General features: G+C 38.0%; 5 protein-coding genes and 1 long non-coding RNA gene across 8 annotated transcripts; 5 read left to right on the top strand and 1 right to left on the bottom strand.

Moving 5' to 3' along the window:
- The first annotated feature begins 5,554 nt into the window (after positions 1–5,554).
- Positions 5,555–35,052, top strand: si:cabz01007807.1. Of its 3 annotated transcripts, XM_048183586.1 has the most exons (38): positions 5,555–5,777; positions 6,788–6,829; positions 7,263–7,307; positions 10,440–10,499; positions 10,593–11,270; positions 11,633–11,701; positions 15,441–15,503; positions 16,401–16,460; positions 16,542–16,577; positions 16,800–16,853; positions 16,944–16,994; positions 21,618–21,683; positions 21,816–21,887; positions 21,970–22,017; positions 23,054–23,101; positions 23,190–23,270; positions 23,353–23,391; positions 23,820–23,879; positions 24,520–24,588; positions 27,497–27,565; positions 27,656–27,721; positions 27,811–27,858; positions 28,843–28,902; positions 28,984–29,043; positions 29,130–29,186; positions 29,267–29,314; positions 29,399–29,494; positions 29,578–29,628; positions 30,767–30,811; positions 30,912–30,965; positions 31,048–31,146; positions 31,226–31,279; positions 31,356–31,430; positions 31,562–31,648; positions 31,750–31,789; positions 31,870–31,924; positions 32,538–32,871; positions 34,332–35,052. In XM_048183586.1, the coding sequence occupies exons 1-38, from the start codon at positions 5,775–5,777 to the stop codon at positions 34,743–34,745; spliced, it is 3,456 nt and encodes a 1,151-aa protein (XP_048039543.1). In that variant the 5' UTR covers positions 5,555–5,774; the 3' UTR covers positions 34,746–35,052. The 3 variants fall into 3 exon arrangements, with proteins under 3 accessions (XP_048039543.1, XP_048039545.1, XP_048039544.1); XM_048183588.1 differs by lacking the exon at positions 29,130–29,186; XM_048183587.1 differs by lacking the exon at positions 27,811–27,858 and having other exon boundaries at positions 5,556–5,777.
- Positions 35,053–51,085: 16,033 nt separating this feature from the next.
- On the top strand, positions 51,086–55,673 carry si:cabz01007802.1 (apolipoprotein L6). Its single transcript, XM_048183170.1, has 6 exons — positions 51,086–51,133; positions 51,328–51,405; positions 51,493–51,532; positions 51,612–51,663; positions 51,925–52,339; positions 53,418–55,673. The coding sequence occupies exons 1-6, from the start codon at positions 51,086–51,088 to the stop codon at positions 53,892–53,894; spliced, it is 1,110 nt and encodes a 369-aa protein (XP_048039127.1). The 3' UTR covers positions 53,895–55,673.
- Positions 55,674–69,916: 14,243 nt separating this feature from the next.
- LOC125264340 (agglutinin-like protein 10) lies at positions 69,917–75,869 on the top strand. The gene is made up of 2 exons (XM_048183585.1): positions 69,917–70,064; positions 74,889–75,869. Exon 2 carries the CDS (start codon positions 74,944–74,946, stop codon positions 75,838–75,840), a length of 897 nt encoding a protein of 298 aa, XP_048039542.1. The 5' UTR covers positions 69,917–70,064; positions 74,889–74,943; the 3' UTR covers positions 75,841–75,869.
- A 1,006-nt stretch (positions 75,870–76,875) lies between these two features.
- Positions 76,876–83,372, top strand: si:cabz01007794.1 (mucin-19). Its single transcript, XM_048183584.1, has 10 exons — positions 76,876–77,487; positions 77,643–77,837; positions 77,967–78,065; positions 78,657–78,798; positions 78,887–80,040; positions 80,313–80,504; positions 80,647–80,745; positions 81,042–81,180; positions 81,268–81,456; positions 82,554–83,372. The coding sequence occupies exons 1-10, from the start codon at positions 76,999–77,001 to the stop codon at positions 82,598–82,600; spliced, it is 2,745 nt and encodes a 914-aa protein (XP_048039541.1). The 5' UTR covers positions 76,876–76,998; the 3' UTR covers positions 82,601–83,372.
- Positions 83,373–85,856: 2,484 nt separating this feature from the next.
- On the top strand, positions 85,857–117,237 carry LOC125263968. The gene is made up of 16 exons (XM_048183169.1): positions 85,857–86,039; positions 86,369–86,407; positions 94,618–94,879; positions 97,688–97,833; positions 98,681–98,960; positions 99,436–99,575; positions 99,939–100,030; positions 101,724–101,820; positions 109,760–109,795; positions 110,073–110,334; positions 110,416–110,561; positions 112,217–112,496; positions 112,604–112,743; positions 114,188–114,279; positions 116,879–116,975; positions 117,074–117,237. The coding sequence occupies exons 1-16, from the start codon at positions 86,003–86,005 to the stop codon at positions 117,091–117,093; spliced, it is 2,166 nt and encodes a 721-aa protein (XP_048039126.1). The 5' UTR covers positions 85,857–86,002; the 3' UTR covers positions 117,094–117,237.
- A 12,758-nt stretch (positions 117,238–129,995) lies between these two features.
- Positions 129,996–130,768, bottom strand: LOC125264337. The gene is made up of 2 exons (XR_007184070.1): positions 130,510–130,768; positions 129,996–130,236 (listed from the first exon to the last, which is right to left on the bottom strand). It is a non-coding gene; the product is annotated as an uncharacterized LOC125264337 (long non-coding RNA).
- Positions 130,769–144,179: the final 13,411 nt, after the last annotated feature.

Genomic DNA, 144,179 nt, shown 5'->3' with positions numbered 1-144,179 from the left:
ATTTGTTTGATCTGTGAGAGGAATCTAAACCTAATATACTCCTTCATCCTGCATCATACATCGCGTCACGGGTTACTCATTTGGTGCAAGTCGACTTGCGCATTCTGCGTACGGTCGTCTGCCGGAAGCTATTTGAATTAATACAGTTTTAAGTAACACCTTTAGATTACAGCCCGGAAAGTACTGTGTAATTACAATAAATTTACAGCATAACTTTTGATAATTATAGCGTACCTATACAGTAACTACATGTAAGTATAGGGGAACAATATGTAAAATCTGGGGAGTAAAGGGGTAACAACCAGGAAAATAACAAATTATTTATACTGTAAATATTATAGAACTAAGGGGTACTTACAATGTTATGATCATCTTTTACCCTCATGCCATCTGAGATGCTTTTACGGCCCGAAAAGTCATATTTACCCTGAAATAAGAAGCACCACTTTAATTAACGGCCCGCAATGTCATACTTGTAACTACATGAAACAAAAGCATATTTCCCCATGTATTAAAAAAGATTGCAATAGTTCTTTCTATTTGCCTTGAAACAGCTTAATCAGTGCACTTTCTCGCTAAATTGCTTCTAAACTTCCGGTGGCGCTGCTCTGCTGGCGACTCGGACGCATGAACACTGGCCAGTTTGTTTGTTGTTTTAATGTTGTTATCTATTTATATATTTACTTTCTTTATAAGTTGTTAATCAAGTTGATCTGAGTTTCACTACAATGAAGATGCTACTGGCATATTTTTTGTTGCTGGTACTTGTTGGAAGGGAGGTGTCCGCTTTGAATCAAGTGACACCTGTACGCACAGTTGGCGTGCTACCGATCTACTATAGCAGAGAGGAGTTGCTTTCGTTAAGGCCTGCAAAGACAACGCTACAAACGGATATACCCGAGGTCGTCAGGAGGCAGCGTGCTTATTTAGTGCGACCTCGTAGAAGAGGAAAGAGAGGAGGTATTCGACTACGTCTTCGGAATCGGGGCAACAAACCACCGCTTCCATCCATGATTCTAAGCAATGTGCGGTCTCTGAGGAATAAGATAGAAGAGCTGCGTACACTTTCAAGGATTTGCTACGAGTATCGTGAATCCTGCTTGATGGCATTTACAGAGACCTGGCTGCACCCTGACGTTCCCAACTCACTCGTTGAACTAGAAGGGTTTTCTCTGGTTCGAGCAGACAGGGATGAAACTTCGGGGAAGACAAGAGGCGGTGGCGTCTGTGTTTACATCAGAGATGAATGGTGCAGCCAATATACGGTGAGGGAGTCATTGTGCAATCCAGACGTGGAATTACTCTGTTTATCATTGAGACCCTTTTATCTTCCGCGAGAATTTGGTAATATAATAATTTGTGCAGCATATGTTCCACCGAGCGGGAATGCTGTTAAAGCTGCTGGCTGTATAACTGATTGTGTTTATAATCAACTAAAGCGTACTCCAGAAGCTCCTATTTTTATACTTGGTGATTTTAATCACTGCGAACTGGGCCGCACACTCCCGGGGTATGATCAATATATTAAATGTGGTACCCGAGGCAATAAGATCTTAGACAAATGCTACGGGAATGTGAAAGATGCATATGTGGCCAAGCCCAAAACCCCTCTGTCGAACTGTGATCACAATGTTATTTATTTGATTCCTATTTATAAAACACTTTTAAAAAGGTCAAAGCCACAGACAAAGACCATATCTGTTTGGTCGGAAGACAGCATTGAAAATTTAAAGGGCTGCTTTGCTTGCACCGACTGGGAACTGTTTCATGCAATGGGCATTGAGGATGCCACAGAGACAATAACAGACTATATTAACTTTTGTGTGGACACAGTTGTTGAAAAGAAAACTATAACTGTATTTCCTAATAACAAAAGTTATATAACAAAGGAAGTTAAGGAGTGCCTAAATAGGAAGAAGTTGGCTTTTAACAATCATGATAAAACTGAATTAAAATTGGCCCAAAAGGAATTAAATTCTCTGTTGAAGGAGGCAAGAAAAAGACACAGAGATATTATAGAACACAGTTTTAACTCAGGGAATTCCAGAAAATTATGGGATGCTATGAAAGTAGTAACCAATATGGAACCCAGCCGGAAAAGGTTAATAACTAGTAACGATCAGCAAAGAGCTAATGAATTGAATGAATTTTTTCTCAGGTTTGAGTCTCCCTTGGAGCAAATGGCTGATGTGGATTCTATTATATGTAATACAGATCAGAGATTAGAGGTACCCCCACATGTAGTTTGTTCGTTATTTAGAGGTATACATACAAAAAAATCTACAGGTCCAGATGGAATTTCTGCCTTCTTGTTAAAGACTTGTGCTTATGAACTTCAGCATTTTATCCTATCTTTCAAAGATCTTTAGATTTGCATAGCATCCCTTCCTTGTGGAAAAAATCTATAATCATGCCAGTTCCCAAGAAAAATGGTCCAGTCGAGAACTGCGATTTTAGACCTGTGGCTCTGACTTCAAACGTTATGAAATGTTTTGAAAAATTTGTAGTAAATGTTTTAAAGTATGAGGTTAAATCAGCCCTTGATCCATTTCAGTTCGCTTATAAGGCCGGACGGGGCACCGAGGATGCCATTAATTGTATCACTCACTTGGTGAGTAGACACTTAGAAGATACTCAAGCATATGCACGTTTACTTTTTATAGATTTTAGTTCTGCATTTAATACACTCCAACCTAACATATTGATTAGGAAGCTGACAGAGTTGAATGTGAACCCCTTTTGTATTAAGTGGTTTTATTCTTTTTTAACAAACCGTACACAACAGGTCAGGATTAACAACTCTTACTCAGAGGTCAAAAACACTAATATAGGGGCCCCGCAGGGTTGTGTTAGTTCACCCATCTTGTTTACGTTATATACTAATGAGTGTGTGTCATGTCAGGATAACAACTTTTTAATTAAATTTTCAGATGACACTGCAATATTGAGTTTACTGTACAGGAACACCACACCTCTGCAGTATTTTGATGAAGTTTTGAGGTTTGTTGGTTGGTGTGACGATAATTTCTTGATTTTAAATGGAAAAAAGACTGTTGAGATGATCTTCGACCCCAGATCTGTGGGGGACCATAGCCCTGTAATAATACATGGAAATATTATTGAACAGGTTTCATCATACAAATATTTGGGTGTTTATATAGACAGTTCTTTATGTTGGTCCTCCCACATTAATAGTCTGTGTTCTAGATTGCAGCAAAGGCTATATTTCTTGCGAAGGTTAAAAATGTTTGGGGTAAATCAGAAGATCTTATTTTTGTTTTATCAGTCTGTTTGTGAAAGTCTGATAAGATATGGAATAACAGCATGGTATGGAAACCTGACTGTCCAAGTAAAATCAAAACTCGTACGTCTTGTCCATATGGCTCAAAAAATTGTCGGGTGTGAGGAGAAACAATCTTTACAAGAGCTGTATGAGATATCTATTTTAAGACAAGCTAAGAAAATTGTTGTTGATGAGACTCACATTTTACATGAGGATTTTAAGATGTTGCCCTCTGGGAGACGATTGAGGATATTGAAGTGCAAATCAAATCGCTACAAAAATTCTTTTGTGCCAACTGCAGTCAAATTATTTAATAGGGAATTGCTTAAATGAAAGAATAGGTAGGGTATTGTTGTTGTTTTATCTGGCTTGTGGGTTTAGCAATTTATTATGTTTGTACTGTTTATGTATGTTAATGTTGTACTGGCTTTGTCATGGCTGTCCAAGATGAATTTCCCAGCAATGGGACAATAAAGTATATTCATTCATTCATTCATAAACTTAAGATTGTTGTCTGTCATAATAGTATAAGTACCTACGGAAGAGGATTAGGGCCAAGCAATAATAAAAAAATAAAACCATCTCGAGATTAAACTTGTTAAATTTCGAGAAAAAATGTTGAAAATAAAGTCATTAAATTACGAGAACAAATTCGTTAAATTACAAGAATAAATTTGTTAATTTAATGACTTTATTTTCAGCATTTTATCTCGACTTTTTTCTCGAAATTTAACAACATTTTTCTCATAATTTAACGAATTTGTTCTTGTAATTTAACGACTTTTTTCTCGTAATTTAATGACTTTATTCTCAACATTTTATCTCGACTTTTTTCTCGAAATTTAACGAGTTTTTTCTCGTAATTTAATGACTTTATTCTCAACATTTTGAAATTTAACAAGTTTTTTTTCTCTTAATTTAACAAGTTTATTCTTAACATTTTATCTCGACTTTTTTCTTGAAATTTAACGAGTTTTTTCTCGAAATATTAACAACTTTAATCTTGAGATGGTTTTATTTTTTTTATTATTGCTTGGCCCTAATCCTCTTCCGTAAGTACCCCTTAGTTCTAAAATACTACAGTATAAATAATTTTATATTTTCCTGGTTGTTACCCCTTTATTCCCCAGACTTTACATATTGTTTCCCTATACTTACATGTACTTACTTTATAGGTACGCTATAAGTTCAAGTTAAGTCGAAAGTTGCGCTGTAAATTCATTCGGGCCTCATTCAGTACCATTATACAGTAAACCTTGAAGGACTAAAGATATTTTTAAATATACGACTGAGTTTATCTGAAAGAAGATTTTTACCTAGGATGGCTTGAGGGTAAATTGTGGGATAATTTTCATTTTGGGGTGAACTATCACTTTAAGAAGTGGGAAGTAGGAAATTCAAGGCCATAGCCTATTTTGCACTTTCTCCTATAGGAGTGCACCGTCTTTATCTAGGCTGAAGTCTTTCCTACAGTACTACTAGAATTTATTATAAATAAGTGATTTTACTGCCCTCTTGTGGTAAGATAGAGTATGTGCTTAAATGGGTTAAAAACTTTCTCCTTGAAATGGGAGAAAGCAAATAATATATCAGGGTTATCTGATACTGGACGCAGTAGTGAAGAATCAAAGACTATGAGTTGGATGCCAATTGAAGGCTCGATCAGATTACATTATGTGTCAGATATGCAGGAAATGCATGTGCATAAGTCAATGTATTTAGGAAACGTTCTGAGTTAAACATTTTTATTCCCAAATTGGGACTGACTAATTGCTGAAATCTCACTTTAACTTAAACTCAGGGTGAGATTATTCGATAACACTTTACAAGGTTCATTAGTTAAACATTATTTAATGTATTATCTAACATGAACTAACCATGAGAAATACATTTGTATTTACTGTATTTACTAATCTTTGTTAACATTAGTTAATGAAAATACAGTTGTTCATTGTTTGTTCATGTTAGTAACTAATGTTAACAAGATTTTAATAATGTAGCCTATTAGTAAACGCTGAAATTAACATAAACAAAGATTTAAAAAAAAAAATGTATAAGTGCAGTTAATTATTAGTTCTACTTAATGTTAAGCAATGAACCTTATTGTAAAGTGTTTCCTATTATTCTTTTATCTTATTTTATGACGGGTAAATATAAGACAGGTTAACTAATGAGGGCATATGCCATATCATTGCATTACGTTTTAAATAAATTGTTGCTTATTGCCTGAATGTATTAATTTATTGCGGTTTGGGTTCACTTCAGTCTCTCTCAGCTGTCATGATTGACTTACGACCTACCCGAGATCATCAACAGGACAGGTATGTCCACATAGTTTCGCCCAGGTGAATGGTTGAAAGAGGCGCGAGCTTCACCTGTTGCGCGACTGAAAACGAGTCGCTCCGTTTATTTTTTTTAACAACTAGTTTGGCGAGTGCTTTAGTTCGTCCACAGGTTTCCTGTAAGCCTCTCTGTACAGTTCACCGGCGACATGGTAAGTTTGTTTTCATTAAATAGCTTTGCGTCAAACTTGAAACGATAAAGAAATGAATTTAGTGAGCTGCACAACGTGAAGCTTCTTCCAAAACAACAACAACAACACTAACACGCGATGCTCTTTATCCCATATAGAAAGTTTCGTTAGCTTTACTTAGATGCTGATGCCGATGCTTGATTTAGCTCATAATATGAATTTTGTTGGTAGGTATTTAGGTAGATTCGGCAATATAAAATAATATATTTTACTTGAATAGGCTACCAGATATTTTAGATATTAGAATTGTACACAATGCTGTAAATGTGGAGTTTGAGGACTGAATCTGAGTGAAATGCGTCTAATTTTTTGAATGTTTTCGAATGTCATTAACTAATTTTCAGGCTTTATTATGGCTTTATTTTGCTATTTGATCTACTGTGACCACATGTAAGTGGTTTGTGTCGTCATCATTGACGTCGCTTATACGCGTCGTCATGCTTACATTGCTATAATGCAACTGCTTTTGCAACTCTTCATGATCAAGTGTAAACAAGATTTTACCAGCTGACAGGGAATGTTCTCTTAAATCATGAACGAACGTTCTTCCAGTGACGCTAATGGAACGTTTGTTCAAAGTTATCTGGTCTTTAAATAATGCTCTCAAAACATTATTTACACATTGTTCATGGAATGTTTTTTTTTTACTCAAACGTTTTGGTTGGACATTTTTAAGTGTTACTATTTGTTTCGGAATGTTCAGAGAATGTTCAAAAGTAACATTTCAATAATGTTTGAAGAATGATTAAATGGAACGTTTCCTTAACGTTCTCACGACCAAGAAAGATTTTGCAAATTGAGAGAACATTTGGAAATGTTCATACATTAGTAAAACAAGTTCTTAGAAGAACATGTTTTTGTTAGCTGGGTTTGTTGTTTTCTTTAATAAACTTATGGAATAAAACCATACAGGTATACAGTGCTCTGGAACTTATTACATCTTTCCACATTCTTTATTGTGTCTGTCACAGGATGCTGATTCACTGTTTGGTCCATCAGGTCTGATTATGGAGGTGAGATTCTGATTAATGTCTTATTCTTATTAAATAATTTAATAAGAATTAACAATAAGAATATATCAGTCCAGACAGTCCATTTTACACACAGTTCAAGGATAGATCTTCTTTTCTGTAGTTGAGGATTATTGATTCAGTCCATAACATTGTGCATGTACAATTAAAATATACACTCTTTCAAAATGGGGTTTATGCAGTGTCAGCGATACCATTGAAGAGCCATTTTGGTTATAAGTACCTTTCAATGAGCAGTTCTTAAAATAACATTTTTTCCCCCCTTTTAATAATCTAAATAACCTTTTGTGGAATGGAAAGATTTCATGGATGTTAAAGGTTCTTCAAAAAGATAAAGAACGTTTATTTCTAAGAGTATGTGAAATGTAAATGTGAGCCAATCTAAACTCTTTAATTTCATTTTTCTCTCCACTAGAATGGGATCAACAGCTCCTGGAATCCTTTCCATTCAAACCTACAGGTATCAGTGGCCATTTCACACTTGCGTTACTGTTCAAAACTTCAGTCTGAAAGATTTTATTAAGAAAGTAATACTTTTATTAAGAAAGGATGCAAAAAAAAAAAAAAAAAAAAAAATCTGTTATGAGATGTCTTTAAGAAACATGAAAGAACACACACACACACACACACAAAAAAACAACAAAAAACAAACAAACAAAAAAAAAAAACTTACTAACTCCAAACATTTTCACCCTGGACCACAAAACTTTGTGCTTTTCTGATGAATTAATAAAAACGGCATCTCTGGACATAAGTCAAAGGTAATTAATTATTATATATATATATATATATATATATATATATATACAGTGCCCTCCACAATTATTGGCACCCTTAGTAATTATGAGCAAAAGCAGCTGTGAAAATAAATCTGCATTGTTTATCCTTTTGATCTTTCATTCAAAAAATTCACAAAATTATAACCTTTCATTTAAGGAAAATGATTGAAAGTGGGGGAAACTTACATTATGAAATAAATGTTTTTCTCCAAAACACGTTGGCCACAATTATTGGCACCCTTTTATTCAAAACTTTTTGCAACCTCCTTTTGCCAAGATTACAGCTCTGAGTCTTCACCTATAATGCCTGATGAGTTTGGAGAACACCTGACAAGAGATCATAGACAATTCCTTCATGCAGAATCTCTCCAGATCCTTCAGATTCCAGCTCCATGTTGGTGCTTCTTCTCTTCAGTTCACTCCACTCATTTTCTTTAGGGTTCAGGTCAGGAACTGCGATGTTCATGGCAGAAGCTTCATTTTGTGCTCAGTGACACATTTTTGTGTTGGTTTTGATGTTTGTTTTGGATCATTGTCCTGATGGAAGATCCAACCACGGCCCATTATTGGATTTCTAGCAGAAGTGGTCAGGTTTTGATTTTTTATCTGTTGGTATTTGACAGAATCCATGATGCCATGTATCTGAACAAGATGTCCAGGACCTCCAGCAGAAAAATAGGCCCACAACATTAAAGATACAGCAGTATATTTAACCGTGGACATGGAGCACTTTTTATCCATGTGTGCACCAAACCCATCTGGTGGGTTTGCTGCCAAGAAGCTCTTTTTGTAGTTTCATCTTACCATAGAAGCTGGTCCCGTTTGAAGTTCCAGTCTTGTCTGACAACTGAACATGCTGGAGGTTGTTTCTGGATGAGAGCAGAGGATTTTTCTTGAAACCCTCCTGGACATCTTGTGGGGATGTCGGTGTTGTTTGATAATTTTTTTTAGGCCTTCTGAGACTCAAGACTCAACTAATGTCTGCAATTCTCCAGCTGTGATCCTTGAAGAGTCTTTGTCCAGTCAAACTCTCCTCCTCACTTCACATTAGGACAATTTAGACACACGTCCTCTTCCAGGCAGATTTGTAACATCTTTAGTTGATTGGAACTTCTTAATTATTGCCCTGATGGTGGAAATGGGGATTTTCAATGCTTTAGCTATTTTCTTACAGCCACTTTCTATTTTGTGAAGCTCAACAATCTTTTGCTGCACATCAGAACTATATTCTTTGGTTTTACTCATTGTGATGAATGATTACGGGAATTTGGCATTTGTGTTTCCTCATGTTTATATTCCTGTGGAACAGGAAGTCATGGCTAGACAATTTCATGCTCCTAGTCACCCTGGTGTGCTAAAAAAAATGTAAATATGAATGGGAATTTACTTCAGAGATGTTTTACTCATAAGAATTTCTAGGGGTGCCAATAATTGTGGCGAACGTGTTTTGGAGAAAAACATTTATTTCATAATGTGAGTTTCCCCCCACTTTCAACTGTTTTCCTTCAATGAAAGGTTAGAATTTTGTGAATTTTTTGAATGAAAGATCAAAAGGATAAACAATGCAGATTTATTTTCACATCCACCTTTGCTCATATTTACTAAGGGTGCCAATAATTGTGGAGGGCACAGTATATATATAATATAAAATTAGATTTATACATCATCCAAAATGAATAAGCTTTCCATTGATGTATGGTTTGTTAGGATAGGACAATATTCGACTGAGATAAAACTATCTGAAAAACTTGAATCTGAGGGTGCAAAAAATAAATAAATAATACATAAAAATATATTGAGAAAAACGCCTTTAAAATTGTCCAAATTAAATCCTTAGCAATGCATATCCACTCAAACATATTTACGTTACGAAATTTACAAAATATCTTAATGGAACATGATCTTTACTTAAAGGATTAGTTCACTTTCAAATGAAAATTAGCCCAAGCTTTACTCACCCGCAAGCCATCCGAGGTGAGCATAATTGAAGAAATATTAATAAATATCTTGACGTATCCAAGCTTTATAATGGTATCTCTATCCACATCCATCCATCACAAACGTACACCACATGACTTCGGGGGTTAATAAAGTCCTTCTGAAATGAAGTGATGTGTTTGTGTAAAAAAAAAAAATCTACATTTAAACAAGTTATGAAGCCAAATATCGAGCTTCTGCCAGACCACCTTCCGTATTCAGCATATGCAGAAAGTGTAAACCTCTTGCAGTTCACAAAGCTTACGCTTCGTCCTACGTCTTCCCTATTCAACTTACAGAAAAAGTGTCATTTACACTTTCTCCGTAACTTGTATAAGGAAGGTGGTCTGGTGGAAGCTCGATATTTACCTAATAACTTGTTCACTTCAGAAGGCCTTTATTAACCCCCCGGAGCTGTGTGGAGTACGTTTATTATGGATGGATGTGGATGGAAGCACTTTCTTCAGCTCATACTCATGAACCCCATTCACTGCCATTATAAAGCGCTGATGCATCAGGATATTTATTAATATTTCTTCAATTATGTTCATCAGAAAGAAAAAAAAAGTCATATACACCTAGGATGGATTGAGGGTGAGTAAAGCTTGGGCTAATTTTCATTTAAAAAGTGAACTAATAATGATTTTTGGCATAAAAGAAAAATCGATAATTTTGACCCTATTGCTACAAATATACCCATGCGACTTATGACTGGTTTTGTGGTCCAGGGTCACATTTAAGTTGCATTTGTTTCCTTGCATATAATAAAATGCATTGTTTTGGTTATGATGTCACACAGTCTTAGTAATTGAGAAAAAAATCATTCTGATTCTCAGAGTCCAGTGAATGGAGATCAAGATGATATTAACTCGATCAGAGAAAACCACACGGCTCAGGTGACCTTGACATAAAATAAGAAGAAAATGTTATATTGTGTTTAAAAGTTCATGGCAGTCCTCATGTTCTTTTGAATGCGCTTGTATTTGCAGGGCTACGATGTGGAAACGGTTGAAGAGGAAAACAGTGTGTTACCTAATGTAACAGGACAAAGCAATGGCATTCATCAGACGCCTCCGTGTTCAGACTTTACTGTGGATCCTTTTCCTCCACCTGATTTTTATAAAGATAACACACCTGATGTGTTTCGAACCACATCAGCATCAGGCATTTGGGGTGAAGAAACAGACATCTTCCAGCCTTTTAAAGAAAAAGTGGACACTGATGTGACGCAAAGCAGTTCAACCAATCAGAACACAGAATCCTCGTCTTCATCCAATCAGAGGGATCCTCTGCTGGATTTCATCCTCTCCAGACGAAGCCTGGACGGAGCCAGACCCTCCTTCACATCACCGTCCGATCCTGGCGATGTTTTCCAAGAAACATCCACTAAAACAGACAGTCTCTTCGAGACACCGTACGTCTCTAACACTGACCCAGTATTTGATGATATTTTCAAGACACCCTCGTCCACGGCAGGAACCTCTGACATCAAAGCATTCGATCCTCTGTTCAACCCTCAGAATGAAGTTCAGTCCGATCGGAATAGCAATTATGATCTGCTGCTCACCGGTCAAGATACAAAGCAGGATGATCATATGTCTCATGTTGGTTTGCAGAATGGAGACGTTCAAGAGATTCTTACCTCAAACACCTCCAATGGAGACCTGGTGAGAATGTCTTTCCACTAAAGACCCCATGATTCAGGTTTTATGGTGTTTAGTTCATATCTCATCTCTATACTGTGATTCTAAAAGTTGACAAATTTAATATACTATGATAGATAGAAAAGTTATACACAGATATAATAAAATACAATCTTTCTCTTCCAAATCAAAATATCGTTGACTCATGACTCACATATATTTCTGTCCAATAAAATGATCTCTAGACGATTATCTCCGACTTCCTGTTTCAGCAGGAAATATGTCAACACAGGATTAAATCAAATCATTTTATGGGGTCTTTAGGGCTTTATTAGACCCATTTATTTCTCACCCGAAACAAATTGTCAATTATTTTGTTTTTGTAGATGTTCAGGAGACGTCCGCCGAAACCTGCTCCTCGCAGTAAAGCCGCTAAGAGCGCCCATCAGACTCAGGTATCCCTCCTTCAGCAGAAACATTTCTCAATATTCCTTCTCATCCCTTTCCTTTTCCTCATATTAGTGTTCTGTGGTAGATGGACCGTAGTGGATGTTCATCTGGATGTGATTTGGTGATAATATTAGTCTGAATACAGATTAACTCTCTCTTCATTACTACAGTAACTCTACATGTAGCGTCCAGTCGAAAGATGTCAGCCAGAACTGATGGTTTAGTGAGTTTTTAATGAGTTTCCTTGCAGGTCATAAACCAACATAAGAGCTGAACACAGAATAAACAAAACAACGTGTCACTCTCACTCAAACATTAGCCATTTTCATTAACATTTTATCAGTATGTACCAAAGCTTAACGAAACAGATCCTCTACACTGTAAGACACAGCATACCTTGTTGCCACTTTCGACTTTCGAGGCTATACTCCTTATCTCTTTAATCTTTGTTGCTGTTTCACCTTCTCTTTATCGCTAGCGATCTTTTCCTTTTCCCTTTTTTTTTTTTGTATTAGATTCCCCCGCGCATACCATTCTTTCAAAATAAAAGCCAGTTTCGGCTAAACAGGAATTGTCAAAATAAAAGCATATAAATGCATGTAATCGTCATAGTTTGAGGTCCTTTACACTACAGGTAAACAACACAATTAAGACAAAAAAAAAAAAAAAAAAAAACCTTTCCACAACTGTAGAATTACAAATATTATACAATTCAATATAATGTCAATTTACATGAAACAAAACTGAAGAGAGGGATCATTTTCTAGTTAGTTTTTATATGTAGTATTTGATTTTTAACATGTTGCTGTGTAGTATTAGTACTATTTATATATTGCTATTAAATTATATATTACTAAATTACTATTGTATTATGTTAAAGTTGACTACATGTCAACTAACCCATTAATGTGCAACTACATATCAACTAACTCTCATTAATCTGACACTAAATGTCAACTAACTCTCATTAATCTGCAACTACATGTCAACTAACTCATTCATTTGCAACTACATGTCAACAAATGCTCATTAATCTGCAACTACGTCAACAAATGCTCATTAATCTGCAACTACATGTCAATTAATTCATTAATTTGCAACTACGTCAACAAATGCTCATTAATGTGCAACTACGTCAACAAATGCTCATTAATCTGCAGCTATATGTCAACTAACTCATTAATTTGCAACTACATGTCAACTAACTCTCATTAATCTGCAACTACATGTCAAGTAATTCATTACTTTGCAACTACATGTCAACTAATTCATTAATTTTCAACTACATGTCAACAAACGCTCATTAATGTGCAACTACATGTCAACTAATTCATTACTTTGCCACTACGTCAACTAACTCATTAATTTACAACTACATGTCAACAAATGCTCATTAATCTGCAACTACGTGTCTACTAATTCATTAATTTGCAACTACATGTCAACAAATGCTCATTAATCTGCAGCTAAATGTCAACTAACTCATTAATTTGCAACTACATGTCAACTCTCAATAATCTGCAACTACATGTCAAGTAATTCATTACTTTGCAACTACATGTCAACAAACGCTCATTAATCTGCAACTACATGTCAACTAATTCATTACTTTACCACTACGTCAACTAACTCATTAATTTGCAACTACATGTCAACAAATGCTCATTAATCTGCAACTACATGTCTACTAATTCATTAATTTGCAACTACATGTCAACAAATGCTTATTAATCTGCAACTACATGTCTACTAATTCATTAATTTGCAACTACATGCCAACAAATGCTCATTAATCTGCAACTACATGTCAACTGATTCATTAATTTGCAACTACATGTCAACAAATGTTCATTAATCTGCAACTACGTCAACTGATTCATTAATTTGCAACTACATGCCAACAAATGCTCATTAATCTGCAACTACATGTCAACTGATTCATTAATTTGCAACTACATGTCAACAAATGTTCATTAATCTGCAACTACATGTCAACTGATTCATTAATTTGCAACTACATGTCAACAAATGTTCATTAATCTGCAACTACATGTCAACTGATTCATTAATTTGCAACTACATGCCAACAAATGCTCATTAATGTGCAACTGCATGTCAACTAATTCATTAATTTGCAACTACATGTCAACAAATGCTCATTAATCTGCAACTGCATGTCAACTAATTCATTAATTTGCAACTACATGTCAACAAATGCTCATTAATCTGCAACTACATGTCAACTGATTCATTAATTTGCAACTACATGTCAACAAATGCTCATTAATCTGCAACTACATGTCTACTAATTCATTAATTTGCAACTATGTCAACAAATGCTCATTAATCTGCAACTACATGTCAACTAATTCATTCATTTGCAACTACATGTCAACTAACTAATTAATTTGCAAACTACATGTCAACAAATGTTCATTAATCTGCAACTACATGTCAACTGATTCATTAATTTGCAACTACATGTCAACAAATGTTCATTAATCTGCAACTACATGTCAACTGATTCATTAATTTGCAACTACATGTCAACAAATGCTCATTAATGTGCAACTGCATGTCAACTAACTCTATAATTTGCAACTACATGTCAACAAATGCTCATTAATCTGCAACTGCATGTCAACTAATTCATTAATTTGCAACTACATGTCAACAAATGCTCATTAATCTGCAACTACATGTCAACTGATTCATTAATTTGCAACTACATGTCAACAAATGCTCATTAATGTGCAACTGCTTGTCAACTAATTCATTAATTTGCAACTACATGTCAACAAATGCTCATTAATCTGCAACTGCATGTCAACTAATTCATTAATTTGCAACTACATGTCAACAAATGCTCATTAATCTGCAACTGCATGTCAACTAATTCATTAATTTGCAACTACATGTCAACAAATGCTCATTAATCTGCAACTGCATGTCAACTAATTCATTAATTTGCAACTACATGTCAACAAATGCTCATTAATCTGCAACTACATGTCAACTGATTCATTAATTTGCAACTACATGTCAACAAATGCTCATTAATGTGCAACTGCTTGTCAACTAATTCATTAATTTGCAACTACATGTCAACAAATGCTCATTAATCTGCAACTGCATGTCAACTAATTCATTAATTTGCAACTACATGTCAACAAATGCTCATTAATCTGCAACTACATGTCAACTAACTCTCATTAATTTGCAACTACATGTCAACAAATGCTCATTAATCTGCCACTGCATCAACTAATTAATTAATTTGCAATTAAATGTCAACTCACTCTCATTAATCTGCAATTACATTTCAACTAAGTCTCATTAAATTGCAACTACATGTCAGCTAACTCATTAAATTGCAACTACATGTCAACTTACTCATTAGATTGTAGTAGACTGTTGGGTCAGGGTTCGGGTTAGTAGAATAAGTTGACGCAGTTGCAAAGTTACTCATACCCCCGGTTTCACAGACAAGGCTTAGAGCTAGTCCTTGACTGAAATGCATGTTTGCGCCGTTCTAACTGAAATAAACTTGTACTGATATATCTTAAAATATGTCAGTGCCATTGTTTTGTCTTAAGATGCACACCAGTAATCCATCAAAATAAAGTGTTACTGTACCTGCATTTTACTTTCATTCTACTATTATTGAGTTTAAATGCAGTCTTCATGTGTTATCTGCTGTCTGTTATCTGTTCGATACTATAATGAAATGTTTTGATCTGGCAGAACACGACGGCTGAGCTCGAGAACGATCTGCCGGTTTATGAGGATGTTCTTCTTATCGGTCAGGTATGTGTGCTGCATTCCTGTCTGCAAACTTTTGTGGGTGATTCACCAACTCTATCTAATTTTACAATAGATTGCAACAGTGCCCGGCACTTTTTCAGTGGCATTGGTTCCGGGAGTATTTTTTTCCATTTGTCTTCGTTAAAGTGTCATAATCCACAAAACAATCTACCTAGCTATGAGGAGGATCAAAATATTACAAACTTTAATTTGAAGCAAAAATAAAAATAAAATTGGACAAAAATACAAAGGTACAAGACTGTGAATGGCTTTAGTGAGGAAAAGAACTACAATCCCATGAAGCATTGCGAACAGCATATTCAAATTAAAAATTTGCACAGAATCATGGGTAATGTAGTCTTCACCAAAAATTCTGCTGTTAAACGATTATTTTAAAACTAAGGATACTATTGATTAACAGTCTCATAGTTCACTGTACGCCTGACTTTACTGGTTTATAAAGAAATGTTAAAAATCAATTTCCCTATGGAGAAAATGAAAGGAGTTTTTACTTTCAGAACCTGACTTTTGAAATCTATAGCTGATGTTTTATAATTGTTCTTCTATTAATATTTATTTATTTATTTAAAATGTAATTTTAAATGTGTGTAATACGGTTGAATTTCATACATTTTGCATAATTTGACAGACTGTAGATAAAAGGTATTTATAAATAAAATGCTGAAGGCCATGGTAAAAAGTCTCCAAGACAGGTTGTAATTTGACCTTGACCATGTTACAACAAGGGAAAAAGTTCATTTTAATAATAATAATAAAAAAAGGTGCCTGTAGTTGCAGAAACACCCTCATATGAATTTCTATCCCTGTTGAGTGACATGCATGATTTGTAAAAAAAATAAATAAAAAAATACACCTACACAACTGAAACATGACTTACAGGAAAGGTGTGTGGAGGATTGGCCCGAACACAGTCCAGAACTCGATCCAGAATGGAAACCGGTAAGTTCTTATAGTGTGAAACAGTACAGCAAACTTGTGCACAAAAATACTAGTGCTTTATCTGCTCTTTCTCTGTTGCAGGCTGGGAAATTCAGGCTTCGGAGAGACTCTATACGGGTGAGTCAGACCTTCAGGTTACTAAAATTGTTAACTGAAACTATTTTCTGTAGTTTTGTTGATATTGTTGGGATGTTGAGGGAGTGGAATGCACTTAAAACCACAGAACTCATTAGCAACCACATAGCAATGCCTTGGAAACCATCCAAATCACATGTGTCATGCTGGAGAGTTTCTCACACTGTAAAAACTGGTTTCATTATATTGTCGACTCGTCATTAGGTTGCAGAAGTGTCTGATGGAGTTGATGGGATTGCGAAGAAGAATGGAAAGCAGGTATGATGCAAATTATTAAACTTAGCATGAGTGTTTTTGCTACTTTTTGTCCTTCTTCACGTGTTCATGTTGTCCTGTTGATCTTTATAGACTCTGGGAAAAAAACTGCGACACTCTCTGCTGATCAGGAGGAGCTCAAAGGTAAATGACTGAAAACTTTTTAAATTGGCCCTATTATGATTTTTCAGATATTCCTGTTTATGTAGTGTGTAATAGAGCTGTTTGTGAATGTAAAAGGTCTGCAAAGTTTCAAAGAATAAAGTGTAGATAAATGGAGTTTTTGTCTCCCAAAAGAAAGAATCGATTCTGAACTGATGAAACAAGTTGTCAGTACTTCCAGTCTCACTTCCTGCTGAATCTAATGCCAGCCCATTGGCTGCTGGCAAAAAACATCTGCTTTGCCCCGCCCTCAAACACTGTAGTTGTATCTGAGACTGGAAGAGTTTGGTTCATGTTGTTCATGTCGAGAAGACGCTGTTCCCTTTCGTGGGAACTATCGACGCTACATCAATGACGTGATGGGAACCCTCTGTATGATTGCGTTGTGAAGCACCTCAGTATCCAACCAATGATGCGACGAGACGTCAGAGGCGGGTGACGTCACGAACCAGGAAACTATAAAGCATACCCAGAACAAAGAACGCTAGCTTCTGATGTCTTCAGCAAGTGCTCTCTGTTATCTTGTATGTCTTATTTGGTGTTGTTTGTCCTGTTATGTATCACACAGTGATCTCTTCGTCTGAGGAAAAGAGTTTCAACGCACAATAAGACTATATATATATATATATATATATATATATATATATATATAAATGGCGGATAAGACCAAGCAGCAGTTCACAAAGTGTGTGCCTCCCTGCACTCAGTTTATCTCGGGTGGGGACACACGCAAGATGTGTGTGATGTGTCTGGGAGTTGAGCATGTACAGGCAGCTCTCGAGGGAGCTGTCTGTGTACACTGTGAGCGGCTCACTCTCAGAGTGCTGAGGTTGCACCACGCTCTCTTCGAGGAGGGCACCGCGCCGAGTGTTCCCCGCGGAGCTGCATTCGTGGGGATCACAAATGGATCTGGTAGAGGGGGTTGAGACGGGCCCTGCCTTATCTCTTCCCTTACCTGCCAGACCCAGTGTCTCTCCTCTGGCGGTGGAAGCACGCGCTGCAGTTTCTTCCCCCCAGAGAGAGACACAGACGCTCAATGTATCTTCCTCTGAGGAGGTTGATGTGGAGAGCGTCGAGGCTGGTGATGAGGAACCGCCACCCTCATCTCCTGCTTATGAGAAGCTGCTGGAGGTAGTGACTAGGGCAGTCAATAAGCTGAAAATAGACTGGCCCGCGGAGAGGAGTGAGATGAAGCCTAAAAGTAAACTCGATGAGGGCTTCCTCCCCGCACGGTCACTACCCCAGCGTCGGGGTCTGCCGTTCTTTCCCGACCTCCACACCAAGGTGTCGAGGTCGTGGAATAGACCAGTTCAGTATCGTGTTTTCAGCCCCCAAACATCAACATACAGCAATATCATGGGGCTGAAACACCACGGCTATAGGGCGATGCCTCAGGTTGAAGAGACGCTTGCGAGCTATCTCTCGCCCGAGTCTGCATCGTCCCTCAAGACCGCGACATTGCCCACTAAGCCTTTAAAAACAACATCGGGCTTGGTGGGCAAGGCTTATTCGGCAGCAGGTCAGGCTGCAGCTTGCCTCCATACTATGTCTATTTTGCAAGCTTACCAGGCTGACCTGCTGGGGGAGATAGATGAAAGCGGGGAAGCGACATTTGAGTCAATACAGGAGCTCAGAAAGGCGACAGATCTAGCTCTCCGGGCCACCAAGGAGACGGCCAAATCAATTGGCCACTCTATGGTGGCCACGGAGAGACACCTGTGGCTCAATTTGTCGGATATGAAAGAGAGAGATAAAAACATCATCATGGATGCGCCGCTGTCTCCTGTGGGCCTATTCGGCGACGCAGTATCATCTGTTGTCGATAGATTCCAGTAGACACGAAAACAATCAGCAGCCTTCCAGCGATTCCTTCCCTGCCGCGTCCATCCCCCCGAGGCAGCCTCGGCCGACAGCCAGCTCCTTGGCGCATAGAGCGCAACAAAAAGCCAGTGTGGCCACCCGTGCTCCCCCGCAGAGAGCTTGGGGACCGGGGCGGTCAGCACAGGCGAAGCCTTCCGGGGGTAAGGCGGATCTGAGGACCATCATTATTTCCCAGAAGGCTTCAAAGAAAAAGTCCTGACGCCAGCCGTCCGGGACTTACGAGGGCTGCCCCCTCTGGAGGGGTTCGGGTATTAAAAAATCTGGTATCCGTTCCCCTTACAGTGTGCATCAGGGCGCAGCGGTCTCCACCGATCCTCCGAGGAGGGTTGGTCATCACTTGATTCGTTTGTCTGCCGGTGCGCTGCATCAGAACAATGAGCCAAGTGCTCAAAAAACACCAGAGACCTGTCTCGAGAGACTGGTTCCCTTAGTAGAATTTATGGAAGAATGGAAACGTCTCCTGAACATTTTTAAATGGGTGCTGCTCATGATAGAACAGGGTTACAGAATACAGTTCGGTTCTCATCCGCCCAGGTTCAACGGGGTCCTTCCCACAGTGGTGACCCCAGAGCAGTCTCTGGTTATGGAACAAGAGGTTATGACGCTTTTGCAAAAAGGAGCTATAGAGAGGGTTTCTCCTCCCAGCAAAATGTCAGGCTTCTACAGCCGCTACTTCATTGTTCTGAAGAAGGATGGAGGGTTGCGTCCGATCATAGATTTACGGGTGCTAAATCAATCTGTACGAAATTTGAAGTTCAAAATGCTTACACTCAAACAGATTATCCCACAAATCAGGCTCGGCTCGCTCGGCTCAGGGTCTATGGGAGGACCATCAGCTCTCCTGGCACATAAATCGGGCCCGAGGCCTGGGGAATGGAAACTTATAAGCTTATTTGGAAAAATTTCGGTCGAGTTTAAGTCGACCTGTTTGCCACAGAAGAGTCAACCCAGTGCCCTCTGTGGTATTCTCTGACGCACACAGCACCTCTAGGGCTGGATGCCATGCTACAGACATGGCCGAGGCTGCGTCTGTGTGCATTTCCCCCGGTCTCACTGCTCCCGGGAGTTCTGGAAAAAGTTCGCCAGGAAGGGGTCAATCTGATACTGGTGGCCACGTACTGGCTGACCAGGATATGGTTTGCGGATCTAATATCCTTACTACACGGCTCTCCCATGGAGCTTCCTCTCAGACAGGATCTCCTGTCGCAAGCGGGCGGCACGATTCTCCATCCCCGCCCAGAACTATGGAGGCTGTGGGCCTTGCCTCTGAGGGGGCAAGGCTCATAGATTCAGGTCTCACAACCGAGGTTGTGGAGACCATCCTTCAATCTAGAGCTCCCTTCACGAGGATGTTGTATATGTACAAATGGAAACTGTTCTCTACATGGTATAGTCAACGTAATATGAACCCTGTCCACTCACCTATCAGCTTTGTGCTTCAGTTCCTTCAAGAAAAATTTTCAGAAGGTTTATCTCCTTCAACATTGAAGGTATATATAGCAGCCATCTCGGCTTATCATGTTCCTGTGGGTGGTTTCTCCGTGGGTTGAGACCCCTAGTCATACGCTTCCTCCGTGGTACACTGAGGCTGAGGCCTGTGGTACGTTCGAGGACTCCAGCATGGGACCTGACTATATAGTGTTGCAAGGGTTAGCTGAGGCTCCCTTTGAACCAATAGAAGAAGTTTCTTAATTTAAAAATGATATTTTTTCTGGCATTATCATCTCTGAAAAGAATAGGAGATCTACAAGCAATATCGCTTGCTCCTTCATGTCTGGAATTTGCACCTGGTATGGTTAAGGCATTCTTGCATACTAGACCTGCCTACGTGCCAAAGGTCCCTACAAATGTCCCGGGTCCTATTGTACTCCAGGCCTTCTGTCCTCCTCCTTTTGAAAATTCGGATCAGGAGAAACGTAATCTTCTTTGCCCAGTTAGGGCTTTGGATGCTTATGTCCACAGAGCTGCCCTGTGGCGAAAAACAGACCAGTTGTTCGTATGTTATGGGTCCCCCAAGAAGGGGGGCCCAGCATCTAAGCAGAGGATGAGCAAGTGGATGGTCGAGGCCATCTCACTTGCCTACGAAGCAGCCAGACAGCCATGTCCTCCAGTTGTCCATGCTCATTCTACAAGGGGTATGGCCGCTTCTAAAGCGTTAATGTCAGGAGAGTCATTAAATGATATATGTGATGCAGCTGGATGGTCATCCCAGCACATGCTCATTAGGTTTTATAACCTAGACATAACTAATACTCCGGGTTCCTCAGTTCTACAAGATAATAGACAGGTACTTGGTGATACGGCGTAGTTGGGATAGCGTTCCCATCATGTCATTGACGTAGCGTCGATAGTTCCCATGAAAGGTACGTTTTCGAAAGGTGCATATTCTGGAATATGCAGGGGGTACGCGTTGCCGTACCCCCTGCATATTCCAGAAGCTAGCGTTCTTTGTTCTGGGTATGCTTTATAGTTTCCTGGTCCGTGACGTCACCGAGCCATCTGACCAATCAGAGCAGAGTAGAACAATCGCAATTGATTTAAAATATATAGGCTATACAGTCCTGACTCAAAATCGCACTGTTAGCTGATCGGAATGAAAGTCTTTCACTGCTAATTTTGGGGAAATCAAGCTCTGATTGTCTCTGATGTTAACCTGGGATATATATTTTAACTTCAAACAACTCAATATTTGTCCGCTGTCATTGACAATATCATTGATTGCAGGATAAAATTGGAGATGAAGTGAAGAGCTCTGAGACTAACTCAAACACGCTGGATCGAGGGTCAAAGGTGAATATCTTCATGTACGATCAACCTCAAATAAAAGAGGAATAAATGTCAGCAGCAGTTATTGTTTTAGTGTTCAGTTCATTTGCAGATCATATTCGTTTTTTCTCTAATGATTTGTGTATTTGTCTTCAGCTCATCGTTGACAGCACGGATGAGTTTTTCGCTCTAGATGAAGAGCAGAATGAAGCCGGCGAGATTAAATCAGTATGAAGCTCTTTATTTCTGAATCATGTTTCAGTCATTTCAGATTCATGTCTTTCATCGCAGATTTTATTGCTCTCAACAGAAGAAATCATCAAAACCCAAGATTATTTCACAGCGCAGAGGATCGAAGGTGAAACATCATGAGTACAGTCATCTGAAGGGCTCAATAACTGTGTTTTATTAGTGATACAAGAATATATATTTACTTGATAAAATTAATAATAAAATAATATATACAAATTAATTTAAATAAATAATTAAAAATACAAATAAAATGTTTATTATTTTAAAATAATATTTTATAAATTATATTATAAAATAAAATTATTTTAATAATATAAATAATAATGAATTTACATTGCAATATTTCCCAACATTATTCTAAACAAATTATAAAATATAATTTGCTTAATAAAAAATGAATGATCTTCATAATCTTTACTTTTTTGATAATAATACAATATTTTATAATATTGTTTAAAACAAAATTATTTATTCTTAATAGAATTTGTTATTAAAATAAAATATTTTTATTATATAATATTTTAGAATTTATAACATAGAAATGTATACATTATAATATAAATAATGTACATTTCTATATATCCCAATATTATTCTAAACAAATTATAAAATAATATAATATTTACTTGATAAAATAATGAATCATCTTCATAAACTTTACTTAATTAAAATTATTTATATATTTTTTTAAATAAAATAATTTTCATTTATATTAATGAATGTATTACTATGTATATATTATATTTATATTAATTATAATACATTGAATTATTATAGCTTACAATTATGCTATAAATAATGCAACATTATTCTAAACTAAAATATCCTGTGCTTTTTTTTAACCATTAGAGGAAAGGCTGCTCATTTCCAATTCCTCACACAATTTTTAAACATTTTTTAATAACAAGCCTGTTTAAATTTTCCGTTAACACTTTCACTGATGTTTCTGGTATTTAAACACACAATGCATTCGTCATGTAATACATATACTGCAAGAAACTTTCATGTTTGTCATGTTTTACGGCATAAACTGTGTAAAATATTGGCAGATGTGATAATTGTCTGTGTGTCTAAAATGTGCCATTATTTTGTCTAGCCAACTTTTAATCTTCAGTGTTTCTGATGTTCTTTTATACCTTTAGGGGAAACACACTGAAGCTTCAGCTAAAGGATTCACTCCAGACTATCAGGTTTAACACTGTACTTCAATAATCAGTTTATTATGTTATTAAAGATGGGTAACATTTGAACTCTGACCACACTGAATTGTCTTATTAGGATGATTTAATGTCCTCATCCAAAACCGCTGATCTCACATCTCTGGGAGAGAAGAAGGATGAAGATATGGACTGCAAACCGGTACAGACACGTTTCTCTTTGCGCTGCGATTTGACCTCAGTGTCCGCTCTTTAACATCTTTATTTTATTATTTGTTTTCCAGAAGAAATTCAAGCCTCCTGTGCCACATCGACCATCAAAGGTATGAGAAATATAACAAAAATGTATGGTTTTAATGCTTGAATGATCATAAAACACATTAATTCCTGCATATTCTCCATTGTTGCATCTCCTCTCTTCCCAGTCTGTCAGTAACGCTCTGTTTAGTTCCTGTCTCCTGTCCCATTACCATAACCTCCAGTTTCAACACACTACTAACTAACTCAACCAGGCCCCGCCCCTTTATTCTGCATATTAATTATTTAAATGAGGAATATTGTGAAGAAAACTCAAGATTACAATAGAGGTGTTTTAGGGAAATCAGAAACACTGACACTGATATAGAGAAGAACTCCCGCTGGAGGGATTTTGGAAACTTTTTTCATGCTCAAACAGCAACATTACACACTAAAGAAAGCAGAATAGGTGCTCTTTAATCTACAAAACTCTCATCTTTGCTCATTTCTGTAGGATGTTTCTGCAGTTGCTCTGAAATCATTGCCTGGTCCTCCTCCATCGATGCAGTCAAAGGTATTTTCATTGGCCTTTTGCAGAGATGAAGACAGATATTCAAATGATGGCAAGAAAAACATACTAGAAAGCTACTAGATTTCTGCTGCTGTGTTTTGAACTGTATCCCCAGATAGCATGCAACAATTGAAGCAACGTCAAATCAATGTTAATGTGTCAATGTTAACTTCATTGATTAAACATCACTTTTGCACCCATAATTAATGTTGAAAAAATGTGGAAATTTCATCCAAAAATCAATAGTAATGGCACTGAATCAATGTTACAATGTGATGTTGGTTCAACATCATTCTCAGAAAATGAAACACAACTACAATTGATGTAAAACCACACAGCCTGAAAACAACCAAAGATAAAAGAAGACAATAAATCTTTCGAGATCACAGCAGAAGTGCTTTTTGAGAATGAACAAAGGTTTAGATATTAATGTTATGAACATGTTCACCATTATGGTGATCAGTGTTTCATTTATTTTGGCAGTTTGACTCTTGGCTTTTTATGTGAGTTGATTCAATGCAGTTAACATTGACATTAACATTGATTTAATGTTGTTTCGATGGCTGGGTCTGGGTCTCAAGCCTATTTGAATTTAAATCTTACAATATCTTATTATTTAAAAATGCATGTGTACTGTTTGCAGTCCTTTTCCAAAGATCCCTTTTTGGAAGGAGACGTGGATCTCGGCTATTCACTCCATGACAGACATCAGGTAAATCCATTTCCCATTTGTAGTTTCTTGTTTAGTTTGTTCGGCAATCTTTAACTTTATACTGACATCAAACGTCAGTCCACTGAACTCATACAACAGAGTGTCTGATAATAATTACTGAGATTGACTAGCATTTATCAGGCTGAAATGAGGGAGAAATCAAAATATTCATTCCAAATGTATCTAAGAAAACACATACACACTGTAAAAAATGAAAAGTTGAGAAAACTTAAAGAGTTTAAGGCAACAAACTTCAGCAGATTTTTGTGTTTTCTCAACTTGTTGTATACAACAAGTTGAGAAAACACAAAAAATTATCAAATAAATGCACAATTTTGCAAAAATTCTGCCTGGTGTATTTAAGGGTATTGCAGATTAACCTTAAATAAAATACATAATTTCCAAAGCAATGCAGTTTGACTTTTATTTATTGTTTTCATTGCACCTCTGTGACCAGCAGATGTCAGTGTTATTATAGTGTCTTTGAAAAAAAAACTATTCGTTTTTTTTTTTTTTTTTTAAATACAAAATTATTATTATTATTTTTTTTTCGGTCTTCATTTTAATTTCAGTTAAAGTTTTAGTAATTTTGTATTTTTGTCATTTTTAATAGTTTTTGTTTCCCAAATATGTTTATATATATATATATATATATATATATATATATATATATATATATATATATATATATATAATTTTATTTTATTTTTTTCCAAAACATTGATATCTTGGCAATACAAATGTTGGTGTGAGAAAGCCTAGCCAGAAAGTTTGAGATAGTTTGAAAAAATAATAATAAAAGTAGTAATAAAAGTAGTTTTAACTTTGAAATAGTTTTAAAAAAAAGCTCAAAGTTTGAAGGTTTTAGGGCCATGCGGTCTCTCAGACAGACTGATAGCAGGGCTCGACAATAAGGACTGCCCGATGGCCCGGGGCCAGTGTGAACGATGCTCGGGACAGTAGGCCTAGACGGAACGGTCACTTGCCCGATCGGGCCAGTGCTGTAGGGTGTGCGATATATATCGTCTATGATATCGTAATTGTTGATTTAACGATCTGATGTTATCGAGCATGTCCCTCACTTTACAAAAACAAACAAAAACACACCCAATGAGTGCACGCATGCTCTACATGATGTTGTCTAGTAGGTTAAACTGTTGCGCGTGCATATTAAAGTGTACGCTTTCACTGCGTGATTTAGTCTATTAAAATGCCTCTAGAATGCCCCAGAATTCAAGATAAGGGGCAATAATGACCCTGTATATATTTCATATTTATATAATTTAACCAATATTACACAAAGAGCGCCGTTTTTGTCCAAATATTAGCATGATTACAAATGTGATATTGATCTTATTCAGCGTACAGTTTAATGAACAAGAACTTAATATCATGTGGCTTAAATTTTAGACACCAAATCATCTGTTTCACTCTATTTCGCCAATGAAAATAGTTCCAAAGTCCACAGAATTGTTTTACGTCTTTGAGCAACACTTCCTGAATGAATCAGCCGTTTGAATGAATCGGTTGAATCTGATTCACTCATTAACAGTGATTCGCTGCCATAGGCGTAATTTTGCGAGTGGGACGGGTGGGACATGTCCCCACCACTTTTTGAATCATCTCGCGGATATCTAATACAAAAGAAACACCTCTAGTTGATTATCAATTTGTGTTAATAATAGGCGATCTGGCGCTGGGATGTGTTGTTTTTGAAATCATGTTGAGTGCTTGTTGTCGCTGTTATCAGAGGCGCAACAGTGTTCTCTTGGCGCTCGTGCACACTGCGCAGTGTTCACACGGACGAGTGCTTCAATCTATCGCTTAACTGTTGCAGAGACTCTCTATTCGTTACGTCGAATCACAAAACAAAATACACAATCACTGACGAACATCTTTGGTTTTAATAAAAAAAAATAAAAAATTAAAAAAAAAATCATACATGGTTGGATTCGAACCCAGAATCTCTTGCATGCTAAACGAAAATATTGCCTCCAGTGCATCAGGACAATCTATTTGGAAAAGCGGATCCACGTATTTATTAACTAATATACATACTCTCGAGACATATTGTATTATAGCAGATGTAAGGAAGAAACTATCATATTAATTTTAATATCATATTATTATTCTTGTAATAATACAATTGCAATACCCCCCCCCCCCCCCCCCCACATACACATTCCTGTCCCACCCACTTTTTAAAACAAAGTTACGCCACTGTTCGCTGCCACCTACTGGTGGGTTTAATTTCACATTTAAATTGTCTTCATTTTTTTTTAAAATAATTTCAAATAACAGTATTTAACGTTTTATATTTTCAACATTAAAAACATTTTTATGCATCTGTTACTGCTCTTGACTGATTAACTTTAGTAAAGTTTAATCTATTCTATAGTTATACATTAGATTAAAATTTCTGTACCTGAAAATCTCCTCTTTAAACCTACATGAAAAACTTGAAAAGCACCATTTATTTCATTCATGTTTGTTGTGTTGTATTTATTTGTGCTATCACTTGTAATTTGATTATTTGTTACTATTTTATTACTTACTGTTTATTTGTCTAATAATATTTAAAATTTAAGAGTTAATCTAGTAGCTTTTGGTGTCATAACCCTATTTACTGAGGTTAAATGTAACAAAGACAAAGAAAACAATAACTATGCTTATTGTATAGGCCCATTTTCTTGTCTTTTTCTTTTGTTAATTTTTTGTTGTGGGGCAAGTAAAAATTTGAACCACTGGCCCGACCGGGACAGTAGAAAAATCCTTAGCGTTGAGCCCTGGATAGTTCACTCTAGTGGTTGCTAGAGTATTCTGGGTGGTTGTTAAGGTGTTGCTAGAGTGCCCAGTCTTGATAGTCCAAAGCGACAGACTTTGAGTAACACATGATTTTCTGTTGTAGAAGACGGCAGAGATCGAGACGCAACCGGTTGAAGACACAGAGGGGATCAGTGGGAATGCTGATGGACAGGTAGAGAGAGCAGATCTGTCATCTTTCTGTCCTGTCTGTTATTTTCTCATTAATGCATTATCTTAATCACTGCTATTCTTTTTTTGTCAGAAACACAAAAAGAAAGTCAAAGTCAAATTTGTTCCTCAAAGAGGGTTTGTGATCGGCTTATCAAAGGTGAGTGTCGATGGGACTGTGTCTGTTTTCACACTTCTGTGAGTGTTTATATCAGATCTGAGATGTTTTGTATTTGTTATCTTGTATAGGTTGACAAGGCAAATAATGAAACAAAGGAAGAAATACCACATTTTAAGGTATTTTCAGAAGAGAATACTGTAGCTTTACTAACTGTATACTGTACAGCATTTAATGCAATTAATACATTCGACAAATGAACATTAGTAACAGTAATACACTTCATTCTTTAAAGCATCTCGTCACTTCAGTGCTTAATTCAGCAGGTGGCATCAGTTTTCATCTTATTTTTAAGCCAATTTAGTGTAAAAATGTATTTTGGCCAGTGCTATTATTTATACTATATTTTAATATTACTATTATATATTATTTTATAATATATAATAGTATATTATATTATATATACTATACTATTATTTTAATATTAATAATTTTTATTTTTATATTAATATTTTGTTTTAATACCTAAGTTTTATTTTAATGTTAATATTTTAATTAGATTTTGTTTTTTCATTTCCCATTTTTATTTTAGTAATTAATTCTGTTGTGTGTTTTTATTTTTATTAGTTTTTTTTTTTTTTTTTTTTAGAAAAATGTAAATATTTTTATCTCAGTTTTAGCTATTTATCTCCCAAGATCTCAGCAGAAGTGCTTTTTGAGAATTAACAGAGATTTAGATGTTGATGTTTATATTGAACATGTTTGATCACCATTATGGGGATCAGTGTTTCATTTAGTTGGCCAGTTTGACTCTTTGGTTTTTATGTGAGTTTGTGGTCTTTGTAACAGTGTTTACCAAAACATAATTTGTTGCAAAGAAAGACGCTAGTATTCTGGGCACGTGATCTAAAGCTCAAATCTTATTGGACGTCCTGTGATGGGGAAAGAAATCAACACACTGGCCAGAAAAAAAAATGTTGCTTTGTCACCGTGATTGTTATCACGTCGTACATTTGCATCGCTTAATCGTGCTCAGTGTGAAAGGCCCTTAAGATATGTATTTGTACAGTATGCGTTCTGTATACTGCAGAAGTGTGGTAGTATGCGGCTCTGTCCGATGAACATTATAACAGTATCTTCAGATCTCTGGATCTGTGTTACAGGAGAATGACGATGCTGAACTGAAGGGAGCTTGTGGTTTCACACCTCATCCAGAACTTAAGGTTTGTTCGACTCGTACGGATGTTTGTGGAAAGCTCAGATATGTATCTGGGATTATTAACACAGATCAGCTGTGGTTTTAGGATCACGACGGGCTGGATGAGCTGAAGGGAATGAGCAGTTACACGCCTCAGGAGCTCAAGGTAGAGAAACCGTCGACATGTCAGTTATTAAGATATTAAGAGAACACATATGTTCTCTTAATATCTTTTAATATATATGTTTCTAGGAAGACATGTTACAGAGAACCGAAGCCGGACGCAGTTATTCACCAAACAATTTCAAGGTTCAAACTAAACCATATTCTGTTTCTGCTCACTTTTTGTTTGATTATTATTGCTTATATGATTTTTTTTTTTTTTCCAGAGTTCATATTCCAATGGGTTTATGGGTCCATCTTCATGGGATTCAAAGGTAGGGCACTTGATAAGAAGTAATACACAAGATCTAATTCAGAAGCCAAAGAGAAGCATCACTGGTTTTGTTTGATATTTTCAGGCAGATGATTGGGAGAAAGACGGCTATAAAGCAGCAGATCTCTTCACATCTTCAGACTTCAGTGAGAAACATCAGGAAATGCAAGACTGTCGACCTGTACGTTCACAAAACGCTCTCACGATCTCTGTGAAGCTTTCAATCGCATTTGAATTTTAAATGGCATTTTTCTGTTTGTACAGAAGAAAGCAGGGAAGTTTAAAGTCCTTCGTTTACACCGCAGACAGTCAAAGGTAAATCATCAAACTCAGAACTCAGGCTTTTATTGCAGTTTTAGTTATTTTAGTCTTTCGAGTTAAACTTTGTTAAACCAAAAATGAGAAATGTTGTATTGGCAAGTAGTTAAATAAAATAAAATATTTTATTTTTATATTTCCCATTTTTATTTTAATTAAAGTTTTTGTAATTTTGTTTTTGTTTTGTTTGTTTTTTGTGAAAATGTATAAGTATTTTTTTTTAATTATTAATATTTAGGTTTTAATTTTAGTTTTAATTTAATATAGTTTTTATTAATATTTTGAATTATTTTTTTATATATACTTTTTATATCTTCCATTTCATTTGAATTTTGTTGTTCTTGTCAATTTTATTATTTCTTTTAAATCTAAACTATTAAATACATATAGTTTTATATCATTTTTAAATACTACAAATATCGAAAGTTTTTTCATAAAATTTTGTTTTGTATGTTTAGTTTTTCAGAAAAAAATTATATATTTAAAAAAAAAAAATCATTCAGTTTTAGTTATTTTAGTACTTTTAGTAAATTAAATATTGCCTTGGCAACAAGCTTAAATAAAATTAGTTTACGTTTTTTAATATTATATATTTATATATTTTATAAGAACATTTTATTTCAGTTAGCATTTATTTTATTTCAAGCATGCATGCAATATAAATAATTTATTAGTATAGTTATTAATATTTTAAATTAGTTTTTAGATTTATATCTTCAATTTTCGTTTTAATTTTGTAATTTTTATTAGATTTTTTAATATAATACATTAAAAAGATATTATATTTTTATAGTATATTTTAAATATAAAGCTCTATAATTTCTTATTTTTATTTCAGTTTTACTTTTTTTACCACTTCAAGTTAAAATCGTGGGAAAAAAAAAAAAAAACATTTTATTTTAGCTATATTTCATGTCAGTTAATGTTTATTTTATTTCAACAAATGTAATGTTTTTTTTATGGTTTTAGTTGATGATAATAACCCTGGCTTCAGTTTGCATAATTATTGGTGTATTTAAAAATCAGTTCTGACCATTTTTTTGAACATTAAATGATCTGCAAAAGCAATAAGTAGTACTTCCTACTGAAGTGGGCAGCTGAATTCGACACACTGTTCACTGTCTGTGTTTTATAGAGCATTGAAGAATCTGAGATCAGGACAACTAAAGATTATGACGAGGTGAAAATTATTTTCTGTTGCAGTCAACAAATGCCACATATGCTGTTGATTAGTTTTGATCGTCGTCCGTTTTATTAAATTTCGCACTTTTTCTTTGCAGATGAAGAAGCCTCCTATTCTTAAAGTGCCGCCGCTGTCCCGCCGAGACTCAAAGGTGCGATTCAGACTTTCTTCTCAACTTATTATTTTAATATTAAAATTGATCTGAAAACATTGTTGACGTCTGAAATCTCCAGAGCGTTGAGGAAGACGAGGTCCCTCAGAAGGGTGCAGATCTGTTCAAGGCCCGAGACGCTGAGCTGGCGGAGGACGTCGGCTGGGAGGAATACACACCGGTATCTATTATCCTTTCACTTTCATGCTTTTCTGTGGTTCACACAAATGAGTTTAGCACTGATGGTCCCTCTCACGCAGGACAATAAACCACAGAAACCTAAAGAAACTGACTCGGATCGCAGAAGGTCAAAGGTAAGTGTGCGTTCATCTCAGTCTACAGTCAACTCATTCACTACCACTTCATCTGGTGTAAATCCTGCTTTTTCAGGATACTTTTCCCGAAGACTTTCTGGACTCTCTGGGTGCCACGTCTGGAGATTATCACCTGTCTGATGCTGCTAAGGTAATGATCAACAATATAGTAGGGACAGTAAAAATGCCTGTGTGATTATAGTCAGAAAAACTGATGAAATTGCTGATTATGGTTTCTGTCACTGGTGTTTTGTCTCATTCTCCATCACGTCTCTCTGTAAGGCTGAGTGGATGTCGGCTCAGATGGACATGAGGCGACTGAGAGATCAAGAGGAAGAGCAGAAGCGTGAGGAAGAGGAGGATGAAGGGGTCAGTAAAGGATAGATTCTGTGTGGCCGTAAAGAAGCCTTTCGCTTTCTCTTGATGTGATTTTGAAGTGTGTTTGTCATAAATGTGTGTTTGATCGGCAGGACACTGACAGTCTGATGGAGTGGTGGAATACAGTCGAGTGTGAGTCGAGATTAATTCACTAATTCACCTGGCGCTCATCCAATCGAACGCATTTCACATTCAATCTCTGTGTTTTTCAGTTTGGGATGAACTTCCTTCCAATGAGACGATCAGCTCTAAAGAGGAAGAGACCATGTAAGATTCACAATGACATTGATAAGTCACGTTTTTTGAGGAATGGCCAAAATGAAGTGTGTTTATGCTTAAAACGAGAACAAATATCTCCCAATCTGGTGCAAAAAAGAAACTAATTCAAAAGAAAAAAAGTAATGATTTCTGTGACTTTATCTGACTTTATTATTTTCTTATAATTTATGCTAAAAAGATGAAGATCTGCACTTCTTGATTTAAAGACAAAAACAAGACAAAAATCTCTTTTTGCAGTGTTCAATCTCAACACTTTCCACCATCCATCCAATTAGTTCGTCATTGATAAAATCATAAAGTCTTTGTTTTGGTCTTAGAGAGTCAGGTTTTGACTTAAGCCGGGCACACATTTAACGGCTAGCTAAAACATTTTAAGACTTTGCGGCGATTGTTTCCTGCGACTGAAGCAGATTTAAATACTTACACATGGAATTTGAACACCGACTGTAATCGCGACTGAGCGCAACTGGCTCCAACTGGACGCGTTTGAGCGCGATCAGTCACAAGTATCAGTTTACATTCATAATCGGCCTTACAATCGTTAAGTGTGTCCTCGGCTTTAAGTATCACACACTAACTGGTCCTCTTTCTCTCCTGTCAGATCGTTTAAAGCAGTCGCTGATAAGGTCCATCGTGGCCTCCGAGTGTACCTGAAGCTCTTCATGGAGCGAGCCGAGCTGCTCTACCAGCACGTGCTGATCTTATACGGCATCGCAGACGACATCAGCAACTTCCACCATCGCACTAAAATCGCCAACATCACGGGCGGCACGACCACAGCCGTCGGCGGAGCCGCGGCCATCGCAGGACTGGCGCTGATTCCTGTTACGTTTGGCGCTTCCATCATCGTCTCGGCCATCGGACTGGGCGTGGCCACGGCGGGCGGCATCACGGCGGCTTCAGCCAGCATTTCAGACAATATCCACAACATGCATGTACGTTCCCCTTCATTATGTTCCCCTTCATTGTTAGGAGGTCAAACACTGGAAGCGCATATGCGCCAGTTATATGATTACAAATTATACATTATGTCAACTCTTTAATAAAATTGGCTTAGCTGGTCTTTATATCAAGCCTTGCAAACATGAACTAGATGACTAAAGTTTGATGACAAACTGTGATGTTGGCTTGACAAAGCCTTGTCTGAAAGTTTGACATAACTTTGAAAAGCTTTGCAGATTTTACTCGAAGACAATAGAATGTTATTAACATGTTCTAGCAAGCTGCTAGCATATTTTAACAGATTGTTAACATGTTTTAACAGGTTGCTAACATGTTTTAGCAGGATTTAGCATGCTGCAGGCATGTTTCTATCAAGAATTAGCACATTGCTAACATGATTTGACATGTTCCTTACGTGATTTAGTACGTACCTAGCATGATTCTAGCATGAGTTAACACATTGCTGACATTAGCACATTTCTGTCATGTTTTAACATGTTGTTAGCATGAATTAACACACAGCTTGCATATTTTACATTTTGCTAGCATGATTTAATGCATTTCTAAAATGTTTGTAACATGAATTGGCATGTTTTAGCATGTTGCTAACATGATTTAGTACAGTGCTAGCGTGATTTTACACTGCTATGTTTTAACATATTGTGTTACCATGATTCATGTTTCTACCATGCCATTTGTTAATGTTACTATCACATTTCTTTTGCATGATTAGCACATTGCTAGCATGTTTTTTCATGATTTAACACATTGCTAGCATGTTTCTAACATGATTTAACAAATTGCTAACATGTATTAGCATGATTTACCGTGTTGATATGTTAATATGTAAGGTTAATGTTGATAGCATGAATTAGCACATAGCTAGTATGTTTTAACATCTTGCAAGCATGATTTAATACATTTACTAAAATGTTTATAACATTAATTAGCATGTTTCAGTAAGGTGTTAGCACGATTTAGCACTGCTTGAATGTTTTAACATGTTGCTAGCATGTTTAGTACATTGCTAGCATGTTTCTAACATGATTTAACATGTTGGTTACAGGATTTACCATGTTAATATTTTAATATGCATGGTTAATATGTTGATAACATGAATTAACACATAGATAACATGTTTTCAACATCTTGTTAGCATAATTTAACACTACTAGCATGTTTCTAGCTTGAATTAGCACATTGCTAACACATTTTTAACCTGATTATGATTTATCACACTGCTAACGTTTTAACACATTGCTAGCATGTTTCTAACATGATTTAGAATGTTGCTAGCATGATTTAACATGTTGTTAGCATGATTCAGCACATTGCTTGAATTAGATTTGTGTGATTTTTTTTAGCAAAGTTTTGACCATGTTGAACATTTAGAGGCCTTAGAAATTCATGTATCAAATTTAATACAATTGAAGTGTTGTTTTTCCTCACGCAGGACCGTAAGAAGATCGAGATAATCATTCAGGACTACGAGGCTCAGCTGGTGGAAATGCAGCGCTGTTTGCGATTCATCATTGAAGGTCTTTGTCGATTGCGCGTTCATCCGCTACTGCGACGCAACAACTACTACACCGGTGACTGGGAAGTGCGACGGGCGCTCCAAACCATCAATCTAGTTACTGACCCGGTCGAGCGAGCTATAGAAATCACTAACAACACTCTGGCCAAGTTAGCCGGTCTGCATACAGGAATAGACAAGTACTTCACTAAAGACATGAAGGAGGTAAAGAAGGGCTGTAAGAAGGAGGTGACGGCGGAGGTGCGAAGCCTGGCCAAACAACTGCACGAAGGTTTAGTGGAGCTCAACTCCATCAGAGAGCAGCTGCTCGATGCCAGCGGAAACATCTGAAGTCAATCTCAGAGTCGCTGTGTGTGATTTTGGTCCCAGCTGTCCGCGCTCCCATTGGCTGATTTGCTTTGCTGCTCATTTGCATAAAAGAAACTCTGCTCAACCTGCTGGAAATCACCAACTCCCACTGAAAATGAATGAAGTGCGGCTGCTTTGTTGCAGCAAATCGCTGTCAGTGTGAATGCGTCTTACAAGGGATTGAAATGAGTTTTTCTCTTGAGAAAGAATGACTTTTGATGAAATAAGAAATCCATTCAGCATGCAAATGATTGCCACACCACACAATAAAAAAAAGTAAAAACGCTAATTGCGACTTTTCTTCTTACACCGTGTCTACACCGGACACGAGCGGCGTGATGCGTCAAAAGATAATAGAATCCATTATAATCAGTGATATTGGGCCCTATTTTAATAATCTAAGCGCACGGCGCAAGTACACTTAGGACAAATCCACTTTTGCTAGTATAACGACGGAAAAAATGGTCAGCCGGTGTATGGTCTAAAAGGGTTGTACCTATTCTCTTAATGAGTAATGGGTGTGTTTTGGGCGTAATGTGCAATAAACCAATCAGAGTCTCATCTCCCATTCCCTTTAAAAGCCAGTTGCACTTGCGCCATGGCGGATTCGCTATTTACATGGCGGAACTATTTACAAGTGGAAAAACATAATGCTTCTGTAGTGAGGAAACGAATCTACTCGTGCATGAGGAGATCATCTACGGGTCAAGCTGGATTCCACTAAAGGTGTGCATAAAAAATCTTTATGCACACAATAATAATCTTTTACATTGTAATCTTTTTATTTTTAATATTTGGCATGTTTGTGTGCTGCTGCAGAGCGTATGCACGACTATAGGCTCAAATTACTAACGCGCTCTTTAAATAACAAAACAAATATTGTGCCGTTGACTTTAGACCAGGTTTCAGTTGGTCAGTGGCGCAGTCGTATTCAGTTGCCTCAAAATAGCAACACGCCAACAATGCACCTGAACACACCTCGTTTTCAGACCAGCACGCCCATGGGCGAACAGATGTGCGCCAGTGCATTTGCAATTTAAACAACATGGCGCAGGACGTGGAAATGATAACTGTGTCGGGCTGAAACTAGCAAAAACACTTGCGTCTCGCCTGGCGCTGCATTGCGCTGGGTGTATGATAGGACCCCTAGTCTACACTGGATACGGCGTGACACAGCAAATTTCCGACAGTAAACAGATTCACCGTTCTATTTCTGACGTAGTCCAGTTTGTCGCGTTCAGTGTAGACAGGTTTTAGCTGTTGCAGCACAATTTTTCTTAGAAATGTAAGTTTATATCTCCCAATTGGAAGTTATAAACACGCAAATTCTGATATTTTTTTCTCACAATTGAAAATTGATATAATCAGAATCATGAGTTTTAAACAAGCAGTTGACTTTTTTCTCTTTTACAATTCAAAGTTTCTATCTCACAATTGCAAGTGGAAATTATAAACTTGTGAGTTTATATCTTGCAGTTCTTGCAGTTTTTTTTTTATTCTGTGGCAGAAATAAGTTTCTATGCATGCATCCTCTGCATAAATATTAAAAGATTAAGAGACATCAAAAGGGGCTTGATATTTTTCCCATTTGAACAACAGTTCCCATCATGCTTTACTGCACTATATGATCTAAAAACAAATGTTTTCTATTTATGTTGTCACAAATCATTTTTCATATTTATCATATATAACATTTTTTTTTTTTTTTTTTTTCTCACAATCATTGTGGTGAGAATGAAGTCCACAGACAAGATGTGTTATTATGTACAGTAATTGAGATTTTATGCTTTGGATACAGTGCGTTTTTGTGTAAATCTGTCATATGCTCTTGTTTTGCACAAATTGTATTATTTCCAACATTAAAGCTGTTACAGAAAAAAAAAAGTTATTTCTTGACATGATTTTGTGCAATACAGCAATGAAGATATGATGTAAATAAAATTCAAATATACTTAGCTGTATTTAATTGTGCATAACAATCAGTTATATGCAACAGTTAGATTCATACATGAAAAGCATACTGCAGAGCTCGAGTTCGAGTGGAAAATCACTATTTTTCTACAAACACGCCCCGTGATCATGTGCTTTTTCGAGGAAGAGTCGGTGGACTTGAAGGGAAAGAGTTGTTGTTTTTTTCTCACCTCATGAATTGAACTCACTGTTTTGGGTTGTTTTGGTTCCTGCTTTTAGTACTTAACGTATTTTGGACCAGTCAGTTTTTTGCGGGCTTTTTTCCCCAACTAAACGTAAATGTTTTAAAACATTGACAACTTTAGCGCTTTGTGTCCGTTTGTTTTTGTTTTCTTTTGGAAGAGGATATAAAGAGAAGACTGTCTACCCGAGCAGTGTTAAGGTAAGAGATTTTGCTTGCGGTTTAGCGTGTTTTGTTGAGTGCGGTCAAGTGTGTGTTGTGTTACTTTAAGGGGAAGTTGAAAGAGGAAAAATATTAATAGCACAACAAGCTGGGGAGCTTTTGTTTTGTTTATGACATGGCCTTTGAACGCAGTGTATCGTCCGAATATTAAAAGAGATTTGCTTTGAAAACACGTGCGCGAGTCCAACAAAACTTTATGAACATTCCATCGCCTGAAGCGAAATTCCTGTGGTTAGTCTGTCAGTCTTATAACCTAATTAATATTCATGAGCCATGCCTTCCCCTTAGGACTTGTCAGCTGATTACGCCCTCGTCGTTCAGCGTTCAACGAATCAAAGGCGTTCACAAGTGTTTTTGCGTTGCGTCTGCGTTTGTAACTTAAAAATAGGATAAATTCCGAATTCAGAGTTTAGTTTTTGTTTGGCCATGTAGTAACTTTACAGCTGTGTTTTGTTTTATTTTGTTTTGTTTGTTTGTTTCTGTAGCAGCTGTATTTGTCTGCTACAATTTCGTTTCTTTTTAATATCTTAAACGAGTGATTTTCAAACTTTCTGATTTCTGGGATTTGGGAATATTAAGGAACCCCATTTCTTTGGAAGCTATCTTAATTGTTACATTTAAAAGTTGAAATTATGACATAAGTCATATTAATAGATTTAAAAAAAATTCGAAATGATAAAAGTTGCAATTAAAAAGTCAGTATTATGACTTGAATGTCATAATTTCTTTTTGTCAAAATTTCAACTTTTTATCTCACAATTATAGGTAACTCACAATTTCTACTTTTTAATGACATAATAATTTTCTATTTAGTGTAATAATTTCAACTGTCATAATTTGGACTTTTCTTAAATTGTAATTGAAATGTAATTAAAGTCATAATTGCAACTTTTTAATTTAAAGGTGCAATGTGTAAATTTTAGGAGGATCTATTGACAGAAATGCAATATAATATACATAACTATCAGTGGTGTATAAAGACCTTACATAATGAACCATTATGTTTTTATTACCTTAGAATGAGCCATTTCTATCTACATAGGCTGAATCCCACACTTCTGCACGTGTCCGCCATCTTTGTGGCCGATATGCGCCCTCGATGTGCACTTCAGCTGAGCCCGCAAGTCTGTGAGCTACGCAGAGGACTTTACCCAAAATGGCATTACATCATGAAAGTGTGGACTCAGAGGAAGACCATGAGGGTTTAGGGTGCCATTTAGGACCGGGCCATACACCACGGGTCCCCTTATGTTAAATTGCCATTTTTCGCTGACGTTTCTAGCCCTAAACAGATAATCTGCTCTACAGAGCGCATTTGCTTGACTGGCTTAGCCTGCCTCTCAATGCACATATTGTCCATCCTAAATAGTATGTGACATTATCAATTTTCAATACTATTTAGGGTGGATAGTATGCCCTAGACGTGCTGATATTCGGTAATACGATTTATCACAATAATGAATATGAAAGATATTGTTATCGTGGGCACTTCAAAATACTAATAATACTAATATTATTAATAATAAATACTAATAATTATTTATTACGAATTATTCAAATTTTTATAAAGCATTTTAAAATTACTTTCCCATCAACCATATAAAAATCACAACACCGCTGTATGCTGCGTCAAAAAGACACGCGCACTCATGTAAACTAGCCCAAAGTGCATGAGAAGCACATGGCAGAACGAGTGATGCGCTGAATGAAAGTGCACGTTCACTCTCTGACAGCAGAGGGAGCTGATGAAACAGCAGAAATGCAGCGGTTACCCCGGAAACCCCGTAAACAAAGCAACTGCGCTAGTGACGTTTTTAAAATGCTTCAAACAGCCATTCATTTTTTTGTAATCTTAATGTTGTTCATCACAGCACCAAATACTTAAGACTTAATAGGCTATTTATTTTCAAAGTTAAACATTTTTATATTTTAATATGGACAACATGCCCTATAATGATTGAAAATGTTCTGATTATGTGTTATTGTTCAGGTACTAAGGCTTCATTAGTTAAAATGTTAATTCATTATTACCAAACTGACAATGACAAATACTTAGCATTTATTAATCTTAGTTAATGTTAATTTCTTAATGTTTAATAACATTACTAAAATCGAAAGAACTAATTCAATCGACCTGAGGTAAAACTAACAATGATCAGTTGTATTTCTTAACTAACATTAACAAAAAATATTACCATATATAAATAGACATTTATTCAGTGTGAGAGGAAAATAGCATGATATTATAAAGACAACATGTTTTTAAAAATAAAATGTGTAACATTTCAGTATCAAATAGATTTTATAACAAATTCACTGTAAATATCGTTCCAGAGAAGTTTTACTGAAACTCATTTATTGATTTTGTTTTTATTTTTATTTTTTCAGTTTAAAACTAGAGCCGTAAACAGAATAAAACAATTAAAAAAAGAAAAAAAAAAGAAAAGATGATTAACTTTTTAATTAATTTTTACACCATTTTTTTTCCTCATTGAAAACCCCAGTCCTACATTATGACCTCAAGTAAATTTACATAATTAATATTCAGGAGCTGCGGCTTGCATATGCGTCAGACAGACCTCTTTGACCAGTGTGTTGTGTCAAGTTAAAAATAGTTTTTAGTGCTGCGTCAGTTGTGAAACATCTGACCAATCAAAGGACGCCCATCTTATTGAGTGTTTACAATAGCAACTGAATGAATGTGTGTCATCAAGGTGTGTTTTAATAAAGCCGTGAAGGGAAGTGAGTTTAAGTATGTCTAGATTCCTTGCATGCCTTGACCTTTAAGTTACATATAGTGTTACGTATCAGTGTTTACTCTCTATTTAAAGGACCTGCGTTTAACTTGAATTCAATAGTCAAAAAACAGCCATAATGAGAGCCACTCAAAGCACGAGTCAACGCCTTCCATTCACCGGCCGTCCAGACAGGTTCAACCAGTGTAACAATGATGTCTTCTTCAATTAAAGCATTGTTGTTGTTGTTGTTTCTGATGAGTGTGTTGTTAAGACTGCAGAAGTGTTTTGTTTCTCAGGAAGGACTGGTGATGCAGAAACTATATCCCTTTAAATCCTCTCCACAGGTAACCGTTCAGAGGGTTGTGGTTAAACACTGGGCTGGAAATATGCATTAAAGCTTCAACTAATGCCAAACTGCAACGCTTTAGATAAAGTGTCCACTAAATAATGGGTTTTCAATTGACATAAATATTTAAAATTTTGAAATTATGATCATAATTATGAGATTAAAAAGTCAAAATTATGACATTACAATCATTAACAACTTAGTATGTCATAATTTCTAATTTTTACTGCCATAAGTCATAATTTTGAGTTGGTGTGTGTTAATTTCTACTTTTTATGTCACTTTTCATAATTCACATGTCATAATTATGACTGAATATGTTATAATTCTGACTTTTATGTCATAATGTTGTTTTTTTTTTTTTTTTTCTTGTGTCTTACACTTTAAAAAATGACAAAAAAAAAAAAAAAAAAAATTACAGAGTAAAATACTGTTTTCCATTGAAACAGTAATATATCATAAAAATGCATATGGTCTCTTAGATTATTTATTATTATTTTTTTTTTAACTTGTATTATGTCTAAAGTATGTTTTCTAAATAGTATAAAAACTCTTAATTTTGATTTATTTATTTTTTTTTCAGAAATGAAGACTGTATCTTATGCCGTTTTGCTTCTCAAGTAAATTTGTATCTGTATTGATGTATAAACAGTAATATACAATAAAAACAATGCATTCTGGGCAATATTTGTTGTTTTAAGAAAAGAGGCTTATAGGATACTTTCTCAAAAACAACAAATAATTTTACCTAGAATGCATTGTAATATTCAGAAGTAATATATCGTAAAAACAATGCATTCTGGGTAATATTTGTTATTTTCAAGAAAATAGCCTATAGGTTAATTTCTCGAAAACAACTAATATTACCCAGAATGCACTGTTTCCACAGTATATTACTGTTTTAATAGAAATCTGTGTAAATTTGTTTCCTTTTTTTAGTTAGAGTGTAATATATAAAGGCAGATTTTTTTCATGTATAAATAGCAAATTTATACAGTGAAAATTAATATTCTAAATATATGTAAAATATATATACTTTAATAATATATATATATATATATATATATATATATATATATATATATACACACACACACGTTTAGTTTTTATTCTTACATTGTTTTTTGCTGCTTGCTATATTATTGTGCTGTACTGTAGATGCATTATTTATTTATATGTATTATTTATGTTTTTATTAATCTATTTATTTTAATTCATGCTTTATTTATTTTATGGAATTTATCAGTTTAGTCTTAATTTTATTTATTTATTTTTTACATTTTTACACTGTCTTGCAGTAAATAACTAATTATCGAACAAAGGCAAAAGGCAAAGTGATTTTTTTTAAAGTTCACATTTCTTCACTGGACATACAGAAAAAATAATTCCTCAAATTTTTAGAAAGCTCTCTGTTTCTTGTTGTTGACATCTCAAATGTAAACCAGATTTAGCAGATTTTTGTGCATTCATTGTAAAGTGACCGAGTAAAAGTGCCTAATAAATAAAACATTATTAATAATAGTAGTGCTGTTCTTCGTCTTGTTGATGATGTTATTTTCTAACCTCAGAGTTCAACGATAACCAAAGCTTCAGTGAAAAATGATGGCAAACAGGTGAGGCTCATTTTTGTCATCATTATATCCACAGAAGGGAGATTTGGAGTGATTTTAGGCTGCACAGAACTGACCTCTCTTTATTCTTTCACTGTAGGACACAGCTGCATGCAGCAGTTCATCCACCTGGACAGAAGAGGCAGCAGAGAGCAGAACTACTGAAGCCAAACAGGTCAGGAGCTGCTATGAGTTATTTTAGTTTTCCTTTTGTGTGTTTTTATAATTTTTATTAGTTTAAAAAAAAAAAAAAAGTTTTATATTTTAAATGTTTATTTATTAGACTTAGTTTTTGTTAGTAATTAACTATAATAACCCTAGTAATGTCGATTGAAATTTTGGATATTCTTTTTTTTTTTATATTCTCAGGATCCTGGAATGATCATGGGAATGATTCAAAAACTAAACCCATTCAGGTTTTACTCACAGGTACACACACTGACACACACACACACTGACACACACTCACACACATACTTGTAAATGTGGTTTACGGACGTAATGGTCTTTATACTGTACAAACTGTACATTCTCTCCCCCTACACTACCTCTACTCCTAAACCTAACCATCACAGAAAACTGTCTGCATTTTTACACTTATAATAAAAAAATGTTTAGTATGTTTTTAAAGCTATTTTAAATATGAGGACTGATAAAACATCCTCATATTTCATGTTTATGTCATAATACCAGTGTTATACCCATGTCATCATACAAATTTGTGTCCTCATAAATCACAAAAACGCTCACACTCTCTCACATTTTAACAATTTATTTAAGTCTACTTAAGAGAAATAATCCAAAGGGACATGCATATTATAGATTATAGTAGAGTTTTATCTAGAGAAAACATTGGTCATTTTCGGGAAAAAAAAAAAAAAAAAAAAAAAAAGTGTATATGCTTTATATAAACAAATGATCGCCTTCCTATGCCCTTCCTTTTTTTTCCGTAAGTTGAATAGGGAAGGCGTAGGACATACAGCGTAAGCTTTTTGAAGAATATCCTCATTGTTATTCAAAAGCTTACAGAATAAGCAAATGGGCCTAAGCTATGCATGTATTTATATTATGAAAAGAAAGTTGAACCAAGACACTTTTCAGTTTTAATCTTGAACAGTTGTCGCGGATCGTGAGTGAACGCGATCATCTCTTCCTCTTTACTACTTTACAGAACGAAATAAACACGAATGAACATCAGAAAATATGTTGCAAGATACAGTAGCTTACTGAAATCTGTATCACGTCCTAATCAGTTCAATCAGTGTTGAAAACAATGTCACGCAACATAGAAAAGCCATTCGTTGACCATAAACTTGATAGTCAGCAGGAAAAATAACAATTCAAACCATTTAAAACAAAACGAACTTAATTATGTCAGTATAAGTATTATAACTTTATTATTATAAAATGGACTTAAAGGGTTAGTTCAGCCAAAAATGAAAATAATGTCATTTATTACTCACCCTCATGTTGTTCCGCACCCGTAAAACCTTCGTTCATCTTTGGAACACACATTAAGATATTTTTGATGAAATCAGATGGCTCCGTGAGGCCTCCATAGGGAGCAATGACATTTCCTCTCTCAAGATCCATTAATGTACTAAAACATATTTAAATCAGTTCATGTGAGTACAGTGGTTCAATATTAATATTATAAAGTGACGAGAATATTTTTGGAGCGCCAAAAAAACAAAATAACGACTTATTTAGTGATGACCGATTTCAAAACACTGCTTCAGGAAGCTTCGGAGCACAAATGAATCAGTGTATCGAATCAGCTGTTCGGAGCGCCAAAGTCACGTGATTTTAGCCGTTGGCAGTTTGACACACGATCCAAATCATGATTCGACACACTGATTCATAACGCTCCGAAGCTTCCTGAAGCAGTGTTTTGAAATCGGCCATCACTATATAAGTCGTTTTTTTTTTTTTTTTTTGGCGCACCAAAAATATTCTCGTGGCTTTATAATATTAATATTGAACCACTGTACTCACATGAACTGATTTAAATATGTTTTTAGTACATTAATGGATCTTGAGAGAGGAAATGTCATTGCTCCCTATGGAGGCCTCACTGAGCCATCGGATTTCATCAAAAATATCTTAATTTGTGTTCTGAAGATGAACGAAGGTCTTACGGGTGTGGAACGGCATGAGGGTGAGTAATAAATGACATTAATATCAGGAGACAATAATATCAGGAGTGCTATGTGTATTCAGTCCAAACCACTTCCGCACCAAGCTCACTGTTTTGTTATTCATTTCGCTCAGCACATTCTGTTGAAAATGAACGTTGGAGAACAGATGTTGTACTTTAGACAGCGCCTCCTGTCTAATAGCCTCTAACTTCACAGTCAGTGGCAGTGGACATTTGTCAATCAAGTCCAACCTGGATGTATACTCTGACAAGATGATGTTTACTTGCTCTTTCCAATATTAATTTTATCTCCAAGTTAAGTGTATGTGTCATGAAGAGAATATACACGTATAGGATTTGTTTGTTTGCATTTTGTTTTATACGTAATATGTTGGTCCGTGTACTTTTGCGTCCATTCGTTTTTCCTTTTTTAAACCAGAAATGAAATATGGAAAATGGGGTTTCTTTGTTTTTTATTTTAACACTTATGAATAGAATTAGCAGATACGAGGTAATTTTCTTTATGCAATATTATTATTTTGTGAAAATAATATAATTGATATACAACTTGTTTTTTAATATGTAAAAATGCTAAATTTAATTTCCAGTGTTTTGCGGCATACACATAAAGCCCCCTCTAGTGGCTTTTCCTCTGGCGTCAATAGATTGACTCGCTTCAAGAGCCTGCCTAAATGACATTGATTAATTTTCATTTGTTAAATTACTATTGTTATTATTTTTACATTTTTATTTTAACCTAAACATTACATTTCTAAACCTTGTAGCCTCTTGTTTAGCGCTCTAACATTATCGAGTTCCCGCTTGTGGTCTCAATGCCCTCATTTTGCTTTTTACTCTGTTTTATATCGGTTTTCTATAACGCTAAACGTTGAAAGCGCGTCGATCACACGAAAATGCGTATCAATAATACGAGTGTGCAATGTCGTGGAATGTTTACGCCAAAATGAGTTTTGGTGTGCATATGGTACGTATTTTTTCACGTGCATATGATAGGCACTTTATGGCGTATTATACGCACGAACCCCCCACCCATCCACCCCCATCCTACCCAAGAGCGTGTCATATACACGCCATAAAGTGCGTATCATAATTTTGGCGTATATATTCTACGAGATTACACACGCGTACTATTGATATTCTCATGTGATAGTGTTGTGCCTTCATATTCGGCCAGGCCTGCTTGTCTGCATATCTTTATTGGTCATTTAATATCAGTGTCTTAATGCATTAAGCGTTTTCTTCATAACTGTGTTTTATTCTCAAGGAAAATGCTTAACGTGTTATTGTGTTCATAGTGGGCAGCTTATAAGGTGTAGTGAATTTGCTCCACCAATATCACCTATATTTAGCCACATTAAGCGCTTATTTTTCATGGTGAGACGCGTTTGCCGCCATATATAGCATCTCTTGTATCGGACCCCTCGTGAGTGAGAATGGGGTGGAAATCAAGTCAAGTATTATCATGTTTCAGAGACATGGCTCTCGAAAGTGTGGGAGAAACAACAATTTTACAAAAGAAAACTTGTAAATTGACATTTATTCGACTTTAATCTGTCCTTTTTTTAATTTTGGTTTATAAAGATGCAAAACGGAATAAACAAATATCTGAAAAGAAGTCAATATTTATTTTGTGCACAAGAAATCTGTGCGTTCGGTTTTAATTTAAATTTTGGTATTCACCATAGCATTTAAAAATACAACAACTGTTCGTTTTTTGTTTTTCTTGACGTGGTTAAAAAACGAAAAAGGAATGGACGCAAAAGTACACGGACCCGTGTTTATTCTTTTAATTCCTTTTCTTGCTTTTATTTCATTTTTAATGCATTTTATATCTTTTATGTATCATCTTTTTATTTCTGAGTTTTAATGCATTTTAAATCTTGCTGTCTGGTTGAAAGAGCTGGGAGAATTAGGAAGAAAGCATTTGTGATTAGGTTAAAATTTGGTAAATTTGGACAAACCATGGGGAAATTTGAGCTGTGGTGCATGGTTAAGATATCTCTGGATTACAGTCAGGACACTTTCCAAAGGGGGAAATTTGAACTGCGTTGCATAGATAAGATATCTCCGGAAGGGGGATTAGGGCTGTGTGGTCCGTTTAGATCCGTTTAGATCTGCTCTGACGGACAACAAAAAACTCCCTGAAACTTCCTAACTCTTCCATCCAGATGTTATTCCTATTTCTTATGCGTTCCATTTTTATTATTATGTATTTGGTTCTTCTTTATGTTTATGTTACCATTGTGTATGAAATGTGCTATACAAATAAAATTGCCTTGCCTTACTGTAAACACAGGACATTTATCAGTTTTTGAACAGTACCACCTATTCCCTCCACTCCTCCTCTCATACAGAACAGCACATTTTGTGTCTTTTAATGTGTGTGTGTGTGTGTGTGGGGGGGGGGGGGGGGGGTACACACACACACACACACACACACACACCCCACAGCTCCTTAAGGTCTCAGCACAATCCAATCTTTACGCCACTCAGCAGTAAATGTTTGTCTGTTTCAGCATCTCTCTCATTTCTTTCTGTAGAATAAGACCAATGAGGCTCACAGCGTCTCAGCAGCAGAGGAGAAAACACAGGTGAACTGCGTCATGAAGCAGATACTCATTCTTTCAGAGAACAGCATCAGTGTTTTCTGACTTCTGTGAGTTTGTTTGTGTTTCAGGCTGGGATGCGCGACCATCTGAAATCCACCGCTCAGGTACGAGAGTCTGTGGTCTTGATTCATGTGACGGTGGGATATACTAGCTTTATTTCCGGAGAACCCGTCGGACAGCCTGTGCTTGTGATATTTGATCCGTCAGACACTGGTTGTTTATATTGAATGTTGTAAGCGGTTTGAGTCTTTTATTCTCACCGCTGATGACGACACTGCGCAGGACGAGCTTTTCAGGAACACAGCTTTTTAGGACACTGTGTGTGTGTTTGTTTGATTATAATTAAAGGAGTGTTGCAGGTTAAATATGCGGTATTTGCTGTCAGAGGCACGAGTCTGAACTGTCTGACGAACAACATCTGTTATTTACAATGGCTTTAAGTACAAAAAATGCGTCACTGTCGGCACATAACAGTCTACGCATTCCTTTCTCTTTTGTTTGTTTGTGCTTAAGCTAAAACTAAAATAAAAATTAATAAAAGTTACAGTATATAGACATTTAAAAAACTAATAAAACAATAACACAACTAAATTTGTAAAAATAAAATGAAAACAACATAATAAACTAATAATATGATAATAAAATAATGACCTAAAATAACATTGATTTAAACATATTTTAATTATACTTTATCATGAATGGTGATTTCTTTTGAGTTTCTGTGGCTTTTTATTTATTTGAGATTATTTTACATATATATATATATATATATATATATATATATATATATATATATATATATATATATGATTATGTAAAATAATTTTTCAATGAAAACAAGTCTTAACCCTATAAAGCCTAATGTATTATATGTATTACAAGAATTCATCTAAATGATCAACATGATCAAATCTTTGCTGTCACACACAGTTCATCTGTCATCTGATTGATAGTTTAGACTATAAAAGTCTTTTAGTATAATTATACAAACATTCAGCTTGTGCTTCACGTCTTTCTGCTGTGAAATCTGCACTGATTTTTATCAAATAAGCTTAAGAATAACTTTGATATTGTTATTAATATTTCAACTGGACTGAAGCAACTGAGGTTTACTTGATTAAATCATGAGTATCAAATAAGATCATCAGGCTTTTGAGGAAGGTTTATTTGTTCATCTCTCAATCATCATTGCATTGCATTAAACTACAGAGCTTTGATCATAAACTAAGCATTTAAATATCATCTTACTAAGACATTATTGGTGAATATTAGTATTTGCATTTTATGTAAGTATCTGCTATATTGTTATAATGATCTCATTGATTTACATGGTATTATTGTACAGTCCTGTTCCCCATGTACATACTATGTGCTTAAAGGTGCTCTAAGCGATCCTGGGTGGAGTAACTTCCTGTTGACGTTCGAAGTGTTGTCAAACAAAACAGAGGCTAGCTAGACCCTCCCTCCTCCTCCTCCTCCCCTCCCCTCCATACTTTCTGAAACAGTCATGAACGCGCATTTAAAATCATTCTTGTCAGTTATTGGCTGGAGCATGTTTATTGTTTCGTGGTCCAGGCTGCACCAGTTTGGTTTTGTTGCCGTTTTCGGAGCTTGTGGCAACTATAGAGACCGTGTTTTTTTTACAGTGTGTTCAGGGGACAGGCAGCTAGCGGATAGTGAGGAGATGTTTGCTGTATGTGACAAAAAAATGTTTTGGCCTAAAAACGCTTGACATCACTTAGAGCACCTTTAATATAGTAATTGCAATAACTAAATACTAACCCTGAACTCAACCTTAACCCATGTAGTTACCTTAAGTACACTGTAAGTACACATAAGTGCACATACTGTAAAATAGTGCAAAATTTACAAGCATTATAAATTACACAGAACATGTTTACTCATTTTGAGCCTTTGAATAAAATTGAGCCGGTTTTCCTCCATATTTGTACTATATGAGCCATATACTATATAGACATTTTTGCAGATTTATTAAAAAAGAAAAACTGAAATATCACATGGTCCTAAGTATTCAGACCCTTTGCTCAGTATTTAGTAGAAGCACCCTTTTGATCTAATACAGCCATGAGTCTTTTTGGGAAAGATGCAGCAAGTTTTTCACACCTGGATTTGGGGATCCTCTGCCATTCCTCCTTGCAGATCCTCTCCAGTTCTGTCAGGTTGGATGGTAAATGTTGGTGGACAGCCATTTTTAGGTCTCTCCAGAGATGCTCAATTGGGTTTAAGTCAGGGCTCTGGCTGGGCCATTCAAGAACAGTCACAGAGTTGTTGTGAAGCCACTCCTTCTTATTTTAGCTGTGTGCTTAGGGTCATTGTCTTGTTGGAAGGTAAACCTTCGGCCCAGTCTGAGGTCCTAAGCACTCTGGAGAAGGTTTTCGTCCAGGATATCCCTGTACTTGGCCGCATTCATCTTTCCCTCGATTGCAACTAGTCGTCCTGTGCCTGCAGCTGAAAAACACCCCCACAGCATGATGCTGCCACCACCATGCTTCACTGTTGGGACTGTATTGGACAGGTGATGAGCAGTGCCTGGTTTTATCCACACATACCGCTTAGAATTAAGGCCAAAAAGTTCTATCTTGGTCTCATCAGACCAGAGAATCTTATTTCTCACCATGTTTCTTTCATGTGTCTTGCACTGAGGAGAGGCTTCCGTCGGGCCACTCTGCCATAAAGCCCCGACTGGTGGAGGGCTGCAGTGATGGTTGACTTTCTACAACTTTCTCCCATCTCCCGACTGCATCTCTGGAGCTCAGCCACAGTGATCTTTGGGTTCTTCTTTACCTCTCTCACCAAGGCTCTTCTCCCCTGATAGCTCAGTTTGGCCGGACGGACAGCTCTAGGAAGGGTTCTGGTCGTCCCAAACATCTTCCATTTAAGGATTATGGAGGCCACTGTGCTCTTAGGAACCTTAAGTGCAGCAGAATTTTTTTTGTAACCTTGGCCAGATCTGTGCCTTGCCACAATTCTGTCTCTGAGCTCTTCAGGCAGTTCCTTTGACCTCATGATTCTCATTTGCTCTGACATGCACTGTGAGCTGTAAGGTCTTATATAGACAGGTGTGTGGCTTTCCTAATCAAGTCCAATCAGTATAATCAAACACAGCTGGACTCAAATGAAGGTGTAGAACCATCTCAAGTAGGGATGTCCAGATCCGATCACGTGGTTTCAGACTCGATCGGAATTGGACGTTACCTCCCGATCAGGACTCGGATATATATGTATTAGGGGTGCAACGGTTCTCAGTAAAAAATCGAACCCTACGGTTCTCCACTTACGGTTAGGTACGCACTTGCACCGCGGTCCATCTCGAATGACGACGCATCTATTGGTTAATATGGTTTGTTTAAAATAGCAACATGGAAAACAGACAGACAGAGTTCAAATAATGTATGTTTCAGTCGATGGATGCGCAAAACGTTACAACAACGATAATCAGAAAGCGTGGACAAAACAGAGTGCCGTATGCTCTAATGTCCAGTCATTTACGCCGTCATCACCCGGGTGTTGATACAGGTGAGACCTGAACAGCACACGTTGCTGTCTGTGTTTAAACTAACTCATTTAAGCCTTGCTGATTTAAACCTTCAAGAACAAGACGCGAAAGAGAACTCGCACGCGCTGTGAGAAGATTTGTGTGCACTCATCCGAAGCGCGCACACGCTTATTTCAGTCAGCGAGCAAATACTGAGTTCTCTTTCAAGTCTTGCGCTTCAGCGGACAAATTCTTACAAAAATTATGTCAACATGCCCGTCTTAGCGAGTATCCTAGCAAACATAGTCGGTTATGTCTTAAGTGAACGTATATTAGTCGAGAAAGACAGTGCATGTGTAACAGTGTACTGGATCGTGCATGTCTTATAGGGAAAAAAAAACTATTCCTGCTGCCTGTTTTAATGTTAAATCAAACAACAAATAACAAAGAAATCACTCACTGCTCTTGACTGAATAGTTTTTGTAACTTCAATAATGATTAATCTTTATTTATTTTATACAGTAAAGATAATATGCAGTGATATTTTATATTTGATTACTTTATCCATTTTCTGTACGTGAAAACGATTGTTAGATTCCTGAAAAACCTGAAAAGCACTGTTCCTGGATCCTGGATCTGTTTTTTTTTTCGCTCTTCTTTATTCTTTTTCATGTATTATAGAAGTATCGGATCGGGACTCGGTATCGGTAGATACTCAAAATCAAATGACTCGGACTCGAGGGCAAAAAAACGTGATCGGGACATCCCTAATCTCAAGGATGATCAGAAGAAATGGACAGCACCTGAGTTAAATATATGAGTGTCACAGCAAAGGGTCTGAATACTTAGGACCATGTGATATTTCAGTTTTTCTTTTTTAATAAATCTGCAAAAATGTCAACAATTCTGTGTTTTTCTGTCAATATGGGCTGCTGTGTGTACATTAATGAGGAAAAAAATTAACTTAAATGATTTTAGCAAATGGCTGCAAATGGCTGTGAATTCATTTTTGACAGATGGAGAATGTTCGGCCACACAGGTGTGTGTTCATCTGTTCATGTTCACCTATATGTCATTTTATCATATGGTGTACATGAATACTCTACTTTTTCTCCCACTTCCATGTTTTACTGTGAAAGGTTTGCAGCCTGGCGTTGATGTTGAAAACTTGATGCATCGATGAGAATTGTTTTTCAGGGATCATCACTATATCGCTCACTGTTTCATTTCCAGAGCAGCTCTGCTGAAGTTCTCACAGCAGAAACAGATGTCGTCCGCTCCAGTGACGGGAATCCTCTGGACAATGAAGATGTATGTGAAAACTCAAGTTTAGTCTTTGATTGCTAGTTTTATCAAGCATGTTTGGTGGCAGAGAACTGAGTTTCGTCTCATTGACAGGATGAAGATGGTCTGCTGGATTGGTGGAGAACAGTGGAAGGTATTTTCTGTAAAGTTCAGTCGTGTTTTAAAGGCTTGTGTTTGATCTCGCAGAGACGGGTTTATGTTTTATTCGTCAGGTTGGGGCGAATGGAACGAGTCAAAACAGTTTAATGAGGAAGATGGGGAACGGTGAGAAAGATTTATATTACATTTTCCAAGAAAAATATGTATGTTATATATTTAACATCTTGCTATAAATGGCTTAAACATATAGTATTATTAATGATACTAAACAAACACTGATTTTAACATAGTATAAGTATACTAGTTTGTAGATATTTTTGGTGGTGGCTGTGAAATTTATGAGAAACTGTAATTGGCTTGACCAAACTTAGTTTGTATGGCAGCATATCTGTGAGTTATTGAGTAAGATATCTCTCTGTCTTCCAGAGCGATCGAAGCAGCTGCTAACCGGGTGTTCATGGCTGCCAAGTTATTCGTCCACCTGCTGAACCAGCGGGAGGCGTCGCTGCAGCAGCGGATCCATGAGCTCCTGGCTTTAGCGGACGCAGCGGACAGTTTCCACAAGAAGACGGTGACCGCTAGCGTTGGCGGAGGCGTGGCCAGTGTAGCCGGCAGCATCACCACCATCACCGGCCTGGTTATGGCACCCTTCACCTTTGGGACGTCCCTCATCGTGACAGCGGTGGGCATCGGTGTGGCGACCGCCGGCGGCGTGACGTCAGCGTCGGCCAACATCACAGACACGGTTCACTCCAACACGGACCGGAAGAAGGTGGAGAAGATGATCCAAGATTATCAGCACGAAATTCAAGATATTAAAGAATGCCTGGACTTTCTGCAGGTCAGACGCGTTTATTTTATACAAACCTTTGTTATTTTAGTATAAATGATATACTATTAAAGCATTTAAGAGTTAGTTGTGATATTTTCTGCTTTCATCTTAATTTTAGTCATTTTGTTGCATCTTTTTGTCATTTTTATTATTTTTATTTAAAAATGTAATTTTAGTTATTTTGGTACTTTAAGCTAAACTGAACAAAAATGAGAAATATTTTCTTGGCAACTAAACAAAATAAGTTTAAAATAAACATTAACTGAGAAAAAAAATATTTAAAAAGCATTTTTTTTTTTTTTTCCAAGTAACTTTTTTTGTGGTTTTAGTTTATGATAATAACTCTGATCCTATACTGTTTTGCTTTTGTATTAATGTTTTACTATACTATATATATTTATAAGTTATTTTAGTACTTGTTTTTGTCATTTTGTCACTTTTTAAAAAAATAAAAAAATATGCACATTATTTATGTTTTGTTTTAGTTATTTCAGAACTTCAAGTTCAAATAAATAAAAATCACAAATGTTTTCTTGGCAACATAAAACTCTCTAAAAATAGCTTACCTACCCATACAAACAAAATACTAAAGTGACTAATGCATATGGGATGGTCACTTAGATTATCATTTTATTTTTTACTTATATTATTTCTAAAAGTATGTTTTCTAAATAGTATAAAAACTCTCTTAATTTTTATTTATTTATTTATTTATTTTTCAGAAATCAAGACTATATCTTATGCCATTTTGCTTCTCAAGTAAATGTATCTTGGTTTAAAAATGTTTAGATTTTTGCATTTTGCACTTTCATTATGAAAAGCATCTCTGTATTTGATCCACTAGTGTTTATGTGAGCCTTACTGCATTGCTGTATGATATCTCAAAGTAAAGCATAATGTAGTTTGACAGAATTTAATCGGGCCTGTTCTTCTGCTGTTTTTAAACAATCGGCTGGATAATTTTTGAACGCAATGGCCAATCAGAGGCGTTTAGGATTAGATAAATCTGCTGATTTTTATCACTATTCATCCTTTTAACAAACATCTCGTCATTGTTTCTCTCTTCTTCCGGTTTCTGTCTCTCCAGGCCGGGATGGCGACTCTGGAGGAGTGGAACTTCGAGCAGTACGTGGACAGCATCTCCAGAAAGGCTCTTAACCAGAACGTCAAGCACGTGTTGAAGGAGGGCGGCCGGGCTGGGAAAGCGCTGCTTGTCAACACGGAGAACCTCATCAACACCGTGCAGGTGCTCAGCGTGGCAGGAGGAGCGGCCAAAGCCGCACAGGTCATCAGCGTCACCTCTGGCGTCATGTCGGGCCTCTTCCTCGCTCTCGACGTCTTCTTCCTGGCCAAGGGATCGCTGGAGCTGCGTAAGGGCGCCAAGACAGAGTTCGCAGCCAAGATCAGAGAGGTTTGCAAGGAGCTCCAGGATGGACTGCAGGAGCTGAAGAGAATCCAACAGCAGCTGCAGAAAACCCTGGATGGGGTTGAGTTGGAGGAGGAGGAGGAGGAGGAGGAGGAGGATGAAGATGATGTAGAGGAAGAGGTAGAAAGTGAGAACTGACAAAAGAGTCCACCTAGAGGAATAAGCATAGATGATTATCTTGAGCAATAATAAGTACAAATAAAAAAATATATTAATAATAATTTAATTAATAATTTCTATTACATTAGATTGTAAGTTTCTTTGGATAAGTTAAGTGCTAAATGCATAAATGTAAATAAATATGAAATAATAAATATAAAATAAAAATAAATATCTATTTATGATACACTAGCGGTCAAACGTTTGGAATAATTCGGATTTTTTCATTTGATAATCATAATAATTATAATAATTGATAAAGATTGAGCAGCATACCAAATATTTCCCTTTTTTACTGTATTTTTGACCAAATAAATGCAGACTTGGTGAGCAGAAGAGAAAATCTTAATTATTCCAAACTTTTGAGCTGTAGTGTAAATATTTCCGCTGTTTGCCAAAGGTCAAAGGTCAGTAGATTACTTACTAAGTGAACTGGTTATTCAGTCTTGTGGCTACAAATAAGGACTGTTCAAATAATGACAAGAGATGATGAGTAACTCTTTTATATCTATGCAATGAAACACAGTGCCATGTTATATACTGTGACATATTGATATTGTTATGTTCACTCTCTTATTTATTGTTCTCTATTATTTCTCAATTGAAATCTCTAACTGCTCAGGTATGATGGGTCTGTTCGTCTGTTTATCTTACATTTCAGCTCTTTACTGTATATATGTTCAGTTCAGTGGATGTTAAAATAGTGCGCTAACAGCAGAGTCACCTGATACCAGTTCCTTTTCTCAGCACTGGTGTGGATGGACCAATCAGTCGTTTGTGATTACATGATTAATTCATTTCCCACTCATTATGTTCTTTCTGTCACCACTAGAGGGCGGATGCACCAAATGTGTGACTCAAATACCTTTTTTTTTTTTTTTTTTGTAATTAAATTAATTCATGATATTGCATATATTTACAGTTCATCACATATATTTGCTGAGAAAGTCCTCCAAATGAATCTTTGTACCAGATGAATAAGTCATTGACTGGACTAAACGAGCCTTTAGAAGTCAAGTCAAATAGTTTCAAAGCAGCTTTCACTGTAATAAACAGGAAAATAACAGTGTTAATGTTGCAAAATTTTAGTTATGAAACTAATTTGGTTGTAAAGCAGCTCTAAAATGACAATAGTGTCATCATTGAGCTCAATTTAGTTCAAGTTTTGCAGTCAATAATATAATATTACTCAAACCTTTTAAAACTTTTGTTTTAAAACTTGTTTTCTTTTAAACCTATTTCCTGTTTATCATCAGTCTATCACTAACCTACAGGTTGATCTATCTGTTTTGTGTTTTCCATCTGTGTTATATTGCTATTGTTGGTTAATGTACACATTTAGACTGACATTTCTGGCATTTGTCTTGCTGTTGTTCCACATTTTTAAGGCATTGTGTCAAGTTAAAATAGTCAGTCTTGGGAAAAACATTTGGTTGTGTTCAGTACAGCTGTCCTTAAATATACATCTGAATTACTTTAAAGATTAAAATGAAGATTAAATGTCACTATTTTATTTAAACTATTTGAAATTAAGGTGTTAAATGTCCTAGAGATAACATGTTGCTCATGTCAGTCTTGAAACGGGTGGGGTAATAATAATGTTGTTTAACCAACTATACCAGTATATCCAGCAGTTAAAAAGACACTTATGTGAAGTCATGAAGTTACTGTGCCATGAATTTGTAAACAGTAGAAGCTTACGCAGACACCTCACTATGACTATATTACCCTATATTAAATTTTATTTATTATAAACAATCCTTTATTTGTTCATCATGGTGATCCAACCAACAACAACAAAACAACCATCCAACCATGTGAACAACCATTCAACCTGTTACGAACCTCCCAGTTTGTCTAGGGGTAGGAGAAAGTAACAATTATTGTTAATATAATAATAATAATAATAATAATAATAATAAATAAAACTAAAATGACTGATGGTCACTTAAATCCCTTGATCCAGAAAAGCCACAAACACCAAATTAAGCAAAAAATAACTATTTAATAACAATTAAAAATAAAAAAAAAATAGCCTCAGCAAAAAGAAAGAAAGAAATAAAGGAAGCAAATCTTCAGGAGAGGGCCAGACCAACACAACAAAACTTTCTAACTGACAAGGGTAGCATTAACTAACCTAGACAAAAGAAAACAAATAAATAAAGTCTTAAGCAAAATTCAAGTTTAAAGAAAATGGCACCCTCTCCCTACAGCTTACAAATTGAAAATAAATTATTTACACCAATTAAGAGTGATAATAAAATATTGATAACATAAACACACACACACAACAACAACAAAAAACAGCGTTCACACACTCTCTCACAGCAAGTGGTTATGCAACTCATCCAAAAAGTTGAGAGCAGAGCAAGACTGCATTTAATTCAACACCTGAATTCATGCAAGAGAAAATACACAATAACAGTCCTAGATCAGGGAAAATAAGTGCATTCCGCCAGCACCCCAGGATTGTTTCTTCACTCTGTTATAACGTTTGGAATCTAAAACATGCACTCAGTTGATGAGCATCAGGTGGAACTCAATCAGCAATCTGCAAAGGAGACAGACAGGAGAGAGAGAAGAGCACGCACACAGCACATGACATGCTTAACAAATACTAAAAACTCTCCCCAGAATCACACATATTACAAATATGTCCACTGGTAACAAACCGAACAACTATCCAAACAACCAAATGAACAAACAACCATCCAACCAAACAAACAACTATCCAACTAACTGAACACCCATTCAACTGAACAACCAACCATCTAACCAAACATCCATCCAACCAACCAACCGACCAAACAAACAATCAACCATCTAACCAAACATCCATCCAACCAACCAAACGAACAAACAACCATCTAACCAAACATCCATCCAACCAACCAACCAACCAACCAACCAAACAACCAACCAACCAAACGAACAACTATCCAACTAACTGAACACCCATTCAACTGAACAACCAACCATCTAACCAAACATCCATCCAACCAACCAACCAACCAAACGAACAACCAACCAACCAACCAACCAAACGAACAACCAACCAACCATCTAATCAACCAACCAACCAACCAAACAACCAACCAAACAAACAAACAAACAACTATCCAACTAACTGAACACCCATTCAACTGAACAACCAACCATCTAACCAAACATCCATCCATCCATCCAACCAACCAACCAAACGAACAACCAACCAACCAACCAACCAAACTGTAGGGCACCGCTCGACAGAACTTACAAATGGCTTCATCAGCCAGAGGCATGATTGAACAAAGCTTCATTTGGTCCAAAAGATCCATTTCCTGAAGTGATGACGTGACTTCTTTTAACAAAGGACTCTGTCTAAAGGACTTATTAGCTCATCAGCAATAAACTAATCAGAACCCATCACGTGGATCTGATCACATTAAATCTATTGATTCTCTCACAAAACCCTCTTGTATTAGCGGACGGAACAGGAAAACACCCATCAACGGATTTGAAGACGAATCTGTCCTATCAATACCTCCCTTGTATTGAGCAATCCATCCTGACCCGGTCACTCGTGACTCCGGTCAAAGTTTAAACTATGCTCGAAAACTGTGCAATGAACTTCGAATGGACCATCATTAAGAAATCATTTAAAACTATATACAGAATAATACATGCCATGATGTAATTACTAACATGTCTATTCAATGTATTCAATATATGGGTTTTCTTCAAATGCATTATTGTAATCATTGTTTTAATTAGGTCAGTCTCGTAATATGTGTGTGTAAGAAGTGTGCCATGTTTGAGCTCTAAATACAGAGTTTATAATTCTCTGTAATTCTGTGTGAATGAAACATTGAAATTCAGTATCAGGAAAATATTAAGAAACTTTATAAAGTTGTTAATCAAACAGGAGAATGTTCTGCAGATATCACGCGGTGTGATCAATGGACAATAGACGAGGCGTGTCTAATCTCCGTAGCAACGTCTCATTGGAGGATCGCATCTGAAGGATGGACCCAAATTGCTCCTTTAAAACTATGCTTTCCCAATAGCCAGTTGTCAAAAGATATGTAAAAGATACGTCAAAGAATCGATACGCTGAAGAAGGGTTGAAGAACCCATCTAACTGCCGTGGCTGATTTCCATCTGACAGTCGCTGACTATCTTCATCCACGAGCCGCAACAGCCGTCACATCCCGAACCCTGAAACACTCCGTTAAACCTTTTGACCAAAGTCTCCAAAGAAGAGAGCCGCTCCAGCCAGACTCTCAGAACAGCGCGTTTCACCAGCCAATAACCTTCTTCAAAGCTTCCGCGCAGCCCAACGAAGGGCTTTCCCGAGAAGACGTCACCTGAAAGACAGCCAATCCAGAACGGGATTCCGCTGTACACGAGTCACGGAACAACCCGATTACCTCAGCTGTCACAGCAAACGCAGGTACAAGCAAACTTCTCTCTCTCTTGCTGGGAACTGGTGAAACTCCTTTAAACCTAAAGAATCAAGCCAAAGCTCTGCTTTTGTGATTTTCCTCAGGTTATGAGTTAAGTTAGCACTGAACTTGGGACTTTTCATNAACCAAACGAACAACCAACCAACCAACCAACCAAACGATCAACCAACCAACCATCTAACCAAACATCCATCCATCCAACCAACCAACCAAACGAACAACCAACCAACCAACCAACCAAACGATCAACCAACCAACCATCTAACCAAATATCCATCCAACCAACCAACCAAACAACCAACCAACCAACCAAACGAACAACTATCCAACTAACTGAACACCCATTCAACTGAACAACCAACCATCTAACCAAACATCCATCCAACCAACCAACCATCTAATCAACCAACCAACCAACCAACCAACCAAACAACCAACCAAACAAACAAACAACTATCCAACTAACTGAACACCCATTCAACTGAACAACCAACCATCTAACCAAACATCCATCCATCCAACCAACCAACCAAACGAACAACCAACCAACCAACCAACCAAACGATCAACCAACCAACCATCTAACCAAACATCCATCCATCCAACCAACCAACCAAACGAACAACCAACCAACCAACCAACCAAACGATCAACCAACCAACCATCTAACCAAATATCCATCCAACCAACCAACCAAACAACCAACCAACCAACCAAACGAACAACTATCCAACTAACTGAACACCCATTCAACTGAACAACCAACCATCTAACCAAACATCCATCCAACCAACCAACCAAACAACCAACCAACCAAACAAACAATCAACCATCTAACCAAACAAACAACCAACCAACCAAACGAACAATCAACCATCTAACCAAGCAAACAACCAACCAAACAAATGGACAACCGAACCAACCATCCATCCAACCAACCAACCAAACAAACAATCAACCATCTAATCAAACAAACAACCAACCAACCAAATGGACAACCGAACCAACCATCCAACCAACCAACCAACCAATTGGACAACCAACAAACAGAACTACCATCCATCCATCCAACCAACAAACCAAACAAACAATCAACCATCTAACCAAACAAACAACCAACCAAACGAACAATCAACCATCTAACCAAGCAAACAACCAACCAAACAAATGGACAACCGAACCAACCATCCATCCAACCAACCAACCAAACAAACAAACAATCAACCATCTAATCAAACAAACAACCAACCAACCAAATGGACAACCGAACCAACCATCCAACCAACCAACCAACCAATTGGACAACCAACAAACAGAACTACCATCCATCCATCCAACCAACAAACCAAACAAACAATCAACCATCTAACCAAACAAAGAACCAACCAAACAAACAAACAACTATCCAACTAACTGAACACCCATTCAACTGAACAACCAACCATCTAACCAAACATCCATCCAACCAACCAACCAACCAAACGAACAACCAACCAACCAAACGATCAACCAACCAACCATCTAACCAAACATCCATCCAACCAACCAACCAAACAAACAACTATCCAACTAACTGAACACCCATTCAACTGAACAACCAACCATCTAACCAAACATCCATCCAACCAACCAACCAAACAACCAACCAACCAAACAAACAATCAACCATCTAACCAAACAACCAACCAACCAAACGAACAATCAACCATCTAACCAAGCAAACAACCAACCAAACAAATGGACAACCGAACCAACCATCCATCCAACCAACCAACCAAACAAACAATCAACCATCTAATCAAACAAACAACCAACCAACCAAATGGACAACCGAACCAACCATCCAACCAACCAACCAACCAAATGGACAACCAACAAACAGAACTACCATCCATCCATCCAACCAACAAACCAAACAAACAATCAACCATCTAACCAAACAAAGAACCAACCAAATGGACAACCAAACCAACCATCCAACCAACCAACCAACCAAACAAACAAACAACCATCCAACTAACTGAACAACCATCCAACCAAATGGACAACCAACCAACAGAACTACCAACCATCCATCCAACCAACCAACCAACCAAACGAACAATCAGCCATCTAACCAAACAAACAACCAAACAACCAAATGGACAACCGAACCAACCATCCATCCAACCAACCAACCAAATGGACAACCAACCAACAGAACTACCAACCATCCATCCAACCAACCAACCAACCAGCCAACCAACCAAACGAACAATCAACCATCTAACCAAACAAACAACCAACCAAATGGACAACCGAACCAACCAACCATCCAACCAACCATCCAACCAACCAACCAACCAACCAAATGAACAATCAATCATCTAACCAAACAAACAACCAACCAAATGGACAACCGAACCAACCATCCAACCAACCAACCAAATGAACAACCAACTGTATATCCAATCAAACCAACCAAACAAACAACCATCCAACTAACTGAACAACCAACCAACTGAACAACCATCCAACTGAACAACCAACCAACCAAATGGAAAACCAACCAACCAACCAAACAGCCAACTAAACGAACAATCAATGAACCAAACAAACAACCATCCAGCCAACCGAATGAAGAACCGCCCAACAAACTATCCATCCAACTGAACCATCCAACCAAACAACCAACCAACCAAATGGACAACCAACTGATCAACCAACCATCCAACCAACCAACCAACCAACCAAACAATTAACCAACCAACCAAGTGAACAGCAAAACAAACGAATAATCAACCATCCAACAACCCAACCCACTGTGGTCAGATTCAGGTTTCTGCTTGGCTACAATAGGCTACTAATAATACATTAATAAGGGCTGTTTTCTTGCACAAAATTAAATATTTTAAGTTGACACGAATACTGTTCCAGGAACACCAAATATGTTGATTATATTTATGCTCAACACATTGTGTTTCACAGTAAAAACAAATCAGACTCCAGATTCAGACGAATTAGAAAAGGAAAAACAAAATGTTCTTCTTAATGGTTTTTCCAAGAAGAAGGCTTTTGGCTGTTCACCATTTTTTTTGACTGATATTTCAGGAAACAAGCACATATGCATGGTTTTGTTTTCTTTTATTTGTTCTTCGTCAGGGTGCAGCTTTAATGGTTAGTGGAAGACTATTATGCAGTGACCTGGTAAAGATGTAACCGACTCATGCAAATATATTTTTTCCGCATTCCAGCAAAGAGTACTTTTATGAAAACATGAATGTCTCACGCACAAATGGCCCTGAACAATTAACATAAGCATGTGAACATTTTAAAATTGGGAGTTTGATTTATTAGAAACCTAATGGTAACCAAACTGCCTGAGTGTGGATTTCAAATACAGAAAAATCCATTTAATCACTTTTGGCAGGCATGTTCTGGAACTTTTCTGACCCATGTTTGTAGAAGACTGGATTAGATTAACTGGAAGCAGTTCTAGTTTCATGCAATTGACCGGTTGTGTCACATTTTTAAAAAAAAGATTCTGTAAGTGTGAGGTTGACAGGATAAGACATTTCAGGCGGGAAATTGTAGCTTCAGACATTTCTTTCCTCATACTTAAGTTCTTAAAATCACATGATCTGTACAAAGACGGTGAATGTTTATTTCCTGAAGTTTTTATTGACATTAAAGAGATAATTTAAGATTTTATTATTATTGACATTATAGAGATTTTTTTTTTTTGTTTCCAAATGTTTATTTCTTTATTTTGTTTACTTAATGAAAGTGTATACTAGATAACCGTTCTTGACCCTACAATAAAATCTACTGTACACTGCAAAATTGTTTTTCGTATCTAGTATTTTTGTTTGATACAATATCTAATCATTCTTAAATTTAGAAACATTTACTTGAGAAGAAAATTACTTGATATACTGTGGAATTGTTCTCTGAAAAAAATATCAAAATTAAGTGAGTTTGTGCTTACAAAAATCTGCTAATAGGGCCAGAAAAATAAACTTGACAAGAAAACAAGACTTAATATATCAAGTCATTTTCCTTATCAGGTAAATGTATCTTAATTTAAGAATGATTAGATTTTTATTGGAAACCAAGATGAAAATACTGAGTTGTTTTTTTTGCATTGCTACTGAATGTATATATTTATTTACAGTGCAGCTTAAAGAATTGGCAGCATATAAAAGTGAAACTAACTATTTATATTATTAAATGTTAAAGTAATGGTATTTTGATGAGTGCTCAAAATAATATCTGAGTCACGACCAGGGAAGACGTCTGCGCCACAGGTGTGAAGAGACTGCAATATTGTTTTAAGTGCTTCTGGTGAATGAGGAGGTGAGAAGTAGGGGAATCTCACAGAGGTGTGTCAGGTTTCGATGTGACTGGATAATCTTGAGCTTTACAATCACTATTTAAAGAATATGTCCCTCAAATAACACGTCATGTGAATCATGCATGAAGTGAATGGAGCCTGAGGAAGAGCTGAAGCCAGAAACATCTGTCGTTTCAAAAATGTCATGTGAATTAAAACTGAGAGAAATATTTGGTGACCGACTGGAGCGACTGGAAATCAGTTGAGTTTCAGGGGAAACATTAATAAGCAAAACCTAAAGCTTTTTGACTTTCTCAGTTTGTGTAAATGTACTTAGGGTTCAGAGAATTTATTTTGTTCCACATTCATTTCACACATGTCTGGTACAAATATGTGGCTTTGTTTCATTAATACAGTGTATACTTTTTTCTTTATTTACCCCGAAAGAAGGGAAGTGAAATGTGACAACATGCCCCATAGGTGGGGCACATTGTAACATGACCATTTGACAGCTAAAAATGTTATGTGATTGAATTAAAAAAATATACATGACAAACTAAAACATTTGGTCAATAAAAGACCATTTTTTTCATATAAAATAATAGCATTTTTTTTAAAATTCAAATTTAAAAAAAAATTGTAGTTTGACAATGAACACTCTGTAAAACACATCTATACAGCGCTTGTCAAAACAATGCAGACAAACAGATGAAGAAACATATACAGACATTCAGAAAAACACAGCTGAGCAAAAATACTCCTCTCCCTCCACTCACAGCTCTCACAGAACACCAGACAAATAGACGAGCCAGTACAAATGCTGAACATTTCTTGAAATATTTTCTGGATAATAATAATAATAATAATAATAATAATAATATTAATAAGTTGAATTTATATAGTGCTTTTCCAGAGCTCAAAGCCTTTTTTTCTATAGTTTATCAACAGAAATTCATAAAAGTTGATTATGCCAGTTGTATCGTAATAGAATAGTATATTGTAACGCAGTGTTACAACGAACCCTCTCTGCGCAACTGGAATTTAAACCTGGTTAGTGTCTTCTGATAGCTAGTGAAGCATTAAAGAACTACCCAAACTGATAAACAACAGATTGGAGATTAAAATAATATCAGATTTGTCTAATTTTAAATAAACACAAAAATATAGATGAAAAATTAGCTTAAGTAATACATTTACTTTTGCTATTGTTAAATAAATGTTCAGCGATATCTCCCAAAGATTTCTGAATTTTGGCGCAATTTTTTCTCTATATATCGTCGATATGGCAACTAGTAAATACTCTAAGTTTCTTCATGCTAGCGTGTGTGGAAGTATTTAAACCACGTGTGTTACAACTAACCCTGCGTTAGTTTGTGCCCCACACTCCCCTATATATTATATATTAAAATACACACAATGTTTTTCCAACATTGTCCATTTTTGGTGAGCCGGTGTGAACTGTAGTCTCAGCTGACAGGAGTGGCACCGGAGTGTGTAGCTCATCTGCTTCAAAGTTTGATGTGTTGTGCATTCAGAGATGCTCTTCTGCAGACCTCAGTTGTAACAAGTTCTCTATAAACCCTTGAGATGACTGTGCATAAAAAACCCAAAAGATCAGCAGTTTCTGAAAAACTCAGACCAGCCCATCTGGCACCAACAAGACAGCAACATTAAAAGTCACTTAAATCAGTTTTCTTCCCAATTCTGATGCTCATGGTTCAGCAGATCATCTTGGCGATGTCAACATGCCTAAATGCATTGAGTTGCTGCCTTGTGATTGGCTGATTAGATATTTGCATTAACCAGCAGTTGAACAAGTGTTCAGTGGCTGTGTATGTATGTATACAGTGGGTACGGAAAGTATTCAGACCCCCTTAAATTTTTCACTCTTTGTTATATTGCAGCCATTTGCTAAAATCATTTAAGTTCATTTTTTTCCTCATTAATGTACACACAGCACCCCATATTGACAGAAAAACACAGAATTGTTGACATTTTTGCAGATTTATTAAAAAAGAAAAACTGAAACATCACATGGTCCTAAGTATTCAGACCCTTTGCTCAGTATTTAGTAGAAGCACCCTTTTGATCTAATACAGCCATGAGTCTTTTTGGGAAAGATGCAACAAGTTTTTTACACCTGGATTCGGGGATCCTCTGCCATTCCTGCTTGCAGATCCTCTCCAGTTCTGTCAGGTTGGATAGTAAACGTTGGTGGACAGCCATTTTTAGGTCTCTCCAGAGATGCTCAATTGAGTTTAAGTCAGGGCTCGGGCTGGGCCATTCAAGAACAGTCACGGAGTTGTTGTGAAGCCACTCCTTCGTTATTTTAGCTGTGTGCTTAGGGTCATTGTCTTGTTGGAAGGTAAACCTTCGGCCCAGTCTGAGGTCCTGAGCACTCTGGAGAAGGTTTTCGTCCAGGATATCCCTGTACTTGGCTGCATTCATCTTTCCCTCGATTGCAACCAGTTGTCCTGTCCCTGCAGCTGAAAAACACCCCCACAGCATGATGCTGCCACCACCATGCTTCACTGTTGGGACTGTATTGGACAGGTGATGAGCAGTGCCTGGTTTTATCCACACATACCGCTTAGAATTAAGGCCAAAAAGTTCTATCTTGGTCTCATCAGACCAGAGAATCTTATTTCTCACCATCTTGGAGTCCTTCAGGTGTTTTTTAGCAAACTGATCTATTCCAGGATTTCATCCACAAGGTGCTCCGGGAGTTTCTCCACAAGTTCGTGTTGGTGTATATTGACGACATCCTCATCTACTCCCGGAGCTTGGCCGAACATCGCCACCACGTTGCGGAGGTCCTCCAACGCTTACGGCAATTCCATCTGTTCCTCAAAGCAGAGAAGTGCTCATTCCACCAGCCCTCTGTCCACTTCCTGGGTTACCTAATTGATCACAGTGGCATCCGGATGGACGAGGGGAAGGTCTCTGCAATCCAGACCTGGCCAACTCCAACCATCATAAAAGAACTCCAATGCTTCCTCGGATTCTCCAATTTCTATCGCCGTTTCATCAAGAACTACAGTACCATAGTCAGCCCACTCACCAACCTGTTACGTAAGCAGCCCAAGTCTCTGTCCTGGTCCCAGCCTGCCACCAACGCATTTGAGACCCTCAAGAAAGCCTTCACCACCGCTCCCCTCCTCGTCCACCCTAACCCGGACTTGCCTTTCGTCGTGGAGGTGGACGCCTCCACCACCGGAGTGGGAGCGGTCCTGTCGCAGCAGCAGGGGACACCAAGTAGACTCCATCCATGTGCCTTCTTCTCCCGCAAGCTCAACCCGGCGGAGGTCAACTATGACATCGGTGACCATGAGCTCCTGGCAGTCAAGCTTGCCCTGGAAGAATGGAGGCATTGGTTGGAGGGGGCTAACCATCCCTTCCAAGTTCTCACTGATCATAAAAACCTTGAGTATCTGAAGGCTGCTAAAAGACTCAACCCTCGCCAAGCTCGTTGGGCCATGTTCTTTTCACGGTTCAATTTCTCCATATCCTATCGTCCAGGTTCCAAGAATATAAAAGCTGTTGCTCTGTCTCGTCTCCATGCTCCAGAGGAGAGGAATGAATCTCCTGAACCTATCCTGCCTGAATCTATCTTCGTGAGCCCTATCCAGTGGTCGGAAGAGACCTTACCCTCCTCCAATGCCTCCTCACGCACTCCGCCGGGTTGCCCCCAAGGCTTGCAGTACATCACACGGGCACGACGCACTCCACTCCTGCACACCGTTCACTCTTCACTTGGCACTGGCCACCCGGGGGTCAATGAGACCCTCTCGCTGCTCAAACAACGCTTCTGGTGGCCCAACATGGCCAACGACGTCAGGAGGTACGTGCAGGGCTGCAGGGAGTGTGCCATCTCCAAGAGCCCACGCCATCTTCCCACCGGCAAGCTCAATCCTCTGCCCGTTCCTGAGAGACCCTGGTCACACCTGGGAGTGGACTTCGTCACCGATCTCCCCGAGTCTGATGGTCACACGTGCATCCTGGTAGTGGTAGACCGCTTCTCCAAAGCCTGCCGTTTGATTCCCCTGGGAGGTCTACCTACCGCCATGACTACTGCAGAACTAATGTTCAACCATGTCTTTCGTCATTATGGAATCCCTGAAGACATAGTCTCTGACAGAGGGCCCCAATTTATCTCCCGTGTCTGGAAGGCGTTCTTCTCCCTCCTGGGTCTGTCGTCCGGATACCATCCTCAGTCGAACGGGCAGACGGAACGGAAGATCCAGGAGATAGGCCGCTTCCTGCGTACCTTCTGTCACGGCCACCAGGACTCCTGGAACCAGTACCTGGGTTGGGCCGAGTACGCACAGAACTCCCTCCGCCAAGCCACAACTGGACTAACACCCTTCCAGTGCGTACTCGGCTACCAACCCCCACTGTTCCCCTGGGATGGGGAACCCTCCAACGTTCCGGCAGTCGACTACTGGTTCCGGGAGAGCGAGAGGGTTTGGGACTCAGCACACCACCAACTGCAGAGAGCCCTGCGCAGACGCAAGATGGCAGCCGACCTTCAGCGCTCCGACGCCCCTACCTACCAACCGGGGCAGAAGGTCTGGCTGTCCACCAGAGACATAAGGATGCGTCTGCCCTGCAAGAAGCTGAGTCCCTGCTTCATTGGCCCGTTCACCATCCTTCGACAGATCAACCCCGTCACTTATCGCCTTCAACTCCCTGCACAATACAAGAGAATTCATCCCACCTTTCATGTCTCACTATTAAAGCCTCACCACCCTTCTGTTCTTCCCTCCACAGAACCTGACGTGGCAGCCGTCGAGCCCCCCCTTCCACTCATCCTGGACGATGGCACTGCCTACGTGGTTCGTGAAATTCTGGATTCCCGGCGCCGTGGTGGTCTACTGGAATATCTGGTAGACTGGGAAGGTTATGGCCCCGAGGAACATATATTCAATATATATATTCAAGGTTTTTGAAGGCAATACAGTTATAGATGGATGGATGGAGAATTGTTTGGTAACACTTTACAATTAGGTTTCATTAGATATCAACATTAGTTAAAATTAACAAAGAATGAAAAATACAATAATAAAATCTCAACATTTAATATTACATTTATAACATTAAAATTGTATCTGTTAACATTAGTTAATGCACTGTAATGAACAGTTTTATCAACTAACAATAGTTAAAGAAATGCTGTATAAATATATTGCGCATTGTTATATGGGTCTACTGTATGCTCATTGCATTGCATTGCGTTCGTGAACTTTTGTATGGATTTTGTTTTTCATACAGTGAAGATTATTTTCTAAAACAACTATGCATGATATTGTTAATATCTTACGCAGTGGCTTGTCAAGTCAAATATCTTATGGTCGGGCGAGAAGGTACTTTAGAGACTAAAGACGTAAATTGAAGATGACTGATTCGTCATCCCGAAAGTTCAGTTCAACCCGGAAGATATGAAAAGTATTTCTTGCAACTTATCATAATGTTTGTGCTATTGTACTGACAGTTCCCGAACACGTTCACAGACTCCAGAACATGCGACTATGAAATGCTGCTCAATGGCTCTTTTCTTTTCTGCGATGAGCCCTCCTTTTGTCTCTCAGGGCAGAAAAGAACTTGTTGGACCAGACCAAGAGATAAGATTTGTTTTGTGCATGAAGGTGTGTTCATATACATCTGTATTTTTAAAATCAGTACAGAAAATTCCTAACAGTTAGTCTCCTGATATCCAACTACAAACACAGTCTGAAATAGACAGGGAAAAAAAAAAAAAATCAGAGAAACAACTTTTACACTGCAAAAAATTATTTTCTCAAATAGTATTTTTGTCTTGTTTTCAAGTACAAGTATTGAAAGATTCTTAAATTAAGATACATTTACTTGAAAAGCAAAATTACATATAGTCTTGTTTTCTGAAAAATGTATCAAAATGAAGTGAGTTTGTTTAAAACATGAACACAATATCTGCCAATAGGGCTGGAAAAATCAACTTCATTCAAAGAGAAAAGATTTTTTTTTCTTAGTCCACTAGCAGATTTTTTGTTATTTTGACACTGCTAGTTCTTGTTTTAAGCAAAATCACAGTTAATTTCAAGTTTTTTTTTCAGAATACAATACTTGAAATCTTAAGTCATTGTGCTTTTCAAGTAAATATATCCTAAGAATCTTAAAATTTAATCAGATTGGCTGCACAAATAATTTCAAATTAAATTATATTAAACTGACTTTAAAAAATGAGTTGAATTTCATATAACTTGTATAAAAAAAAAAAAAAACTGCTAAAATTATTTCGATGACTTAATGTAAAAATATAAGTTGCTCTGACTTACTGATCATATAATTTTTTAATGTCAAGCTATTTAAAAATGGTTTGCACTTTTGTCTGTTCCCAGACTGAAGAATGAAGTCAAAAAGTGGCACAAATTCTTCAGATGGCACATGTGCAAGTGGTGATGTTCATGCATTTGTCCTTTGGCAGGGTGTGAAACGTCACTCAGCACAGTCCATTCATTCCATCGCTATCTATACGCACCAGAGAAACTGGAAAGGCAGCTCAACTATAATTTAATGATCTATATCAGCAATACTGTAGATTAGATCGAATATAAAATAACTAACACACCAGACAAGGTGGAGTAGAGTGACTTAAAGTAATTATTCCACAGGTATTTATCAGAACAAATCAAAAGTTTAGTAAGCATTAGAATCTTACAAATGCCAAGTTAGATGGTGAAATTCTTTCATTCTCACTCCTTTTTTCAGGCCAGTAGAACAGAATGCTCATTTTATGAATGTTTTTTATAAATTCGGTTTTGTCTTACAATAAGAAGACTCAAGGTTATTCTTGATGGATTGAATGTTGCTTTGTTGTTTCCAGTTGTGGGAAATTTAATGTCAAAGTGAATGCCTAAACCTCACCCTGAGTAAATATTTTGTAGAACAAAAGCTGAAGAGGCAGTGATTCGACGTAAGCACTAAATCAACTCTGACATACGTTTCTGCCAAAATACCAGTTACTACAATGAAAAATCTGGTATAGAAACAGCTTTACACCCAAAAGCTTTTCACTTTTACAGTGTATAGTGGGACATTCTGTGGGGAAAAACACAGAAGACTCTTTTTCTGATGTAGAAAACTGCAGTCAATCAAGTTGTTTGATCTTCTGTATTTGAGCTGAAGCTGCAGTGGGAACGTATGAATTCAGGAGTGCTACGCCTCCCTATGCCAGACATCATAATGTGTGTTGGCTTTGCTTTTACGCTTGAATGTTTAAATGACGCAGTCTGAAGTAAGTTAAAAGCATTGTTTCCAGCTCTTCAGGTCCCACCCTGCATGAAAGTTACTAAAGTGAGAAAAGCTTGACACCTCCATTATTGGTCTTAAACTCACAGAACTTCTCACACACTGGTAAGAAACACTTTAAGCTTCTTTTTAACACGGCTGTTAACATATTGAGTGAATCATAACTGCAGAGACAGATGCATTTAATGAGATTACATTATACAAAGATGAGGTATATTTAAAAATGTTGAAACATGATACTTTAATATTTATTTAAAATACACTCAAAAAAGGTTCTATATAGAACTCCAGGGCTAAATTCTAAAGAACCTTTATGCCAAGAAGCTTTTATGTCTAATGTTTCAAATGATTGAATCATATTTAACGGGTTATTTAATTTTGGTTACATTTTAGTTTGAGGAACACACATTCACTATTAACTACGACTTTTGCCTCAATAAACTCTTAATTTACTGCTTATTAATAGTTAGTAAAGTAAGTAAGTTGTTAAGTTTAGGGATTGGGTAGGATTAAGAATGTAGAATATGGTCATGCATTAATACTGTATAAGCTTTATAAGTACTAATAAACAGCCAATATGCAAGCTAATAAGCAACTTGTTAAAAAAGAATAAAAACAAAATTAGACTAAATTCATAATGATCCCATGAGGGAAGTTTTTCTTCTAAGATGTCTGAATGTCAGTGCATTAGATAACAACATATCAGATGAATCTCAGAACTAACGCACAATTCTGCGCCTTTTTTAAATGTACTTTTAATCTTCCAGTTGTTTTCTTGAAATGTGTTTGTGCTATGATTCTTTAAAACAAATTACCATTTGCTTTGATATTTAGCTTTATAATGGAATTACATTCATACTTTTTTCGTGTGTGTGTGTGTAACTAATATGTCAGGATATTTCTAGGAACCACAATTTCATCATTAGTGTTCATTTGATAATATACAAAATGATTACTTTTTATTATTTACCTTGTACTTTATGTTTTATATTTCTTATAATAGACACATTTTATTGATTGAATATTAGATATTTTTTGAAGATAAATTGGTTGGAATACAATGATTGATCATTTGAAGGATTTTTTTTTTTTTTTTTTTTTGGTCTTTGTCTACTCTGAAATATATGTGTTGATGTTTTATCGGATGCTGCTATCCTTCAGAATTACCCAACTTTTTCAGAGCCCCAGACTAGGGAATGACTATGGAGTCACTGGCTTCTACAATTAACTTTTTTTTTTTTTTTTTTTTTTTTTTTTTAATTTGTTGTTGTTTCCAAATTTACATTCAGGTTATGGGATGAATTCCAAGGATCCATCAATTTCTGTAATTTTGCACTTTACCATAGTTAGAAAGTCAAGAATGGTTGCAGAAGTCAATGTGATATATATATATATATATATATATATATATATATATATATATATATATATATATATATATATATATATATATATATTGTAGTGTAACACTGGTGTGCACGTAGAATTGAATGTGCACTTCAATTAAGAAAAGCTTCTTAGATTGCATAATATAGCTAAGATAGCATCTTAGTTACATTAAACAAACAACCACTGCTGAGATAGATCGCTGAGAACAGTCCATATGTCGCTATCTATACGCACCAGAGAAACTGGAAAGGCAACTCAACAACAATTATAATGATCTTTATCAGCATTCAGAAATGCTTTAGATCTAATATAAAATAACTAACACACCAGACAAGGTGGAGTAGAGTAACAGAACAAAACAAAAGTTTGGTGAGCATTAGAATCTTACAAATGCCAAGTTAGTGAAATTCTTTCATTCTCAGGCCAGTAGAACAGAATGCTCATTTTATGAATGTTTTTTATAATTTCTGTTTTGTCTTACAATAAGAAGACTCAAGGTTATTCTTGATGGATTGAATGTTGCTTTGTTGTTTCTAGTTGTTGGAAATTTAATGTCAAAGTGAATGCCTAAACCTCACCCTGAGTAAATATTTTGTAGAACAAAAGCTGAAGAGGCAGCGATTCGACGTAAGTGTAACGGAGGCCAGCTAGTAGTTGCTGTGCGAGTAAACGTCACTCCTCTGATCTCAAGAGATGCTCTAGCGACTGACGCTAGAGGTTGCAGCCTTTAGCCTCCTTGTTAGAGCGTCCGACTCCCACGCCGGAGACCCAGGTTCGAGACCCGCGCGGAGCGGGGTGAGAAGGACCTGGGTTAGAGGGGTTACATAAGCACTAAATCAACTCTGATGTACATTTCTGCCAAAATACCTGTTACTACAATTAAAGCTTTACACTCAGAAATTGCTAGTAAATTTTACGAAAACTTGCGAAGAAATGGCAAGTTGGTCCGTGTACTTTTGCATCCATTCGTTTTTCCTTTTTTTAAACCAGAAATGAAATATGGAAAATGCTGTTTCTTTATTTTAACACTGATGAATAGAATTAGCAGATACAAGCCAATTTTCTTTATGCAAGATTAATATTTTAACTTATTTAATATGTAAAAATGCTAAATTTAATTTACAGTGTTTTGCGTCATACACACAGACGCTAAAGCGCCCTCTAGTGCTTTTCCTCTGGCGTCAACGACTCGCTTCAAGAGCCTGCCTAAATGACATTGATTAATTGTCATTCGTTAAATTACTATTATTATTACTTGTACATTTATATTTTAACCTAAACATTACATTTCTAAACCTTATAGCCTCTTGTTTAGCGCTCTAACATCATCGAGTTCCCGCTTGTGGTCTCATTTTGCTTTTTTCTCTGTTTTATATGAATAAAGGCCAAAATGACATTTCATTACTGTGACTTTTTCATCTGGCTCTGTTAGGTGTTTTATATTGAGAAATTGTTGATTAGGAGTCACTTTATAGCTATGCTGTGCTGTTATACGATGACAAAATTTTACGCCAATATGTGATTTTTCAAGAAGACAAAATTACCATGCGCTTTGCCTCAGTGGAGGTTTGACATGAAATATTTCTCAATTCTCATTGAAAGCAATGCGTTACAGCCGCATCAATGGACATTAACGCTTTACGTGGATTAATCTTAAAACAACAACCAGGGAGAAACTATTTTCTCACACATCTGCTAAGACAATGGTAAACAAAGTGGAAGGACACTATTTTTATGTTAAGCGTTTATAACGGTTTTCTATAAGTGGAAAACGCTGAACGTTGAAAGCGCGTTGTCTTCATATTCCGCCTGACCTGCTTGTCTGCACATCTTTATTGGTCATTTAATATCAGTGTCTTAATGCATCAAGCGTTTTCTTCATAACTGTGTTTTATTTTCTAGGAAAATGCTTAATGTGTTATTGTGTTCATAGTGGGCAGCTTATAAGGTGTATAGTGAATTTGCTCCTCCAATATCACCTAAGCCACATGGCGCTTATTTTTCATCTTAAGCACTCAGAATGTCTTGCTTCGCTGGGCGCGTTTGCTGCCAGTATGGCATCTCTTGGACATGCAGCAGTATCGGACCCCTCGTGAGTGAGAATGGGGTGGAAATCAAGTCAAGTATTATCATGTTTCAGAGACATGGCTCTCAAAAGTGTGGGAGAAACAACAATTTTACAAAAGAAAACTTGTAAATTGACAAAAAAAAAAAAAAAAAAGCACCTTATTATGACTTATATTTACGTTTTAAAGTCATGCGCCCTCTAGCTGGTGTAAAAATAATGTCATGTTACGTTCCCTGGGATTGAACCCATGATCACATGATTTCATATTGTTATATATTGCAATGCTGTGCTAATTGAGCTACACGAAACCGAAATATGAGGCAGATAAAAGGGAACAATGCATTAAAACGAAAGTGTCCTGTTGTTGATAGGAGCGCTACTTTAGTAAACGCTCCTATGGGTCGTATTTCAGGGAAGTGACAAACAACCTATATGGTCGTATTGGTTGGAGAACATGTTGGTAAAAACACCTGAAACTAAATATTACTCAATAATATTTATGTAAATCAAATTGGCTTCAATGTAACCTCTACATATTTACTTTTACAGTGTATAGTGGGACATTCTGTGGGGAAAAACAGTTTTTGTCAGACTCTTTTTCTGATGAATAATTAATTAAAAGAGATCATAAAACTAATCCATATTGATTTAGCGGTTTAGTCTAAAGACACAATCACTTTATATGTTGAACTGACTGAATTTAGGCTTTTATTCACATATAAACATTCATTAATTCACACATCAGTTATGGTAAAGCGAAAGCATGCTTGCTTGATGTGCAAGAACCAATGAGGACCATTCTGGTGTTACGCATTACGTTTGAGCTTCCACAAGAGGTTTGTTCTCACATGTCAAACAGGTTTGTTTGAGCTTCTCTTTATGTTAGCTGATCCGTGTTTAAATTGAAAAAAAAAAAAAAAAAAAAAAAAAAAGAAGAAGCCTGAATTCAATCTGTGCATTATATAAAGTGATTGCTTCTCTTTAGAAAATTTGGACTAAACTGCTCAATTCATATGGATTCATTTTACAATCTCTTTATGAACTTTTTTAATTATTTGTGGTAGTTGCATGAACTGTCAATGGAGGGATAAAAACCTCTTAGATTTGATTAAAAATAACTTATTTTGTGTTTGGAAGATGAACAAAAGTTTGGAACTTCATGAGGGTGAAAGAATTTTGGATGAACTAACTCTTTAATCAATACTCATATGTAAGTGTTAAGGTTAAATTGTTAATGTTAAAGTGCCATACAGCTTTCAACAACATATTACTAAGTAAATTAAGTTAAACTATGTTGATGAATTCAGAATTATGGCTCACTCTCTTAATGTATTTGCAATCAAAGAAATGTTTAAAAATAAGTCTTTCAGATAATTCATTAATAGCTATTAGATATTTAATTTTCGAAAAATGTTTTATTTTTTGTTGTTGTTGATTATACAAACTGAATTACTTTTCATTTTTAATTACAGGTTACAAAAATCGAGCTGCAAGATTAACAGTCTTATAAGTACATAAAGATCACTGATGGGGAGTAATTGGATCTGTGTGGCTATCCTGGGGATGGCATGCATGATGCTTGGAGTCAATGGAACAGACAGTAGCAACTCCACGACAAGCAACAGCTCAATACCTTCTAACATGAACCTGACGCAAACAAACCCTCCCAACATCACCACTAACCTGACCATGACCCCCCCTCCAAACATAACCACGAACCTGACCCAATCAAGCCCTCTCAACATCACCACTAACTTGACCATGACCCCCCCTCCAAACATAACCATGAACCTGACCGACACAAGCCCTCCCAACATCACCACCAACCTGACCATCACCCAACCTCCAAACATAACCGTGAACCTGACCCAAACAAGCCCTCCCAACATCACCACCAACCTGACCATGACCCCCCCTCCAAACATAACAATGAACCAGACCCAAACAAGCCCACCCAACATCACCACTAACCTGGCCATGACCCCCCCTCCAAACATAACCATGAACCTGACCCAAACAAGCCCTCCCAACATCACCACTAACCTGACCATGACCCCCCCTCCAAACATAACCATGAACCTGACCGACACAAGCCCTCCCAACATCACCACCAACCTGACCATGACCCCCCCTCCAAACATAACCACGAACCTGACCCAAACAAGCCCTCCCAACATCACCACTAACCTGACCATGACCCCTCCTCTAAATATAACCATGAACCTGACCCAAACAAGCCCACCCAACATCACCACTAACTTGACCATGACCCCTCCTCTAAACATAACCATGAACCTGACCCAAACAAGCCCACCCAACATCACCACTAACCTGACCATGACCCCCCCTTCAAACATAACCATGAACCTGACCCAAACAAGCCCACCCAACATCACCACTAACCTGACCATGACCCCCCTCTAAACATGACCATGAACCTGACCCACACAAGCCCACCCAACATCACCACTAACCTGACCATTACCCCCCTCTAAACATGACCATGAACCAGACCCACACAATCCCACCCAACATCACCACTAACCTGACCATGACCCCACCTCCAAACATAACCATGAACCTGACCCACACAAGCCCACCCAACATCACCACTAACCTGACCATGACCCCCCCTCCAAACATAACCATGAACCTGACCCAAACAAGCCCTCCCAACATCACCACTAACTTGACCATGACCCCTCCTCTAAACATAACCATGAACCTGACCCAAACAAGCCCACCAAACATCACCACTAACCTGACCATGACCCCCCCTCCAAACATAACCATGAACCTGACCCAAACAAGCCCTCCCAACATCACCACTAACTTGACCATGACCCCTCCTCTAAACATAACCATGAACCAGACCCAAACAAGCCCACCCAACATCACCACTAACCTGACCATGACCCCCCCTCCAAACATAACCATGAACCTGACCCAAACAAGCCCTCCCAACATCACCACTAATTTGACCATGACCCCCCCTCCAAACATAACCATGAACCTGACCCACACAAGCCCTCCCAACATCACCACTAACTTGACCATGACCCCTCCTCTAAACATAACCATGAACCTGACCCACACAAGCCCACCCAACATCACCACTAACCTGACCATGACCCCCCCTCTAAACATGACCATGAACCTGACCCACACAAGCCCACCCAACATCACCACTAACCTGACCATTACCCCCCCTCTAAACATGACCATGAACCTGACCCACACAAGCCCACCCAACATCACCACTAACCTGACCATGACCCCCCCTCTAAACATGACCATGAACCTGACCCACACAAGCCCACCCAACATCACCACTAACCTGACCATTACCCCCCCTCTAAACATGACCATGAACCAGACCCACACAATCCCACCCAACATCACCACTAACCTGACCATGACCCCACCTCCAAACATAACCATGAACCTGACCCACACAAGCCCACCCAACATCACCACTAACCTGACCATGACCCCTCCTCCAAACATAACAATGAACCAGACCCAAACAAGCCCACCCAACATCACCACTAACCTGACCATGACCCCCCTCCAAACATAACCATGAACCTGACCCACACAATCCCACCCAACATCACCACTAACTTGACCATGACCCCACCTCCAAACATAACAATGAACCAGACCCAAACAAGCCCACCCAACATCACCACTAACCTGACCATGACCCCCCCTCCAAACATAACCATGAACCTGACCCACACAATCCCACCCAACATCACCACTAACTTGACCATGACCCCACCTCCAAACATAACCATGAACCTGACCCACACAAGCGCACCCAACATCACCACTAACCTGACCATGACCCCTCCTCCAAACATAACCATGAACCTGACCCAAACAAGCCCTCCCAACATCACCACCAACCTGACCATCACCCACCCTCCAAACATAACCATGAACCTGACCCAAACACGTCCTCCCAACATCACCACCAACCTAACCCAAACAAGCCCTCCCAACGTGCCAAACAATATAACATTACCAGGCTCCAATATCATAACCAACATCAATAATCAATCACTAGTAAGTCAAATTCCTTTTCTTGTTTAGAAAATTGAAGTAACATTCTTGATTGTTGAAGTGAAAGTTTTTTTAAATTATAAAAAAAGTACTTTTGCAAGTTCTTGTATACCCTGCATTTATGTTTTTGTTTCAATTTGTCTTCTTGTTTATTGCAGGCAATTACTGGCAGGGATAACTGCAGAAGGGATAGGGCTTGTTTCTCCGCTCCACCTACTTGTAATCCAGGTGCACAAGGTTCCTGCTATTTCCTCTCTACTAAAGGAACAACCGAAAATGCAGATAATTTTACCTTTGAGCTCAGTGGCGAGTCAGATGGTTACATTGCAGCTGGACTATCTCGAGACAGCAGTGTAAGAGATCTGGGACTTTTTAGTCATATATTTCTTTTAATGAAACAAACTAATATTGAAGCACTTTAATCTTAAAAGTTGAAGTATCAGAAAATGGTTCTCTGTCTAATTTATTTTTCACATCATTAGGGTCAAGGTGCCATCGTCTATTCTTGTGCCAATATTAATGGTGTACTCAAGTTCATCCGTGCCACACTGAACAATCAAAGACTGACTCAGGATAACACAGTAAGGCACTTTTTTATGGCAATATTAGCAATAGAGATTCTTAACAATAGATAATTTATTAGTATATAAAAACAAGGAAGAGATCAACAAAAAACCTAGTTCTTCTCCTTCACACAGGTCTCAAAATTTTGCCTCTATAAAAATGCAATATGTGCAAAAATGCAATAATTCATAAAATCCAAATAAAATATAATGGCTCTGACTGCTTCATCCTCTAGTCAGTAACTGGTAACACCCAGCAATAACACATTCCCGTAGTTATTTACTGTTGTGGTAGAATTGTGGCTCACTCCTCCTTAAGCTTCAGCTCAGTGAGATTTGTAGGTTTACAAGCATGAACTGTGCATTTAAAGTCCTTCCACAGCATTTCAGTGGTGTTCAAGTATTGCAATGCACTGACCAGCCATTGCAAAATATACATTTTCTTGTTTTTCAGCCATTATGATCTAAGCTTGCTGCTATGTTTCAGATCATTTTTGTGACAGAAATCTCCAAAACTTTTCCACTGCACTGTATATGCTACCTCAGGTATAGCTTCTGTGTCACCTTCACAGTGTAATATTAAGTAACATTATTTCTGGTGTGCTGCAGTTCATCCCTGGAAGCTTCCGTGGCTCGGTGAATGGAAAAACGATTCAATGCATTTTCAATGCTGCAGGTCTTGGCAGCAGCACCGCTCGTGCTGCAACCACAGAAACTTTCGTCTCTGTTTTAACAGGCAGCATCTCAAATGGTGAGTGCAACCCCTTGATCAAGTAAATGACATAAAATTTGTTTTGTAATAAAAGTAAATCATCCTCTTCCCTCTACTCCTTTTCCAGGCTCTCTGGATTCTCCAGTCACTATACTGGCCACAGATAGGTCAGTGGACTTAAGCAACCCTAACAGCACAGATGTTTCGGTCATAACGCCCAGTACAAATGCCACTGCAACTAACGCCACTGCAGCACCAAACACCACTGCAGCACCAAACGCCACTGCAGCACCAAACGCCACTGCATCTAATGCCACTGCAGCACCAAACGCCACTGTATCTACTGTCACTGCAGCACCAAACGCCACTGCATCTAATGCCACTGCAGCACCAAACGCCACTGCATCTAACGCCACTGCAGCACCAAACGCCACTGCATCTAACGCCACTGCAGCACCAAACGCCACTGCATCTAACGCCACTGCAGCACCAAACGCCACTGTATCTAACGCCACTGCAGCACCAAACGCCACTGTATCTAACGCCACTACAGCATCAAACGCCACTACAGCATCAAACGCCACTGCAGCACCAAACGCCACTGTATCTAACGCCACTACAGCATCAAATGCCACTGCAGCATCAAACGCCACTGCATCTAATGCCACTGCAGCACCAAACGCCAATGCATCTACTGTCACTGCAGCACCAAACACCACTGCATCTAATGCCACTGCAGCACCAAATGCCACTGCATCTAACGCCACTGCAGCATCAAACGCCACTGCATCTAACGCCACTGCAGCATCAAACGCAACTGCATCTAGCGCCACTGCAGCATCTGCAGCACCAAACGCCACTGCATCTACTGTCACTGCAGCACCAAACACCACTGCATCTAACGTCACTGCAGCATCAAACGCCACTGCATCTACTGTCACTGCAGCACCAAAGGCCACTGCATCTAACGCCACTGCAGCACCAAACGCCACTGCATCAAAAAATGCCACTGCATCTTACACCACTGCAGCACCAAACGCCACTGCATCTAACGCCACTGCAGCATCAAATGCAACTGCATCTAGCGCCACTGCAGCATCAAATGCCACTGCATCTACTGTCACTGCAGCAAGTAATGCCACTGCATCTAACGCAACTGCAGCATCTAATGCCACTGCAGCATCAAACACCACTGCATCTACTGCCACTGCAGCATCAAACGCAACTGCAACATCAAACACCACTTCATCTAACGTTACAGCAAACACTGGTACTACAGTTGTAAGTGTGAACAGGCTGGAGAGCCAGTTATATTTTTCTTGGTTAAGATGGCCTATGTTGTTTTTTTGAAGTTAAGGTGAAGTGCTAGCAAAGTCAGTGATGTGTTGACTACAGTATAGTGTGATGGTACATTGCTATATTATTTAGTTTTTAAGTTAAACTCTTGAGTTTACTTTAGATTGTATGCATTTTTAAAACATTCTCAACAGATTTTTTTTTTAACTTTAGCACTGCATTTCATGACTTATGTGAACATAACTTTTCATGATAAGGTCACCAGGGGCAGCTGTAAGAAGGACAAGGCATGTTTCTCCACTCCAGCCAGCTGTGATCCATCTACTTCCAATAGCTGCTTTTTTGCCTCCACAAGAGGGGTAAACGGAAGTTCAGAAAATCTCACTTTTGAGCTCAGTGGGGAGTCGAATGGTTACATTGCAGTTGGCCTCTCTCAAGACAACAAGGAGGTCTGTAAAAGATCTAATTTATTTCTCATATGTATCCACATACACTTAAATCTTAAGTTTCCTTTTGTAAAATGTGATTTCAAAGCACCAAGAGATTTGGGTTCTTTACTTTACTTGACTTATTTACCTTTGCTTCTCATAGGGCGATGGTGACACCATCTATTCGTGTGCCAACAACAATGGTGTACCTAAGTTCATCCGTGCCACACTGAACAACAACATTCTGACTCAGGATAACACTGTAAGACTCCCTTTCATAGAGCTTTTTCTCTGAAATGCTCTGCCAAGCTTTGCACAGAAGATTCTTGGCTATAAATGATATGCAAATGAAGAACAACAGGGAAGGCTTAAAAAAAAAAAAAAAAACATTCTGAGACAATTATACAGTAGAACAGAAATGGAGCAAATGTACAGTATGTTAGACAGCAGTAAGTGAAAAAGGAAAAACCAAGAGTGGAACTGAACACCTTGAGGTGGAGGGGGAGCCCACTCATTTTAACCCTTAATTTTTACAAATTTTACTTTTTTCTCTTACAGTTTGGACCTGGATCCTTCCGTGGCTCTGTGAACAACGCAAAGATTCAATGCATTTTCATAGCTGCGGGTCTCAACAGCAGCACCCGTGCGGCAAACACAGGCGCTTATCTCTTCTTCTTCACTGGCAACTTTACCAATGGTGAGAGCGACACAATTATCGAAATACTGAAAGAGATTTCAATTAGTTACAAAAATTAAAACGTTTTCTTTGTTTCCATTTCCTCAGGCAATATGGGGTCTCCAGTCACACGAATGGCAACAAATTCATCAGTTGATCTAACCAACATTAACAGCTCAGATGTTGCAGTAGTAACACCCACTACAGATACAGCATCTAATACAACCACTTCTACAACTACTACAGCAAAACCTACAACAGGAGGGAGCAACACGCTGCAGCATGTGGCTTCTCAGGGTAAGAACTTGATACTGCCACATTAAGGCAATAGAGAGGCTGCTCACTGCAGAGCCAATGGGTGGAGCTTGTCATCCAGGTGGAGCTTAAATGTCCAGCCACACCCTAACCCTAAACATAACTAGATCAAGTTCCACCCATTATGCCCAGAGAGAAGGAGCTGGAAGTCACTGGACATGAGCACCACTTGGGGCAATGGCTAATTGCAATGCCAAGCTGAATCTGCTTTTTATGATTTTAATAGAAAATCTGTACTATGTGTTAAGGCCGGTACACACCAAACCAATGTCAAAGAACTAGTGGCGACGGAAGCCGATGTTGTTGTGTCGGCTGACTTTGGCTGCATCTGGGCAAAAAAGTTGTGCTTGAACACAGCCGACAGCCAACCAGCATGTACGTTCTGCATCTGCAAGATTATAACCTCCACAACAGCAGATGACAGTACTCTGAATTTGTCATTCAAAAAAGGCAACTTGAACTATGAATGTGAATATACAAACTGTGAACAAAGCAGCACTCGCTTACCATTTTATATGAACAATGCTAATCAGTTTGTCTTCACTTACATTAATTAGGCTACGTACAGCCATGTCTTTAAGAAAATATTTGTGTATTGGAATGCTCTGAAAATATGAAGATGTACAGTAGGTATGCCTTCTTTGTGTGCCTACTTGTCTTCGGTGTTTGATTGCTTTGTCACTTTAGTTCTGGTTCGTGTCCTGGTTTACAAAGCTGAACAGCAAATCAGAGTGAGCTCTTTTCCCGACGTTGATTCAACATGCTCAATGACTTACGCAACACACTACTAAACCGACTGCCCGACAGCTCTTTAGTTGCTAAATGCGTGTTATTTGAGATTAATCTGATCTTATTTGAATTTTATTGGCACATAAGCATTTGCACAACAAATAGCATAGCATGTACTGTGCAATCCAGGAGCATTTCTGACATCTAGCCAACAGAAGTCATTTGATAATGTACATTATTCACAGTGACCTCAGGTTGAGTCTCAGATTTTTATTTGTGTTGTGCTTTTCATGGTCAGTTAGCTGAGCCAAGTCCTTTATTAAATAATTTCTTTTTTCTTGTCTTTTCAGCTGCTGTGGTAATTCTCTCAGGGATCCTTGCAGTCCTCCTGTTGTAAGGATGCTGCCTGGACGTGCCTTTTGCTTTCTGAAACTGGTCGATGAGCACTGAAGGCTTGATGAACCCAACACTAAAGTATAAGTTATTCTGCACATTTATAATTGTGTGTGTACTGTGACTCTGGAAACAATGAAGCAATAAGCTGAAAATATGGGGAAGAGGGAACTATATCATTTATTTAATCTGTGTGAGAGAGAAAGATTGTGTGTATGAGTGTGTGTTTTTGTGAGAGTTAGTGTTTGTATTCTGCAAATGTACTGATACTTAAAACTCAGGCTCCTGCACAGAATGTGTATAATCAGTCTGTTAATGTAATGGCGCAAGTCACCAAGTGGCTGAAATGTCTAGAAATAGCTAAGAAAATGATTTTTAAATGTCTTTCATTTATTTTGTAATGAAAGTGCACTGCTGCCTCAAAACATTGAAAAATTAAGTTACTTGTATTTTTTTTGTTTTGTTTTGTTTTTTGAAGAAAAGAATTATGCATAATAAAAATTATTTAAATGTTCAAGTAAACAATGAGTCATTCTTAACCGGTGGGTCAATGAAAGAACAATGCTAAATGCAAACAGTTAGGATCATTGTTTCTACCTTCAATTAATTTGCTAACAGTGATTGTAAAGTATATTATTACACTGTTAGCTAACTGTGTGATTATAAATGTACATTTCTGAAATTACATAATTTGGACAGTCAACTCTGATAACAGATCACTCTAAATTATAATGTTGACATGCATTATAGCATTAAGCTGCTTTGAAACAATATGTATTGTGAAAATTGCTGTACAAATAAATATGATTTGAATAGTAAACTAAATAACAGAAATGGTGAAACGCATCCCATATTGTTGGTAAAGGCTGTGCTTTCAATCAACCCCTACGGTATTTTGCCACTAAGTTTTGACACTTTGTGCAATTGATTAATGATTAATCATTTTAGCACTGTGTTGGGTCACCAAATTGTGCCCTAAAATAAATCTTTTACTTTACAGGAATATTCCAATCACTTTAAAGATTAGATTAACACTATTTCAAAACGTTCCCCATAGGGAAATGATGCTGAAACCACAGTCTGATTTCTTGCCAATCCTTTGTTTTTATAATGAAGGTTTTGTAAACTTTGTAAAAAAAAAAAAAACCTCTAGAGATGTTAGATGAAACACATTGCTACTGATGTCTAATTTGAGTTTGTAATGTAGGTTATTCCTTTAATGTCAACAAACATACGGGGAAAAAAATAGATTTATATATTTGTAAAGTATACTGAAAGCTTTACAAAATTTTAAATTTTGCTTTTGTAAAATATTTTCTGCTTTTTTTCCAGAAAACACTAAAATTATATCAAAAATCATAAATAACTTGAATGTGTTCAGAACAGCATTTATGGTGTGTGGAATATCCAACCTATGTTTAATGTTTTCAATTAATGCTGAGAGGGCACACTAAATATATTAATACTTAAAGACTGTAATAAGGTCATTTTCAGTGTATTGACTTTACATCTCTTTCATAATTGAAGAGTCTTTTGTTGGGAACAAAAAGACTCTTCAATTATGAAAACGCACATGTGAGGAAGAACAACTGAGCTTGATTTTTGGCTCTTAGATCCATCAACATCTCACAACATCTCATTCATCAGCAAAGTAATTTTCTTAGCTTCTTTCCAAGGCAAGATGACACACATTATTTACATATAGGCAAAAGAGTTAGCTATTCAAATGATTCACACAACCAAATCAATGGGGGCAAAAAAAAAAAAAAAAAAAAAAAAAACTATAATCAGACAATATTAGAATAAGAATCATGGCAGGTTAATGTAGATGCATCTAGGATTCAATTAAATTATAAATTTAAACTCATAATGATGACCTAATTGCTGGCGTTGTTACACACCAAACCCCAAGACGCCGACACAGAGAGTAATTCAGGAACATTTACATGTACATTTACATTCATCATTTTCTGAACATGCTTTCTAAGCAAATGACTTCAAGAAAACTCGTCATGGATGTTGTGAAAATTTGCTTCAAATATGCGACCATCCGACAAATTTGTACATGTACGTCTAACCAATTTTAACTTTCAAGCAGAAGCTGTTAAATCTCAAATTTACCAGCTTGAAATTACAAATTTCAAATATGCATGATAAAAGAAGAGCTTGGCAATGGTCAATGTTACACATTAAACACATTAACATGAATCCATAACATGTTCATAAAAAATCACAGGAAATAAGAAAAACAAGTAATGTTTAAAGAGGTGACAAAGAAGCAGATGCACCAAAAGACTGATTTAGTTTAATAAATCAATATATGAACAGCTTCCCCATGCGTTAGAAATGACTTGTCTTGTGATCTTGCGGTGTCTATGAAATGGGAAAGAAAAAACGACACTCAAGATGGAAACAAAATGCAGCATTGATAGATATTGTCTTAGAGAATATGAACTACGTGATGAACAGTTTGACAGCCTCAGTCTTCATTCACTTCAAAAATTCACCCTTGGTGTTTCACTGAAAAGAAAGTCATATAGGTTAAGAATGACATGACTGTGAGTAAATTATGACAGAATTCACGTCAACATGTTCAAAATTGAATACAAAAGCGAATACAAACCTTAATATAGATTAGGAAGACTCCCCATCAGTTTCCTCTCAGGAGATCCAGTTTGGTGAATTTGTAGGTGAGTTTAAGTTACTCTTTTTTTAAATTATTAATTATTTTATTTATTTATTGTTTGCAATTATAAACTTTATATAACTATATAAACTATTTATACCTGGTATTAGAAGGTGTCTCTTATGACATGTCACCTGACATTCATATCTTGACTTGGTTTGGATAAAAGTGTCCACCAAAGAGATTATTGGTACCGCACTGGTATCAACTATTTTGATATCCTTAATCACTAAAGACATTCATCTTATCGCTTGTCCGCTTGTTTCTACATCAGTGGTCTCAAGCTCATCTTCTGGAGGGCCACAGCTCTGCACAGTTTAGCTCCAACCATCTTAAACTCACACCTGCTTGGAAATTTCTAGTAAAGAAAAGAAAAGCTTGATTAACTGGATCAGGTGTGTTTGATTAGGGTTGGAGCTAAACTGTGCAGAGCTGTGGCTCTCCAGGAATTGAGTTTGAGACCACTGGTCTACATGGATTTGAAAGATGAATTATTTTAAAAAACAATGCCCTGTTTTTATGTGAAAAATGTTCCCGCGCCAGTCAGCGAGAAAGAGAGAGAAATATGGGAATGGAGGAGGAGAAATATGATCATGTGACACGACTGACAGAAGTCACACTGGCATGTAAAGCTGAACTAGTGTGTCATTCTCTCGTCTCTCTCTCCCAGGAGCAGCGTTCATTCAAACAAATAAGAGCAGAAAGAATCAAGAAGTGAACATGAGGGTTTTCTTCAGGAGTCTAGCGCTTTTACTGGGTAGGTAAAATGTAGAAACATCTTAAGTTTTTCTAACATCTCGGTTGTTTCTGGAAGACTCAAAGACAATCAAACGTTTTAGTTGTTGTGAGAACCACAAAAAAATCTATTTCTTTATCAGTATTGTTGTCTTGCGTTCTTTCTAACATGTCAACTTTACAGCATAATTTGAGTTTGTCTCATATTTGATGATGTTTGCTTAATTGATTGTTATTTTCCTGTTTATTACTGTGAAGTTGCTTTGATACAATCAGTATTGTATGTAAAGTGTTATATTTTACTTAAATTTAACCCTCTACTGACCATCACTCTGTGTTTCTCATTTCAAGGGTTTTTCTCAGTTCAAATGAAGGCAGATGAAAAAGAAGGTGAGATTTAATTAATTAAACACCAACTTTTGTTTGTGCTTAAACATTTTTAGGGCTCTACAATTTCAGACACATAATGAAAACTCATGATCTTAAACAGCCCATGCAAAAGAAATTGAGCATTCGATTGAAACTGTCTGCTTTTTGATTCCTTTTATTCAAGTCAACAGAGAAATCACAAGAAGGTGTGCAACTGGGCATCATGATGTGAAATTAAGGCATATTGTGTAAAAAGAGATTGTGATTTAACCCTACAGATGTTGCTTTTTAATCACACGGGAGATGCATTACATTGAAGATCCACTCACCTACTGTAACAACATCTCAATGACTCACTATCATCGGCTGTGAACATATTTCAAGCTTTAAACCTGTTTCCGACGAGTGAATCTGTTTCCGACGAGTGAAAGAACAGCAATAAGCAACAGTCAATAAACCTGAAAATGAGAAAAAGAGCACAAGAGGAGAGTAAAACATTAAAAATGTCTAGAGTAATGTTCCAAATCTCTTTAAGCACATCAGAAATACAGTAAAAACAGTAATATTGTGAAATATTATTACAATTTAAAATAACTGTTTTCTATGTGAATATATAGTAAAGTGTAATTTATTCCTGTGATCAAAGCTGAATTTTCAGCATCATTACTCCAGTCTTCAGTGTCACATGATCCTTCAGAAATCATTCTAATATGATGATTTGATGCTCAAGAAACATTTATGATTATTATCAGTGTTGAAAACAACTGTGCTACTTCATATTTATGTGGAAACGGTGATGCATTTTTAAAAATCCAATTAGGAAGTTCCAGAGAACCAGTTCCATGTTAGAACCGGTTCCAAATTTCCAAGATTCGATAAGAAACATGCATTTTGATTCCGCTTACCATTACTGTGTCTGCATTTTAATGTGATTTAGACCATTCAAGCGCAAAAGACTTGTGCGCTGTTTTCTGTGCTGCACACGTATTCAAAGCTTGCTCACAGAAAAAGTGATCTTAATGTGATTTTAAACCTATACTGTAACATATGCGTGCAGCACAGAAAACGTCTCAGTTACGTATGTAACCCTCGTTCCCTGAAGGAGGGAACGGAGACGTACGTCAGTAGTGACCGACGAATTGGGATATCGCTAGAGAGCCCTATCAGCTTCGAGTGAACTAAAACAAGCCAATGGAATTGGCGTGCGATATTTGCATAATGCGCACCGCCTCCGACAGGTGTATATAAATAGGAAGCAGATGCAGTCGCACTCTGTTTTTCGCTGAGGAGACAACTGGTGTCCGCACAACAGCGAGGGTACAGAAACTGTGGCGACGGGACGTACGTCTCCGTTCCCTCCTTCAGGGAACGAGGGTTACATACGTAACCGAGACATTCCCTTTCAGTCGGTCACGTTCGACGTACGTCAGTAGTGACCGACGAATTGAGATCCCAAATAAAGCGCCACAGTTACGAAACCCCTTCCAGTGCCCAGTGCAAGCTCTAGCCACCCGTCGCACCAATTGGACGGTGAAGGGGGCGAGCTTACGCCGAGAGAGTCTACTGCTGTTCCGACATACCCACTAAGTAAACTAGACTACACTGGGGAAGCGAACCCGTAGGGGACGCTGCGGAGGCCACTACCTACCCAATGGGGGAGGAGTTTACGTGGAGAATACACATATGGACTGGCCCGGGGGGCAGTACGCATATGGAGTCCCTGGGATGGCTCCACCTGGGTAGGGGGAGACTCATCTGACAGGTGACAGCAGAGCTGGCTCTGCTAAGGGAAAGACACGGACTCGCCCGTAGGGAGTTTTAAACCGTGGATGATACACATATGGGACCGCTCACGTAGAGGAGTCACGACATATGGGCCCCAGCCAACAGACAGCGTCAGCGACGGATGTAGGCCTGGCATCAGACACTCCGCAATGTCCGAGCCGAAGGGGGAGGGGGAGGAACTCGACAGGGTTCGCCAAGTGGGGAACATGACTGGAGTCAAAATATGCACGCATCCGGCCCAGGGGGCAGGAATGGCATTGCAAGCCGACACTTAGAGTGGGTACAACGCGTCTACCGGCTAGTGAAAGCGAGTACACGGGAAGATACCGGCTCTACACGTAGGCTATAGAATCTAGCGAACGTGTTAGGTGTCGCCCAGCCCGCAGCTCTACAGATATCTGTCAGCGAGGCGCCATGAGCCAGCGCCCAGGAAGAGGCCACCCCTCTGGTGGAGTGGGCTCTCAACCCGAGCGGGCAAGGCACGCCCTGGGATTCGTACGCCAAGGCGATGGCATCCACTATCCAGTGGGCCATCCTCTGCTTGGAGACAGCCTTTCCCTTCTGCTGGCCTCCGTAACAGACAAAGAGCTGGTCTGAGGTCCTGAAGCTTCACGTTCTGTCTACGTACACACGCAGAGCGCGGACGGGACAGAGCAAAGCTAGGGCTGGGTCTGCCTCCTCCGAAGGCAGCGCTTGCAGGTTCACTACCTGATCTCTGAAGGGAGTGGTAGGAACCTTGGGCACATATCCGGGCCGGGGTCTCAGGATGACGTGAGAGTCGCCGGGCCCGAACTCTAGGCACGATTCGTCGACCGAAAATGCGTGCAGATCCCCTACCCTCTTCAGAGAAGCCAATGCAACCAGGAGGACGGTCTTGAGAGACAGTGCTTTTAACTCGACTGATTGCAAGGTTCGAGGGGCTGACCCCAGAGAGATGTAAGAACCAGGGTCAGATCCCAAGAGGGTATGGAGGAAGGGCGAGAAGGATTCAGTCTCCTCGCCCCCCTCAGGTACCTGACGATCAGATCGTGTTTCCCCAGGGATTTACCCTCAACTGCGTGGTGATGTGCAGCAATAGCGGCAACATACACCTTCAGGGTGGAGGGAGACAGCCTTCGCTCCAACCCTTCTTGCAGGAAGGAAAGCACGGATCTGACCGAGCATAATCGGGGGTCCTCTCGGCAAGAGGCACACCATTCGACGAATAGGTTCCACTTCAGCGCATAGAGGCTCCTCGTGGAAGGAGCTCTAGCGGAAGTGATGGTGTCTACGACCGCTTGCGGGAGATCACTCAGAACCTCCGCATCCCATCCAGGGACCACACGTGGAGGTTCCACAGGTCTGGACGCGGGTGCCATAGGGTGCCCCGTCTCTGAGTCAGGAGGTCCTTCCTCAGAGGAATCGACCAGGGAGGGGCTGTCGCGAGGAGCATGAGGTCCGAGAACCAGGTCCGAGTGGGCCAGTACGGCGCCACTAACAAGACCTGTTCCCCGTCCTCCCTGACCTTGCACAGGAGCTGTGCGAGAAGGCTCACTGGGGGAAACGCATATTTGGGCAGACCCGGGGGCCAGCTGTGTGCCAGGGCATCCGTGCCGAGCATGCCGCCGGTCAGGGAATAGAACCACTGGCAGTGGGCAGTTTCTGGGGAGGCAAACAGGTCTACCTGGGCCTCGCCGAAATGCTGCCAAATCAGCTGGACCGCCTGGGGGTGGAGCCGCCACTCGCCCGCAAGTGGAGGCTGCCGTGAGAGCCCGTCAGCTGCACGGTTGAGCACACCTGGGACATGAGTGGCCTGAAGGGACCTCAGATGCTTCTGACTCCACAGCAAGAGATGGCGGGCGAGTTGCGACATGTGACGGGAGCGTAGACCACCTTGATGGTTGATGTACGCAACGGCCGCAGTGCTGTCCGAGCGGACCAGTACGTGCTTGTCTGACAGCAGCTCCTTGAAGCGGCCCAGTGCAAGACGTACTGCTAGCAACTCCAGGCAATTGATATGCCAATGCAGTTGAGGCCCCGTCCATAGACCCGATACTGCATGCCCGTTGTACGTGGCCCCCCATCTGGTGGCAGAGGCGTCTGTGGAGACCACAGCGTGCCTGGACACCTGTTCCAGGGGCACTCCAGCCCGCAGGAACGAGGGGTCTGACCACCGGGTGAGGGTGCGTCAGCAGCTCGGTGTCACGGGAACACGGAGCGTACCGCGCTGCCACGCCCATCTCAGGACCCGGCCGCGAAGCCAGTGTTGAAGCGGCCTCATATGGAGCAATCCGAGCGGCGTTACCGCGGCTGCAGATGCCATATGCCCCAGGAGCCTCTGAAATACTTTCAGTGGGGCCGCTGTCCTGCGCTTGAGCGTGCTCAGGCAGGTCAACACCGACTGGACGCGTTCCTCGGTGAGGCACGCAGTCCGGGCGACCGAGTCTAGCTCGAGACCGAGACAAGAGATCCTCTGCCCGGGGGAGAGTTGCTCTTGTCCCAGTTGACCCGAAGCCCCAACCGGCTGAGGTGAGCTAAAACCATATCCCTGTGTTCGCACAACTGCGCTCGCGAGCTGGCCAGGATCAACCAGTCGTCAAGGTAGTTGAGAATACGAACGCCTTGTTCCTTGAGGGAACAATGGCCGCCTCCGCAACCTTCGTGAAGACGCGGGGCGACAGGGCCACCCGAAGGGTAGGACTTTGTACTGATATGCTCGACCCTCGAACGCAAACCGTAGGAAGGGTCTGTGGCGAGGCAGAATCGAGACATGAAAGTACGCGTCCTTCAGGTCGATCGCTGCAAACCAATCCCGGGGACGGACGCATTCGAAAACGCGCTTCTGCGCATCTTGAACGGCAACTTGTGAAGGTACCGGTTCAAGACGCACAGATCCAGGATTGGCCATAGCCCACCGCCCTTTTTAGTACAATGAAGTAGGGGGCTGTAAAACCCCGACTTCATCTCAGCTGGAGGGACCGGCTCGATTGCATCCTTCGCCAGGAGGACAGCAATCTCCGCCCGGAGAACAGGTGCGTTGTCCAGAGACACCTGAGTGTAGTGGACACCCCTGAAAACCGGGGGACGCCGGGCGAACTGAATCGCATAGCCGAGTCTGATGGTACGAATGAGCCAGCTGGACAGGCTGGGGAGCGCTATCCACGCTTCCAGACACTGAGCCAGCGGGACCAAAGGCACCACAGACGCACCGGGGGTGGGGCAGCGAGGCAGAGTACGGGGACCCGACTCGGATGGCATGGGAGCGGCCCGGAGTGTGGTCAGACTCTGCGAGGCAGCAGTGCGTATGGGAGACGGCGCACGGGGCGCGGCCTGCACCATCACACTGCCACCTGCTGGCGATGTGAGGGGGGGCTGCGCGTGACAAGGCAGGGCCTCGCACGCTGACAGCCGCAAGCAGAGTACAGGGACCCGACTCGGACGGCATGGGAGCGGCCCGGAGTGTGGTCAGACTCTGCGAGGTAGCAGTGTGAATGGGAGACGGCACATGGGGTGGGGCCTGAACCACCACACTGGAACCTGCTGGTAAAGTGAGAGAGGGCTGAGAGTGGCAAGGCGGGGCCTTGCACACTACCAGCCACACCCTCTTGGGACCTGGAGGATCAGATAACAGTTCTATTCGTGGGTACCACTGGACTCCGGAGAGCCAGCGGCAGAACAGACCAGAATTCTCCACCCGGTCCTCCTCCGGGGAAAGAACTGTTTCCTTCAGCTGCAGGTCACCATATCCCCAGGACCGCCTCCTGCTAACCAACTGGGTTGGCTGCGGGGAGAGCGGGCTGGGTTTTAGGCCAGCTTGTGAGATGAGCACATCGAGAAAGTGTACTTGACGATGACACACCCCAGCAAGACTAGCCAGGGGTGTTTCCAGACCACCATGGTGGACATTGTCTGCCGGGGGCCAAGACCCATGCAGGGCAGAGGTGGTGTGCCCGTAGCACTGCGACCCCACCCTAAAGGGTAGTGAGAGAGAAAAAACTTGTAATGCAGATTATGGCCCCCTTGGCGTTCCATATTTAACACCAAAGAGGCTACAAAACTGCCAAGTTTTTCCATGCACGTCCGGGCACAGGGGGCGGGGCAAGGCGAGTGCGCGTCACACAACGCCCCCAGGGGCCCGGGAAAGCATGGTTGTCAAGTCTGAATCTGATTCAGCATGAGCACATCACGACTGTGGGACGCTCAGCATCATCTTCATTTTCAGAGCCCAACAATACTCTCTCCAATGTAGCAGTCGACATCTGATCCTCTGCTGGAGCTCCGACTAAGACGCTAGGTCCCTCATGAGAAGGACCAGCAATCCAAGCAGAAGCTACCAGCCATGTTGGACAGTGAACGTGGCCGTCCAACTGGACGACACACGGCGCACTGGGCGCCGACGTGGCCATGTTTTATTAAACATGAACCACCCACGGACATAGTCACAACATGTTTGCGATGCACTAGAGGAGTGGGGGGCCCACGGAGAATGGCTCGGCGGGTATAGCCCCACTGTGATCCTCTGGTCACCCAGGCTTATTAACCAAAGTAGTATTTTTCTTATTCAGAAAAATAAACTAGATTGGGGAATAAGTGAGGGGACTCCACCTCATTAAAGGCGCTCGAGTCTCGACCGTGCATCTAGAGCGCCAGACGACGTGCAGGGTTGCCATGGCAACGCGCTCTGTCAGCCAGCAGCTCGACGGCACACGGCGCGCTGAACGCTCAAGCCCTTACGAGAAAGGTGAGACAAACAACGCGCCGACGTGGGCATATTCTCATAAGAGAATATGAACCACCCACAAACACAGTCTCAGCACGCTAAGCAGACATGAGAGAAAGTGATTGTGGCCGTCAGTGAGGATAGGAAACGACCGCCTCCAGAAACGCACAGACAGAATGACGTCTTGAAAAAGACGCAGTGTCTGTCTGTGAAGCTCTTTTAGAAGGGGAAGAGTCAGCTCTCTCGTGCTGAAGCACACAGGGAGTGACGCGATGTGTTCAGGTACACCACTCCCCGAACACACCGGGAGGAACCAGCCCAAATCGCAACAGACAACTGTGTTTTATATGGGAATTCAGTTGCTGTTAAAACAGCAGTTGAGAGCTTAAGCTCAGGCTCCCCGGGAAGCTCGCGACCTCGCTGTTGTGCCTTAACGCCAACACAAACAGACGCTGAATCTCCAAGGCTGTTTAGTTTCACTCTTGTGAAGTCTGAAGCTGGACACCAACTGTTGGCTCCGAAGCGAAAGACAGAGTGCGACTGCATCTGCTTCCTATTTATATACACCTGTCGGAGGCGGTGCGCATTATGCAAATATCGCACGCCAATTCCATTGGTTTGTTTTAGTTCACTCGAAGCTGATAGGGCTCTCTAGCGATATCCCAATTCGTCGGTCACTACTGACGTACGTCGAACGTGACCGACTGAAAGGGAACAGCGAGCGAGCTTTTTAGCGTTTGAATGGATCAATGCAGCTCTTAAAGTGACAGCAGCCTAACATTCCTGCTGCCATCTCTATAATAACACTAATTAAACAACAAATGACAAAGAAAATTCACTCATTCTTGACTGAATAGCTTTTGTAACTATATTTGTAATGAACATTTTATTAATAAAGTGCAGTGTTATTTTACACAGAGATGATAACGATATAATTTTTTTATTAAATTTAAAAAAAAAGTTTGTTTTCAGGCCCCAAAATGCAATTTTCATATAAATGAACAGCCAAAATGCATTAAAAAATCTTCCATTTTTAGTTAAAAGCAGTGCCATGTAAACGGCCCCTAAAACACAAACAAATAGACCATAACCCTGACATTGCTGTTTAAAAGTTACTGTTTTTGTTTGTTTTGTGTTTTTGTTTTAATGAACTGCTGCTAAATCCATTTTTAAATGTCCATGCTTCTGTCACATTGGGTTGATGCAGAAAATGTAAAAACAGGATTTAATTGTGTGATTTTCCTTGCTAGTTGTCATAGTTACTTATTTGAGCTACACACCTGTTTGCAATTGAGCTGCTCGTTTCATTTCTTTGTTCTCCAGTGTATTTATAGGCCTCTGTTCGTATGATTGGTTGTATGTTCTCATATAATGTGAGGTTCTGTTCTCATTTTTCAAGATTGCTGAAATAGCTTGAGTGTTATTTTGTCATTTAAACACCTTACTGCTGCAATTAAAAAACCCTGCTTTTTAATTTCTTGCATCAACTCAGTGTGACAGGTAATGTATAGTTGTGGTCTACTTTTCCCGTTTGATGGCATCTTGTCAAAACAGTGCTTGCTAAATGATTACATGTAAATGTTAAACCCTCTAAACCTGTAAGTCATGTCAGGTGATTTTGTATAGCACTTCTCACAATATGAATTGATTTAATGCAGCTTTACAGAAATTCATAACATTGTTTTTAACATATAAATCCAGTTAACATATAAACATGAATGAGGTTTTTCCCTTGAACATATTCCAGTGAACGCAGCAGGATGGGGCTCAGCCATCCAGTCGACGACTCACAGTGACCCGTGGTCAGCCCCATACGCTCTGGATCAGAGACCCTCCACCTGCACACATACATTGGTACAAAGCAACCCGATCTGGAAGCTGGATCTGCTGAAGGTGTACAGTGTGACCAGAGTGGCCATCACTAACAGACCAGACTGCTGCGGCGAGAGGATAAACGGGGCAGAGATTCGGATCGGAAACGTCTCTTCAGATGTTTTCAGCAACCCCATGTGAGTTTTTCTTATATATTCTTATTTATAGAGATTCTGTCCAGTTGGCCAGTAACTTTTAACATTTTTTTTTTCTAAGTAGACTATAGAACCAGCTGACTGGTTGCCACCACTGTTCACTTTTGCCAACTCTGACAAGTTTTATAGAGCAAACTGTGTGTGTGTGTGTGTGTGTGTGTGTGTGTTGTTACTAATTCTGTAGGAATGTTTTTTTTCTATTACTATCATAACTCCAGAATTCATTGAGATACAATAGGCCCTATATGAGAAATACTTCTTGCTTCTGAAATGAAATCATGTGAAACAGAACTTCATTACGGAAAGAAATATTTGTAGAAAGAAATCCTATAGCCTGTTAAGAATTGACTTCACCATTTCCATAACCGTGTCTATTCAGTTCAGTGAAAGATTTGTCAAACGGCAACAACAATCCTATGTGAGACCCTCTTTCAGTGGATTAATATCCATAGAAATCCCTGATTCCTCAAGTCTGAAATACAGTGGCCGAGAGAGCCCAGCGCGCTGCAAATGAAGAAAACACATGCAAATAGAAAAATCACCAGCAAATAAAGAAAGCATCTTCATCGGTTTGACAACACATGTGCTGCAAAAGTCCACAACACATGCAAATAGATAAAAAAAATTCTATTACTTTCATAACTCCAGAATTCATTGATATTTACAATAAACCCAATATAAGTAATATGGTAACACTTTATAATAACTGCACGCTATGAAGCATTAGTTAAGCATTAGTAAACAGTTAATTCATCACTTATAAAGCATTAATATACATTAGTAAGTAGTTTATAAATACAGCTATAAATGCTTTATTCTTGATTTATAAGCATATCTATAATGAGTTTAATAATTGTATTTTTATACTTTATTAACAATCAATTTATCATTATTTACAAAGCAGTTATTTAGGAGTTGTCAGTGGTTCATAAGATCATTTAGGAAGTGTAAGTAAATGATTAATAAGCTATATAAACATTCATTTATACATCTTATTATTTAGACTCACAGTAATAGTTACTATGCTTTAAATGCTTTATTTACACATATTCCTACTGCATTTCATGATTAATTCAGGTAATTATAAAACATTTAGAAGTAGTCAGTTAACTATTTTTGTGAGCTCATCTAAAGTGAGGACTGTTTATGCTTTGTAAAGCTTTTATAAATGAGATTTAAAGGTTCAGTGATCTTCTAATGTTTTTAAAGTTAGTACTGAGGTAGTTTTGACACTAGGAATATGTTAATAAAGCATTTATTAACACACTGAGTAACTAATTCTAAATGTCTAAATAATAAGATGCATGAATGACCATTTAAATAGTTTATTAATCATGTACTTACACTTCCTAAATGATCTTATGAACCACTGACAACTCCTAAATAACTGGTTTGTGAATAATGTAATACATAATTTAGAAATTATAAATTTATCATTAATAAAGTATGAAATTACAATTTTTAAACTTATTATAGATATGCTTATAAACCAAGAACAAAACATTCATAGCTGTATTTAGAAATGGCTTACTAATGTCTATTAATGTTTTATAAATGATGAATTAACTATTTACTAATGCTTAACTAATGCTTCATAGCGTGAATTATTATTATAAAGTGTTACCGAAATATTTGTAGAAATACTATAGCCTGTTAGGAATTTACTTCAACATTTCCATAACCATGTATATTCAGTTCAGTGAAGATTCATCAAATGATTCAAACTGTCCTCTCGTCTTTTTGAAAGAATTAATTTCAAAGGATCATAAGAGTCATTTGTTCATAAATCGGACAGTTCAAGTGAGTCAAATGTTGATTTTGTTCAATGAAGACTGATTAAATCTGGAACACTTCTTTTTGAACAATTAATTTAGGTTACATGACTCATACGAGTCATTTGTTCGTGAAACGGACTACACAAATTTTAATTCACTAAAGGGAACGGGATCATAATCGAAATTCGTCATTACTCACCCTTATGTCATTCCACACCCATAAGACCTTCATTCATCTTCAGAACACAAATCCCCACATAGAAAGCAACTTAATTACCGACATTCAAGAGAGGTATTAAACAAATCGTTAAAATAGTCAACGTGAGTACAGTGGTTCAACTTTAATGTTATTAAGCGACAAATATTTTTTTTGTGAGCAAAAAACAAATAAAAAAAAAACAACGACTTTATTCAACAAATTAGTCTGTCATCCTCCTATGCTATTTTCGTTGCAAAGCTTGCATTGCATTGCAGGTTCTGTGTCAGAATGCCGGCTCAGTATTGGCTGAGGCTGAACACGTGAGCAGCATGACATATGCGTGGAGCCGGCCAATACTGAGCCGGCGTTCGGACGAAAACACGGAAACGCTGAACTGCGTTAAGTGCATGAGTGCAAGTCAGACAGGGTAGAGAAGAAACTGTTGAATAAAGTTATGTCTGTTTTGTTTTTGTGCACAAAAGGTATTCTCTTCGCTTCATAACACGGAGGTTGAACCACTGTAGTCATGTTGACTATTTTAACAATGCCTTTAACATCTTTCTGGGCCTTGAATGATGGAAATTACATTGCTTTCTATGGGAATTAAAAAAAAAAAAAAAATCCTTGGATTTCAACAAAAATTTGTGTTCTGAAGATGAACAAAGGTTTTATTGGTGTGGAACAACATGAGGGTCAGTAATTAATGACCCTGTAAACGGAAAAGGCAATAATAGTGTACGTATAAAAACTAATTTAGAGAGAAGAAATGCAAGGTAACAATGAGCAAATTCAACTCACTCTATTGTCTCTCTCTAGATGTGCTGTAATTTCTAGTATTCCAGCTGGAGCTTCCGACAGCTACTTGTGTAATAGGATGGTGGGACGATATGTAATTGTGGTTATTCCTGGAAATGATAAGGTTCTTACACTCTGTGAGGTGGAGGTCTATGTGGTTTATCCAGGTAATTCATATCAACCATGGTCTAAACACTTTCCAGGGGAATTTGACTTTTTGAAGCCATTCTCATTCCATTAAAGGGGCTCTATGTAAGATTTTTACTTTAATAAAGCATAAAAATACCCTAGTTTGTTTGCAGATATTTAGGAAACATGCTAAGTTCACCTACTTGTTTCTCAGAAAATCAATGCTACAGCCAGATACTCTACTTTGAAAATGTGCGTTCCGTGTCGGAATGTCTGTTTTCGTTTTGGTCTGTGCGAAACCGTGTGCTGCAGTTTATCCAATAGTATTTCAACATCACAGGTTGCCAGTTGGCGGAAAACACCGCGTATTGCAGCCATGAAAACCAGCAAACAAACTGGATCAGAGAATATGTTGTCATTTATAGTTCTTAGGCAAAAAATATGTATCGGCCGATCACACTAACAAAAAATCAGAAATCGCTGCATCTCTACTAAAAAGCCTCTGAATCGATCTAAATATCTCTATGAACAACAGCATATAAAAACAGATTAATCTACTCATCAGCTTACAGTGTTTAAGTCTCCTCAGCTTTCATTGTCAATTGCGCTCCCTATTGTTGCTGGCAACCATATGCTGTAAAAGCTGGCAACCCGCGTCTTTGAACGAGGGGGCGGGCCAAACAATATTTTGAATTTGGACTGCAGTACCTGTTTTCAACACTGGGTGTCATTCCTACAGAGAGCCCCTTTAAAGTGTTTTTAATGCAGTTGTAATGTAGTAGAGTGTAGTTCTACTCTAGAACCAAACAGATCAGGTAGAAATGCAATTCTAAAATAATATAAACACTTTAAATTAAAAATATTTCTTGACATTGTCATTTACAGGTAATTTGGCAGCAGGAAGAAGCGTCACACAGTCATCAACCCTTAACAGCTGGATTGCTGAACAGGCCATTGATTTCAATCCAGGTTTCAAAAAAACAGAGTCTGCGTGCTCGTCAACCATTAGTCAGACTAACCCGTGGTGGAGACTGGATCTTCGTCACATTTACAGCATTAGTAAAGTGGTCGTCACCAACAGACTAGACTGCTGTCCGGAACGAATAGATGGAGCGGAGATTCGCATCGGAAACTCTTTGGAGAACAACGGCAACAACAATCCCATGTGAGACCCTCTTTCAGTGGCTTAATATCCATAGAAATCCCTGATTCCTCAAGCCTGAAAACACAAGTGCAGAAAGAATAAAGTCTAAGGGGCCGTTTACATGACACCGTTTTCAACTAATAGTGGGAAAACCCTTTATACATTTTAGCCGATCATTTACACAACAACAACGACAAACTTTTGGAAACGGGACTCAAAGTTGTGTTTTTGAAAACGATACCGTCTCTGTGTAAACATGAATTTGTGAAAACGGTGACGTCATGCGCATGTGTGTTCAGTCTATAGGCACATAGTGTTTCTTTACAAAGTGACATCGCCATCTACTGGCCTGGCAGGATAATACAGAGTTTAGTCGTTTTTGCAGATTTGTGTGAACGGGGATTGTTTTGACAATATTTGCGTTTTTTTGCATACAGACGACAAGTCATTGTCGTGTAAACGTACCCTCAATGATGTTTTCTGTGTCTCTCTGTAGATGTGATGTGATTTCTAGTATGCCAGCTGGTGCTTCGTCCACCTACGCTTGTAACAATATGGAGGGTCGATATGTGAATCTGATCATTCCTGGAGATTCAAGGATTCTCACTCTCTGTGAGGTGGAGGTCTATGGAGAAGGTCTGATCAAACTAACTGTGTCATATTCACATGTAAACAAAACACATTTGTGTTCGACACTAAACCACATTCATCCTCACTGCATGTGAACGTGTATTTAACGATCGCTGGGTCATATTTTGTTTTACTTTGTGTAGTTTTGTTGATGATTCTTGAGGATCTGTCAATGTTCCATCTGTTTGATCTTAAATGACAGAAGAATTTGCAGCAGAACAGATATTATAGACACACGGCCTTTGATGCCAAAAACAAAAGATGTAATGATGCATTTTGGGATCCTAAACATGCTTGATGATGTGTTTATCTTTGTTTTCCTCTGCTGTCTGCGACCCATCATTGATCTACATCATGTGTGTTTTTCAGGTCCTTGTTTGAAGCAAACGTTTGTGAAGATGAAACTGAAGTCCAGTTTGAGTCTGTCTGAAGCTGAAGCGAGTGTCCGGCTCCTGACGCAGGTGAGAGAGAGAGAAACCTACAGAAATCTGATGTCCAATTCGTGTACGAATCGTCCTTTTGAGCCAGTTCTCAGGAATAACCAGTCGAGCCGGTTCATTAATCAAACACAAGACACACAGCCGAAGTAGCATATCCGACTCAAAGCGAATCGAATGAGCCTGTTCAACCAACTGTCAGACTTTGTGGAGAATTACAGAGGAGTCTGATGAGCGAGTTAACAATGTTATGCACATACTGGAAATATGACTACTATTATTAAATAGCATTTTATTAAAACCTGTAAATCCTTTCTGTCTAGAGATGCAAATTTTACTATATAGTTTTTTGTGCATGCAGATTATTTCAGTTTTAAGAAGTCGTGTACTGTAATGTTTTATGCCGAGGATTACAGAGGACTTGCAGTGAATTTACATTACAGTAGATAATAAAACATTTACAAAAACTACAGAGGTTAGTTTGTTACTTTTGAGTTTTGAAGGTGATTAAGAATTAAGTTAGTCTTTTACTTTTAATGTTTTGTAAATAGGCTTATAAACGAACTAATAAATAAGGAAAAAAGAGACCTCATTAGTGAATATTTTAGCCATTTTTTATATTATTTTTAGCCCCTATTCTGTTGTGAAGTTGGGGAAATTTTGCATACAACTAAATAAAAATGCTCAATTTTAATGTTTTAAAATACAATGTCACTTTAAAGGTAACAACCAAGAGACACTGGCATGTAAAAGAGTCTGTCATTATTAAACAAAATGGGGAAAAAAAGTGCAAAAATTTGTTCTGGGTTTAGGGAAAGTTTGCATTTAGAAAAAACAAGCTTTAAACTTTAACTTTATTTCGTACCAACAATGCAATTAATGAATATTTAGGCTACAATTATGAGCCAAAAATGGCTAAAAATTATACTTGATGATGACTTGTTGTAGGCAGTCGGAGTAAGACAGAAGCATCAGAATCAGAGTTGAGGATTCTGACAAGTTATTTGATGATACTAAGATACGCATGTGTCAGTGAGGACTTGAACGAACCCCATGCGCAAAATAAGTTTCTTTAATAAACAAAACGTACTGGAAATATGCTTATGACCAGTTTTTATTAAATAGGCCTATTCTTTTTTTTTTTTTTAATTATTAAAACATGGGAAAACCTGAATTTCACTATAGTTTGTACATGCAGATCATATTTTGAGTTAAGTGAAATCAAGGAGTTTGATTTAAGTATGACATAAGACTGGTTTACTCTTTCTATATACTGTACTTTAGATATGTAGAACATATCCGTGTTTGTGAATCAACATCTGTTATGTGTGCTGTAGGTGTGAAACTTCAAGGAAACTTATCCAAGATGTAGGCTACTCAATATCAGTCAGTCTTAGATAAAGGATCTGCGAATGAAACTGTGACCACAAACTCCATTAACACAAGTGAATGAAAGGGAATAATCAGAAATATATGCGTTTATACAAAGCATTTTATTTGAAAATTTAATTGATTTAACATTACACAGAGTTGTTAGAAAGAAATGCGAAATTACATCATTGCGTGAACCAATGAAAGAACCAATGAATCATTTTTTGAACTGGTTCATTGAAACGAACTGTCCAAAAGAACTGGTTCACAGAAATGAATCGGATTTCCACTAATACAGAAATCTGAGTTGCATTCATAACAGTTTTAAGAGATGTGCTTGTTTCAGCTGGAATCTGCTCTGGCGGGAAGAGGGATTTCTAACGTGACGCTGCGCTGGTCTCAACTGCCCAAACAGGAAGTGATGCGGAAGCAAGCTGCACCTGGTGAGTGTGTTCATACAAGAAACACTGGAAAACTGAACAAGAATGTTGATTCATTAAAATCAATGCTTATATTACAAATTAAATGGAAACAACGTCTTTATGATATAATGAACTTTTAATTTACAGCTCGATGTGCTCACAGAAAGAGGTGATGGAGGGAAAACTTTTGGTTCGGTTCTTCAGTTACATTACTTCAAATATTCTCTGTTCCTCAATGTTGACCACAATAAAGGATGTGAAAATTAAAGCTATGGTTTCCTGAAAATGCTCAAACTGAAGCTAATTTGAAGCAATTTGTATTGTATAAAGTGCAATTATTAAACTTGATTTGACAATTTTGATTTGACATGATTTTTTATTTATTTTAATTTGTTTTAGTTCTATATCTATCTCAGCCTATTATGAATTGTCAGGATTGTGAAGAAAAAATCAATACAATTTCTTAGCTATTAATTCACATACATTGTTTGAAAAGACAATATTTCTAACCGCAGTAGCAAAAAAAAAAAAAAGAATAATTTAACCCATTTCAACATGTCTTGTACAGCCAATTTGAATTTTAGGCAGCAACTGTGTCACGATAACCATCTGTTCCCGTCACGTTCCTGTTCACTCCGGACTCCATTTCCCATAATCCTCCCTTGCCTATCACATGCACTCACTCCACCAATCACCTGTTGCCACATACAGCCATGCACACTCCACACTAATCACCACACCCAGCTGATACGCATTACCTGGACTATAAAGGACTCATACACACACCACCTCACCGCGAAGTCTTGATTACCCTGGTATCATTTCTGAGCGTTTATATTCCTGTCTGCCTGTCTGTTGCCGTTACTGTCTGTTCCCTGTTATTGACCCGTTGCTGCCTGTCCTGACCCCTGCCTTGTCTAACGTCCTGTGAATGATATCTGCCTGTCCTGACCATTGCCTGTTCCCTGATTACGACTCTGCCTGTTCCTTGCTGTTCCTGTCTGATCCTGATTGACCCTGCCTGTACGACCACGCTTATCTTTAATAAAACGCTGCACTTGGATCCCCTGCCTGAGTCCGCATTCGTTACAGAAGACTTCGCCAACACAGATCCAGCAGCTTTCGTGAGTGTTCCTGTCATTACCACCATGAATCCATCCGCCCAGTTGATCGGTCTCCGTCAAGGAGATAGATGCATTGAGGATTATGTAACAGACTTTAGCTCCATTAAATCTTCGTCCTCAGTTAGGATGAAGATAGAAAGATTGGTATCAAAGAGCACACCCAGGTTCAGTTAGGAACCTAGGTGTGCTCTTTGATACCAATCTTTCATTTGAAAGTCTTGTATCTGTAAAACCGCCTTCTTCCATCTAAAAAATATATCTAAATTACGACATATGCTCTCAATGACAAATGCGGAACAGTTGGTTCATGCATTCATGACCTCAAGACTAGATTACTGTAACGCTCTACTGGGTGGTTGTTCTGCTCGGCTTTTAAACAGACTACAGTTGGTCCAAAATGCGGCAGCTAGAGTTCTTACTAGAACCAGAAAGTATGACCATATTAGCCCAGTTCTGTCAACATTACATTGGCTCCCTATTAAACATCGTATAGATTTTAAAATCTTGCTACTTACTTATAAAGCTCTAAATGGTTTAGCTCCCCAATATCTAAGCGAGCTCTTGGTGCATTATAGTCCTTCACGTCTATTGCGATCTCAGAATTTAGGCCAGTTGATAATACCCAGAATATCAAAATCAACTGAAGGCGGCAGATCCTTTTCCTATTTAGCACCTAAACTCTGGAACAATCTTCCTAGCATTGTTCGGGAAGCAGACACACTCTGTCAGTTTAAATCTAGACTAAAAACACATCTCTTTGCTCTTGCATACACATAACACATTATCAATACATTAACATTTTTCAAATCCGTTAAAGGATTGTTACGCTGCAATAATTAGGTCGGCCGGAACCGAGAACATTTCCTATAACACTAGATATACCTGTACATCAGAATAAGAATGGCATCTACGCTAATATGAGTCTCTCTGCTTATCCTGAGGTTTGCCGGGTGCTGGATCCAGGCCGTATCCAGATCAGATGGAGAACCTGTGTCTGGACCTGACTACAACGTAGCCCAGGAGACAATGGGCCTACAGATCCAGTTCTGGCTGCATCTATAATTCAGATTTTTAATCTCCGTATCCGCTTACATATATTTATATATAATCTTTTTTTTTAATCTCTATAATAAAAATTTATAATTCAGATTTTGATCTCCATATCCATTTACATATATTATATATATCTTCCAAGGGTTTTTTTCCCTCCTAGGACTTTTTTCCCAGTGTTAGCACGCTGGGTTTTTCTCCTAGGGGGTTTTTTCCACCCCTGGGAGTCAGCCGACATTGGCTTAATGTAGCACCATCTTGTATATGTTACATATTACCACGCTTGCTTGTACAGCTTATTTTTAACCACTTCTCTTTTTTCTGTGCTTCTAATATGTAAAGCTGCTTTGAAACAATTACCAATTGTAAAAAGCGCTATATAAATAAATTTGACTTGACTTGACTTGACTTTATTGAACTGGCGCATTTGACCTGCTTTACCGAGGAGTGTCTCATGATATTTTTCCGCGGTGGACTATCAGGCCCGCTCAGTGCCATCATGCCGTTACATGATCGCAACGGGACTTTAAAACAGTATATTGAACAGACTTTGCAACTGAGTGGATCCTCCTTTACTGTGGGTGTCGCGGAGGAACACAACAGTTCGCTGTGTCACGTAATGGCTGCCGCTCAGGAGAGTACTCACAAGATGGCGGTCACTACGTTACCAGTCACCGCCTCCGCTGATCGCCCAGAGCAACGTCTCATCTCCGCTGATCGCCTAGATCCACATTCTGTCTCTGCGGATCACCCAGAGCAACGTTACTTCTCAGCTGGTCGTTCAGTGTCACGTCACGTCTCTGGATCTATCCAAGGGCGCAGAGGACTACGTTCCAGTGTGGCTGATCCTCCGCTGACTTCAACTCGAGCGGCTGGTCTTCCGAAGCCTCAGCCGGCCGCTTCGCACCTAAGCCAGTCGGCCGCTTCGCTCTCAAGCCCGTCGGCCGCTTCGCACTCAAGCCCGCGGCCGCTTCGCACTTAAGCCCGCGGCCGCTTCGCACTCAAGCTCGGCGGCCGCTTCGCTCTCAAGTTCGTCTGTTTCAATGCTCTCAAGTTCGTCTGTTTCAACGCTCTCAAGTTCGTCTGTTTCTTCTTGCCCTGCCGGCGCAACCTGAGCTCCTCGCCCTGCCGGCGCCACCTGAGCTCTTTGCCCTGCCGGCACCACCTGAGCTCCTCGCCCTGCCGGCGCCACCTGAGCTCTTTGCCCTGCCGGCGCCACCTGAGCTCCTTGCCCTGCATGCGCCACCTGAATGCCTTGCCCTGCCAGCGCCGCCCAAACGCCTTGCTCTGCCGGCGCCATCCAAGCTCCTTGCCCATCAACCCGCAATGTACTCCGTTGATTTCCCCAAGAACTTTTTTGGGGGGGGCAGTATACCTAGGGGTGGGGAGCTTGTGGGTGGGGTTCCTGCCCGGTCACAACCGTCATCGGCCTTGGTACTGTCATGGCCGCCCATGGACTGTAGCCCACAATGGCCGTTAATGAACTCTGACCCGCCGTGGTCATTCACGGACTCTGTCTTGCCGTGGCTGCCTGAGCCACCTGATCCGCCGTGGCCGCCCGTGGCACCTGACCCGCCATGGCTATCTTGGAACCTGCATTGGAGATCCTGCTCCCGTCCAGACTCCAATGCACCCACCCCCCCTCCCTATTCATGCCATTTACGGCGCGAGGACGCGCCTTCCGGGAGGGGGACATTCTGTCACGATCACCATCTGTTCCCGTCATGTTCCTGTTCACTCCGGACTCCATTTCCCATAATCCTCCCTTGCCTATCACATGCACTCACTCCACCAATCACCTGTTGCCACATACAGCCATGCACACTCCACACTAATCACCACACCCAGCTGATACGCATTACCTGGACTATAAAGGACTCATACACACACCACCTCACCGCGAAGTCTTGATTACCCTGGTATCATTTCTGAGCGTTTATATTCCTGTCTGCCTGTCTGTTGCCGTTACTGTCTGTTCCCTGTTATTGACCCGTTGCTGCCTGTCCTGACCCCTGCCTTGTCTAACGTCCTGTGAATGATATCTGCCTGTCCTGACCATTGCCTGTTCCCTGATTACGACTCTGCCTGTTCCTTGCTGTTCCTGTCTGATCCTGATTGACCCTGCCTGTACGACCACGCTTATCTTTAATAAAACGCTGCACTTGGATCCCCTGCCTGAGTCCGCATTCGTTACAAACTGAATTTTCAAGTTTTTAATATTTTAGTCTGCACAGAGAGATTATAATCAATATTTAGCGATTAGAGAGATTAAGAAGAAAAACTAGTACAAAAAAAAATAAAAATAAATGCAAGACATACATATCACATGTTGACAATATTGTGACAATACCGTTATTTCTTTTAGTTGCTTTTCTCTGAAAAACATCAGCGTAATAGAGATAAGACTTCACAATAAGGTTCAAATCATTATGCATTAGATATGATGAACTAATAAACTAATCTTAATCTTTAAATATACTGTTGTTAATTTATGCTTCTCCATAACTCGATTTATAGAGCTTGAAATGTTAAGTGTGTTATAACCCTTGAGTGTTATAAGGGTTAGTTGTGGTAAAACATTATTTTTTGTGGATTGCTCCGTATCTGAGACAAACAGGACATGTGCCAATGTTGCAATGCAAGTGTTTATTCTCGTTACAAAGGCCAAGGTGAGAAAATAATTCAGATTTAATAATTCAACACAACAAAAGGGGATACGGGACACGGGCGGTGCCAAATCTAACACAAATGGTGTACGGGGGTCTTTTAAAACAACTGGAACAACGGGATTGGTTGTGACATCAGTGGGCAGATGGTGATTGGTGCCAATCTCCACCAATGGAAATCTTGAGAGAGAGAGTGAGCGCCGTGACACAGGGACATAACAAGTGTATAGCTAGAAAATTACACATTTATTAAATGCTGCAAATGCAAGCATTGCTATCATGATATCTAATGCAAATGTTAACAGATTGACCCTGTAGTTTCCATAAAAACCTGTGAACACGTCTGTGTATTTTTTCTTTCAGAAACTGTCCTTTCCATACCACATCGTTTTATAAGTCAGATCTTTGGTTTGTAGAAACTGGTGTTGTATTTAGTTGGCTCATTTGCATTAAGGAGATATTTGTTTGTTCCTTCTGTCAGTTTTAAGACAGTTTGCAAAACAAATGATGCTGTCCAAGAAGTTTTATTTATATTTGTCAGATGTATTATTTAAGGTAATTCTAGAAAATATCCATTGATATGACACATCAAAGTTTAAGCAATTTCAACAGTTGAATTTCAATTCAACAATTGAAAATACGTGTACAACCAAGTTAATCCTATTTAAGGTAGCAACTGAAATACAAAGTTCTGGCATGAAACTCTAGATGCGCAGGCTAATAGGTCCTTTAACTCAACCTGCTCATAATCACATCATTATTTATAGGTCACAAATGATTGGTTCCTGCTGTGTTAGTAGCCAATGAGCTTGCATGCTCAATCTTCAAATACATGAGTACCATTTGCCTTAGCAGTGCAGCGTGCTTCAGAAACCCTCCACCTTCCTCAGCTCCACCTGTATAGATCTGCTATGGTAATTCACGTATGCTATATTGTACAGCAGCAGCATGTCTGTCTTGCTCGTGTATGTATTGGAAGTAGCAAGTCCTTTACTTGCTCTGCAGCAGCAGATCTATTCTGCCACGACCAAACATATCAACATTGTCATACACATTACCATGCCAAACACTCAGAGAGTTGTCATGATAGAATTTAAGTTTAGTTGAAATAGGTGTAATGTTTTTTTTACAATGTATATCTGACCAGTTTTTACAGCTGCAGTTTTCTGTCATAAACCCATTTTTGAGATATTAAACTTAAAGCCTATTTTATGCTCCTTTGAATGCTAAATCTAAAAAAATATGTTCAAATATCTATAACCGTACACAAAACCCTGTCCTTTAATTCTGCATTGACAAATAAAAGAAACTTTCTTTGTTAAGATTATATAAATGATGTAAATACGGCAGACGGACTTGCATAAGCACTCAAAGAGATTGTTCTGCAGGTGCATCGCCAAAAGGAATGTAGTGACATTAGACCTTGTGGAAAAATGCAAAATACTCATTAACATCCATTCAATATTCAGACAATACAGAGTGTTCAGTGCTGAGTACAGGTATAAATGAAGTTCAAGACACAAGTCAATGTAAGTCGCTTTGGATAAAAGCGTCTGCCAAATGCATAAATGTAAATGTAAGTCTAGAATTTTAGTTTTAGTAATTTTGTGTTTTTGTCATTTTTGTAAGTTTTTGTTTTATTTAAATATATAGTTTTTATTATTTTTATTATTATTTTCCAGTTTTAGTTCTTTTAGGTCATCAAATGAAACTAAGTTAACGTTTATTTTATTTATTTTTTTAGTTTCAGTTAACTATAATAACCCTGTTTCTAATGCATCATACAGTAGATGTGTGTATTTTGGGGCTTGCAGATTGTACTACATTTGACCATTATATGTAATAATAATAAACTTTTAAAATAAAATTTAAAAAGACATCTCAAGATGCTTTACATAAAAGTTTAAACACACAATAGATAGAAACAATATACAAAAGGGTGATGCAGTTACGCATTATGATTGTTATGATCGCTTGAATTAAGATGAAATGTCACTCGCAGCAACAAACATTAGAACATTTAGAATATTTATTTAAAAAAAAGACAGAGAGAGAAGGTGAATGATGAAGATGGAAGGGAGGAGAGACAAGTTTGATCATGTGATGCACATTTAAATTGGTCATCCTCCATAAAACGTATACAACTCACACTCTCCATCCCTAAAAGAAAGACGGACACCTTTAATCAAACATGAAGAAGCTCTTCAAGTGCCTGTGGATCTTACTGGGTAAAGTACAACATACATCTGCTATTTTACTAGATTCACACTAATATTAGCAGAGCTTTCTGCAATCTTCCCCTTTGTTCAGAAATGTTGTTTCTAGTTTAGTTTAAACTCATCTTGTTATTTAATGTGGATTTATAGCATACTGTAATGTGTTTGTTTTCATTTAATGTTGCGCATATGTATAATGAGGCCAGAAATATTGTTCCTTCTCTATTTGTTCATGGTTTCATGTTGCATTTATCAAAGTATAGATTTTGCACCATTCGACTGTCACTGGATCTCTAGAATAGTTTCTCTTAGTTTCTTAGATTTGATTTACAAAACAAATCAAAGTGGAATCAGTGCTCATTTGTGTATGTAAATGATTATACGATCTTCAAATTTGTCTGTGATTGAAAATCCAGGAAGAGTGGTATAGCTATTCTACAGGAATGGCTCCTCATATGACGTTAGATTTACATACGCTACTTGTTTCAAGGAAAATGAAAATTCTTTAACAAAGAACTTTTCATATAATTAATCAAATAAAATAATAATAAAAAATAAAAAAAAACATTTATAGTATCATTAAAGTTTTCCATTTTATGTTGCAATACAAATACAATAGTTTTGTGTGAGGAAAAGACAAAAAATCATCCGAGCTCATTAGAGAAGTAAGGGGACTCTTTTGAGTCAGATCTATTCACTGAATCATTTGATCCAGTCTGATTCATTTGTTTTTGTGTTCAACTCAATGATTCGGTCTCAGTCCACAGGAGTGGAAAATCAATAGTGAATATATATATATATTTTTTTTTTTTCCCCCAATGCATATATGATACACACAGTGTAATACAGATGATCATTACATTTAAATGGTCTGAAATGCATTTGAATCTTCTTGCTTTCACAGGGTTTTTATCAATTCAAGAAATGGCAAATGGAGCAGGTAAGAATCTTTTGGTGTAATGACATTAACTTTATTTGATCCACTGGAATTGATGTTTAGGATAGCCTAAAGGTTTTATTCGAACCGTACAAAATCACAGGGGTTCATTCAAAAACCTGAAAGGCAACATAAACAGGCAGTTGATATGAATATTTATGAATATTTTATAATGAATATTAAGTTGAATGCTTTTGAAGAACTCTGCCAGCCATAAAGTTTGATAAGAATTCAATGCAAACAATGTTTTACTGACCTCGATCCTTTAAACATTTTCCAGAGAACGCAGCGCTGTGGCGAACCGCGAGCCTGTCATCACAGTTTGATAGCTGGATTCCTAGATATGCTGTCGATGGTCTAAGCGATAGCTGTGCCAGCGCCAACATACAAAAAGACCCGTGGTGGTGGGTGGATCTGCTGAACGAATACCAAGTGAACAAAGTAGCCATCACTAACAGAGTTGGTGACACCTATTATGAAAGGATAAACGGAGCAGTGATTCGTGTCGGAAACTTCCCTGCTGACGTTTACAGCAACCCCATGTGAGGTTTGCTTTGACTTTTATCTTTGGCTACAGCTGAGAATGAACAGAAACCTATAACAGATGATCTCTCTGTCTGTAGATGTGCTGTAATTTCTACTATTCCATCTGGAGCCACGGCCTACTACTCATGTGGTCGGATGGAGGGACGTTACGTGATTGTCCATCTTCCTGGAAATGAGAAGGTTCTCACTCTTTGTGAGGTTGAAGTCTACGGGTATTTGTTAGGTAAATCACAGAGCACTTATCATCATGCCATACTTGCCTTATGTGAAACTTGAAAGAATCTGTTTGTCTGGTTAATGAAAATGTGTCTGAAAACCTTCATTCATTTTGCAGTTACCGCTACTGGAGCAAAAATTACACAACCCGATTGTCAAATTTGGGATTGTTTTAGCCAGCCTCTGTTAGGACAGGTTACATTACAGGGTTAACATTGGTTTGATTGCTTATACCCTTAAAGGTGCTAAAGAGGATATTTTCGTCGACTGAGAAACCAAAGACTGTTACTGAGTTTTTGAAATGAGCGCATGCGTAAGAACAACCCCCCTCCTTCGAAGGAACGCCTTCCAAAACTCGTAAACACTCGTATTGGAACACAAGTGTTTACCACCGGCATTCGCTGTGTCGTGTTAGTGGATTCATTATGTTGGACTCACCGCAGGTAACTCATAATCTGCAGTTGTTACTCCTGTCTCCTGACAAAAACATGCATGTGGCGCCTGTGGAGTGTAGAAAGTTACTGGAGCGTGCAGCCGCGCGTCTCTCACAAGGAACGTAATGGCAGTGATTGACAAGCCAGAGGGCCAATCGTTTACGTGATGATCGCGTAAACGATTGGCTGATGTTTTTAAGGCCCTACCTCGTGCACAGATGATGTATATTAATATTATTCCTTTCAGTGCACCTAATAAATAGTCTTTTATCAGTTAGTAAAGACAGTTTCAAGTAATATTGCAAAAATGTATAAAACAAAACATCCTCTTTAGCACCTTTAAAGATAAAGGTTCTTTATTGGCATTGACACTTCCATGAAGAAACTGAAACATCAATGATTGTTTGATTATTGAAAACACCTGGTGATAACAAGCAGAATCACTGAAGGAAAGAGAAACACAAGAACTTAGATGTAAGTTAGATGTTTAATGAAAAGACATTAAATCTCTCTTATTTCAAACCTGACTGACTTTATTTCTGTCATTTGTCTACAGTTCTTTTTGAGAATTAACAGAGGTTTAGTTGTTGAGGTTTTATTGAAAATGTCCACCAAATGTCACCATTATGGTGGTCAGTGTTTCCTTTAGTTGGGCAGTTTGACTCTTGGCTTTATTTAACCGGGGAATTTCACAACAAGTGAATGCATGTATAACAAAAGCAATTTTTTATTTTTTTTTGGCAAAAAATGATGGTTTATAGATTATTTATAACAACACAATAACAACTTTATGGATAAAATAAAACATATACAAACACTTATCGCGCTGAGAATCGCTCACTCCTGAAGAAGATACAAAAAGCCTGTGCTTTGTAACTAAATCATCTGTAACTGGGTTGTAGTAATGCTGCCGCTGGCATGCAGATTTAACTTTCGTGCATAAAACATTCATGCATGAAGCATCATTTCCATCCCATGTGTTTTTCTACAATGTTGTTGTCTTGATCATAGATGAAACAAAATAACAAATGCTTTCATGTTATCTTTTGATGCACATAATTCTGTGATATAATTTTAGATGTTGACTTGAGGACTATGGTGTGAGATGATGACGAATAAAAATGATTGAGAGCATACTTTCTTTTTATGCTAGCTTGGTGTTTCCAAGTTTTTATGCAAAAGATTCACATAAACATTTTTCATAAGCTCTTCTTAATGCTTTTTCTAGGAAATCGGGCAGTTGGAGGAGCCGTTATACAGTCGTCAACATCTGGGGACTGGTTTGCTGAAAAGGCCATTGATGGTAATCGAGGTCTTCAGCAATCGAACGCATTTTGCTCGTCAACTCTTGATGAGACTAACCCGTGGTCGAGGCTGGATATGCGTAATGTGTACCAAGTTAGTAGAGTGGTCATCACTAACAGAAACGACTGCTGCGCAGAACAATTAGATGGATTGGAGATTCGCATCGGAAACTCTTTGGAGAACAACGGCAACAACAATCCCATGTGAGACTCTTGAGGTTGAAAGAACATGACGCTCAAGCACAAATGTGAAGTGTATTTGAAGATTTAACACTATATTTATCTCCATTGGTTTCTCTCTCTGTCTGTAGATGTGCTGTTATTCCTGCTATTCCAGCAGGAGAGTCCTACAGCTACTCATGTAATGGGATGGAGGGACGTTATGTGAATCTGATCATTCCTGGAGACAAGAAGATACTCACTTTATGTGAGGTGGAGGTTTTTGGAAAAGGTAGCCTACATCTGTAGTTTTGTTTTATAATATTTACTAAGTTTGGGCAGTATGATGGTATATATTGTGGCAATGACATAAAGTTCAAATTGACAGAGGTTTCCTTTATTGTTTATTTTGCGGCATGTAAATATATTTTCTCAGCATATTAGCCTACAGCTTAAAGTTATTGACACATTGATAAAGAAACATGGATGAAAGAACAAATAAAGAATGAGATGTCCTTGATATGAAAAACAAAGAACTATCAAAAGAACAATAAAATGCAAAAGAGATAGTAATTCAGTACTTGCAGTTTTGCCAACCAAAAGTATAGCCAACCTTGTTAAAAATCTTTTACCTAGTTCAGTGTTCCAGGTAAAAAATGACAGGCTTTTAAAATAGTTTGTAAATTTCTCTTTATGCTATTTTATTGGCAACCATTGGATTCAATCTTATTTTCAACTTGTTTTCTTTTGATAAGCATTTCTTTTTGGAACTGACTGATCATATGCCTCATTGATATGAGCTTATGCACCTCAGTTTTTCAGTTTTCAAGCTTATTCAACTCAAAAAAACTTGAGGCCAAAAAAGGCAAAAATCCAAGAGGCCTGCGATCAACCCGTTCCAAAAAAAAATAAAAAAATAAAAAAATAAATAATACAAAACCTGCATGTGTTAACTAAAAAAAAAAAAAGTTTAATAAAAAGATTGAATAGAAGATTTGCCAATAACATAGTATAATGAGAGATTTACAAACAATTTAATAGGCAGGTCATTTTTGACCCGGAAAACCATAAGTGTAACAATGTGGCGGGGGTACAAAAATGATAAAAAAGTACAAAAATTATATATATATATATATATATATATATATATATATATATATATATATATATATTGGTAAGTTTTGTTTCTATGCGATAACATATACTAGGGAAAATAACTCGGGAGTGCACATAACTAGTCAAAATATGTCAAAATTCCTGTCTTGGCATGTTTTTACCTACACACATTTGGTTATGTGTGAAATGAAGCAGTTCGGATAAAATAAATGTGTATCAGTATACTGGATCTGTGCATTATGTCTTAAAGTGACAGCAGCCTAATAAACCTGCTGCTGTTGGTGTCCTTAATGCTGTTGTTAATTAACAAAAGAAATTAGTTTCTTTGTTCTTATTTTTTTACTGACTTTTTAGTTTGATATTGCAACAACCTTATTTCCAACAAAAATAACTATATTGTGTGGTATCTGTATGTGGTTTTCCTCTCAAAATCTTATTCTAAGATATTGGTTACCTCTAATAACAACTAATAATAATGCCTTCATGTTTCTATATTTTTGTCAAAGAGACACGGTAAGGAGCACTAATACTTTTTAATGAATGCAAACTCAACTAATAATGTGCCTTTATGTGTTTTTGTGTATTTACTTTAATGTATAAATGTTTGTTTGTTTCAAAAGGTCCTGTTTTAAAACAATCATTTGTAAAGATGCAGTTTAACTCCAGACTTGACCTGACCAGCCTGACAATGAGAGAGAAAGTTCTTATACAGGTGAGAGAAAGAGTCCTATGATTTCTATTTTATTATGATTACGGAATCCAGTCGTAAAAGTGGACATTACAGTATAACTATCAGAACCTGCTCTGAGATGCAATGGTTGAGGATCCAAATGCAGTATGCATTAAAAGGATAATCCACAATCGTAATCCAGGCAAAGGTCATACACAAACAAATTCAGGCAAAAGTCATACACAAACAAACAATAACTGAGTCCAGGACTGAAACAGAGAAATTCGAAAGGACAGGCAGATAATCAGAAGAACCAGGACACGGGAGAAACAGGATACAATGGCTCAGCAGTTAGGCACATACAAGACTTGAGTGAAAACACAGAGCTTATAAAAGACAAACACGAAATGAGTAAAACAAGGTTATTAGAGTTTTGCGTTTTTTAATTAGTTTTTATTTCAATATTTTATAATTATTTTATGTTTTAAATATTTGTTTTTATTTTAATAGTTTTAAATTATTTTTTATTTGTAATACATTTTCAAATTTCCTATAAATTTCAGTTTAGTTTTAGATAAATTTAATTAATGGCTTTGTTAGTTTGGTGAACACAGGTCCTGGTATTCCCTATGTTGTGGAGAAACGTCTCCACATAGACAATAATATTAATAATGTTTTGTAAAAACAAAAACAATCACAGCACTTTTCAGCCTCTCACCATCATGCAAACATTAAATCTGAAATATAGTAGTAGTTCTTTACAGGTTTTTGCATTGCACTGCTTTTCAATTGTTTTTCGGTGTGAACATACACTTGATTGACGGTTTGGCTTTGCACCTGCATCTCACACATGAAAAGGTATTCTAAAAATGCAGTGCTCAAGTTATGAGAATTTTAAACTTGTGTCTTATATGGTTGCATTATTTCCCACGTTTTCGCCCACGTTTTGTTTTTTAAATGCAAAAACGCATTCTGTCTGTGTAGCCACTTAGGACTTAATCGCCTAGCCCTACTGACTCAGATCACTTGTATGAAGCATCTTCTATATGTATCTCCTTAAGTAGCCACAGGTCAGATTTTCCACCACAGGGTGAGAGCTTAAAAATTCCTAAAAAAAAAAAAAAAAAAAAAAATATATATATATATATATATATAATTTGATAATTATTATTTTTTTCAGTTAGTTTTCAGTAACTGTTTGTAAGGGTTCTTCCAAAAATATTCAGGAGGCACTCATAGAAGCTTCACTTAATTTATTGCCACACATAAGTCACAGGTGCAAACAGGGACACTGTTGTTGGTTTATTTTAAGTTTTTCATTTATTTTGAAATTTATATTTTATTTTAGTTTAGTTTAGGAAAATGATTTTTGGCCAATAGTTTTAGTATTAATTTACAAAAATAACCTTGGAGTAAAATCACACACAGGTGGAAGCAAATAAACTGTAATGATTCCAGGCAATGGTTTATGGGAATGGGAAAGTAAAGGAGATGGGAGGAGTGCCATCTAGAGGAAAACAAGTGCACTCCAGCTGGAGGATGTATCATATCCCCCTGCCCGCCCCCCTTCAGGAGCATATTCCAGACGCTCCTCATAAAAAAAAAAAAAAAAAAAAAAAAAAAAATATATATATATATATATATATATATATATATATATATATATATATATATATATATATATATATATGAAAGTAAGGTTAATAACTTGATAACTTTTCAAAGGGGGGTGTACTCATTTACGCTGAACACTGTATTATTCTTTGTTGATGTTAATTTCAACATTTACTAATACATTACTAAAATATTGTTAACATTAGTTAATGTACTGTGAACTAACATGAATAAACAATTAACAACTGTATCCAGTAAATCCAGTAAAAAAAAAAAAAAAAAAAATGTATTGTTCATGGTTAGTTCATGTTATTTAATACATTAACTAATGTTTAACTAATGAACCTTATTGTAAAGTGTTACCCTGTTTTTACTGTGTTTTCGATCAATTAAATGCAGCGTTGGTGAGCAGAAGAGACTTCTTTAAAAACATTATAAATCTTACTGACCCCTAACTTTTCAAGAGTATAGTGTACATATAACATGTATTATAATTAGGCTAGTTTGTGCAAATACATTTATTTAAATTGAAAGATAAAAGTTCCAATGGAATGTGTTAAGTTCTGTAATTGTTGTTAATTAATCTGTCACAAAAAAATGTGCAAAAGGTTTACCTTTTGGGGTACAACAGTCGCAGGCAGCCCTTTACAAAAATTAACAATGGCTTTACTACAGTAGCTACCTAATCATACACACGACTAATTACAGGAGAGCACAAATCACAACATCCTTTAGTGATTATGAAAACATATTCAGATTTAGCATATTAATGATGCATTCACCTCATAAATCAGGACACACTGCTTTACCCTAAAGGAAAGTATGTGTAAGTTCAAGTGCTTGCTTTTAAAAGTAAAAAGTATCAGTATTGGTATTTGTATAGGCGATACTGGCCCTGTATTTACTTGGTATCCGATCGATGCCAAATTTTGCAGTATCACTCACCCCTATTTGAAACTCCAAGTGACAGAGATTGATATCATCATACTCCGATCTAATCAGTTTAGTTTGAATGTGTTATTTCCAGTTGGGATCTGCTCTGGCTGACAGAGGACTGACAAATGTGACACTGCGATGGTCTCATACTCCTAAACAGGTGATCCAGAAGGCGAACGCAGACAAACGTGAGTCTGTTCTCACAACTTATGACATAAGCAGCATCAGTGTAAATGATTATAAAAAAAAACATGTGATGTAATAAGCAAAAATGTTTCATTTACAGGTTGCGATAAACAACCTTGACACCCTGGAAGAGTGACACCCAAGATTTCTTGATGTATTTACAATGTTATACCTCTTAAAGCACTTCGGCTGCCCTGTTTAAGCTAGTAAAACAAAACTAACTGAAAAGCATACTGAAGCATATCCTCCTAATTAATAATTGTAATCATATTTAGAAATAGAAAATCAGGAGAAAAGATAAATCTTTAGATGTGAGAGAGCAATAAAAGGTGCTAAAGAGGATGTTTTGTTTTATACATTTCTGCAATATTACTTGAAACTGTCTTTACTAACTGATAAAAGACAGGTGCACTGAAAGGAATAATATTACTATACATCATCTGTGCACGAGGTAGGGCCTTAAAAACATCATCGCGTAAACGATTGGCCCTCTGGCTTGTCAATCACTGCCATGACGTTCCTTGTGCGAGACGTGCGCGGCTGCGCGCTCCAGTAACTTTCCACACTCTACAGGCACCGCATGCAATGTTTTTGTCCGGAGACAGGAGTAACAACTGCAGATTATGAGTTACCTGCGGTGAGTTCGACATAATGAATCCACTAACACGACACAGCGAATGCCGGTGGTAAACACTCGTGCACGAGTTTTCGGAGGCGTTCCCTCGAAATGAGCTGTGAAGGAGGGGGGTTGTTCTTACGCATGCGCTCATTTCAAAAACTCACTAACAGTCTTTGGTTTCTCAGTCGACGAAAATATCCTCTTTAGCACCTTTAAGTCATTGATTCTTTGTTGTGACTGAAGTTAGTCTGGTGTGTTACATATTGAGACTTTATTTTATTTGCCAATTGTTCTGTGTGCTTTTGTGTTTGTTTTTCTTTCTTTTTGTTTTTCCTACATGTCTGCGGATACCATTCTGAGGCAGGTAATTGGGTTCACCTGTGGCTGATTTGCTGCCCATTCACCTTGGATCCACTGATTGGCTGCAACCAAGAGAAAGCCAGCATATAAAGCCAGCACTGTCTCACAGCAAGCTGAGAGGGATGCAGACTGTAGCTGGCCACATGGACTTCTTTTCTCTTGCCCCACATAACTCTACTGTTTTTGGTCAATGATAAGTGCTAACCATTGGTGCTGCTGTGAATGTAGTTGAAGACTTATAGGCTTTGTTTTCTTCAGAATTTAAGATTTTCTTTTAAGTAAACCTGTAGTGAGGTGGGTGCTTTTTTTGTTTGAAATTGTTTTTCTCCTGGTTATTTATAGTCAAGTTAATTTGTTATTTTCTTTCTTTTTTGGTTATGTATAGGTAAGTTATGATTAAAATTGAGTTAGAAACATTTTGTTTGTTATGTTGGCCTTTGCCCCCTCCTGAAGCTTATGTTCTTCTCTTCATCTTTTACATTTAATAAATATCATCTAAAGCTCATTGGTTCTGGATGTGTGTTACTGGGGTGGGAGACAAGAGGTCCCTGTGCTCTCTCTCTCCAAAATTGTTACTGCCATGCCATTACTCCTAGACTGAAAAGGGCTGGCATGTAACAAGTGAGGGCTGGTCCTTTCAGGTGAAAGTTTACTGTGGTGTAATTGTAAGTATCTACTCATTTTCTTTTGTTCTGTTTGGCTGTTTTCTTTTTGGTAAGGGAGAAAGCTCCTGTGGTAGTGAGAATTATGGAATTTGATTTGATCTCGTTTACTCTTTCTCCTCCATAGAAGTTTTTGAGCGCTGCAGGAAGGCAGATCTGTTGGTAATTGCAGCCTTCTTTAATGTTGAGGTTAATGCTAGGCAGTCTACAAAACAAGCTGATTGATGATGGAATTTTGCCAGATTACTCTGCCGTCAGTGCTGAGGAACAACCTGGGCTTGCAGCAGAAGCTGTGGCAAGTGAGGTTCTTCCTGGCCTGGCGACTGAGTCTCTGGGTGAGTCTATGTTAGCTGTCAAGTTGAAGGAGTTGGACCTCCTTATAAAGAAGCAGGAGTGTGAAGGTCAAAAGATCAGGCTTCGTGCTATAGAGGCACAGGCAGATAGGGATATTAAGATGCATCAGTTAGATTTGCGTGCTCAGGAATTAAATCAAAAACCGGTTCTCATGCCTCGCTCTAGATTACCCTCAGCGGTATCTCCTGTGACTTCACCTGCTGCTGTTGTGCCTCAAAGTGCTGCTTTGTCTTCTGTCATTTCACCTGCTGCTGTTGTACCTCAAAGTACTGATAATGCAACTTCTGAGCCTGATTTTGATGTTGGCAAAAGAATTCTGCTTCCAAATCTAAAAGTGTTGCACTCATACACTCCCTTTGAAGAAAATCATACAACCGCTCCTTCCTATCAGCCTTTCCTCCTGACTGGCTCAGCGTCTCACTCAGTTGATTCTGAGTGTAAACCTGTCGCCATTTTGAGAGACAATGGGTCAGTTCAGTCATTTATTTTAGAGGAGTTATTGCCCCGGTTTATTGAGACTTACTCCGGTACAGACATGCTTATACGTGGAATTGGAATGCAGTGTATAAACGTTCCTCTTCACAATGTGTACTCAGTGTGAACTTGTTACAGGTACTGTAAAACTTGGTGTACGTTCTCAGTTACCTGTCGAGGGGGTGGGTGTTATTCTGGGAAGTGACCTCGCAGGGGGCAAAGTTTTTCCCCGTCCAATTGTGGTCGCCCCAAATTGTATTGCCAACTGGTTACAGAGAGCAGGCATTGAAACTGGCTCACAAACATGCGTTATCTGGACACTTGGGTGTCACAAAAACCTTTTATTGGCCCAGATTAAAATCTGATGTATCTGACTTTTGTAGATCATGTCCTGTATGTCAATTGGCCAGAAAACCCAATAAAAAGATACCAGTCATACCTATGCAGCCAATACGGGTTATAAAAGAACCTTTTGAGCGCCGCCTTGTTGACTGTGTGGGACCAGTACCCAAATCCAAGTCAGGACACGAATATATTCTAACAATCATGTGTACCGCAACACGTTTCCCTCAGTCGATTCCTTTATGCTCGATTAAAGCCAAAGTCGTCATTAAGGAATTGGTGAAGTTCTGCACTACCTTCAATCTACCCCCAGTGTTGTACAAACTGACCAAGGGTCAAACTTTACATCCAAGGCATTCATACAGGCCCTTGTTGAGTTAGGGGTTAAACATCAGCTTTAAGATTTAATCAAACCCTTAAATCAATGTTGCGCTCCTATTGGCTATACAATGGGAAAGATTGGGCTGAGGGTCTTCTTTACCTTATGTTTGCTGCCCGTGAAGCAGAGCAAGAGAGTCTTGGGTTTAGTCCGGCTGATCTTGTTTTCGGCCACACTGTGCGTGGTCCTCTGAAGTTGTTAAGTGAACAATTATTAGCTAAAGACTTTCCGCCTGTGACCGTAATTGACTATGTTAGCACTATTCGTGAGCGATTGCATAAGGCCTGCAAACTTGCTAAAGAACATTTTGTTGCAGCTCAGTCAAAAATGAAGACCCATTACGATAAGAGAAGTGTGAATCGTAGTTTTCAACCAGGTGATAGTGTCCTTGTTTTCTCACCGATCCAGGATCTGTGTTTCAAGCTAAATTTTCGGGTCCATATGAAGTCAAAGAAAAGCTCAGTGACACCAATTATGTCATTGATACTCCTAACCACAGACGTAAGATCCATCTATGCCACATAAATATGTTGAAGCGGTTTATTGGGCATGGTGAGAAGCCTGCTTCCTCCTCTGTTTCACCTGTTGCTGTGGCTACTGCTAGTGTAATACCATAGGATGAACCAGTTGAAAAGGGTGCAGAAATCGCTGCTAAACGCCTTCAAAACTCTGCCATAGTGAATGACTTGCCGAGCTCTCTTGTACACCTGACAAGAGAACAGAGTGAACAGATTATTAGGTTGGTTCATGACTATCCCTCACTCGTTTCTGATGTGCCTGGCAGAACGACCATGTTAGACCATGACATTCATGTAGGTGAATCTCATCCAGTCAAGCAACATACTTACAGAGTAAACCCTAGGAAGCGTGAGAGAATGGGATCTGAGGTTGAGTACATGCTGCAGCATGGACTAGCATAGTCAGAGTCCATGGAGTTCGCCCTCCTATCGGCTCCTATCGCTTCTGTAATGATTATCGTAAGGGTTAACTCCTTAACAAAACCTGACTCCTTTCCTCTGCCTCGGCAGGAGGACTGTGTTGACAGAGTAGGCTCGGCCAAATATGTCACAAAATTGGACCTGTTAAAGGGTTATGGGCAAGTGCTCCTAGCTCCATGTGCATCTGAGATATCTGCATTTGTCATTCCTGAACACTTTCTACAATATTTTAGCTTTCGGCATGCAAAATGCACCTGTCACCTTCGAGCGTCTAATGCAGGTGGTCTTGACAGGAGTGCCGAATTGCAACGCATATCTAGATGATGTAGTAATCTATTAAAAAACCTGGGAAGATCACGTAAAGACTTTGGAGTTAGTGTTCAGCAGCCTGGCTGCTGCCTCCCTAACCTGGAATCTTGCCAAATGTGAGAAAAAGCTGTGGTAACCTATCTGGGAAAACAAGTTGGCCAGGGTTGTGTTAAGCCAGTTGAGGCCAAGGTTACTGCCATACTTGAGTTTCCTACACCCCGTAACAAGCGCGATCTACGCAGATTTTTAGGTATGAGTGGGTACTACCGGGGTTTTTGTTGTAATTTCTCTTCTGTTGTGTCACCACTTACTGACCTCCTCAGTACTACCAAGAGTGTTAAGTGGAGCACCGAGTGTGATAATGCCTTTAAGGCAGCAAAAGATCTCCTTTGCCATGCCCCAGTGTTGTCTACCCCTAATTTTTGACTCCAAATAGATGCCAGTGCTACCGGTGCTGGAGCAGTCCTGCTGCAGGAGGACTCCTGTGGTATCAACCACCTCATCTGCTACTTCTCAAAGAAGTTCTCAAAATGCCAACAACGCTACAGCATGATTGAGAAGGAGGCCCTCGCCTTGCTTCTAGCTCTCCAGCATTTCGAGGTTTATTTGGGAAGTAGCGCCATGCCTATCGATGTGTATACTGACCATAACCCACTGATCTTTCTCTCCCGCATGTCCAACTCCAATCAACGTTTGATGCGCTGGGCTCTAATTGTCCAGGAGTATAATCTTAACCTCAAGCACATCCGTGGTAAAGATAATGTGTTGGCGGATGCACTCTCCATAAAACCATTACTTACAGGTTTAAATTAGACTTGTGGACCCCACTGTATATAAAAAAATATATCTCTTCTCTCTCTGCCTCAAATCTGATATTAAAGCTATTCAAAAAAGAAAGAAAGAAAAAAGGCTACTCCCGGATAACTTAACTCTAACCATTAGGCCCCACATGTTATGACAATATTTTGAGAGTCTATACTTTGTTATTACACTTTTGGATTTCAGAAAGGTACATCTGCGAAGCTCTGGGCTCAGGCAGGTATGGTCTATGCAGTTGTTTTCATAGAGAGAAACAAGAAACATTATTAGTCTTATTATTTTAATCTATTGACAGCCCTAGTTTAATTATTTCAGCTGCTGTGAGAAAAGGCTTTAAATGATCCGCTACCAACAGCATCCTATATGCATAGTCTAGTTCCTTCCTTTCTGTTTACAGATGTGACGTAATGACACAAAGACGAACGGCTGCATGCTCGAATTTCCCACAGAAATCCACCGGTATAATCTTATTAGAAAACATTATTACAAGCTTACTGTTGTGTACTTGCTCAAAAATTGATTTTGGATCATTTTTAACCAAAAAACGTTACAGACTGCAGCTTTAACTAGCAGCACTAAATGCAATTGCAGTGTTTGATGATGTTCAGGACTTTTATTGATTTTTCCTTTTACATAAATCACCTCTCTGAGACCTGACAGCCAAAACAAACAAAAAAACAAACAACGTCATAGTATATCTAAGAATTTCAATTATATCAGAGTCAGGACACAGTTTGCTTTACAAATGAGCACCTTTTGCATCTGAAATGGGCCAACAGACCAACGCTAATCCACGTTTGCATAAGCGTCTTATATGATGGGACATTTTGTCCAATTTCACTTAAGCTCTTCAAGAGGGTTGACAGGAACGATGACGTCCCTTCAAAACAATGTCTAATGAGACTTTCATATAAAAAAAATGTGCAAATTTTTTTGTTTTTTAAATGTTTTCCAGTACTTTGAATTATATGTTACTGTATATGGAATGCTTGGCATTTCTATCCAGTGTGTTTTACTGCCTGATGAAGCCTTTTAGAATGTCGTTAAAATGCAACTAAAATTCAAGATATGAGGGCAAAATTGTAAGACTGATGCCAGAGTGCCTGGACCAAGAAAGGGCTACTCTTTGAGAAAACAAAGGAAATTAACATTTGAACTCTCTCTTGCAAAATAGCATCCCCACCCTAGACGCAATCACACTCCCACTGAGCAAATTACGTCCAAAAGACGTCTTTTTGAGGTCTTGTCTCAGGTTGAAAAGACGTCCACTGAGGGGCCAGAATGGAAGTTTTTATGACGTCTTTTTTTGACGTCTTCTGGACATCCGATATAGACGAACACGCAGAATCACCAAAGGAGAAAAATCACAATTTTTAAGCCACCATCGTGGAGATGAGTGTTTGCTTTAGTTGGGCTCTTGACCCTTGCCTTATTAATATTAGAGTTTGTTTGGGCAGTTAACTGAGTCATAACAGCCAGACAAGTAAAGAGACATGATCAGGTGTTGGTTATGTTTTCACATAACCATTATTTGACCTGAACTCATGAAGAGCCCAATCTCTGAGTTAGATTTACATTATTGATTACAGCAGCACTGTGATTCTACAGCAGAAGATCAGCTTTTACAATATGATTCAAATGATTTCAGAAAAGGTGTGTTGAACAAAAAAAAAAAGTATTCATTTTAGGCACACACAGACATCAAGAATCAGCCCGTGAATCTCAACAGTGGTGACCATCAAAAAGCATGTTGCAGTGCATTCTGGGAGCCACCAATCAAAATTCATCCATGGCTCCCATCATGCATTGCTGCATGAATAAATTATGAGCTTAATTGTCTTAGTAATTTCCTTTATTCTCATATTTTATTTTGTTCTGTTTATGCGACTTTTTAGTAGCTTGTTTTCTAATGTTCAGAGTTGATCTGTTGATCAGAATATGTTGCTTGTCACCGTCATTGAGATCCACAGGCTGATTCTTGATGTCTGTGTGTGCCTAAGAGAAAGATTTTTTTATCATGTGAAATCCTTTATATTATATTGATAAAGCTGATCTTCTGCTGTAGAAACACAGTGCTGCTGTAATCAATAATGTAAATCTAACTCAGAGATTGAGCTCTAAATGAGTTCAGTGATTCAGATCAAATAATGATTATGTGAAAACATAACCAACACCTGATCATGTCTCTTTACTTGTCTGGCTGTTATGACTCAGTTAACTGCCCAAATAAACTCTAATATTAAAAAGGCAAGGGTCAAGAGCCCAACTAAAGCAAACACTCATCTACACGATGGTGGCTTAAAAATTGTGATTTTTCTCCTTTGGTGATTCTGTGTGTTCGTCTATATCGGATGTCCAGAAGACGTCAAAAAAAGACGTCATAAAAACTTTCATTCTGGCCCCTCAGTGGACGTCTTTTCAACCTGAGACAAGACCTCAAAAAGACGTCTTCTGGACGTAATTTGCTCAGTGGGCTGAGTCAATCACACCTCAGCATTTGCCTAAATCTACATTTCACTTCCTTCACCCTCTTCCCCCATCTCTTCTCTCTACATGCAGAGATGACCTAAAGTTCACCCAAAATCTATCTGGTTTAACGTGAACAATCATCAAAGAATGCTATACAATGTTTGGTATCATTTGAAATGTCTCAGTGCAACTGGTACAATGGTCTCATCTACATGGAAGTAAACCAAAGGTATTAAAGGTTTTAAAAGAGTTTAGGGATACTTTGGTTGCTACCATGGGTGTGCCTCTTTCCCAGGGTCTTTCATCTAAATTACCTCCTGTTCCACAGCAAGGTGCAAACCCCTGAGGTCTGTGACCCTAGTCAATGCAAATTCTGATTGTAAGTTCATGCCTCACATTGGGGGATGTTTTGTCTTGGTCTGAGTATTTAAAGAAATGTTGCAAAAGGCTCAGGGAGCTTCTGTATTCAGACGTGCCCTCATTGCTGAGTGTCTAGGACACTCAGTAGTGTGTATTTTCCTAATGTCAGGTATGCATCTTACTCTATTTCTGAGCATTTGATGTTTGGTATTGATCACCTTTGAATTGATTATGTAATTGGCATGATACATTTACCTGACTAATAAATTGTCATATTTGATTTATTCTGACTTACTCTGAAATTATTGACTTCAGTAGATTACGATGTATCCATTGTTACCGCAAATTTGCGTCAGGTTAGTAACGGACTAAAGTCCAGTTGAGTGGAGCATAGGGCACACTAACTGTGGTTTTAGAGCTCTGACTAACACTTGGCACTAGTTCAAGTGTACTTAGACTGTAAAGGCTAAAATGGAATTTCCGTTTAGGACAACTAATCGACCAACCTAAATAGGGTGAGCCTTACCTCTGTTTATTGTAATGTTACTCTAGCTAAGTGTACATGGGAAACTATGGCATAACCAAACCAAAGCTACTATAAGAGAAGTAATATTGGTCGGCTTAACTGTAGTAGTGGTTGTGACCTCTGACTAGAGTTAGTGTTACTTTAATTCAAGTGTATACAGTTCTATGGGGACTAAACCAAATACTTTTAGAGAAAGCAAGCATGAGAGCGGCACTCTATTAGTATAGTCAATTACCTCTGTCTAGTGACCAAGACTGGCGAGTTTGTGATTGTGGGCCCGCATATTAATGAATGGCCAGTGTGAGGACCCTGTGCAACACTGAGAACTGAATGAACGAGTACAGTAAGAGTAAAGAGTTAAATAGAATATTCAAATGTAAAGCCAAATTATTATACAAATGACCAATAATCAATTGACATTCTAAACTAAATTCGAGGTCATAATAACATGGAGTATTCTACTCATATTCTTACATCAAGTAGGATTGAAATAAAGACCATAATCATCCTCTCTTATTTTAATTGATCTTTGTATCTGGTTGTAGTCCTGCTGAGAAGAGAGATGTGGATGTTTGGATTCCTGTTTTCACTTCTCGGTAAGGATCTCTCACATCTCTTGTACTGAATAATAGCTGATGTTTACTCTGAAAAATATGTCTTCTCTCAAATGCACAACTAACAGAGTGCTAACCACTTGCACATAACTATTTAAATGCTGTTTTATGGGTGATTAAAAGTGTATGTCACAATTACACTCCATATAACACAACTGATTCACTGTTTTCTGATTTCAGAGTTGGTTGCACCACTATTGTTTTAATATGTCGAATAAGAAATATATGTAAAATTATATATTTAAAAAAATCTAAAAATGCCTTCATTTAAAGGGTTAAACAGCTTGTAAACTAGAAGAAAAAAATGTAAATACATAGAAGTTTTATGCAATCATTTAAGACATTTCTCCTTATATAGAACCTTTTTGGCTTATAATGTGTGATGATTCAAGTCATTCGAGATGCTAAATGAATCACGTCTGCTGTTATGAATTTTTATGTAGCATAATTTCCCAAAGCTAAAGTCTGTTTTTGCTTCAAATGTTTAAAAGTATCTAATTTAAATAATAATAAAAAAAAAAAACTGCTCATGCTGCATGTATGTAGCATCTTTGTTGGGATCATGATTAAAATGCAGTGGATGCCTCTAATTTTAAACTGCTAGATAGTTCAGCCTGTAATTGAGCAAATAAACATCTTGTTCATGTACTCATATGAAGAGATTTATTTTATTTGTATTATTCATGTATTTATTTATTTGATTTAGGATTTGTTTTAAAATTTAAATTTAGTTTTGTTATAAAGATATTTCAATTTCACAAAAAAAAATATGCAGCATTTTGAGAAATAATAAAAATACATGTTCTCATATAAAAAAAAAAATCACGAGAAAATCTCATCATGAAACAAGTATCATGAATTGTATCAAATCGTGATGTGGGAGAATCGTTACATCGTTAGATGCAACTAAAGGAACAAAAGAGACATCTCAAAACCAACTGAATCAATCACATCATTACAAGCAAACATTACATGATAATCAGAAAAAAATACAAAGGCTATGTACTTTACATCTTTCTTTCTGATGCACATCGATGTATGTGTTTTCCTTCCTCTTTTTGACAGATGTGCTGTAATTCAGAGTATGCCATCAGTGGTTTCTTACAGATACTCATTTCCTCGTTATGTGAACGTGATCATTCCTGGAGACAAGAAGATTCTTACACTGTGTGAGGTGGAAGTCTATGGGAGTTTGCCAGGTAATTCAGTATTAGGAGTGGACGATATGACCAAAATCTTATATCACAATATGGGTACCATTCAAATTTCAAAACTCTCATCACCAATGTCAATATCACAAAAAAAAAAAAAAAAAAAAATGCTAGAAAAAACTCTCAAGCTTACTGAAGACAAGTAAACAGTCAGTGATAAATTAAGAACAAATAAATTATAAGCAATAGAACACAAAACCTACAATAGAACAAAGACAGAAATGAAATAGACCTACCTGAATAACTTCAAGCACTAAAGAAACACTACATAAATTACAAGTAATTAAATGTATAAAAAAACCCCACTAAATTAAATTACATAAAATAAATTTATTCTTATTAAAGTTACAGTAGTGATTCAGTCAGGAGGAGTGAGTGATTTTCTCTTTGTCTTTTGTTGATTGATTAACATTATGACATAGACAGCAGCAGGAATATTAGGATGCTGTCACTTTATGACCGAATGCACTGATCTAATATTCTGATACATAGGCACTTTCTTTCTCAACTTAAAGCAGGGCTCCAGACTGTGAGTAAAGGTTTGCATTTTGCGACCAATTTTCCTGCCGGTACAAGCAAAATTTTGAGCTGGAGCTAGTAGAGCTACCCACAAGCTGATCTTGATCACGAGACACTGTTACTACACAGCGCTGGGATAGTCTCCGTTATGAACCGTATATATCAGATCAAACAGCGCTGATGTGGAAACCAGGAGAAACATTGTGCCATGAATTAAAAAGTTCACAGATTAACAACATTCGCCATGGATTTAATGTAGCTGTAACCATGGACATTTGGCAGGAATAGTAAAATGCTTTAAAGTACTTCACACATCTTTTTCCAACACTTCAAAACTCTAATATTATAATATTTAAATGTTATTTTTAATGTGACGACCAAAACATTATTTGTTCATCCTTCACAGATTATCCCCATTTATAAAACTAAAAAATTCAAGATGTAGGAAAACTCACACTTATTAAAAAAAAAAAAAAAAGCATTAAATTACCATTGTAACCAATAGGTGTCTGCCATTTCCACTCCCTAATATATATTTTCAACCATTTTGCTTTTGAATTATTATTTAGACATTATGAATAATAATGATGCCCTCAAATGTAATCTGGAGCCTTGTGAACTTAAAATATAACTGCAATCAAGGCATTTGTCAGTGATACAGTCAAAATGGGGAGGAAATGTGAATAACTGCGCTGCAGGTCGAATTAAGGTGTTCCCCTAAATTTTTGGCTTGCGCTCCTAAAATTTTCAGGAAGGGGCTACAGAGCTCCTAGTAAAAACAAGTTAGTCTGGAGTCCTATAAAGGGTTAGTAATCAATTGTAAACCTTCATTTTGTTCCAAACCCATAAGACCTTTGTTCATCTTCAGAACACAAATTAAGATATTTTTGATGAAATCTTTACCGGTTGACAAATTTCTACAGGTTAATTGTGCCTACAGGTATATCGCCCACCCCCATTCAGTATGCATAGAAATAAATAATACATAAATACACACATGCATATTAGGACTGGGTTAAAAATACGGATTTCTCGATTTTAATTGATTCTCATTTTGATCAACCGATACTGATTCTTAATCCAAAGAATCAATCTTTTAATCTATGCTGTTTTCTATGGAAGGCTGTTTCTGACCTCCTAGGAAAATCATGCTCTAGTGAATCATAATTATGAGATAAAAGTCGAAATTATGACATATTAAGTCATAATTATGAGATAAAATGGCAAAATTGACATACTAAGTCATAATGAGATTAATTGAAATCCAATCGAGCAAAGGGTCTGAATACTTAGGACCATGTGATATTTCAGTTTTTCTTTTTAAATAAATCTGCAAAAATGTCAACAATTCTGTGTTTTTAAATTTAAGGGGGTCTGAATACTTTCCGTTCCCACTGTATGTATGTATATATATATATATATATATATATATAAATTATATTGGTTTAGACATCATTATTTGAGTCTTAACCTCTTCCACTCTGAGGCATATTTTAGAATTCCGCCTGAATTTGACATACCAAAGTTTAAATGTTCACCCTTCACACATACAGTGAGAGAAATGTAAAATTTTGGTGTCATTGTAAAGAAAAACCCTCAAAATAACAAAATCAGACTGTAATACTTCAGAAATAACATTGTATGCATTTAAAATACTGTAATAAGCACTTAAAAAATACGCGATTTTAGTTTTTTTTGTTCAAAATCCTGTTTTTGAAAATCTGTAAATCAGGTTCTGTTTGCTCTAGGGACCTGCTGATTGTTTTCTTGGATTCCACTGTGTGACAGTTTGTACCAGAAAAAAATATTTTTTATCTATCATCTTCTAAACAGAAGTTATTGAAATGTAACTGAAGGGAGGCAAAATGATATTTTAGCGTATACAAGTGTCCTTTGGATTGTCCTTTGCAAAAACAGGTTTTACAGACTGCATTACCCCAAAAATCCTATTTTTATTATATGGTATAGCACTTTATTTTATTATTTATTGATTTTCTTCATTTTCATCTTTGTCTCTGAGATGCAAAACAAGTATTATGCTAAATGGCATAAAAGAATGAGATTTTGTTTAGCGTTTTATACGTTTTATTCTCCTTTCAGGTGACACAAGACAATATAACATATAAAATAAAATGTATGTGGTCTTTAACAATGTAAAACATGATCTACAACCTCCACATTTATATCATTCTGTGCATCACTATAATATTTTGTCCCTCGTGTTGAGAGCATCACCTTCCTCTGGCCTGTCTTGGAGATGTGAGGGTGAGGACCATCTGTGCCGGTGGTCCAGGATCTCATGCAGCATCTGAAACAAAAAATAAAAGTTGTTAGTTAGTTGTTTACAATATAAAATACATATATTTCACGATTTCAAAATGGAGATTTTCTCAAATGACGATTTTATTGAAGTCTACATACTTATATACTAATATGTACGCATACTTATACGCAGTTTCGTCAAATATTTTGTCAAATGTAATAGTTTATTGGCTTAGTTGCTGTGCTTTCCCATTTCAAAATAATAATTTTATCTTTAAATAAGCATTAGCATTGTAAATGCAGGAATATATGAGCTTACCAGTCAAGCGCAGGGTCCTCTCGTCTCCCTCTAGAAAAGCGAGCTGTCATTTTCGCCGAATCATAACACAGCGTCGCATGTCAATGCCTCATCTCTTTCAAGTACTTCAAAATCGCTTCTATTGGTGCCATTGGTGCTTTTCCCTCTCCATATGCCATTTTAGAAGTCAAAACAATGCACAAACTATGAAAACACATGCAAATCTTCCATCAAACAGCTCCTCTCATCACTCACGACACGATCACACGCCCACCACGTGGAACTGAAGCGCGTTTGTGTGTGAAAAGCAAGCGGCAACCTCCCACTTTCTCTCGTGAAGCCAATACGGAAGTAACTTAAACTGCGATTCATCGACTGGCCGCTAGGGACAGGCTCCAAAAGAGAGCAGAATCTCATAGAGTCCCATGTTAAATTGGCCAAGTTTATAGCAGAAAAAAACATGTTTACAAGTTGGTTCAAATTGTGGTTTTGGTCTATACTGCTATTTTTGCCCTTCATGACAACTCTGAGGGGGGTGAATTTTTTTATAACTTATCCGTTTAAATTATATTAAGCCTTAAAGTTCTGCATAATTAAGGGCGTGGTCACTTGAGTGACAGGTAGATTGCGCTGCTGTCTGTGAGCCGTCATGTTACCTCAGCTGCCGCTGAATTTGGCATCTCAGCCGTATTTGTGCTCGATTATTTTATACAATTATAAAATATGGCTTGCTGCATAATATTCGAGACTGATGTGTGTCTGTGTAGATGTGCTCGCATGGGGAAGAGACACAGAACACACGTTGGATCGTGGCATTGGCTGAAAGTTTTGGTTGTGAGATTTACTACAATGACAATGGCGGGAGGATATCAAAATCCGACAGCACTGCTTGGATATTATAACTAAAACTGCTGCACTATTTTGAAAAAAATATACTTTGGACACAGGCACATTTTGTTAGATACGATCGTATACAGTTTTACAACATAAACGCTGCTCAGATTGCATTATTTCTTGAAGAACGATGACAGAGAGCAGATCATTCAGAAGAAATGTGACGTTTTTTTGTTTTGCAATGGACACTCATATTTTACCCAAGTGCCACAGATTGGATTCATCTTGCGATCTCTATTTCATTATAAAGGTATGACGTCCCATTTGATTTTCCATGTTGTTATTTGCACAACCAACACTACTGAACGAGGCCGCTGGAGCGATTGCGCAACACCGTAGATTGACAGTAAACCTTTAGAACGTTCTGATGATAAAACTTATCTTCATTAATATTTTAGATCGTATCTAAGATAGATAGATAGCTCCTTTGCTGCTAACATGGTAACGTCGAGCTAGGCAGGCGTGGTTTCAGCAACCAGTCACATCAGCTCAAACCACCTCCCCGCCTCTTTGCCCATTTTCAGTTATCCGGGAGTGACGTGCGGTGACGCGCAGCTAAGATGGCCGCGGCCTCATTTACGCGTCAAAACTGCTGTTCAGAACTCTATGGGTGACGTCACGGACGCTACGTCCATATTTTTTTACAGTCTATGGTTTCGGATAACCGCGACATAACAGTGGATTATTTACCAATAAAAGCTCACAGAAAAGTGAAAGTAGGCTCATTTGAAAGAAAACATCATAAGGTAAAAGATGATATAGAGTTTGTGGTTGATTTTATCTTAGAGAAGCATTGATCGGGGTAGAAATGTGACGTTTGTGTTTGTGTTTTCCCACATTTATCATATTTATTATGCGATTCTTTTGAAGATCGTTCAAATGATGTTGTTAAAACAATAAAATAAACTATGTAGCCAAATTCCTGAGAATGAGAGCTTTCTTCTGATATATGACATGTCTGTTTTATGAAATATGCGAAAAATTCATATTCATATTTATATTTCTTCATCGTAGTCAAGGGGAGGGGCGTTTTTGGCATGATTGTATATTTAAGCTTTATCTTACTAATTTGTGTAACATAAACACAGAAGTCATTATATTCTTTGTAAAGATTAGATTCTAAGCTTTCAAATGGTACCATATATGGGTTGATAGTATCTCCAGAAATCTTAAAACAAAATAAGTGAAAATATTATGACGTCGTTTCGGCCCGCCCACGGGCTGGCAGAGTGGAAGAGGTTTTAATATGCTTTATTTACAGGTCAGTGTCAAATAATCCAATAGCCTGGATCCACAAATTGTCTTGAGGAGGAAACAGTTGATGCTGCATGAAAAAAAGTGAAAAGTAGTGAAAGGAAAAACTGTTTTTCATGTTATAAGAAGTCAGATTCCCATGCACATTCTCTATGAAAAACTTCATGTTATGAATTTAAATGATTAGTCTAGATCACTCTCACTCTCTCAAAAACTTATCACAAACACCACAGTGTGGCGCTATGTAACCCATGACTGTTTCTCTGTTCATTAAAAATGAAGTGTGTAATATCAGAATGTGTGTAATATCCTTTTATGGTGGCTTGCTGCTCTTTTTGCATAAAAACAGTGAAAACACCTCACACAAACTTCCATACAATGAATATGATAGCGATTTTCATTGCAAAACATTACAAATAAAAAAAGAGGGGGGTGTAGCAAATTAGCTCAAAAGAAATATAAATAATTAATCATAACTTGTTATTATTCATTATAAATATATGAAACAGTTAATCAAATTAACTTAATGTAGCTGAATTAATATTACAATCAATCAACCTGTTCGGCCAGCGAACGCTCAGTATTGATCGTCTATCAACTTTTCAAAAAGGATATTTTTGCACGGCCACAGAAAAATATCACTTTCTTAGCATGTAGCTGTGGTCGTAATCGTTATCAGGGTCATTGGTTTTATAAGCAGATCTGAATCAACTTGCAAGAGTGTGCACACAAGTTTTATTTAACTAAACTAACAAACATACAATTCACGTACAATTCTATAATGTACTTAAAGTGCTCTATTTTCGTGCACTAATTTCATACTTAATATACTAAAAATTGTTCTTTAGTACTTCTTAAAGGGGTGGTTCAGTGGTTTTTTCCTAGGCTTGATTGTGTTTTTGGGGCGCAGTTTAACTGGTAGATTTCTTGATGTATTTACAATGTTCGGCCTCTTTAAGCACTTCTGTTGCCGTTTAAGCTAGTAAAACAACTGACAAGCATACTGAGGCATATCCTCCTAATTAATAATTGTAATAATATTTACTGTGCTTTCTACAAGACACTTTATTTTAACTATGAGTTCAGAAGAAAAGTTAAATCTTTAGATGTGAGATTTTAGCTGACAAGTTTCTGAAGTGTTGATTTGACACGTTTTATACTGCTTTTTTGATCAACTTCTTTCAAAAACATTAAAAAAAAAACTTACAGACCCCAAACCTTTGTACAGTAGTGTATGAATAAAAAATAACACCTCTAGAAATGGTGCTCCATTCATTCGTCTGTTCTTTCTTTCAGTTTACAATTAATGTTGCAATGTTCACTTTTTTAATGCAATAAAAAAAAAATGTGTGATAATAAAAATAGTAAAAATGCTTTGCATTTGGAGCTGAACTTACATACTAAAGCATTTATACCTAATTTTATTAAATTAGGAGACTCGCATAAGAGTTTATTTCTTGGTTTATAATGACAGCTGTCAACTCCTCATTGGTCTAGAGACAAAGTTAAGTGAGAATGAGAGACAAAACTGTGTTTGATTCAATCAGTACAGACAACAGACGAAATTAAACCTTAAATCTGCAGCGTTAAACTAGCAGCACTAAATGCAATTGCACTGTTTGATGATGTTCAGGACTTTAACTGACTTTTCCTACATTCCTACCTACATACATTTCCTAAATCACCTGCCTGAGGCCTAACAACCCCAACGCCCAAAACAAACAAACAAAAGGGACCAATGATGTCATAATGCATCTAAGAATTTTGTCAATTATATCAGAGTCACGACACGGTTTGCTTTACAAATGAGCACCTTTTGCATCTGAAATGGGCCAATTGATCAATGCTTCCACGTTTGCATATGCATTCTGTATGGTGGGACTTTTTGTTATGTCCAGTTTCACTTAAGCTCTTCAAGAGGGTTGACAAGAACGATGAAGCCCCTTTAAAATGCTGTCTAATGAGACTTTCATGTAAAAAAAAAACATTAATCTACTAAAATTGTTGTTTTGTAGACATTTTCCATTACTTTTTACTGTATATGGAATTTGGCAATGGATCACAACAATGCAGTGAAATATTTAAACTCAGGCGGGCGATTTAATGCTTTAATTTAGTGTAATTATGGAAACAATAATGTTAAAATTATGAATGCTTTTACTGCATACCACCTCACCAAGACCTCTAAGTCATCTTACACTGCTTGCAGTTTAGTTACAAACATGATGTACAGCATCAGTTGTCTGCAGGATGAAGCCTATTAGAAAGCAGCTAAAATGCCACTAAATGCCACTTCCTTCAGAAGCTGGTGTTTGGGAACTCAATCGCGCTAGGCTTCTGTGACGGGATTAAACCAAATCATTCTGATGACAGACTTTGGCTCAGGCATTTCAGAACCACCAAACCAACATTTGAGATGCTGTGATGCGATTGGTCTGCTGGATAGTGATCCAATCACAGTCTCAAGTTTTTAGTTGCGCATCGAGGAGTTTATTCGATCATAGTTTATGCCCATGTCTTCTTCTTAGATAACAAATGTATCCGCTTTAATTGAGCACATATTTTGGAGATTTCTAGAATTTTTGGCATTTCCATCCAGGCTATTTTATGCAATATCCGAAAACTGACATTAAAATAAGTGGATGAAAACATAGCTAATGAAAATAGTTCCAAACAAAGCCACTTCAGAACTGTTGTGCGTCACCAAGCAACACACAGCAATGTTTCATTACTGAACGAATTCACGGGTTTTAACAAATCGAGCAAGCCATTAATTCAATGATCTGTTAATAAAGACGGCCACTTGCTTCGTTCCTGAATGAATCAGCTATTTGAATGAATCAGTTGAATGAATGATTCAATGACTCACTCATTAAGGCAGTGACTTGCAGCCACCTACTGGCGGTTTTAGTTTCATATTTAGCGTATCATTTTCATTATTCATTCATATTCATGCCACCTCTGAGTTGCATTAAACCGTCTGTGTAAATATACCTAAATGCCACTTCAGATGCAACTTCGGGGGAAAAAAATGTTATGGCCAAATTTTAGTCTTTCATTTCTAGCCAAAATTGATGTGAGATTAATTTTAAATAATCGGCACATCATGTAATGAATTTGATTAATAACTGTAATCGCTTGACAGCCCTAATTTAAATGTCATAAACTGTAAACAAAACACACCAATTACTAATCAAAGCAGCGATGATTTAAGGGGGCGGAGTTTAGGGTTGATAAGAGAAAAATAGTGAAGGGTGGAGACAGTTGAAGAGAAAAGTCATCAAGAAGAACATCATCTCTAACCAATTAAGTCAACAAGACACTAAAAAGAGTAAATTAAAGGTGGGTCATGTTTTTTTCTACTTCAAGTAGGATTGAAATAAAGACCAGTAATCATCTTCTCTTATTTTAACTGATCTTTGTATCTGGTTGTAGTCCTGCTGAAAAGAGAGATGTGGATGTTTGGATTCCTGCTTTCACTTCTCGGTAAGGATCTTTCACATCTCTTGTACTAAATAGCTGTTTTTTACTTAAAAAAAAAAAAAAAAGTCTCATCTCAAATGCACAACTGACAAGGGGTTTGGTCTAGAGTGCTGTTGTATGAGTGATTAAAAGTGTATGTCAGAATGACACTCCATATAACGCACATTGACTTTCTGATTTCTGATTTCAGAGTTGGTTGCACCATTATTGTTTTAATATGTTAATGCATCTCTTTTACAAATAAGGGTTTAAGCAAATGATTCCTTTGCATTAGTTGATGGATAACCTTAAATGCATAACATGAATATGGACATTTTAAAACTAGACAGATGCACAAAATGTGCATTTGTTCAGAAATTGTATATACAAGTCTGCCATTTGTTCACTGAATAAAAAGAGTCCAGATATGTTAAAACTAGTGTACAGTCAGTCATTAAAATAGGATTATATGACCCTGTTGCCAATTAAAATATCAAAAACTTATGATAGATGATACTTATATGGCACAGAGTCATGGGTGAAAATGGAATTTCACCATTTTATTTGACAGAAACTGTCATCAGATACTCAAAGGTCTTCACTATCCACCAAATTAAAAGTTTGGTTTAACTTTGGTTCAGAAATATATTACTATTATTTAGTAAAATGTACTTTGCAAAGTAACAATAATAACATTGATTTCAAATAATAACAATTGTTACTTTTATTATTGAGAAATACAAAATTAAAAGCTTTTTGAATCCACGTTTTTTTCTTCATTCTTATATTTTAATTTGATTATATATTACAGTCCAATTTATTATACGTGCAGTATTTAAATAAACAAATAAACAGAATACCCACATGGAAAGAACCTATATGTGGATATATGCGCATATATGAAACCTATATGCAGTGTATATGTACATATATGCTGCATATATGTGTATATATGCCACATATAGGCAAAATTGAGGTGCATATATGTGCATATACAGGAAATATAGGTCTCCTGTATTGCTTCTTCATATCCATATATATGCCCTATACATACAAGATATGTCTTCTATATAGCTAATGGCAGGATCTGGTCATTTTGTAGCTCTTATCTCATTTTTGACTGTCATACATGATGCCTAGCTCATATTTTCTATTATCAAGGCAAAAACTAAGAATTAACGAAAAAAAATATGCAAGAACTTATGTATGTGCGAATGTAGCAGTTATGTATTTAGACAATTATTTTGTGATTCCACTTGCCATGACCATATTTGGGGTTTCCTGCCGCCATGCTGACTTGGGGTGTTGACGCACTTTGCTGCTTCCCAGTCTGCATGAGACATCACAGCGGTAGGTCGCACAAAGTTTTTGCGGTGATTCAATTAAGGCCATGTTTCATGTAACAGCTGAATTCACATGATATATTTGTATGATTGTAATCCAAAACCCCTCTGTGATGTACATTCAGATGTTTCGTTGATTATTTTTCTTTACTTAAGTTACTTTTAATATCTCTCTTTCTCAGCGTTGTGCGTTGCTGCCGCATGCTGTTTGTATGCTGCACAAGTCCTCATATATTGCCATTTGTGTTATACAGAATAAAGTGAGGACCTGATGGCAAGATTTTTCGCAGTCTGTCTTTGATTACGACACAACGCAGAAAACACACCGCTACACGAACACGTGAAATTGGTCCCACATGGAAAAAACCTATATAAACATATATGTTTCAATATAGGTTTTGATATAGGTTTTACATATATGTGACATATATAAAATTGGCCGTTTTCCTATATTATATGTACATATATGTACACATATATATATATATATATACACATATATGTACACATAATATAGGAAAACGGCCAATTTTATATATGTCACATATATTAAAAACCTATATTGAAACATATATGTTTATATAGGTTTTTTCCATGTGGGTATAGAGAAATTCATACAATAAATCAGAATTTGGGAAAAAATAACATTTTTCACACCAAACCCATGGTAAATGAGGTGAGGCACAATCATGCTTTTCCATGAAATTATGCCAGATTTATAACCATTTGCTTTTTATTTCTGCAAACAGGCACTGTTGTCATTCATGCCACAACAGATAACTTGCAAGGTAACTGTTTCTTTAATACTTAAGTAAATAAACATGTTCTCTGATGAAATCAATTCAGTTTAGGTTACTAATAATGTTCTGAGAAAGTCATGCCCTGGTTATACTATAATACAGCCCATTTCCACTGCAGGTGAATTATGAAATAAAATAATATATATATATATATATATATATATATATATATATATTTATTTATTTTTTTCTCCCTTTACCCTTTCTAGAGAATATTGCAATCAAGGGAAAGGCTGTACAGTCGTCCACATTTTACCACGATGCTCCTGCTGCCACTGATGATAATAAGGTTACCTGCACCCTCACCAAAACCGAGACTAACCCGTGGTGGAGGCTGGATCTAAAGAGCTCGAAAAACATTAGAGAAGTGGTCGTCACTAACCGGATCGACTGCTGTCCGGAACAAATCAATGGAGCTGATATTCGCATCGGAAACTCCAAGGAGAACAACGGCAACAACAATCCCATGTGACGTTCTTGATAAGAAAAATTTGCATTTACTCAAATAAAAGTAACAATCGAAATGTAGATGGTACTCCAAAAGTTTGACATGAACGTGCAATATTATTTAAAGTGGACCTATTATGCTCTTTTTTCTAAGTCTTGATGGTGTTTTTGTGCTCTACTAGAACAGGTTTTCCTGCTTGAATGTTCATTATTTTCCTCATATTCTCCATTGTTGCAGCTCCTCTCTTCCCAGTCTGTCAATAATGCTCTGTTTAGTTTCTGTCTTGATGAAGCCCCTCCTTCTGAAAATCACAATGTGCTCTGATTGGTTGGCTGGAGCAGTGTGTTGTGATTGGTCAAGAGCTTCGAGCATGTTTGGGAAATATCCCGCCCCTTACCATAACTTCCAGTTTCAACACACTACTAACTAACTTAACCAGACCCCGCCCCTTTATTCTGTGTATGAATTATTTAAATGAGGAATATTGTGAGGAAAACTCAAGACTACAATAGAGGTGTTTCAGGGAGTTCAGAAACAGGGACTCTGATATAGAGAAGAACTCCTGCTGGAGGGACTTGGCAGAGCTTTTTCAAGCTCATACAGCAACATTACACACTAAAGAAAGATGAACATGGGAAAAAAAAGCATAATAGGACCTTTTAAAAGGATTTTTAAAAACAGAATAAGACTATAATAATAAGATTACGATATTGCTTAAATTCATGTGAAGTGATTAATGTTTCATATTCTCTCTCTAGATGTTCGAACATTTCTGGTATTCCAGCAGGTGGATCCGTCTCTTACTCATGCGGTGGAATGGAAGGTCAATATGTGAACGTGGTCATTCCTGGAGATTCAAAGAATCTCACTCTGTGTGAAGTGGAAGTCTATGAAACAGGTAATAATATGTCAAATTTACAAAATCTAGAATAATTAAGCTAAAAATTAAATTAGTGTCATTTATTACTCACCCTCCTTCGTTCATTTTCGGAACACAAATTAAGATGTTTTTGATGAAATCCGAGGGTATCTGAGCCACACATGAGCAGCAACGTCATTGCACCTTTTGAGGCCCATAAAAGATGTAAAAACATGGTTAAAATATACATTGTGACTACAGTGATTCAGCCGTAATGTTATGAAGCGACAAGAATACTGTTAGACTTTGAAAGCATTAAAAATCAGAATTACTCAGAATCCAAACTTTTGACTGCTATGGTGTTATTAAAATATCAAGTCCAGTCAAGTCAAGTCAAGTCACCTTTATTTATATAGCGCTTTTTACAATGTAGATTGTGTCAAAGCAGCTTTACAGTGATAACTGGTATATTTTTTTGGCTGTTGAATATCAAATGTCAAGTCAAATGTCAAGTGTCCCCAACTAAGCAAGCCAAAGGCGACGGCGGCAAGGAACCCAAACTCCAACAGGTGACATCAGGTGGCAAACAAGTGGCAAATAGGTGTTAAAATGGAGAAAAAAACCTTGGGAGAAACCAAGGTTTTCTCCTCTGGCGAACAGTGCTTTGTTACGACTCAGGATGCTATCATAAGTCCGATAGGATCGCAACAATCAAAGTATTTATTTCAGTTCCATCCAGTTGAGGATCGTATTCATCACGCCGGTATGGACGGTCTGTTGAGGAACTGTGGCACTGGCTGTCGTGTTGATGATGTCTTCACAATGGATGATCTAGTCGACTCAATCTCTGCTGATACTTTAGGGCTGCATTGTGGTCGTGTCCAATTGAGGATCGTATTCATCACGCCGGTATGGACGGTCTGTTGAGGAAATGTGGCACTGGTTGTCGTGTTGATGATGTCTTCACAATGGATGATCTAGTCGACTCAATCTCTGCTGATACTTCAGGGCTGCGTTGTGGTCGTGTCAAGGCACAGATCCTTGGTCTCAGCTGGATACGGCCCAGATCCGGTTGACTACGGTAAACCTCGGGATAAACAGAAAGACTAATATTAGCGTAGATGCCATTCTTTTTCTGATGTAATGAGTACATCTGGTGTTATAGGAAGTGTTCCCGGTTTTCGGCTGACCTAATTTATGCAGCCTAATAATCCTTTAATGGATTTGAAAATATAAATTGATAATGTGTTATGTGTATGCCAGGTTAAAGAGATGCGTTTTTAGTCTAGATTTAAACTGACAGAGTGTGTCTGCATCCCGAACAGTGCTAGGAAGATTGTTCCAGAGTTTGGGTGCCAAATAGGAGAAGGATCTACCGCCTGCGGTTGATTTTGATATTCTAGGTATTATCAGCTGGCCTGAATTCTGAGATCGCAATAAACGTGAGGGACTATAATGCATTAAGAGCTCGCTTAGGTACTGGGGAGCTAAACCATTTAGTGCTTTGTAAGTAATTAGCAAGATTTTAAAATCTATACGATGTTTAACAGGAAGCCAATGCAGTGATGACAGAACTGGGCTAATATGGTCATACTTCCTGGTTCTAGTAAGAACTCTAGCTGCTGCATTTTGTACGAGCTGTAGTTTATTTATCAAGCGGGAGGAACAACCACCCAGTAAAGCGTTACAGTAATCTAGCCTTGAGGTCATGAACGCATGAACTAACTGTTCTGCATTTGTCATTGAGAGCATATGTTGTAGTTTAGATATATTTTTAAGATGGAAGAATGCGGTTTTACAGATGCTAGTAACATGGTTTTCAAATGAAAGATTGGTATCAAAGAGCACACCCAGGTTCCTAACTGACGACGAAGACTTAACAGAGCAGCCATCAAGTGTTAGACAGTATTCTAGGTTATTATGTGAAGAAGTTTTTGGTCCAAAAATTAGAATCTCTGTTTTTTCTGAATTTAGTAGTAGGAAATTACTGGTCATCCAGTTTTTTATATCAGCTATACATTCTGTTAATTTAGCGAATTGGTAAATTTCGTCAGGGCGCGAAGAAATATAGAGCTGAGTATCATCAGCGTAACAATGAAAACTAACGCCATGCTTCCTAATGATATCTCCCAAGGGTAACATGTACAGAGTGAAAAGCAACGGTCCTAGTACTGAGCCTTGCGGTACTCCATATTGAACTTGTGATTGATATGACATCTCATCATTTACTACTACAAACTGATAACGGTCAGATAAGTATGATTTGAACCATGCCAATGCAATTCCACTAATGCCAACATAGTTTTCGAGTCTATTTAAAAGAATATTGTGATCGATAGTGTCAAATGCAGCACTAAGATCCAGTAACACTAATAGAGAGATACAACCACGATCTGATGATAAGAGCAAATCATTAGTAACTCTAATGAGAGCAGTCTCAGTGGTACGGTCTAAATCCTGACTAGAAATCCTCAAAGATACTATTTCTTTCTAAAAAGGAACATATTTGTGATGATGCTGCCTTTTCGAGTATTTTTGACAGAAAAATGAGATTTGAGATCGGCCTGTAATTGACTAATTCTCTAGGATCAAGTTGTGTTTTTTTTAATAAGAGGTTTAATAATAGCCAGCTTAAAAGTTTTTGGTACGTATCCTAGTGATAAAGATGAATTGACGATAGTAAGAAGAGGATCTGTGTGCCCTAACATGCAGCCTAATCACTTTCCAGATGGTACGAAATTAAATGGAGATTCGGTTCAGTCATCTATATTTGAATACTGGAATGCGGAACGTGCCGTCGATGGAATAAAAATCGCCCCAGGCACAGCCTCATTTTGTACCCATACAAAGAAGGAGAAGAATCCATGGTGGAGGCTGGATCTACTGGACATTTACTATGTTAGTGCAGTGACCATCACAAACAGAATAGACTATATGCCTGAACAAATCAACGGAGCAGAGATTCGCATCGGAAACTCCCTGAAAAATGACGGCAACAGCAATCCCAGGTTATAGTTACTCTTCACTCTGAGAACAAAAAGTTCTATATAGAACCTTAAAGGTTCCGTCAGACACTTCATACTGCATAGAGAACATTTAAGGGGTACCCAACATTTTTTTGGATTTATTTTTAATTAATTCAGTTTGTTTTAATTCATTTTTAATTATAACTGAATTTTATGAATTAAACACCTCATAAACTTCTAAATACATCAAAGTATTATGTAATCTTTTAAGACATCCCCTTATATAGAACCTTTTGGGCGTAAAGCATTCTTTAAAATGGACTCTTTTCTAAAATTGAAATCTTTTCTAAGATTTGATACTACACTCTGCTCAACAAGCCATTGTGGCATTTTATTTCATTCCTCCTGTGTTTTCCTTCATCTCTTCGACTCTCTCCAGTTGTGCTGTAATTCAGAGTATTCCAGGAGTTGTTACTTACAACTACTCATTTCCTCAAATGGAGGGACGTTATGTGAACGTGATCATTCCTGGAGACAATAAGATTCTTTCGCTGTGTGAGGTGGAAGTCTATGGGAGCTTGCCAGGTACAGTTATTCAGTGTTATGGGGGATTCTTAATCTCAAGAATCAATCATTTAGTCTATGCTGTTTTCTATGGAAGCTCATTTCCGACCACATACGAAAAAAAAAAAAAAAAAAAAAATCATGCTCTGGTAGCTCATAATTTTTTAAAAAATCTTATAATTATGACTTTTTATATCAATTTTGACTTTTTTTCTCACACTGTAATGCTCAAAATAATTTATTCGTTTAAGTAGGACAAACCTAAACAAGTTAGTTTATTCAAATTAACTTAGGAGTATTTAGCTTTTTTTCTTTCAAGTTCATAGAACTTATATATTTTAAGTAAACTGAACTGTTTCATTGTTTTGAGTTTTATGAACTTTTAATTTAGATGAATTTAAGTTTCATTGAAACTAGGCTGGGATTTCAAAACAATGACAAAATTTGCATTTAGGAGATATAAGCATTCAAAACTGCAATCTCTCACTTCTGCTAAAATGGATCACGGATTTTCATGACATCACATCACACTTGGATCCAATGAAATTTGGTCCCACCTACTCCTACACTATTACAGACACTGAATCCTTGGCTAAAATCAGTAATTTGTTCACACATTTAAAAAGCGTCTGCCAAATGAATAAATTTACTAGTTTCTACATGGGGAATGGCACATAGTGCAATATAGAGAATAGGGAACGATTCAGACAGTGTAAATATGCTTTCCTTTGACGCGAATGAAGTCCGTTTTCGTATTAGTTTCACATAAACCACCGCAACACGAGAGCACAGAGCGGATCATATGCGAGAGTCGGCACAGCCACAGACCACAAAGGGTATCGGACTTATTTGAATTCTGCACAGAATGCTGTATATAAACGATATAAAGGACATTACGTGGAGAAAAGGTTAGAGATTAGAAGGAAACTGAGGTTTTACAGAGTCTAACAGCTCTGGCCGAGCTGTAACATAAACTAAACGCTATTGGCTATTTAAAAAAAAAGGGGTGGGGTTGTTTGGGCGCCCTGTCTTCCTGTTTCAGTTGAAATTAATTATTTAAATTAATTAATAAATTGAAAGCTAATTGTGAAAATTGTCAAT

The sequence above is a fragment of the Megalobrama amblycephala genome, linkage group LG3 (genome assembly GCF_018812025.1).
Source record: "Megalobrama amblycephala isolate DHTTF-2021 linkage group LG3, ASM1881202v1, whole genome shotgun sequence".
NCBI classification, from domain to species: Eukaryota; Metazoa; Chordata; class Actinopteri; order Cypriniformes; family Xenocyprididae; genus Megalobrama; species Megalobrama amblycephala.
This window is presented reverse-complemented; position numbering and strand designations above follow the sequence as displayed.

Excerpts from the sequence above, each read along its gene's own strand:
- si:cabz01007807.1 (XM_048183586.1), top strand. Across the intron at positions 27,566-27,655 it reads GTGGGAATGCTGATGGACAG|AAACACAAAAAGAAAGTCAA; the intron begins GTAGAGAGAGCA and ends TTTTTTTGTCAG. Across the intron at positions 31,925-32,537 it reads TCTAAAGAGGAAGAGACCAT|ATCGTTTAAAGCAGTCGCTG; the intron begins GTAAGATTCACA and ends CTCTCCTGTCAG.
- si:cabz01007802.1 (XM_048183170.1), top strand. The coding sequence starts at position 51,086 with ATGGCTGTGAATTCATTTTTGACAGATGGAGAATGTTCGGCCACACAG. Across the intron at positions 51,533-51,611 it reads TTGGTGGAGAACAGTGGAAG|GTTGGGGCGAATGGAACGAG; the intron begins GTATTTTCTGTA and ends TTTATTCGTCAG. Across the intron at positions 51,664-51,924 it reads AATGAGGAAGATGGGGAACG|AGCGATCGAAGCAGCTGCTA; the intron begins GTGAGAAAGATT and ends TCTGTCTTCCAG.
- LOC125264340 (XM_048183585.1), top strand. The coding sequence starts at position 74,944 with ATGGGGAGTAATTGGATCTGTGTGGCTATCCTGGGGATGGCATGCATG.
- si:cabz01007794.1 (XM_048183584.1), top strand. The coding sequence starts at position 76,999 with ATGAACCTGACCCACACAATCCCACCCAACATCACCACTAACTTGACC. Across the intron at positions 80,505-80,646 it reads TCTCTCAAGACAACAAGGAG|GGCGATGGTGACACCATCTA; the intron begins GTCTGTAAAAGA and ends TGCTTCTCATAG. Across the intron at positions 80,746-81,041 it reads TTCTGACTCAGGATAACACT|TTTGGACCTGGATCCTTCCG; the intron begins GTAAGACTCCCT and ends TTTCTCTTACAG.
- LOC125263968 (XM_048183169.1), top strand. The coding sequence starts at position 86,003 with ATGAGGGTTTTCTTCAGGAGTCTAGCGCTTTTACTGG. Across the intron at positions 98,961-99,435 it reads AACGGCAACAACAATCCCAT|ATGTGATGTGATTTCTAGTA; the intron begins GTGAGACCCTCT and ends GTCTCTCTGTAG. Across the intron at positions 110,562-112,216 it reads AGTCTACGGGTATTTGTTAG|GAAATCGGGCAGTTGGAGGA; the intron begins GTAAATCACAGA and ends TGCTTTTTCTAG.